The sequence below is a fragment of the Dreissena polymorpha genome, chromosome 3, assembly GCF_020536995.1.
Source record: "Dreissena polymorpha isolate Duluth1 chromosome 3, UMN_Dpol_1.0, whole genome shotgun sequence".
Lineage (NCBI taxonomy): Eukaryota > Metazoa > Mollusca > Bivalvia > Myida > Dreissenidae > Dreissena > Dreissena polymorpha.
Genome location: NC_068357.1, coordinates 13,782,527 through 13,926,705, shown reverse-complemented (window position 1 = coordinate 13,926,705; position 144,179 = coordinate 13,782,527). Strand labels below are relative to the sequence as shown.

Sequence of the window (144,179 nt, the reverse complement as noted above, 5' to 3'; positions counted from 1 at the left end):
CCGAAACATTTAGCCGAAAGTCTTAGGCCGTATGATAAAGCGAATAGAGGGCAGTGTCTCCTCCCCCTAGCTTACTGTTTTTTTTTATAGTCTTTCTAGGTCCAATTCTGGTGAGTACAATGTGAAAAATTATCAACCAGACCATCCGTAACATCGCATGTGTATTCATCATTCTAGATATTTTTTTATCAAGAATGTCGAAAATAAATTAAAATCGACAGATAATACCGTATCCGGAAACAACTGTCCAAAAACAATCAATGTAAGTCCTTGCACGTGAAATAAAATATGCATAACGTTTGACTGCCAAAACTGAAAACCAGTAAAAAGTAACCAAGCAACTACGCTATCAATATATAATTTGGTTGACATATTCTATTAAAATATGATATTGCAATGCGTTAATTCGTCAATAGATCATTACAAATCCAAGATGGCGGACATTTAAAACATTTGTAGACTTGTATGGTTTTCTGAAAGTACAGCAAATTGAACAACCTGGGTAGATCCGCATTTTATTTGCACGGTATCGAAAAAAAATTGTCATTCAAACTCTCGTCATGTCAACATAATCGGAAGGGTGAGGAAACGCGATACGAAGCTAAATAAACCCTCTAAGGTATGGTTCAAACGATGGATGAAAATAATATTTTTGAGCATTTTTAATTTCAAAAGTTCGAAAAATCAATAGCCCAATCGGGCTAGTACCCATTGAAATTCAGTAGCCCGAAACAAGATCAACTAGCTCCGGGCTAGTGCGAATTTCGAACATTGTAGAGTTATCAATAATATGCATATTCTACATGGAAAAAGTGTCATAATTCTTATAAATGCAAGTGATACAGTTGTCTGCTCTTGTATTTAGGTTGGGGTCATGTTGGTTAAGAAATATGCAAAATATGGAAGCAATATGTCAAGGGACATAGGAAATATTTGGGGTGGTACGCAAACTATAACATTTGCACGCTAACGCCAATGCCGGGGTGAGTAGGATAGCTCCACTTTATATATTTCATATATAATAGTCGAGCTAAAAAGTAAATATACTATATTATTAACAACAAGCTTACCTCAATCACAACTTTAATGCAATGCTTATAACAATAAAGTTACAATGATATTTCATTGATTAAAACTAACTTATTACTATTGGTTGCCTGCACTGGCAACCATCTTTAGTATTTTGGTTGCCCAGATAAAGAATAACGAGCCCAGAAATATGTACATGTGTATATTATACTTTCTTTTAATAAAATAATAGATAATTAAATAAATTTGCTGACATTGCAATACTCAATGTTTGATGTTTTATTATGAGCCTGAATTTAATTATTTCCTATTCCTAAATAATGAATGTTATTTAACTAGTATTGATCCATGGTGGTCAATTGTTATTCAATTTTTATTGCACTGAATTGTTTTAAGCTTTAAAAAAAAACAAGTTGCCCGGCCGGACTATCAACTTTGGAAATTGAGTTGCCCAGGCCAAAACTACTTGTCCTGGGCTCACGGGAAACCACTAATTTTCATCCCTGTATACCCTTTCATTTTCTGTTCTTCCATCCTATTCTCAAAATGAATTTTAAACCACAATACTTTATAATAACATTTGTATTGAATGCTAACCATATTATGACCCAAAAAACAATTTTACAAACCCGTAATCCAGTTGCAGCGAGTTTTTTTATTTAGTTTACCATTATCAGTGTTCTCTGTAAGACCGGCAGCGGGCCATTTCGCCGGTTACATTTACTCTAGACGCCAACTACTTTCCCCAAGTATATCAAGTAAAATGTCACAAATGCTTTAGTTTTACTGCATTGTTGCTGGCCATATAACTGGATACTCAATTTTTTTTGGAAAACACTGAATTATGCATGACAAACACACAAAACTTAAAATCTTAGATTTGTTTTTAAAATAAATTGACACTTACAGCTTGTCGCCATTAAAATCCAAAGATTCAAATAATGTTCCACGAGATACATCAACAATTGCTTAATCAAATGAATGAAAAATAAAAGTAAAGAAAGCCGGATTTTACATAAATTCCAGGTTGATAAACACAACAAGGTAAAGGTACCTTGTAGTCGGTGAGATATAATAATAATACAGTTAGTAAGGCTCGTACCCTGGGTACGGTAAATATACTAAAATGTACCCGGGAATTTTAACACTTAATCGGTTGTTGTCGGCTATTTTGTACAAATATTAATATATGGTCACATTTATGTCAATTTTCTGTTCAATGGCATTTATATTATCAAAACTCATTGTTAAATCATTAATGTGATTTAATTTTAAATCTTAAATTGTTAAAAGTCGCATCATTGTATGACGTCGTCAAGTATAATATTTTCCGCGACGTTGCACATTAACTTTTTACCGCCATAGATTTTTTTAAAGAAACATTATTTGGTTTGCGAGGTCAGGGGTCAGATCAAAATTCCAAATAGTGCAGGGTCGCACATAATGCTCATAGCTACCATGTGTTTAAGTTTCATGGTTCTAGTGCTTATGGTGTAAGAGATAGTGGCTAGGACAGACGGACAGACTGATGGTGGAGATAACCACAATGAACCTGTTAACAGCCAACTAACGCTGCCAACAAAGCACAAGCTTTACGTGTCAGGATGTGGCACTATCTATACAAACTGCATAAGAAATAACAAGACGCTTAGGGTTTGAGGGACACCAAACCTGATTATGAGTCTTCCACACCTTAAGCATCTTAACCCTTTGCATGCTGGGAAATTTGTCGTCTGCTAAAATGTCGTCTGCTGAATTTCTAAAATAAGCATTTTCTTCGATTTTTTTTCACAGAATACTATCAGAATAGCAAACAGTTTGGATCCTGATGAGATGCCACGTTGTGTGGCGTCTCATCTGGATCCAAACTGTATTCAAAGGCCTTTAAAATTCTGTTCCCGCACTGAAAGGGTTAAATATACTTATTTGCTTGTGTACATGTACCTGATAATAAATTATTATTATTACCAGTAACCTGTTTTGGCATCAACAAGCTTTATCAATTGGCCCTCAAATTTTGCACATAAACGCTACACGATCAACCAATATGCCTTTTCATTTCAAGTTGGAAAGCATTTTATCCCTTATACGGCCATAATAGGGTGGAGGATCGATTTAAAATACAACTATTCCAGATACAAAAATATTAATTTATTTATTTAATGCACTTATTTTCTTCTCTTTTGCTACGAAATGACCAGTCATATTTTGCACTAGCAGATGATATTTCTTTTTTTACATATGAAAGGTAAAAAGAAATTCAAGCAGCATTTTATAATATAAATTTAAAAATGCACTAAATCGTGCAATTAAAAACAGTATTATTGTGATTCTGTTATTTATAATCATATTAATAATGCCTCATTTTTCTCCATTTTATGGTTTACTATCTATTTTTCCCAATTTTATGGTTTATCTTGCTTATTTTCTGAATTCAAAAGGCACTGGCTTAAAAAAACTGTCTATGCATGTAACTGTATATTGAAATCTCATTATGAGTGATTATAAATGCATGATAAAATTCTAACATGTTATGTTATAGATAAATCTATATTGTTTGTATTTTTCCTAAACATTATTAGCCACCGTTGTGGTCAAACATATTTTTTTGTTTTATTAATGACGTTGTTTCACAGATTACTGTAACAGAGCTACAGATTAGGTGCGCATTTGTGTAAATACTCAATGTAAAATTGCCGATTACGCATAGAAAAATAAAACCATGCGTTCCGAAACCCAATTGAAATTGTCGATTAGGCATATCATATTTTTCCTTTGCATAACGAGTAAATCTGTCCCGGAAATACCCTGGTCCGAAATACCCGGATTCTTTCCGCTTAAGCGCTTTCAGTATACGTGTTATTGTTGTGAAAATGTAGATGTTAATGTTATACTTGTTATGTACAAACTGACTTAAAATAAAATTTGTATTTGTATATTTGTATACCATGTGCTCAAGTGTTTTCAAATTCAGAATGACATTTCCCGGTATTTTAGAATATTCTGGCTTGTGTTGTTAACAAATTGTAGTGTAAATACAAACTGAAAGTAATATTTAAAACTACCCGATTCACACTGAAATCAGTTTTATAATCCACCAGACGTATGTTGTTAATCACAATTAATAGATTTCAGAAAACAAAGGTAATGTTTACAATATCAGCAAAAGATGTCAAGGATGATCCGACAGTATCCAAATGAAAACTAGTCTTGGACAAAGCGACAATGGCTTCAAAATTGTGAATTTCAGACTGATGAGAGTTATTTTCATCTATTGTTAGATGCATTTGAAACATTTAAACCTTAAAATATTCCTCGATGCAGTAATTTATATTCATTCACCAATATATGTAGAAATGTATCCAAGAAAATGAGTATTCTTTGATTTATAGCGTGACATAAATATGTTACGACTCTGGTTGACTTTCGATACAGAGTTGGCTTCAGAGTACAGGTATGTCAATACCATATAAATTGTACGCTTAAGTTTCTTTAGCTAATATTTTTCTAATGTTGACAGACCATTGACATTGCTGGGGTTTGTTGATTTAAAGACTTATTATCATCACGGGCAGAACAACATTATAGACATTAAACAGCGCGTCATTAAGTAGACAACAGCTGCACAACTGTATGGTAAAAGGTAAATATGTATCTTAATAATTATGTTGACAACTAGCTTACGTAGCAACGTCCGAAAATATGAAATATCCGACATGTATTTCAATATTTAAAATTCAAGATATAATGACGACTGAACTGTTTTACTTTTAGGAAAAAACGGTAAAACTATGTTGAAAATGAAACACAACAAACTAAATACTTATCTGTTACGGCTAAACGACTAATTATCCCAATATAACACTGTCATTGAATCGCACATTTCAATTATAATTATTCCCCTTGAAAGTTAATGCATATTGATATAACGAATTCATCAAACGTTATCAAACATTAGTAATTTGAATTGCATCGGATTCGCACAATATTATGTGGATGTAAATCCGATCCGGTTGTTGTTTATGTGTCAAGCTCATTTTGTCAGTGACTGAGTAAGATATAATAAATTTCTTCCGTAGTAAAATCTACTGTAAAGTACACAATGATACTTACGTAATTCTGTCGTATCCGTCTGAATAAACATCCGCTGCACAAAATATAGACATTTGTATTAATGATAATTAAACACAATCATATTTTCTGTGTTTATTGAATTAATAACACTGAGTTTCTTTGTCGCGTTACAAGATGGCGGATGTCTAACGCTGTTTGTGAAGTGACGTCACAATGTTTATCTGTGCGCGTGCCCTTTCCCATAAAAGTATTTAAACACAAAATACTCGAAAACTTGATTTTTGCCATGTATAACGCCTATGCCAACAGGTAGATCGCATTCTTGTCCATATACATGTCAAATTTCAGCAAACGTGTTCGGCCAGTTTTCAAGGCGCTCAAATCGCGGCTATATGCCTCAACTTAACGAAACTTAGCCCCCTTTATCATTCGTTCGAATGAACGTCATCAATGATGACGTCCAATACATCACTCATTCCATATTGTGTATAGCAAAAAAATATATTAAAAGGAAAACGTTTCATTATTGTTTCATAATGATAAGTAAAACGCAGATCATTGGAAAAATTCGTGTCAATCGGAAATAATTAATCCATATGTGCTAAAACTCAAAAGAAAACAACAAAACTGTTTGTTTTATCATTTTCGATATTATTGTGTGTGATGTATGTTAACATAATACTTTGCATTTTGACTCGGTACTCGGTCAATTAATTGTCCGGGGAAGACATAATGGGGTATCGATACACGTTGAAAACACAGTTTTACTTTAAAGAAGAGGAAACACAAACTACCGAAATAATAAAGTGTCATATATTTATGGAAATCGTTTCATTAGGTTATGACAAATGTTTGCCGTACTCGTTCAGTCGGTATGGATATCGTTCTTGAAAGACTGAATAGTTTACCAAATTTACCAGTTTGCTATAATAAACACAGTTCGACTTCAATATTCTATCGAAAAGTATTGTGCTCAGATTTTCCATTTATAAGAAACAAAGATATTTGTATAGACACGCGTCATGCGAAAACGGGTCTTATGTCATATGTGGCTAGTGGGGCTATGGTCCAGCCTGCTCGTCTCGCAGAAGGTCAGGATATACCACGAAACATTGCGTGATTTATAGTGGATAGCGCTGCTCCTGACCGGGAGGCGGAAAACTACAACGGGCGAGGCATGGTCAGGGGTGATAACCCCAAAAAAGGGTTAGGGTTTGGGTTAGTGTTAGGGGTCGGGTTAGGGTTAGGGTTGGGTTTAGGCTAACCCAAACCCAAACCCGACCCCTAACACTAACCCAAACCCTAAACCTAACCCTCTAACCCCCCCTTGCGCAATACCATACCATGCCTCGCCCGTTGTAGTTTTCCGACTCCCCTCCTGACCACACTGCGCAACGCAGACAGGGCTTAAGCTACGCAAGCCAACACGCTATAAGATCCATTTTCGCATGACACGGCTCTAAAAGTGTGATTTGAATGTGTCGAAAGAAAATTGCGTGTAAATCAAATATTAGAATAGAATATATCTCGATGCTTAAAATTAAACTCATAATAAGCAATGTTTGGACACAAATGAGGTGATCTCCCGTAGTAAAACTTTTATTTCAAGTAAAGTCAAGTAATTTGTATTTACAAAGTCGGATGCACAAACAAGTAACTTAAGATCTAATGAGCGTTTTAAGCCGACTTACAAGTACATATCAATTCATACACATAAAACATGTTAAGATCACTGTTTAGATAATGTTAAGACAAACAAACTAAATAATGCATGTATCATCACAGACAATATAATATATATGTTAATATAATGCTATTGTAGTACATCAAAGAGTGAAGGTACTCTGTAGGATATAGATACATTAAACATATAAAACCTGACATACAAACATTATACAAATATAACAGAGTTAAAACTTGTGCTGTAGCTGATAATCTTGACTATATGTCTAAAAACCGCCATAAAAGAAAGACAGTAAAACACTAAAAGACGAATATGGACACAACAAGCGACAAGTAAAAAATGTTGTAAGAAATTGACTATTTCCTCAAATTAGATTTGTGAGAAACTGAACAGCAGCTTCCTCACAAAACAGAGTATACATATAATTAAATTTATGCACTTTAAGCAAGGATAGCACAAAAGCCGGACATTCAAAATAGACATAGGCTAGTACAAGTATGACTAAGGAAAAATTATTAAGACTAGTATTTAGCGCATATAATCGAGCACATGTAAAGCATTTAAAGCATTGCAGGCTAATAAAGCTATTATAAGCATGAAACTAATCGTTCTAGACTTTGCAAAGCTATCTATGAACTATAAACTAGCAACAACAGAGAACAAAATAACAGTAGCAGAACAACATAGAAAAGCTGGCAACATAACATAGCAAAATAACGAAATAACAGAAATCCAGGTATAACGCTGCCAAGGCTATTGAAAAGACAATTATGTGACAGCGCACACGGAATAAGAGCAGTTGTCTCCATGCTAAGTACTTACTAGAGATCGGAAATGGTTAAAAGAGGATGCTTTCCTGAAGTTTTCCGGAAGGTCATTCCATAGTTTGGCTGCAGCATACCTAAAAGATTTGTTACCATATCTTTCTGTCCTTGGGGTATCTCAACAGTATTAGAGTGCCTAAAATTATCATTCACATTTTTTAGATGCATTAAATCATGTAGATACTCCGGGGACATTTCTTAAGAATTGTGTATGTTTCTAAGGCAATAGATCTTAACCTTCTAACTTTCAGTGAGATAAGACCAGATTTTTCAAGTAATGCATCATAGCTGCTACAGAAATCATCATATATGAATCTCAGAGCTCTTTCCTGTATTTTCTCTATCTTTCCAGTATTAGATTCATTGGTAAAATGCCTAGTCAGAGGACAATAGATCAAGTTTGACATAACAAAAGAGTAGTATATAGTGAGTCGTCTTAATCTATTCAGATGTCTACCAATCCGTTTGAATACATTCAGCTGTCTGGAAGCTTTCTTACAAATACTTGATACATGAGAATTGAAATTTGACATAAAATCTAGATTTACACCAAGTAATTTCACTTCGTCTTCACATGTTATATCTATATTATTAAATCTTAAGTTAATTTTCTGCTGATGGGTTTTTTTCCCACTGGCTTTTGCCTGAAATTTCTCTGGGTTTGCCTGCATATGATTTTTTGAGAACCAATCCATAATAGTTTAGCTATCTGTTTCTAATGTACTTACTAAATCTGAAACACAGGAACAAGAGTAAGAAAGAGTATTGTCATCTGCATAGCTGGATAATTGGCTTTTGTTAATAAAATAAAATATGTCATTAATGAATATGTTGAAAAGTATAGGTCCATTTATGAAACCTTGTGGAACACCTTTTATGATACCTTTATAATTACTACATATATTTCCTATCTTAACACTTTTTTTATACGATAAATAGCTTTCAATAAGATACAAAGACTGATCAGACATACCATAGAATTTCATTTTTAATAACAATAAATCATGAGGCAAACAGTCACAGGCTTTTGAGAGATCCATCAGAATTGCTGCCAGATTCTAATTTTTGTCCAAGAAGTATTTCCAGTCTTCAACAATTTTTAATAGAGCAGTATTGCATCCATAACCGGGCTAAATGCACTAAGGAAAGGATTAAAAATATTATCAAAATATGATATCAATTGCTCATAGATGGCTCTCTCAAATACCTTTGACATTAGAGGTAAAAGACTCACTGGTCTGTAGTTACTCTTATCTAAAACACTATTTTTCTTATGAATAGGTACAACTTGAGCTTTTTTCATTTTATCTGTGAAAATTGATTCATCTATACATCTATTTATCATATCTGTATGTGGTTGGGTAACAACAGGTGAAGCTATTTAAAGCATTTAAACTAAGATATTTTCACAACCTGTTGCCTTTTTAGTACTCATTTTTCCTATTTGTTTATTAACAAAATTTTCAGAAACAGGCTTTAAAACTTACTCATCATCTGTAATACATGTACTGATATTTTTCTTTATTTTGTCTACACTGATATGATTTTCATCACATGATATATTGCTATCACCTATATTTTTTGCAACACTTATGTAAAAGTCATTGAAAACATTGCTTATGTCTTCCTGGGCAGATATCAAAACCTCATTCTCCTTAAGTACAAAATTCTTTTGAAAAGTAGAACCCTTATTTGTTAAAAAACGGCTTTATGGTCTTACAAAAATCAGACTGCTTACAACCTCCTACACATCTATCCAGAAAATAATTTTTAACAGATTGTTTCTTAATTTTAATTACAAAATTACTTGCTTGTCTATAGTTTTCCCAATTTACAGCATTTTTTGTTTCTTAAATACTTATTAAACATCTTTTTTTCTTATATATAGCTTTCCTCAAAGTAGAGTTCATATAAGGGGCAGGTTGAAGAGGCTTCTTTGTTTGCTTAATTGGGGCATGCTTATCAAAGGTTTAAGTCAGTAGTGTTGAAATATTTTCAGAAGCTACATCCATATTTTCCTCTGATTTAATGAAAGATAAGTCTGAATTTTTAAAATCATTAACAAAATTGTCTACATCAAAAACAATTAAACTTCAATAGCTAATCCACCTAGCCTTATATGTTGCGACAGTTAAATTCAAAATAAAACCAATCATATTGTGGCAGTTACTAATACTGCAATTAAAATTCAATATATTTGAACATTTATTCGGCAAGTTTTAAGTATAACATCAAGTAGGCTAGGCTCATGTTTGAAGTATAACATGTAGGTGATTTCACCATATTTGTAAGGTCAAAAATGTCACATTCAGTAATGTTTGTAAATATCTCTTTAATAAGGCAAGCATAGTTCAGATATCCAAGAAAAATATAGTTATCATTGTGTGTAGTGGTTTTATCTGTACACTTATAGAGGTCATCAAATGAGTCAGTCAAATGAGTCAGTGTCTTTCATGCTGGGCGGGCGATACAAGCCCGATATCAGCAATTTTAAACGTTCGATTATTACCTCAATGCAGATGGATTCTACGGCCTTGAATTCAAAAGGTTGCTTCCTGTCTCCAGCCAGCCCGATCTGAGGTAGGCTGCTACACCTCCACCATGTGCGTTTCTGTCCGCCCTCCAGAAGTGGTATTATTTACGAACATATACGTGTTGTTTGAGCACACGTTCAATTAATAACACAATATGCGACTAACGAGTGACAAAAACAGCAACTATTTAAAACTTTTTGTTTAATTTAGTATGTTTGTCTAATTTATTTCAAAGTCAGAATATAATATGTCAGCGTTTTCGATCGATAAACTCGCCAATGACGATTGAATCTGTCAGCTGACGATTAAAGTTGAAAATTTAAAAGAAAAGGGCGATTGTCAACAAAATTAAGGTTACTTTAAAAATGCAAAAGTATTCCCTTGTTTTAAAGATCTTGGTCAGCAGCAGGAGTTTGCACGTCGCGACCGGAGCGAGAGTCACCCGCAGAAGATTTTCTTGAAGGCTTCGAAGAATCGCTAAGCGGAATGGTAATTGTCCGTAGGTGGATAGTGGTTTCACTACATCGTCTGAGGAGGGACGGATAGGGGAACTTCTGCGGGCGGCTCTGTAAATCAAGCGAGTACCGTTATCACTCGACCCGGAAGTCCTCTCCCGCTGACTTCGCTGACTCCCAGAACTTGGAAGGATCGCCAAGCAGAACGGTAATTGTCCGTAGGTGGATAGTGGTTTCAGTACATCGCCGGAAGAGGGACGGGAGCAGCGGAGGTTGCAGTGTAGAGAACGGACGGGCGGACCTTGGGCAGAGAAACAGGCCAGGATGTAGAGGGTGGCCCTATGAAGATAATGGAAGTGTCCCAAGACGGCGGAACTCAGTACGCTCTACGTGCTGGGGCAACAGTTCTGGGGAAACCGTTCTGGGGTTCGGGTCGATGGCTTGTGGCGTCTAGAGAGGCCATACAAACGGCACAGCATGCAAGAAGCGGAAAGAAGGTTTTATTAAATTGTCAGCACTCCCATGGCGGAGTAACCTTGTCCTTTTAAGAGCAAACACGCATGAATTGTCTTTACATGTCTTCCAGTGCACATAAAGGTCTCATTGGCCACCGTGAACTGGTCTGTTTGGAGCAAAATTATTTCTTTGGCGAATAACCGGACAGCCGAGGTAAATTCGACCTACTTTGGCTCAACAATTTTCTCTGAAAGGTCACATGGGCAGTTCTGCACATAGTGTAGTAGATAAGGTTCAGCGCTGACCTGTTAATAAACTTCTGAATTACACGCACACTTTAAAGGTGCACTTTGTACCTTTTTCAACGAGTAATCGCCATATACGCCTCATGGGGTAATAGATCATCCATAGATAAGAGCATGACGAATTTATCAAATATTCAAGCAACATTAGAGAGTACTGTGTGCTGACACAGATGCGTCACGAGAAATTCTCCGGTCAACTTCTAGTCGCCAAACTGTAATTTAGGCCGTCCAATCGGTTCCGAGAATGCTTATGAGGGCGGGTTAAACTAGCGACAATTATTTTTGATTGACGTCTGTCAATGAAGTAAGCGTTTACCGTAGATTGTTGAACAAATAAGTACAGTTATACCATTTACGTTATATAAAACGGTAATTAATATAGTACATTAAAGACAATGTCGGGCATCATCCTCACACCTTTTAACTGTAAACAATAGTTACTTATAAAATGTTAAAAGCAAATGGTGAGCGATTGAATCCTTATGTCGAGTAAGTTGTGAAAACAACAACCTTTACTGAATCTACGCGGTAGCACTTTAATTTCAGTACATGTTAATATTTGCTGATTAAAGTCCCTTCGTATGCATCTAAAAACCGTGATTTTATGAGTGTTAAATTGTTGCTGTCGCCTGTCACGTTTCGTGCATGAAAAGCGTGCGTGTTGCTACAGACCAGGTGCTGTAACCAAAGAACTATTGAATACATGTATTTTATAGGTCTTTGCTGTAACTAAATATAGACGTTCAATTCAGTACATGGAATATTGTACGATGAAAAGTTCAAATCGGAATAGATGCACACGATGATAAAGTATTGACCAATGGAAATTATAGAAAAATACGTCAATTAACGACTTAAACATTGCAGTAGATGGTACTTTCATAAAAAGATTGGTAACGAGTAGGAGAGTAGAGGATTTACACGTAAATGTCAGTATATGAAAATGAATAAAAATGAAATTGAAATACATTAAATGAAGCATTAAATTTAATGCGAACAATATTTTTTTAATATTGTGGTTTGATTGAGATTTTAATTCGTTGATACCAATACATTTATTATTAGAATTATGTTGTGGTTCATTATACTCACAGACTTCCCTAGCACCAACTTAGATATACAAATGTACATCGAATATCTGTTTTCATCTTTGTAATCATACGTGGAGTTTGTGTGAATCCTGTATAAAATTATGAGATATTGTAAGTCAATGTCTTTATCCTCCTAGATGATTTTCAAAATCTCACCACTGTAGTAAATTACATTGGTGTTTGCAGTTTCGTGGACGTTTGATTGGCCTGCGTAAAAAAGTCGAACTTCATGTCCTGTGACTGTAAGTAATATCAAATACGTTTAAAAAGCGAACAATTACAGTAGCTTCAGCGTTTTGATTATATTTTGAACATACAACTTATATGATTTGTATGACAAACATTTAATATGTACTTCATTTGCATTACTAACATATCATATTTTTTTTAAATCAAACGAATGCATGATAAGATAGATAATGCACTAGTTATCATAATACCTTTAATAAATTAAATGTTGAAACACATTAGTCGTAATGTATGTGGCCATTAGTCGTCGTGTTATGTGCCAAGAAAGTTTTCCGAACATCTAATTATTTTAGGTTGTTTTCGTTACTGTTGATTGCTAAACAATTGTTCGAAATAAATGCAATAGATTTGCTTTTGGATCGTTATTATATCCGTAAAACATGCTGTTTATACACACAACACTACAAACGAAAATACTTACTGTTTAAAAAAAATCCAGTTTTATACTAGTACACACAATAACAATGGTACAAAACGTATTTAGTAAACCAGGACGTCATCTTAAAACCAGAAAAAAAATCATTTAATTTATCCAAGAGAACAAACATTCCAGCTTTTAAATTTGCTTATGCGTTGTCACGCAATTATCCTTGCCGACCATATATATATGATTTAAATGGACCGAATTTGTGAAAAAATTGTTGCGGGGGTTTTCAGTTACAAAAAGGAACACATAAGTTTTCATTTAATGTATTTAGTTAATACCTTTAAATCACAATACTTCTATTGACAGAGGAATGCATTTCCTTCCTTTGCGAGTTTTAGACAAAAAGTATTATTAATTTGAACAAAATTTTGGCTAAAACCAAATTTTGTATTTACAGCTTTATATGTAAAGCAGACAGGAGTAAAATTATCATTATAACTAACATAATGTACACGAATATGTAACCATATTCACCCTCGTGTTATTATATATAAACCTAGTACGTAGAGGTGTTCTGACATTGAGTTTAATGAAGTTTTCACCGAAATGATCTCGTCAGACAAATTTGTCTTCTTAACTACGGACCGTTGACAAATGCTCGGTCGTCCAGATAAAGACGGTTTAATTTAAAATGGTAATGAAGGCAATCTATTTTGTTCGGTGGCATCTATTACCACAAATAAAGATATAGCGGTCGTAAAGACTTTTGTAGTTAGATTAACTGCACTGAATTTGAGTACAATACTAGAAGCCGGAATTTGAGAGTGTTCGAGAACATGCATTTCACATCGAAGATGTAGTATAATGTTCAATGCAACACATCCTCGCACATTCAAGTCTTAGAATTTATAAGTTACATTAATGGGATATTCAATAATTAGCCGCCGTTGATATGTAAAAAGTGATGCATTTTCAATACATTGCCACAAGTGTAACATCAAAATAAAACGGACTGCGTCTTCTGTCTGTTCAAAACGATGTTGAGTAATACACTAAAAAAGGACCGAGAAGAAAGGTTTTTGAGATACATCCTGCATCTTATTTTACAGAGAGTTCTTGCAATAAAAAGACATTATTGATAACCAAATTGAGATTATTGGATGTAGATCAAGTATGCTTACGAGTGTATTCGTATAACGTTTTGTATTTTTGATTAACGATCGGATTGTTGTTCAGAACTCTAGAAAGACTATTGCAAAGTCTGTCTCGTGCTATAAAGACTTTTGTTAGGTGCTATAATCTGTTATGCTCTTTCTGGCTGATTTTACAGCCGTTATTTGATCATTCCCGCAATTGCAAAAATACATTTTTTCACCCTCAGTCCAAAACTGTGAAGTGGACTTTCATGTTTAGTTACCGAAATGATAAGTCTAGACAGTAGCAGATTTTTAAAGAAGTTATATCCATTTTACTGATGCTTTTATGTTTGGAATGTGTTAATTCAAATAACTTTTATCATCATTTTTTTATTCATATATCAAACAATAAACAAAATTCCAATTGGTAATAAATTGACCCTTAAATTCCAAATTTCAAAGAAATAGAGTATATTCCCCGAAATATTAGAAAACAACATGAAAAAGGATACAGATTATTGTTGAAAAATTATTTTCTGACGAAAGAGTTAGTTTAAAAGTTCGGATATCAGGTTCACACACTGATATAATCATACTTTAAAATGACGAAGTGGTAGGGAACATTTTAATAATGAACCAATATTTTTTCTGCATTGGGGAATTTCTGCATAGTAATGTTTGTGACAAAGTATTGTCTCATGATGACATTTTTTCTTGGGACTGTTCAGCAAATAACCATAAAATGATATTAGATTGACCATGTGTGACTTTATTTTATCGAAGTTCGTAGGGATTGTTACAAATAGCATATCATATCATTAGTTGACCACGCGCCAGTTGTAAATAAAACTTAATGGATCAAGTAACTCGATACCGTTTAGAATTGCTCCATGGCCCGACAAAGAAAAAGTATCAGAGTAATGGAATGAGCAATTTATGTCAGGAAATGGGTGGAATGAGTGCTTATTTGGAAACTTGTCAAGTGTAACACTGTTCTGAAACCCGTCATTTATTCAGAATAAGACACACATTTTAACCTTCAAGTCTAATTTTTTTTCACGGTGTCTTATATTTGGATATATGCAAAGTCTACAGAATTGTCTTTAAATATCACGGATTACATATTTGCCTTGATCAGAAAGACTACCGTACCTTACAATACATGTATAGTCGTATATTAGAAATCAATATGTTATATTGTAGTTAATAATCTATTCAACCACATATATATACAATTTGTTTACCTACCTGAAATAGAAAAGAATAATTTAATTTATTTTCATTTCATTAAGTTATTTTCATGTTTTGACATTATATTATAAAATATGATAATTGCAGGTGCCAGTTGACATATTTATACATATTATTTATGAACAGCTAGTGATTATTTCAACATGACATAATTCAATAATTCGAAGCAATATTTAAAAGGTATTGCATATATTTAAGTGAGGCAGTATTCACGCAAGCTTAATCCAAAAGTATGTAACCGAGGTTTATGAAACTTGGTATGTGGATAGAGTGAAATACAGAAAATATTCACGTTATTTCATTTTTTTCTGTTCATCCGTCCAAACAAAAAGTACTAAATCTTGGTTGAAAAAAGTCATTATTTGATAGATGGCCATATTCGAAATGCGCTCGTTATTTCAGTAATATTTGTTTGACAGAAAATGGTGTTGCTGTCATTACAGAAGTGAAAGAACCATTTAATTATGTCACTTTTGTGGCATTCATCTCTGGTATAAATCAATAAAATAACTTCAATAACACCACTGTGTGACACGTGATACCGTGTAAGCTCTGTGAAAATTGCTTCACATGGGATCAAGGGTCAGGTGTAGGACACTGCATGTATTATGCAGCCCCTCGGGAATGTAACTGCAACATTCATCAGCCATGTTTACCTCACCTGAGCAAGAACTCACAAAATGTCCTTATTTTTCCTCTCTCTCTCTTACAAGTGCACCTTTTTAGAAATGTTAGGTGATGTAAAATTGAGGCCAAGTTATTGCCATTTATTTATGCAAGAAAGCTAAAATCACCGTTGCCGTTCTCTCTGACTCGGTGAAGGTATCGTCAAATATGCACAAAACATTCTGCAAATGTATGTTGACATATAATTGAGGCCAAGTTCGATTACCAGCACATGTGCACAATGCACTGCAGAGTTTTTACCCTTTGTTGCACAAAAATGGGGGAAAATGCCAAAATAATATGGTATATTGTGGGGTTCATTTTGAATGGGTGTTTATTTATATCCATGACCTTGGTAACGAGTAAAAAAATAGTTGAACAGGTGAAGAAGAATTTTGCTCAGACATAATGATGAAAACATCAGCTAAATGTTCATAAAATTAAATAGGCATGTATTTTGCAAATACATGTTTAAGTTTTTTTGCTCTGCTTTAACATTGAAAGTTGCAATTAACGTTTGAATTGAAATGCATGCATGGAATCGAATGAAATGTTATTATAGGATTCCATAAGCTATAGGAAAATCAAACGGATTTATATGTGCTTTAATGAAGCCGATAGTAAAACGTGAAATTAAACTGAACATCTTCAAATGCATAATTGGAACATTCCGAGGGAAACAGGAATAATGCATGGGACGATTATGAAATATTTAAATGATGCAATAAAGCCTTCTAAAATACGAACTTATAGTAGTTGATTGTATGCAATACCAACGCGTTTTTGCTATTGATTTTCGGGGATACAAAAACCGCTACTTCTGCGGGCCAAAGTCAGACAATTTAATGACAACGTCCTCCTACTCATTCTGACAAATGATTGAACAAGGCTGTGTTCCGTCGATTAGTCTTCAATAGCAGATCGGCTTTACTGCAAATGTCACACTCCTGCTCATGCATGCCGCAGGCCAAATATTGGAACTCAAGAAATGAGTCAATCGTAACTCGTTATAAGGCTTTTCATTGTGATATATGAACGAGATTACTAAAACTATGTCACAATCAGATGCTTTTCTTAACACAGATGTGTTTTCGTAATTTTTGCAAGAGGTTCGACATTAACCCTGACATGCTCTAAAAGATTTACAAAGAGGTCAGTAGGCACGTTTTACAGCTTTGGTTGAAGTTAGGATTGAGAAACGATAGCACCATTTTTTATGAATAATCCTTTCCATAGTTTTGTTTCAATAAACATTACATGGTACAGGGTGTAAAACAGTAATTAAGTGCCGAAAACCAGTGTGCATAATGGAAACATAAGTGCTAAAAAGTAAATGTATAATGCCATATTATAACTGTTTTGGATACCGTTTGTAAAGCTGTGTAACCAATCGTCGGTCTTACCAGAGAGAACACACAGCAAACCAGTTAAATGATCAGCGACCTCATTCATTTTGTCATTTTAGTCCTCATTCCCCTATCAAAACCCTGACACAAGAATTTGGCTCGCATATTGCGACAAAGAGCCTAAGTAAAGATTCGAACAGCCTTCATTCAGACATTTGTATATTCTTGCGTGACTTTGTAACTCCTTACCAGACTGAGCAAAGGTTAAGGCTGATCTGGATCTAAGCTAGCCTCCTATGGCATAGCGCGCATATGTCGTACGACGCGGCTCAATTCGAAACCTCGTACTTTGTAGGTGTGAGATGTTATATTACAGACATGCCATGTCGTGTGAAGAAACATCATTCATTTGAAAAGAGCATGGTTTTATTGACTGGACGTCCATATAGCGGATCTGTGTATTACGTGTTGCTAAATAAGTATGGTTTGATTTTACTGGGGTTTAATGCACAAAAAGTGGAATGCATTAATAGCATATTTTATAACGTTGTTTTGTTTTTGCTCCGGTTTTAGATTTAATATTTAAACAAATCGTCTGTACTGCTCCATAATGGATTTAAGCAAAACAAATACGAATTAAAATATTCCACTATAATTTTAAAACCTCAATGTTGTCTTCATTCCGTCGAAATCATTCAGAATCTAACACCGTTGTTAAGGTACTGTGAAACCATTATTATTCGTCAGACATTAATTTTCGTCTTTTTCGTCCTTCGACCGATGGACGAATTCAAGATCCTAACGAACAATCATGTCCCATATTTGAAACAAATAAGACTGAATTACCGTAGGCAACGGCATTTAAATCCAGCGTAATCCACGTATATACACAGGGCTCGAAATTAACACTCGCACACTCGCAAAATGCGAGTAAAAAAGATTACAAGGTAATTTATAAGCCACTAGTATTTTTTGCAAGTAAAGACATAGTGAAAAAAGCACGAGTTAAATTGCTAAATGCGTTCGACGGCTTGAACGCTAAACCGTAGGTCAATTTTATGAACGTCCGAATACCCATATGCGGAAGCGCGCACCTTGTTTGTAGACTTGTATACTTATAGTACAGATACCCGGATGGTATTGATACAAAGAGCATGAAACAGTTGACTATTCACACTCAAGTTAAATCTAGTTTTGACACAAAGGGGTGTACATTATACAGTGTACTGACAACTGACATTTCCTGTAAAACGCGAATGCAATAAGGCTGTATCGAATGCGTCGATTCCGTTTAGGTATAATAGTGTTGATTAGCGCTAATTGTTAACAACTTTATTACCCATTGTGTGTATTGTGTTTTTCAGGGGTGTTGCAGATTATACAGCCAACACGCGGCGAATCCGGATTAAAGACAATACTATTAAACGCAATTAAAATATGACGATGTGTGATCAACACCTGACTGAAATATATTCTGCGCTTTTATTACAAATTAATAAAGAACATATTGATTTGTGTTTGGTTGTCCGGGATTGTAATGGAAAAAGACTAATTGGCAATTGGCTTAGTTGTTCAAAACACTAGTTAACGGTTATTCAGTCCCACTTATCCGCTAATCATAACAAAGAACGTGTCAATGACAAAAAATAATAAGGGACAGTTACTATCACCTGAAATAACAGACTTGTTAATCGGCATATGCCAAACAAGGCCCACCTCCTGCAAGTGACTACCAAGTTTCACCCCTCTTTCCCCAGCACGATATTTTCGCAACCGCGTATTACATGTATTACAAACATTACAAACGAATCGAACGCTTTTTTTTCAAAACCAGAAATGGACTAATTTAAGTGCTGACGAAATAGTCATTTTTTTTAAATTTCGTGCTGACGAAAATAAATGGTTTCACAGTATTGGAATCCTTTCAACTTTGGTAAGGAGATTAATGGGAATTAAAGACAGTTTCTAGTTTGTATTGTCCCCTACATTTTCAACACTTTAAGATTTGTCTTTTATCGTTAAGATTTTGTTATACTTAAGTTATTACCCTATTAAATAGTATATTTTATGACATAAATCTTTAAGATATTTTGGTAACACATGTGTCTTAATAATTATTGAGCCTTTCATTTTTAGTTTTATTTATTATGATAAAATTCAGAAAAAGATCAACCTTGAATACCTCACACACTGTGTACTGTCGGCGCGGAAACTTAGGGTCAGTCAGGCAGGTTGAAACAAACAACTTTGTGTTTGACTAACCGGGTAGTTGGCAGAGAACATTTAAAGTACCAAGCAATAGTGCAAAGCAATATGTACCGTGCAGTTCAAAGTTCGTTAAATAAATAAAGTCCAATATTTAGGTATTTGACAATATAAACCTCCTGCACCAATTGCTTGTTCTCTATTAAACAGAGCATGTTAGTCATTTAATTACGTTGATATTCTTGCATGAAGTATACTCGAAGTTGTATTGCGGTGTAGTTGTTGATAGAAATCATCATTATTATTAACAGAGGGCTTATTAAGGTTGTTTACACACAAGTGGATAATGAAAATATCTCGAGCACCCGCCAACGCCCGTTCACTGAAACGCCTTTTTTCCGCGTTAACTTTTCTGTTCACACAAAGACAAGTGTTTAAATCCAGTATAAAGAAGTGAAACTCCAGCTGCTGCAGCAGTATTGCATTCTCATTATACACAATTTCATGGCCCTTTATTTATGACAAATGACCAATAGCTAAAAAAGTACGAAACAGCACAATACGAAACAGCATACACACATACATGTAGTAGAATAAAGCTTGGGTCACCGCCTTCGAACGGTCAATGCAAAGCTTTGGGGGTTTAAACTGGTTTTAGAGCGCTCAACCTCACACTTGGCCCAGCAATATTCATGATACATAAAAGTGTAAATAAAATTTAACCTCATAGCATTTGAACTCAAATTAAACAATAATAAAAGAAAGTTAAAACGCATGCAATTTAATAACCATTTAATTAATCAATGGTAGGAAGGAGACCAGAGCAACAGAGTTACAACTTTTTGAGGAACGATAAAATAAAATTACGAACAAGTGTCATCTACATCCCTTCTTTTTACTAAAAGATTTAAGAACATAGCATCATATTTTTAATATTCAGGTCCTGATCGTGCAAATACATGAAGAAGCAGCAATATTGGGTGAAAAGATCCATATGACATAGCTTTGTTGTTTATGTGACTGTAATATACTATGAAAATAAATGTAAAAGAAAATGAATGTAATATAAGAACACTACTTGTTCTGATTACATGTATTTCAAATGTATGCGATTCAAATTACAGATTTAACCATGTCCTGGAAATATAATGCGTAGAGACCGTTACATAAAATATGCAACATGATAAAATTTGTATTATCGCCAACTCCTGTTTCTAGCTCCACCTCCTTGACATTGACTCCGTCTCGTCTGGAAGAATACAATATTATCCATTTGATCGGCCAAAAGCCAAAGTTTGTGTAAATGAAGCGACATGTATATGTTGAAAGCAATCGTTCGATCTTGTTAGTGATTTAATTGGATGACAATCTGCCCGTGACTTAGCAAAAAAAACGACTTTCTTTATGTAAAATAAAAAAATATAAGGGTCCTCAAGTTTTCAAATAGGTTGTTATGTAAGTTATCTATACATATGTGGAAGTATTAATATTTGTGTAATCGCACATCAATGTCCGATATTTTAAATAATGTAAAATTTGGAGAAACAATTTATTAAACCATCTCACCCTGCATATTTATTCGTGTATTTATTTTAAAATGTCGGTCCTACTAAGCACCATCTCGGAAGAAGCACTGGCTCGTTCATAAATGCATCTATACAAGAAGTGGCGTTCGTGATTTACGTTCGTGATATATACTGTATAAAGCTTTCATACACCCCACGTTGATAATTTCGGAAAGTTAAAGTACAAAGATACAGTAGTAAGGCCTTCACACCAATCTTTGGATGAAAATATAACATGATAATAGCATCAATTTATTCTAAAAGATATCTATGGAAAGCCTTCACACAATATAATGACGAAACCACTCAATATCAGGATGGTTTGACATAATATATTGACAAATGCATCTCATATAATGACGTATTGACATAATATAAGGTCACATCGACATGATATATAGGTTCGTTGACACAATATAAGTGTGGCTTGACGTAATATATTGACACAAGCACCCAATATAATGACATTTTGACTTAATATATTGACAAAGTGACTAAATATACTTCTATTTTGACACAACAATGTTCATTTTGTACGTATAAGAAAGTCAAGGCTTTCCATAACTATCTGTGTGATCTACATTGTGTAGCGTCTGTATTTGATTAAACTGGATTGTCGATAAGACTCGTTGTTTAAACACTTTGCTATACATGCACATGTTTAATGTTCGCTGAAAAAACTGTGAACATTAAAAGTCAGCGTCGTAGCACAGCTGAAGTACGACGAGGCAGCTGCCTCGGCTGAATATTGCAGACCAAAACATTGGTTATCATATGTCAGAATACTTTCAGTAATAGCACGATAAAACATGAAAACTAATTTAGGCATATTGCAGTATCACTCCAGGAAACCCGATACCTTGTGATCAGCGTAATTCTAATCGAACAGCTTTGTAAATCTATCGTGAACTTACATAGGGTAAGTAAATTGGAAAAATTAAAAAATGTCAAAGTCCAATTTCAAACAATTGTGTATTAACATTGATTACAAAGGTATTGACCTACATGTAGAAAAAATCCTGACAAATTTTCTTAAAAATGAGCGAAATGTGGCTGCCTGAAGTAGAAGATCGGGCAAAATGGGCCATGTTCAGGCATTTAGGGGAGAAAAACGGCTTTAATTTGCAAGCCACTACAATAATTAAAAGATTTAAACAAAGTTGCACATGTCTGCAATAACCTCTCAGCAGGGTTTCCCCAGAAAACTATGTCTTGTGGAGAAATTTGCGTTTTAAATAACCATGTGGGGAAAACATGGATACCATCTGGAGTAGAATAGGAAACCTTATGTGAGCAGCAACTTTATCATTCTTTTTTGTGACAAAAAACCTAATTTCCAGCCATGTGTTGCAATTTCTTATGGGTGATAAGTTGGTTCCTTTTTCCTAGTTCCTTATCTCTTATTCGAATAAGGAATATGGAACTTTCCTTATTCTTATTCACGCGTAACATATTTGTTATAGGGTTTTAAAGAACAAAAAAGCAAACGTTTCAAACGTAAATCAAAACAAAATAACTCGAATACATTTACTTCATGTATTACGTTAAATATTCATGTTTCTTCTTCGCGCTTGCATAGGATTTCTTGTTTAACGGGACTGTAATAGAAAAGTTATAAAATACAGGTATTTTTTACAATTGTTAGTATAAATTGATTAAAATACAACGACTGGTATATTAAATTACTTGAAAAAAGTTCATATTTTCAGTAGATTCGGTAATAACATTTCGCGATGTGAAATCGAAAGTACATCGCGAAAATAGGTGACAACACGATTTACACGCTATAAATTACGCAAGAAGATTGATAATTTTTTATATAAAATATATATAATTCACTACGCATGCAAAGTGTGCATTTCTGGGTTTACCACCTGTCGATGAGGATCAATCAACTTTCGTTATTCATAGTTAACTGGTAGTTACCTGGTAGACATACCCAGTAAAATGTATTACCAAATATACTGAAAATATGAAAACTTAATAACTTTTTTCAATCAATGTAATATACCAGTCGTGATATTTTAATCAATATAAACTAATAATTGTAAAAAAAAATACGATATTTTACAACTTTTCTTTCCTTCATCGTCGTGGTTGACAGTCCCTTTAAACCGAACCGACATTTTCTAATTCGAATACTAACTCCACATCAACAAAACCAAAAACATATACTATTATTTTACATATGTGATAAAAAAATCAAACTTGTACATTTAAACATGTTTGTTTTTATTTATAATACAGTTCCTTATTCGAGGCGGAATAAGGACAAAGGAACCAGTTTCTTATTCCTTATTCATGCCGAATAAAGAACTGGCTTTTTTTCTTAAACATCAATGAAATTGATCAAAAATTAACCAATATAAATGAACATATTATTTATATATTGGTTGTTTATGTAAAATTCTAATTGCAATACATTTCTACTAAGTTTTAAGTGATGTTTATCCAGTTCCTTATTCAGTGTGACTAAGGAATAAGGAACTGGTTCCTTATTCCTTATTCAAATCGAATAAGGAACTGGAATTTTCTTTCTATAACTTATAAGTCAAAACGAACCAACGAAACAAATAACTCAACGAAAATTATTGTAAATGTGTGTCGTGTGTAACAAATATTAATTGCAGTACATTTCTACTTTGTTTTATTTAATAAAAACATAGTTCCTTATTCGGTTTGAATAAGAAATAAGAAACTGGTTCCTGCTAAACAAACTCTTGAAATGAACCAAAGAGACCAATAAATCAATGAAAATCATTTTTAATGTAGGTTGGGTATAAAAAACATTATTTGCAGTACATCTCTAATAAGTTTCATGTAATGATAACATAGTTCCTTATTCATATTGAAAAAGAAATAATGAACTGGTTGACGCATTGAAATCGCTTTGTATCCTTAATCATATAGTCTGGTAACTTTTAGGTATAAGTACGGAATGGGATAGCTAAATCATGATTGGTATTCAGCTATCGGAAAGTCTTCTCTAGAAGTTAGGGTCAGAAAAAACTTCAAGAACTGTATCAGACATATCAATTTAAAAAAATTCATACATTAAAAAGCCAATTATTACGAATATATTGCTGTGCTATTCTAGAATGATCCGAATTTAAATATCCGAAATTATGGCCTCTGAATAAAGAATTGGCGTAAAGTTAGTTCCTTATTCGGGAGCCTGTATTTCGGACAATCACTTTCGGATACGTTATATTTAAAATGTAGTGTGGGTTATTTAAGCATGAATATGATATATGGTCGTATTCTTTATACACATTTCTTTACATATTCTATGTCACTATACACGCTGAAGAGGATAATTAGAAAATGGTATTGCCTTTCTCAAACATAAATTAAAATTAACCAAATAATATAAAATGTCTATGAAAATTATGGTTTTTGTAGGTTCGAAGTTAAAAATATGTATTGCAATATATTTATACCTAGTATTATTTAATGATAACACAGTTTTTATTTAGTGCGAATAATGAATAAGGAACTTGTTCCTTATTCCTTATTCAAATCGAATAAGGAACTGGCTTTTTGATATTAAACAAACTATTAAAATGAACGAAAGAGAGACCAATAAATCAATGAAAATCATTGTAAATTCAGGTTGGGTATCAAAAACATTAATTGCAGTACATCTCTTCTATGTTTCATTTAATGATAACCTTGTTCCTTATTCGGATTGAAAAATGAATAAGGAACTGGTACCTTATTCCTTATTCAAATCAAATAAGGAACTGCCATTTTCTTACTTAAACATCAATGGAATTGATCCAATATTAACCACATTTAAATGAATATATTATTTATATATTGGTTGTATATGTAAAATTATAATTACAATACATTTCTACTAAGTTTTAAGAAAGGATTATCCAGTTCCTTATTCAGTTTGAATAAGGAATAAGGAACTGGTTCCTTATTCCTTTTTCAAATCGAATAAGGAACTGGAATGTTCTTTCTATAAATTATCAATCAAAATGAACCAACGAGACGAATAACTCAACAAAAATTATTGAATATGTTGGACGGTTATAAAAATATTAATTGCAGTGCATTTTTACTTTGTTGTATTTAATTATAACATAGTTACTTATTCGATTTGAATAAGGAATAAGGAACTGGTTCCTTATTCCTTATTCAAATGGAATAAGGAACTGGTATTTTCTTACTTAACAAATAAAATAAAATGAATTTAGAGACGCATACATCAAGGAAAATCACTGTATATGGAGGTTGGGAATAAAAAATATGTATTTATTACAGTACATTTCTTTGTTGTATTCTTGTGTAATGATAATCTAGTGCCGTTTTCGCGGCTGAATAAAGAAAGCGTACCCAGTTGCAATATCTAAAGATATCACTTATAACCACCCAGAACAGTGACTTTGTGTCGGTTCTCACGACTTTTAATCGTGCGCCTATGTTGAAGGTGGCCGGATGTAACGTAAGCATTCTAGAGCGAGGAAACGCGCTTTCGGAGATAGAAAATCTATTGAAATAAAACCACCCAATTATAGCTATGTAAATTTTGGTTTTTGATTGAAAAAACAACAACAACAGCAACAACGAAATACAGAGGAATTTCGATGAAACTTTCCAGTCTATTAGAGGCACCGTGGCCGCTGCTTCCGGTTCAGTCTCGCATTATTGTGACATCAGTGACGTCGCACTGAAGACAACTCTGTCCGGAACATTGGCATTCGTCTTGTGCCGAGGCTGAAAGTCGCCGAATATACCGTCGGTCTGCATGAGCGAAAAAACGCGTATTCGCAAGAAAAATAAATCAGAAAAAATCACACTTTTACAGCTAGGATGCGCGCTTTTTCCGTTTCAATTATAAAATAAAATAAAATATTGAGGCATTTCGATAAAACTTTTCAGTCTTATGAAGGCACTTATACCGCTGCTTCCGGTGCAGTCTTTCTTTTATGGAGACGCGTTGAAATCATTTTGCATTCTTAATCATATCCCTTCGTATCAGTTTTCGTATAAAAACGGAACAAGATATCTAAAACATGTTTAGTTTTCAGCTATTATATAGTCTGTACCAAAGTTCAGGAGAAGATAAGACTTCGGGAAATGTATCATAGATATAAGTAACAAATCTTACACAATACATGCCAATAATAACGAATATAACGCTGTGCTATTCTAAAATGATCCGAATTAAAGTATCCGAAATTATGGCCTCTGAATAAGGAATTGGGCGTAAAGTTAGTTCCTTATTCGGAAGCCTGTATTTCGGACGATAACTTTCGGGTAAGTTATATTTTAGAAGGTGTGTGGGTTATTTAAGCTTGAATATGTTATATGGACGTATTCTGTCAGATTTTTTATTATATTCTAGGTGACGATACACGCTGAAAACAAGTATTATGAAGACGATAATAAGGGAATGGTATTGCCATACTCAAACATAAATTGAAATTAACCATATAATATTAAATGTCGATGAAAATCATGGTTTATGTAGGTTCGAAGTTTTAAAAAAAATAATGCAATATGTTTCTACCTAGTATTATTTAATAAAAACACAGTTCCTTATTCAGTGCGAAAAAGGAACAAGGAACTGGTTCCTTATTCCTGATTCAAATCGAATACGGAACTGGCTTTTTCATACTAAACAAACTATTAAAATGAACCAAAGAGACCAATATTTTAATGAAAATCATTGTAAATTTAGAATTTTAATTTATGTTTGAGAAAGGCAATACCATTTTTTAATTATGCTCTTCATAATACTTGTTTTCAGCGTGTATGGTGACATAGAATATAAAAAGAAATCTGACAGAATAAGTCCATATAACATAATCATACTTAAATAACCCACACTACATCTTAAATATAACATATCCGAAAGTGATTGTCCGAAATACAGGCTTCCGAATAAAGAACTAACTTTACGCCAATTCCTTATTCAGAGGCCATATTTTCGGATACTTTAAATTCGGATCATTCTAGAATAGCACAGCTATATATTCGTTATTGTTTGCTATTGTTAATGTGTGATTGTTTAAATTTATATGTCTGATACAGTTCTTGAAGTTTTTTCTTACCCTTAGTTCTAAAAAAGACTTTCCGATAGCTGAATACCACTCATAATTTAGCTTTCCCATTCCGTTCTTATACCTAAACAGTTACAAGGGGATATGATTAAGAATGCAAAGCGATTTCAATGCGTCAACCAGTTCCTTATTCCTTTTTCAATGCGAATAAGGAACTATGTTATCATTAAATAAAACTTATTGGAGATGTACTGGAAATAATGTTTTTTTATACCCAACCTACATTAAAAATTATTTTCATTGATTTATTGGTCTCATTGGTTCATTTAAATAGTTTGTTTAGTAGGAAAATACCAGTTCCTTATTCGATTTGAATAAGGAATAATGAACCAGTTCCTTATTCTTTTTTTAATCCGAATAAGGAACTATGTTATCATTAAATGAAACTTAATAGAGATGTGCTGCAATTAATGGTTTTGGATACCCAACCTACATTTACAACGATTTTCATTGATTTTTTGGTCCCTTTGGTTCATTTTAATGATTTGTTTAGTATGAAAATTCCAGTTCCTTATTCGATTTGAATAAGGAATAAGGAACCAGTTTCTTTTTCCTTATTCAAACCGAATAAGGAACTATGTTATTATTAAATACATAAAAGTAGAAATGAACTGCAATTAATATTTGTTACACCCGACACACATTTACAATAACTTCCGTTTATTTATTCGTCTCGTTTGTTCATTTCTACTTATAATTTATAGAAAGAACATTCCAGCTCCTTATTAAATTTGAATAAGGAATAAGGAACCAGTTCCTAATTCCTTATTCACACGGAATAAGGAACTGTATAATCATCACTTAAAACTTAGTAGAAATGTATTGCAATTAGAATTTTACATATAAAACTAATATATAAATAATATGTTCATTTATATGTGGTTAATTTTGGATCAATTCATTGATGTTTAAGTAATAAAGCCAATTCCTTATTCGGCTTGAATAAGGAATAAGGAACTGGTTCCTTTTTCCTTATTTAGCCTCGAATAAGGACTGGGTTATAAATAAAAACATATTTAAATGTACAAGTTTGATTTTTTTTTATCACATTCAGTGTATGTGATAAAAAAAACTACACTGATACATGTAAAATAATAGTGTATGCTTTAGGATTTGTTGATGTGAAGTTAGTATTCAAATTTAAAAAAATTCGGTTCTGTTTAAACAAGAAATCCAGTGCAAGCCTGTAGAAGAAACATGAATATGTAACGTTATGCATAAATTAAATGTATTCGAGTTATTTTGTTTTGTTTTACTTCAGAAATGTTTGCATTATTGTTCTTTAAAACCCTATTACAAATATGCTACACGTGAATAAGGAATAAGGAACTAGGAAAAAGGAACCAACTTATCACCCATCAATGATGTATTTGCTTTATAGAGGCCTATAGTAAGTGTATGTGGGCACATTTGCATACGAATGTACTTTTAATGCCTTATATATTATCAATAGTGCCTTTTCAACATGCTCCAGTTTTATTTTATTTTTACCAACACTATGTTGGAAAATATAAAGAAAGACTAGACTACTTTGTCACATAAATTAATTAGTTAGGTACATAGAATGATGTTTTAATAAGTGTATGTGGGGGTTGTATGTATAATTATTTAATCGTGACGTGTTCTGAGACTTTTGGGACTAATTCGGCAAGCGTCATAATGAGAAAAACTCATTTGAAATGGCGTCGCTAAACTTGCGCTTAATTTTGTTATTATTGCCTAATGTTTTCTGTGATTTAAATGTTTAGCGTATTTAAGTAATATAAAAATCGGCACAGACTGGCCATGGAAGGAAATTGTCTATCAAACAAATTTTAACCTTTTAATTTCAATCAGCTGACTTGTTACTCTCCTTTTAACGAATTTGGCCACGGTTAGTTTAAATTTCAAAATTCAAGTCTTTTGTTGTTATTACTATTACCATTATTATTAATAATTACACATAACACATCTAACACTGACATACATGTATGTCAGACGTTTAATACAGGATTAAAGTTTAAATACACCGTTCAGATGTACAGCCATCTATACGAATGGGTCCAGTAGCTAACATTCTTAACCCTTTGCATGCTGGGAAATTTGTCGTCTGCTAAAATGTCGTCTGCTGAATTTCTAAAATTAGCATTTTCTTCGATTTGTTTTCAAATAATACTATCAGAATAGCAAACAGTTTGGATCCTGATAAGACGCCACGTTCTGTGGCGTCTCTTCTGGATCCAAACTGTTTGCAAAGGCCTTTAAAATTCGGTTCCCGCACTGAAAGGGTTAAAAGACATGAAGACAGACTTTGTCAGCTGTGTGGTAATGAAGGAACCTATTCAAACAGATTGACATATGCAATATTTCTTTTGAAAACAATTATTTATGTTCTTGTTTTTTCGTCATGCTTTATAGATATAGGAGATAAAAGTCATGTATATGGTAAAGCTTGTTAATGATGTGCCTTCTAATCTTAAGGTCTTAGTCTTTAGCGAATAATTTTCTTTACTTTTCAGAGAAAATTTAATTAAGAAAATTTGTCAGGATTTTTTTCTACATGTAGGCAAATACCTTTGTAATCAATGTTAATACACAGTTGTTTGAAATTGGACTTTGAATTTTTTTTTCCACTACTTACCCTATGTAAGTTCACGCTAAAATTCACAAAGCTGTTCGATTGGTATTACGCTGATCACAAGGTATCGGGTTTCCTTGGGGTGAGTATATAAAACATGAAATCAACTCTGCCATTTGTATAAATTTAATAGTGCTGTTCACATTCAGTCTGAAAAGCAAGTGTGACATTGAAGAATAAATCGATATCAATTTTGTTCCCCAAAGGGCCTCAGATGTGATCATTCGTTTTTTCTCAAATATAATGTCATATGTGAATTTATTAAAAATTTGCTCATCACGATTGTAAAAGTGAGAGTATCTTCATCTTACTGCAAAGACGAAATTTGTAATTTAATTCGCAAAGTCTTCATGTTCATGAAAGTATATCGTTCCGCCTTGTAATGTGGTCATATAAAGATTGGTTGCCATAATACCTTAGTTATGGGATTCCTTAACCTATTTATGCCTAGCGTCTAGTAAAAAGGCCTTGGCAAACAGCGTAGACTCAGATGAGACGCCGCATGATGCGGCGTCTCATCAGGGTCTGCGCTGTTTGCTTAAAGGAATTTCTGTAAGAAATATTCTAATATAGAAATAAGTGTACTTAACATCCCTAATTTTGGAAATAAATTCATCCAATTTAGAAGGATGGGAGAGTCCACTAGGCATAAATGGGTTAATAAAATCGTCGTATTGAATGACCCACTTACTGTGACTGAAGCGGAACAGTCTGTTGCAAGTTTGGTCACAAAAGGGTTTTGTCTGTGTTCTGTTAATGAGCTCAGTAACCTTACCTTTGTCGCATAGTCGATTTAACACAATAACGAACACAATTCTTTTTCAGTTTTAATTGCGACGTATTTTGTTGATTAAACTCTATCAAAACATTTCCAATGTCCGTAAAATATTCTGAACAACAAGATGTAAGCCTATAACGACCCATTAACAACAGGTAATAGTGACCTATCTCCTCGATCCGCTAATTGAAGGAATGGTCAGACGAAATTGTCGGATAACATCTATAGTCGCTTCACAGGATTTAGAAATGTACAATTATATGTTGAAAAATGTATGTCAACTATTATTACGTTGCTCGATGAAATGCATTTTGTGTTCATAAAGCGAGCGAAACTCGTCATAGTATGCATATGCAAATGTTTTATGTGGCAGTTTTTTATGGATTAAAATACATGTAAAATCATTGTGTGCCTTCCTTGCTCGACGAATTTGCGTGAGATTTCATTAATAAAAACTCATAGTGGCGTTTGTAGCGTTGAACATACCGATGATAAGTAACTATCTGCGGGGATCAATTAACTATTTTTGTATTGGTAAATCTTTGCTATTTCAAACTCCTTAAATAATCCAATTACAAAAAAAATGTTTCAAAAATACAGATTTACATCTTTTGTTTCGAACTATTTGTATCCATGTATATTTCTCCTTAGATTTCGGGGAAACCTGAGTGACCTGAAAGAGTTTTTATACAATGTAAATTGAATTTCTCTGGTCCAGCGCCGGCTTTGCCTTTAGATTAGCCATCATTCAGTGACCAACGTATGTAACTTGATAACCTCTCTGCATAGAGTGGCATTATATGTTCTTGGTTATAGGAAAACTGGGCCTAAAGCGAGTGCGTCAAGGGGCGTCCCATATAAGCCTGTGAAGTCCGCAGTACACTGAATTTTCGTTTGAAGACACCTTCTTTTATACAAAAAATTACATGTAGGCGGACTGTGTTCCAGAACTTACATATACAACCAACTTATATAGCTTTTTTGTGACAGTGGCATACCGTCGTACATCAACCGATAATTGAGAAGTTGAGTTTTTTCTCGCCATTACAAAACTTCCACAGTTATTGTTCAAAAGCTGACAAAGGGCAGTAATAAAGAGATACTTCTTAATGCCATGCTGATTTCCCATGGGCGAGTTCAGTCGCACATGCGATGACAATAGGGCTTCTTTATCTTTCACATGTATCATGTTTAAGAGGACCGCGAATATATTCCACCTCAAATCCTTTCCGTTTGTGCAATTACTTTTTTTAACACCAACAGGCGAAAACTCTCACACCAGAACCCAGTCAAATGTACTCAATAAGGCTATTTTCCGGATAATAAATTAGGCGATGTAGGAAGAATTTCTATGTAAATGTCAAACTGGATAAAAAATAGAAGATAGATCTTCGCTCATAGATGTGATGAACTATACAATAATGTTAAACTCACAAGGTTCTGAACCAACATGTCCCTAACAGACCAAATTGAATACATCTCGTAGCCCTATAAAGACACATGCATTTGTACAAGCATATACTGTATATTCTTATAATTTTGCATAGAAACAATCCAACTCTTTTCCATGACATTTGTTATTTTCAAGTTTTGTAATAACAAACATCAGGTTCTTCCCAAATGTAAAGGATTGATACCCATACACATGTGTCTGTGTGTGTGTGTGTGTGTGTGTGTGTGTGTGTGTGTGTGTGTGTGTGTGTGTGTGGTGTGTGTGTGTGTGTGTGTGTGTGTGTGTGTGTGTGTGTGTGTGTGTGTGTGTGTGTGTGTGTGTGTGTGTGTGTGTGTGTGTGTGTGTGTGTGTGTGTGTGTGTGTGTGTGTGTGTGTGTGTGTGTGTGTGTGTGTGTGTGTGTGTGTGTGTGTGTGTGTGTGTGTGTGTGTGTGTGTGTGTGTGTGTGTGTGTGTGTGTGTGTGTGTGTGTGTGTGTGTGTGTGTGTGTGTGTGTGTGTGTGTGTGTGTGTGTGTGTGTGTGTGTGTGTGTGTGTGTGTGTGTGCACGTGTGCTGCGTGCGTTTGTGTAATAACATTACAACTCACATCACCTTAACTATTCAGAATCAGGATCAAATGATTAACCATAACTAAAGCAACAACAAAAACGTTGGTCCATAATATTTTTTTTATAATGCAGACAAAATATACAAATAATCTATGACATTTCACAAGTTTTTGCACATTTTTTATGAATATCCATTTGCATCAATATAATGATATCACATTTCACACAGAAGCAATACTTAACACATACAACAATTGCTCTACTGATTTATAATTACTAAATGCAGTTAATTACAACCTTTATTCAACTACTAAACATACAGTTGAACATTGTGTATACCAAAACTTCTCCAAATATATTTGTGCCATGCTCTGTGAAAAGGGGGTTAAATGCTTATGTGTAAAGTTTCATCCCAAATTAGCCTGTAAAGTCTGCGCAGGCTAATCAGGAACAACACTTCCCAATTTTATTATATTTTCTGTTTAAAGAAAGTCTCTTCTTAGCGAAAATCTAGTTTAGGCGGAAAGTGTCATCCCTGATTAGCCTGTGCAACCTGCACAGACTAATCTGGGACGATACTTTACGCACATGCATTTAGCCCCTTTTTCACAGAGCACTGCTCATTTTATTCTTATCACAGACATCTGACCAAAGTCATGTAACATTAAAACAAACTCAAAACAAAGTCCCCAAACAAAATGATAGGACAGAATGCAAAGCAAGTGTGATCACATATTAATATTTAAACCTACAAAATACAAGATTGAGAAAATAGAAGTATTCAATTTAAAATACATTTAAATAACACAAATTGTTTATTCTTTAAATGGGAATTGTTCACAGATTTTTGTATTTTTTGACAAATATAAATAAAATTAATTTCCATACAAAAGGTTACTTTTTGGAACAGTTTCAAATAACTAAAAAAAAACTAAAAAAAAGACCAAATAAAAAAGGTTCCTGTCCTGAGGATCAAACCAGGGACTTTAAGAAAAAGCAAACCTTTCACCAATACACCATGAATTTTATACATCTTTTGAATTTGAAACATAGTGAAAACAATGTAATTCAGATTTTTGCAAAATTATCTATTCAAAATATTAAATTGTAAAAAAAAAATTCCATTGATGATTATCAATGAGTGAACACATATTTGTTTAACCCTTTCAGTGCGGGAACCGAATTTTAAAGGCCTTTGCAAACAGTTTGGATCCAGATGAGACTGGATCCAAACTGTTTGCTATTCTGATAGTATTCTTTGAAAAAAATCGAAGAAAATGCTAATTTTAGAAATTGAGCAGACGACATTTTAGCAGACGACAAATTTCCCAGCATGCATTTTTTTAACATTTTTCTAAGTCAAGCATGTTATTTCGAGTTTTTGAATCAGACATATTTTTAATTGTCATTTTTCCAAACTGTGAACAAGTCCCTTTAAGAACATTTGGGAAAAAATAGTTTTGCTATTGCACAATATTTGCGTAAAGTGTAATGATAAAGGAAATGAACAAAACAAAGATAAAGAAAGTGATTGATAATACATGAAATCTTATGGGCGATGAAATTGTACTGACTATGAGTAAAAACAAAATAAAATTCATGAAGTTAACACCCATAATCTTGAGCTAGTGTGTAATATCAACCTTAACAACAGCCTATAATTTATAACAGTATTTTAAGTATTATCTAACTAAATAATAGTTAGCTTTGTTAGCAACACAAGAACATGCATATACAAATAATCTTCATTTTCTGTGAGGGAACAAAAGCAAGTTTCTGAAAAATAGTAAAAGTTTCTAAAAATAGAACAAGTTTTCAAAAATCATTAAATCAACTTATAAAAAATATTCACTTGGTTGTAGATATACATACATATGCATACTGTTTCACCATATGAAAGCTTACCCATTACTTAATAATCATATGACAAGTTACATAAATGCAAACATAACATGGAATCTCGTAAGTTTGTTCAGTATTTATTAACTAATGGGAGACAACTAATGGGAGACAACTAATGGGAGACAACTAATGGGAGACAACTAATGGGAGACAACTAATGGGAGACAACTACAATCAATACAGAGACTGAGCAATCTTTTATCACAAAAAGCAATCAACTCGAAAAGGTGACAAAAGAAAGTCCCTATTTGACCAGATACAAGGCACAAGTTTCACTATGATTTCTCAAGTTCATGTTTTATGTTTGAAACAATGCTTGTAAACACAGTTTGTGCCTGATATAGACATACAGATTCTCATATTTATAAATTATAAATTATTTGTTTGCAGGTGTTTCTTTTATTCTTAAAAAGCTAAGCAGTAGTTTCTGTTGTGTTTTAAGTTCAATTTATTGCAAAAGCTTTAAAAGTAAGATAATACAGATATTGTATGCCCATTGGAAGAACAATGATTTTACTATGAAATGTCACAGAATCCTTAGATGATCTTTGTTTTATCAAAATATTAACAACTTTTATAAATAAAATGCACCTTTTTGGACAACATTTTAAATATGTTTGTAGTTTTAATGCAAGACATTCAATTACAATTATGAGACTGCCAATTGTAATTTGTTATTATCATCTTTGTCAAGATAGGGACAACATGCAATTATAAATAAACCTTTTCTGGAACAACCAGGCTTCATGCATGCGTGTGGAGTCTTGTCCAAGATATGCCTCTACATTCCGCAAAAGGTTAATATGGGACAATACTTTTTGCTTTATAGACTTTTTCATTTAAAAAGAAGTCTCATCTGAAAGACAATTTAGTAAAGGCGAAGAGTGTCGTCCCTGAATAGCATGTGCAAAATGCTCAAGCCAATCTGGAAGGATACTTTTAGTTTACAAACATGTATTAAGCCTGATTTTCCCAGAGCGCGTCTCTTATGCACCATTAACCGTTTGCATGCTGGGAAATTTGTTGTCTGCTAAAATGTTGTCTGCTGAATTTGTAAAATAAGCATTTTCTGCGATTTTTTTTCAAAGAATACTATCAGAATAGCAAACAGTTTGGATCCTGATGAGACGCCACGTTCTGTGGCGTCTCATCTGGATCCAAACTGTTTGCAAAGGCCTTCAAAATTCGGTTCCAGCACTGAAAGAGTTAACCCTTAACCACTTAGATACCTATTTTGACGCATTTGCAGTCCCTTAAAAAGCAAAATTTAATTAAAGACCTTTCTTACTAGATTCAAGTTTTAAAGGCTTCATTTCCAACCCTTAGAAACTGATGAGCAGCAAACAGCATAAAACCTGAACAGACTGCGAGTTACTCGCAGGCTGTTCTGGTTTTATGCTGTTTGCATATAGCCATTTTCACTTTGCTTCTGAGTGGGAAAGGGTTAATGCACATGTTTGTGTAGAGCATTGAGCTCAACTCACCCTACTTTTTACATATACACACATACAATAAGAACTTGAAATGGCGCGGCAGAGGCCGACGCGTATCCCCACGCCGCATGTTTGACCCAGGGGCGCCCCAGGGTTGGTAATGGGGCCATGCATAGTTGAGATGACCGTATTGTCATAATAGAAGTTCAGTATCAATTTAAAGTGAATCGGTGTAGAGATGAAGAAATTATAGTAAAACTGCAATTTTGTGGTGCGTGGCCTACGTGGGCTTGGCGCCCCAGGGTTGGTAATGGGGCCATACATAGTTGAGATTGACCATATTGTCATTAGAGAGGTTCAGAATCAATTTGAAGTAAATCGGTGTAGAAATGAAGAAATTATAGTAAAAGGCAATTTTGGGTGGGCGCGGCCTATGTAGGCGGGGCACCCCAGGGTTTGTAATGGGGCCATGTATAGTTGAGATTGACTGTATTGTCATAAAAGAGGTTCAGTATCATTTTGAAGTGAATCGGTGTAGAAATGAAAAAATTATAGTAAAAGGCAATTTTGGGTGGGCGTGGCCTATGTGGGCGGGGTGCCCCAGGCCTGGTAATGGGGCCATGCATAGCTGAGATTGACCGTATTGTCATAAGAAAGGTTCAATATCAATTTGAAGTGAATCGGTGTAAAAATGAAGAAATTATAGTAAAATAACCTAAAACTAGGGACAAAATTGTCACAAAACCAGGTTTTCATTGTGAAAAAAAAATCTGATAAAGGGAGAAAACTCAAACTGAACTTTTGAAATGAACAAACAAAATTAACCCCCTTTGTAAGTTTTTTTTTTTTTAAATCTATTTTTAGTCGTGGCGACCTTGACATTGGAGATATTGACGTGATTCTTTCGTGCGACACACCGTCCCATGATGGTGAACAAATGTGCCAAATGATTTTAAAATCTCACAATGAATGACATAGTTATGGCCAGGACAAGCTCATTTATGGCCATTTTTGACCTTTGAACTCAAAGTGTGACCTTGACCTTGGAGATATCGACATAATTATTTCGCACGACACACCGTCCAATGATGGTGAACAAATGTGCCAAATGATTTTAAAATCTGACAATGAACAACATAGTTATGGCCCGGACAAGCTTGTTCCGCCCGCCCGCCAGCCCGCCAGCCAGCCAGTCCGCCCGCATTCGCCAATCTAATAACCAGTTTTTTCCTTCGGAAAACCTGGTTAAAAACCTGGTTAAAAATGAGTGAAAATATCTGATCCGGCCCGATCCAACCCCCATAACTTTTGACCCAGGGGTCAGATCAAAATTCCAAATAGTGCAGGGTCGCACATATGCTCATAGCTACCATGTGTGTAAGTTTCAAGGTTCTAGTGTGAATAGTGTAGGAGGAGATAGTGGCCAGGACGGACGGACAGACAGACGGACAACCTGACAGACTGCGGAGATAACCATAATATCCCCACGCTTTTCAACAAGCGTGGGGATAATGATCAATGGCTTAAAGGCATAATTATGTGCTCTATCAATGATGTGATGCACATAGCCACACCTTTCTTGCCACATTTTCTCACACAAGGCAAACAATTCAGATCCCAGGCACAGATAAAATGTAGAACAATCAAACATTATAATGGACTTTACAGAATCAATGATAAATCAAGCAACCAACATCATTTTTCCTCCAATATCTTATTTAAATTCATACTCAATATAATGTGCTCATATGAATTAATGATTGACTTTTGATACCGCATTAAATCTTAATTCATATTTAGCTAACATCTAATTTATTCATGAACTAATTCACTTTGTTTATTAAATTGGAGAGTGCAAATGCATGAAAAGTTGCCAGAAAATAGCCGAAGAAAGGATTTCAAGACTAAGTTAGGTTCCTGTTCCGTGGATCAAACCTTTGATCCTTGGATTCTTAGTAAGCATACTACCCAAGGATGCTAGCTGACCATGTTTGAACTAATTAAGGATTAACATGATATTCAATAAAAATGTCCCACTCATAAACACATCAATGTCAAGTATAACAGTTTAGTGTCTTAGGTACATAATCGTCTTAATCATTCAGTCTGAAAAGGAAATGGAAATAGCTATATAGAACAGCGTAAAGTCGGAGACACATTACCATTTTGTGCCCTCCCCACGTACATTTATATCATGCAACCATGCAGACGCGTACATTATTGTTCTAATAGAATTTGTCACAACACATCTGTGACCATGTAAGTACATATCAGACCATATTTACACATGATGATGACCACATTTGACATCAATATCATAAACATAGCACATTCAACGGGATATAATTATAAATCTGTACATGATGTAAAAACTACAACGATTTTAGCCAAACATTTCCTGTGATGCATAGGTCATGTAGAGAAAGCCGTCTTCATCTTTGTCATCTCGATATATCTCTGCTAGTGTGACAGACATTGATGATATGCTCTTGTTGTTGATGATCAGGTAAAATGCTTGGTTTTCTTTTAGCGACATCCGATTCCTGAAAGATAGATAGCGTGGTTACATAAAGGTTACATAAAGGTGATTGGATCTATTGTAAAAACTCAGTCATAAGCTAGGATTTTGTTTCTTCCATAACTGTATTAAAATTTCTCTAGACTTTTGAGGCAGTTTTATAACCAAAAAAAAACAAACAATCCTAGCAGTGTTGCAGTAATGTTTGTTGTTGTTGTTGCTGCTGTTGTATCACAAAACTCACTTTTTTTACAAAATGATTTTATTTTCAAATTTTTATTATAAATACAAGAAAAAAACATTAGTAATTAATCATGAGAGTCTGTATACAAATGTCATCCGCTACATTCTAACACAGGTATATATAACTTAAGTATGAAATATATTGTACATGTATTATTTGTATGGATTGTTTTTGTTGAGTTGTACTGGTCATGTACGTAATTCCGGCCTGTACGTAAAAAATCGGCCACCTGTGTAAAATCATTTTCATGATCTTAACGCACATATTTTGTTTTTATTTAGAAAAATCAACATGAAAACCATCCCCACTCTCAATATTTTGCAAATGTAAGAACCATATCACCGTAAACTTTTGTGTTAAAATGTCACAAATATAGCAGGAAATATTTGGCTCATGGGATAGTGATGTCATCATAAGTGGCAACAATTATATTCATATAAGAAACAAATATATTTGATAAAATTATTTTTATTTTATCTAATAAACTTTAATTAAAGTTTTACCAATTAATTGTACAAAAACTTATATTCAAAACATACAAATCAGAACCTAATATATGAATTACCTCCCTTTATAAGAATATTACTAGATTACATGTTTTAATATTATATATAAGTGTTTACTAATAATCAACACTGAAGTCAACTTTTCAAACAAAATGTGTTTACTTTTTTAGCTATGTTTGAAAAAATTTATTAAACACATTAAAATCAAATATTTTTTAATGAATTAGCAGTTTCCCATTGTTTATATTTATTAAAATAGGTAGGGGGAGTAACTGGTATAATAAGTTCGCATTTATTTTAAATTTCAAGTCAAATATTTTATCAGTATAAACATTGATTAATACTCTGAAATTGAGGACATTTGTCAAAAGATATTGCTTTGTAATTTTATCTGCAGATCAAACTGAAAAGTGGCCGATTTTTTAGGTACATTTAACCTACGAAAATGGCTAGTTTACATGTCATCATTTTCTGTTCATTAAGTAACATTCACCGATCTAATTCTATTTAAATTTTCATGCTAGGTGAGTTTTGAACCCAGGATTATATATGTGAAGTTTAGTTTCAACCAGTTGCCTAACACTAAAGATTTTTCTTAAATAGTCCCAAAAGTGGCCGGAATTACGTACATGACCAGTAGGTTACCTTTTTGAGTCTTGGTGATAGAGATCAAATTAAATCACTTGATAAAACCTTCCCACATGTTGCAATTCGTTACAGTAAAAAGTTGTGACACAGTCACAATTGTTTTGCTGATCGAAAACACGACAAAAACATGAAACTATTGTAAGTCATCATAACTGGATACAGTGTATGTTCTTACCAAATACAAACAATATTTCTTCCTTTTTTTTGTTTCTAAGAAACACAAAATCTGTTATTTATTAGTATTTTCAATGTTACAGCGTCTGTTGACTGTATTTCACAAATGGCAGTCTCAATCAACATAGAAAGTATCTTCCCATGCAATGCCTTTTTAAGAGTGTTTACAGCATGCAAATATTGACATTGGAATAGCCAGAATATATAAGAATTGACAACTCAAGAAATACATAACTTTAAAGATGGCTGTTGGACACTTTCAATACAATCTATTATTTTGATGTTAACAGATGAACTACATTTGAAACCAGAGGCCCAGGTCTCTCACCTGAGACTTCAGAGCACTGAACTGCTCTTAGCAACTTTTTAGATGTTTCTGAAACCATTTTCAAACTTGGCCAAGATATCAACTAGAGAGTTAACAAGGTTTTAATCAAGCCATACAAGGAAAAATGCTCAGCCGCCTGTCAGCCATGTTTTTCAACGGACAAAAACCATTTTCAAACTCAGCGCAGATATATCATTAGAACAAATATTTTGACTAAGTTTCATTAAGATTAGACTAGCCAGTCGGAAACATTTTCAAACTCCTCCAAGATATCATCTGGACAAATCTTCTGACCAAGTTTAATGAAGATCACACAATAAATATGGCCTCTAAAGTGCTAACACAGCAAATGTAAACGACGCACAGCGCTCAACAGATGACACAAGGCAGAAAAAAGGTGATCACAAAAACTCATCATGAGCATATTGTGCTCAGGTGAACTTAAAAGAGCATCAAATCTTAAAACCAAAGGTAAATAATTATGTTTATCATGTTTCATGATCATATATTTTCAAAATATTTGTGATTTAAATTATTATGAAAATTTCCCACAACCCAAAAGTGATATAGCATGCATGTAAAACAATATCTTTTTCTATTATTGAAAAATCTGCACACACAAAACAAAACTTTAAAAACACACAAAACTTAAAGTAGCCAGTATGTTTTCTCCAAGACATTTAGTTCATGATATTCAACTCCTAAGTAATGTTGCAATATATATTCAATATCTTAAGCATAACATACCATTCAGAACCAACTACAGCTGTTACTCCAGCTAGCAAGCTCATAAAAACACTTAAGATTGCAATGTTGTCATGCATAGGAAAAGAAACATTTACAAATGCCATAAACCATCTGTCATTTATTCCAAATACCATTTTTATACTGTGTTTGTTTATTTCTGTAGTGAAAAACAACTGATTGTGCATGAAGCAACACAATTTTAAATTCACTGCTCTTGTAGGGATACAATCAAAAGCCTTACTTCAGACATATACAATATACTTAAAACTTGAAAAAGACAAACACATCAATAATGATTCCCTACACAATTCTGTCCTGTATTAAACTGTGGCAATGCAATTTTTGTTGCTCTAGAACATTTGTCTTGGTTCATGTTGAATTTCGGTATGATAGAAGTAATATTTTGACACTGATACCTCAGTCAGGAACAGTGAACATACACATGGTGTATGACAGCAGCAATCTATGACTGACATGATCTGTGGTACAAGTAACCTTGCTTTGCCTAATAAATAGTTGCCTTTGTCACTTTAAGTTTGGCCCTTCATCGTTACAACAAGATGCCATCAGTTTTCATCATTTGGTTTGTTTGGTGTTGTTTTACATGTTTTCATACTGTACCGACTTCTTCATTTTTTGCAATATAAAGGGTTTCTTTACTTCATGTTTGCGGGAATGTATTTTAACAAGAAATGCATGTGCATTTCTCCAATTAAAAGCTAAGTTGTTGTCAATACATGTTTATCAAATGCACATTCATCACAAAATACATATGAGCTGTGCTCTGTGAAAAGGGGGTTTAATGCATGTGTGTAAAGAGTTGTCCTAGATTAGCTTGTGCAGTCCGCACAGGCTAATCAGGCTCGATTGGTCATTGTCGGCTCGGGTACTACTTACATGTACACCGGGTACTCTTAAGTATACTTACATGTACCCCAGGTACAGTAAATATACTAAATCGTACCTGTCGATATAAGACTGTACCCAAGTTGCATACCCGCCCAAAATCCGATGTGGTAAAACGCGCTACCGATTATCTTAAGCAAACTTCTCTTTTAAAAAAACCTGCATCAACATGCTTTTTGAGCATGAGTTTCAATAATAATATTAGAGGCAATTTAATAGAAAATTGACATTAATGTGAATATAATTAATTTTAAAAAATAGTAAACAACGACCATTTTAGCGTTAAATTTCCAGAGAACGTGTTAGTATATTTACCGGGCCCAGGGTACACGTAAGTATACTTAACTAAGAGTACCCGGGGTACATGTAAGTAGTACCCGAGCCGACATTGACCAATCAAGCGCTTATCAGGGACCACACTTTTTTCCTAAACTAGATTTTTGCTCAGAAGATACTTTCTTTAAACAAAAAATATCATAAAAGCGGAAAGTGTTGACCCTGATTAGACTGTGTGGACCGCACTCACACGCATTAAACCCCCATTTCACAAAGCAGGGCTCATATGGATCTTTCTCATTCCCTCATGACTAATCAAGAAGATTAATTTATATGGTCCTAACTAAAATTTTACTGTGGATATTGTGTAGAAACATTCTCATATTAGCTTAGCCAGCTACTAAATTGATTGACCGCAAAATTGACAGGCCTATTTTTTTCCTCCAAAGTAACCTGTATACCATTGGATGATCAAAGTCAAAGGGTTCTAGGTTTTACCCTTTCAGATTGAGAGGCAAAGTGAAAATGGCTATGTGCAAACATCATAAACCCAGAACAGCCTGCGAGTAACTTGCAGTCTGTTCAGGTTTTATGCTGTTTGCTGTTCTTTAGTATTTGAGGTTTGGATCTAGTAAGAAACTACACTGTCTAAGTGACTACAAACGCATCAAAATATGTATCTAAGTAATAAAAGCCGGTTATAGAGAGGAATCAAATTTCTTCTTACAAAACTATGGACTTATCCTCTTGACATTACTTTCACATTATAGCATTTGTAATGCCGCCAGAGTAACCACATACGTCAAAGCATTCTTTAAATATTGTGCAGAAACTTCTTTTGTGGGATAGGCACCTATGGTCTTGATCTTTCACTGCTTGAGCAACATTTATATGGCCCGTTTCCTTGTGAAATGGGGGTTGAATGCATATGCTTAAAGTGTCATCCCAGATTAGCCTGTGAAGTCTGCACAGGCTAATCAGAGACAACACTTTCTGCTTTTCTGGTATTTTTTGTTTAAATATAGTCTCTTCTTAACAAAAATCCAGTTTAGGCGGAAAAGTCGCCCCTGATTAGCCTATGCAGACTGCACTAACTAATCTTGGACGATAATTTACGCATATGCATTCAACAATCTTTTCACAGAACACAGCCCATACATTTGGGTTTTCCTTTCCTGTGAATAAGCTTTCATACCATTACTTGAACGAAGATAAAAGAATTACTGAGAGATATCTTGAGAAAACAAATTGGTAAATGGACACTCTTACTGATCTACCTACTAAGGTACAAACCAATATACACTCACTTCGTTAAAAGTAGGTATAACTTTATTGCACTTCCCATTCACTTACCGTATGATAGTAGCAAACTGTGACATAGAGAGCTCTTGAGGCACTAGAAACTTGGTCTTGTCCAACACTGGAAGGTTTTGTTCTTTGTAATATCGTTCCACAATGACCTGAAATACAAGAGGACAGGTCAATGAAAGTAAAATGACAGGTCAATGAATGTGAAATATCATGTAGATGAATGTAAGATGAAAGGTCAACCTTTGTAATTTGTCAGGTCTAGTGCTCCAGCTAGGATTTGAAAAGGGCAGGGGGGCCTTTTTGTCAAAAGGGCACTTTCATCACGCAGTATTTTATCAAAAGGGCACTTTCCACACGCAGTATTTTATCAAAAGGGCACTTTCCACACGCATTTTTTTATCAAAAGGGCACTTTCCACATGCAGCATTTTATCAAAAGGGCACTTTCCACACGCAGTATTTTATCAAAAGGGCACTTTCCACACGCAGTATTTTATCAAAAGGGCACTTTCCACATGCATTATTTTATCAAAAGGGCACTTTCCACGCGCAGTATTTTATCAAAAGGGCACTTTCCACACGCAGTATTATATCAAAAGGGCACTTTCCACACGCAGTATTTTATCAAAAAGGCACTTTCCACACGCAGTATTATATCAAAAGGGCACTTTCCACACACAGTATTTTAGCAAAAGGGCACTTTCCACACACAGTATTTTATCAAAAGGGCACTTTCCACATGCAGTATTTTATCAAAAGGGCACTTTTCACACGCAGTATTTTATCAAAAGGGCACTTTCCACATGCAGTATTTTATCAAAAGGGCACTTTCCACACGCAGTATTTTATCAAAAGGGCACTTTCCACATGCAGTATTTTATCAAAAGGGCACTTTCCACATGCAGTGTTTTATCAAAAGGGCACTTTCCACACGCAGTATTTTATCAAAAGGGCACTTTCCACATGCAGTATTTTATCAAAAGGGCACTTTCCACATGCAGTATTTTATCAAAAGGGCACTTTCGAGCGAGCTGGCGTATCTGGAATTCTTCCTATTGCATGTTAATTTATGTTATTAATAATTGTTAGAATCTATTATGCCCATTATTATTAAACCATTCAAATATAATGTCAACAATGATAAATACATTAATTACACTATAATAATAGATTTATTAATTATCATGTTTTTTTAAGGGCAGGGGGGCCCTAGGAAGGGCAGGGTGGAGGTTCGGAGGGGCAGGGCGGGGCGCCCTTCAATTTAGGCCTAGCTGGAGCACTGGTCAGGTCAATGAATATAAGATTTCAGGTCAATGAATGTAAGATTTCAGGCCCATAAATGTAAGATTTCAAGTCAATAAAGGTAAGATTACAGGTCAATGTGTTTAAGATTTCACGTCAATGAATGTAAGATTTCAGGTCAATGAATGTAAGATTTCAGGTCAATAATGTAAGATTTTAAGTCAATAAAGGTAAGATTTCAGGTCAATGAATGTAAGAGTTCGGGTCAATGAATGTAAGATTTCAGGTCAATGAATGTAAGAGTTCGGGTAAATGAATGTAAGATTTCAGGCCAATAAATGTAAGATTTCTAGTCAATAAATGTAAGATTTCAAGTCAATAATGGTTAGATTTCAGGTCAATGAATGTAAGATTTCAGGTCAATGAATGTAAGATTTCAGGTCAATGAATGTAAGAGCTCGGGTAAATAAATGTAAGATATCAGGTCAATGAATGTAAGATTTCAGGTCAATGAATGTAAGATTTCAGGTTGATGAATGTAATATGTCAGGTTAATGAATGTAAGATGTCAGTTCTACAATTGAAATGTGTAGGTTGGTGAATGTAATATGTCAGGTTGATGTATGTAATATGTCAGGTCAATGAATATAAGGGTCTGGTAAAGGAATGTTAGATGTCACATCAATGAACCTTAGATGTCAAGTCTATAATTGAAATATGTAGGTTGATGAATGTAAGATGTCAGGCCAATGAATATTGATATCAGGTCAATGAATTTAAGATTTAAGTTCAATGAATGTAAGATGTCACATTAACAAATGTAAGATGTCAAATCAATGTATGTTAGATATCAGGTAAATTATTTAAGATGTAAGGTCAATGAATGTAAGATGTCACATCAATGAATGTAAAATGCTGGGTTGATGAATGTTATATGTCAGGTCAATGAATGTCGGATGGCAGTAATGAATGTCAGATGTCAGGTCAATGAATGTAAGATGTCGGGTTAATGAATGCCAGATGTCAGGTAATCAAATGTTACAGGGTGAGGCAATGAATAAAATAAGACAAGGTATTTAGATAAACGCAAGGTGTCATGTCAATTAATGTAAGAATTCAGGTCAATTAAATGTTATAATAATGTACTCTTTATTAAAGATGCCAGGTCAATAAATGTAAAGTGACTGGTCAATGATTGTGAGCTGACAGGTCAATGATTGCACGGTGACTTGTCAAGTTTTTAACAAATGTCTTAAAGTTAAGGTCAGTATGAAAATGCCCCACAAATGAAGGCTTCGTTGCAAACAAAGTGTATGCTGCAACAGAAGCTTCTTCAGATATAGATTTGATTTTTTTTATTTTGTTAGAGAAACTTTGAAAGAAAAGCAATATAATTAAATTCCAGCTGTTTTTAAAATTATTTTGACCACTTATAATTAAATATATAGATGACTCCTCAAGGAAAACTTTTGTTCATTATAACCTGTTTAATTTAGCTTCATTTGAGCACAATTGCAGCAAATGTTAAGGCTTATTGAAAAGATAGAAAGAATGCTCGAACAATTGGCATCGAATCTGTTATCTCCCAGTAGCTAGATGGACACCATATCCACTATGCTATCAGGCCCTTAACAATTCTAAACAATCTGATCAACAGAAACACCAAAATAATGGAACACTGGACAAGATGATCAAACGTGTTGTTTAATGCAGTTTACATCCTTCATCCTTGCCAAAGTTAAATTAAATAAGGCTCCCTCATCTGTATAAATGAAACAGAAAACTTGTTTATGATTTTATAGTTCATCCTTTTATAGGAATGCAACAATGCTCCATAATCACGTACAATTGGTTATGCCCATTACTTTTCCACACTAGATGCAGTGGGCAGCATATTGCATCAAGGGACCATACCACTTTAGAATCCATTACTGGTAGTGTTTTCCTTGCCATCAGGTGAGAGCTGTGGCCGGAGGGATGGAAGAAACAATCAAAACACATGATCCAACTCACTTTTGATAATTTTGATTTTTAAAGCTGTATCATCACCAAGAAAGGAAGAAAATTAATGTTTATAGTATTTGTCCATAGTGCTCTTTTAGTATTGCATACAAAACAAGCAAGGTCAAAAGAACATTTTGAAAAAAGGGCAACACCTACTAAACCTGTTAAAATTTACCTCCTCGAGGGGATCTCAAAAAAGGGCAGATTTGCTGGAACTAAAAAAGTAGAGTTTTTGATTTAAGAAATGTTCAAAAAGGGAAAATAAATCTTAGCTATTAAGAATCATCTTTTAACCCTTTGCATGCTGGGAAATTTGTTGTCTGCTAAAATGTCGTCTGCTGAATTTCTAAAATTCGCATATTCTTCGATTTTTTTCAAAGAATACTATCAGAATAGCAAACAGTTTGGATCCAGATGAGACGCCACGTTCTGTGGCGTCTCATCTGGATCCAAACTGTTTGCAAAGGCCTTTAAAATTTGGTTCCCGCACTGAAAGGGTTAAGAATCAGCTTCCTAGACATAATGGCAATTTTCCTGATCATTTTCATTCAGGACACGATCTGCAAAGTTATAAATTATAATTAGCAAAACACAACACCTGGTTTGTACAATTTATACATGACATTTTATTTAATCATTATTTTACTCATACAACAATTCCAACAAGCAAATTCGTTGAATTGATATCCCCCGCCAATATACTTCTGGACACAAAAGTTTTCTGGACGGATGGACAACACCAGCGTGCATCATCCTCTTATCCATATATATACTCATACCAAGTTTCAATGATATCCGTCAAAGCACTTCCAAGATATGGCTCCGGACACAAAAAAAGCATTTTTTCAAGATACAAAGGGCCATAACTCTGTTATTAACAGATGGTGTACAATGCCATTTGGCGTGCATCATCCTCTTATCCATATACATGCCCGCCCACTGGCGGCCATGTTTTTCACCAATCTGGACCATTTTCGAACTCGTCTGAGACGTCAATAAAACCAATGTTTTGTCCAACTTTCATAATGATTGAGCAAAAATTGTGACTTTAGTGGGTTTACAAGGTTTCTTTTTAGCCAAATAAGGAAAACTGCCCCGCCAGCTGGCGGCCATGTTTTTCAACGGACCAGAACCACTTTTAAACTCAACCAACATATCATTAAGACAAACATTTTGACAACATGAAGATTGGGCATGAAATGTGACTTCTACAGTGTTAACAAGGTTTTTCTTTTTTTTTTGACCTTATGACCTAGTTTTTGACCCAGCATGACCCAGTTTCCAACTCCATCGAGATATCATTGGTACATATCAACTGACCAAGTTTTATGAAGATCGGAAAAAAATGTGGCCTCTAGAGTGTTTACAAGGTATCTCTATAGCCAAATAAGGAAAACTGCCCCGCCCACTGGCGGCCATGTTTTTCGACAGACCAGAACCACTTTTGAACTCAACCAACATATCATTAAGACAAACATTTTGGCAAAGTTTTATGAAGATTGGGCATGACTTCTACAGTGTTTACAAGGTTTTTCTTTTTTTGACCTAGTGACCTAGTTTTTGACCCGGCATGACCAATTTTCGAACTCGACGGAGATTTCATTGGGACGAAGCTTCTGAAGATTGGACAATAAATGTGGCTTCTAGAGTGTTTACGAACAAATGTGGACGGACGGACAGACGAAGGACAAAGACCGGTCACAAAAGCTCACCTGAGCAATCAGGTGAGCTAAAAACTGACCTATCTGCTTGTATGAAAGCATTTCTATGGATTGTATAAGATGAAGAGATATATTTCAAGAACAAATGATTTGATAAAGATTAATTCTGTTTGGGACCTCTGAAGTGTTCACAGTGTTTCATTATAGCCACATTAGGTAAACTGTGCTCCAGATAGCAGTGTTTTTAAATGGACCAGAACAATTTTTCAAACTAAGCCGAGACATCATTTGAACAAAATTTAATGTTTTAAGCAAGTTTTATTAAGATTGGAAACACAAAAACAAGAGTTCTTGAGTGTTCACATAAATAAGTTTTATAATATCAGTGTTCACAAGGTTCCATTATAGCCATATTACGAAAACTGCCCCGCCCCTGAAAGACATGCTTTTTAACAAATCAGAACCTTTTTCAAACTCAGCTGAGGTATCATTTGAACAAAATGTTCTTAGCTCATTTAATAAAGATTGACTGGACAAAAAATGTGATTTGTATAATTTGATTACTATTTGATTTGAGTTATCATAGGAAATTAGACTTAAAATGTAGCATCAAGAGTGTTCAAATTGTAAATGTGAACCATGCACCAAGAAAGATGCACCGCTGATAAAAGGCGTCCATAAAAGCTCTCCATGAGCTCAGCTGTTCCATCATTAAGTCCTTGTAACCTTTGATACATTATATTTACCTATGACATTTCATGTTTTATTCAATATTGTCAAGGATTGGCAAATAAAAGATCATAGAACAATCTTGCTTCAGCATCACATAACAATGTCATGCCATTACAGTACGCTTTCATATTGCCTCTAACTATGAATTTTATTGGGGTTTTTTCATTTTTGTTCCGAGACCTTTTCATGTGTAAGGCTGTGTTGCCATTTAATATTTCTAAATTTTATTTAACAGGCAATACACGATTATTACATAAAATTATAAAAAGAAATCAAACTAATTGCATTTGTTTAGCTTTATAGATTAACCCTTTACCACTTAGATATGTATACATGCGAAATAGCTAGAGACATATCATGGAAAAACGGGTCTTATGCCATGTGTGGCTATTCTGGACAGAGGCTTCTCCTGTCCTCAGATGAGACTATGCAACCTTAAGCCTGACTTTCAAGCGAACATGGTAGCTGGTAACAAGACAATGTGAGTTTTTTGCCACATATGGCATGATACCAATATTTGCATGTACAGGTCAATTTAGAAAAGAACGACATTTGGAACCAAACTCCACACTTTATAACTGTAAAATCAAATATCACATTTTACTCACCATTAATTGAAATCAATGTGCCACTATATGTATATGGATTATGCACAACATTTTGATCATTTTACTGATTGCTCAAATTAATTGGTACATTTTGCAATTTTCCTGTCATGAAGACATTAAAAACTAAATCTTGACAAAACAATGGCCATGATGTTCATAGATAATCAAACTTAATATCACACATTATCAGATACTCTTTCTCCAAACCCTGATATTTGACGCACATCATGTCTCCTTGAACGGTCAATGTCAACACCCCAGGTAGACATCAACTGCGTCTCAAATCTACCAAGATACCGTGTACCAAAGAAACAATACTAGTTCTAGGTCAGTGTCCACAAACTAAGTCACACGTGTTCACATGATACTGCAGTAAGGATGACAAAATCATTATATGACAAAGTTCAAGAGGATTCAATATACTAGTATGAGAGGTGATTCATCACTGAGTTGTTGATCACATTCTACAGTGTGATCATGCCAGAGGATTTAAAATAACATTACTACTCAAAATCAACGAAAATTTCGTACAATATTTCGTAAAATAAAGATAAACAATTAAAAAACATTGTTCCTTATGGCAATTGCCGAAATTTCAACACCAGATGTGGTCTGGTAAAATAGATGTTTGTGGATACAAAATGCTCGTTTTTATTATGGTTTTAACATGGTACCATTTTAGTGTTCGTGTGTCGTATGAATACATGTAGATATATTCGCAGGAAATTAGCATGGAATTTATTGTGGTCACAAATAAATAAAAACGAGCATTTTGTATCTACAAAAATCTATGTAATCATACCATATCTAGCGTTGAAATTGTGGCTATTGCTATAAGGAACACTGATTGTTTAGGTGTAAACTTTATTTTTCGAAATACTTTACGAAATTTTCGTTGATTTGAGCGTTATAAAGACTTTAATTAACTTTGTTCTTTTCATCTCACAGAGCACTTAATTTCTACTGCTAAGTCAATAGTGTCATATTTATTTACATTTCACAATATGTCAGTTTAAAACATGACAAAGTGTTCACAATTTTCTCACTATTTTCTTATTTATTCTAAAATAAACATAAATAAATTTTATGACAAAAAGTGCCAAAAGAAGTGTTCAATAAAATAGGATTAATTAATGCCATTATTTGATTTCATGCATTAATTGATTATAACACTTACAATCAAACCAATTTTAAATGGCAACCACAATAAAATAACCTTTTGCAACAATTACATGGCCTTGAAATGAACATAAATTTCTGTACATGAACAATAGAATGGAGAAGATACCAAATTGAAAACTGAGATCATCTTCCAAAGGTTTTGCTATCAATCAACATTGTCACCATTTGGGACAAATTTACACAACTTCAAGAGTGGGAACTTTAAATATTAAATATTATCTCCTAAAACTTGTTTGAAAATATACTGAGAGTCTAACACTGGAACATAAGCTGCCAGCTTCTGTCAGATATAATTAATGACTAGAACTCCGCGAGTTGGATGTGTTGCCTGATAGTAGCATACCTGTGTTGATTGTTTACTATTATATCGGGGATGGGACATTAATTCTAAATGTTGTTACAATCAAACTTTTAACCTTTTTTGATTTCGTTTCATTTGATGTCAGACAAAACCGTCAAAATGGGTTAACCAAAAAAATGGCCCATTTCAATAAGTCTAAGTGAAAAATAAGGTCAAGGTCAAAATGAGGTTGGGTGATGCTGGTGTGAGCAGGGTGATGTGAGACAACATCCATGCAAGTATCAAAGCTCTGTAGCAAGCGGTATTCAGTCAGACGAAACGGTCAAAAAAGGGTTAACAAAGATTTTTGTATGTACGGAAGGACAGGACAAACGCTATATATGCATCCTGCATCGTAGATGCCGAGGGCATAAAAAAAATCTATCAAAAATTTTAATGTTTAAAGTAAAGCTCAAGACATAGTTGTTAATAACCTTTTTGGGGTCACGGTCGCAGATTTCAAAATCTAAACGCGGACCGTAAGTTTAAGGTCAAAGTCACAGGAGTCAAAACTTTTATATGCATGTAAAGGTCTTGTCCAAATACACATGCGTAACAAATATGGAAGCAATATCTGAAGGGACACAGACTTTATGAGCTTTTTTTAAATAGCAGTTGCAGATTTCGAAACCTCAACGCGGTCCCCAAGAAAAACAAGAGATGTGTTCGTCAGAAACACAATGCCCCATACTGCTCTGCTTTGAAATAATTTTTTTTTTTTTTTTTTACCTTTGACCTTGAAGAATAACCTTGACCTTTCACCACTCAAAATGTGCAGCTTCATGAGATACACATGCATGCCAAATATCAAGTTGCTATCTTCAATATTGCAAAAGTTATGGTCAACGTCAAAGTTTTTTCGGACGGACGGACAGACTGACATACTGACGGACAATTCAACTGCTATATGCCACCCTACCGGGGGCATAAACATTTCATGCGCATGGAAAGGTGTTGTCCAGATACACAAGCTTACCAAATATGAAAGCAATATCTGGGATAAGGGACACAGTAGGTATGAGCCTTTTTCGAATCGCGGTCGCAAATTTCAAAACCTGAACGCTGACCTCAAGTTCAAGGTCAAGGTCACAGGGGTAAAAATTTGTATGCGCATGGAAAGGTCAGTTGCCCAGATACACATGCATACCAAATATGAAAGCAATATCTGAAGGGACACTAGTTATGAGCCTTTTTCGAATCGCGGTCGCAGATTTCGAAACCTGAACGCTGACCTCAAGTTCAAGGTCAAGGTCACGGGGGTAAAAAATTGTATGCGCAGGGAAAGGTGTTGTCCAGATACACATGCATGCCAAACAAAAGCAATATCTGAAAGGACACAGAAGTTATGAGCCTTTTTTCAAAAAGTGTGACGCCGCGGGCGGCCGCCGCCGGCACAGCCGAAGCAAGTAACACCTGTCCCTTTACCATAGTCAGGCTACACGAAAATAAGCAAGATCATACGATCATACAAGCCAGAAGGCAAAACTGAAATTACTGAAGCGTGTGACAATGTCACAGACAATGTTTTTACTGCAATTTAATAGTTCTATCTACAGGCAGTTATTGGATAAACTGTCACTGTGTAAGTTATTGTACAAATAACAAGAATAGGCACAAACTGTCACAAAGCACAATTATTATAACCATAATTAGAGCCTTTTAAAACATGAGAATTGTAAAAATCAGACATGACCAAATGCAGTTGTGAAAATATGAAAATGTAAGTGGGAATTGAGATCTTTGCTGTTCAGATGTTTGGTCTTTTTTTCAGATGTTAATTGTGTTGTTGTACTTTGTTTTAGTACATAATTTTGATACATGAATGCAGCATACTGTTTCACTGACGTTTGCATGATATTTGATGATTTTTGCTATTTGTGTTTGTCATGCGTGCAAAATGTCATTATATAGAAATGAGGCTTATTATAACTTCTTGTTCTTTATATAACTTCGACATTTATACAAGTAATAATTACTTATAGAGTCACTGACCTTCATTAAATAGTTTTTTATGATTTAATTGTTAATTATATGGCAATATTAACTAACATATAAGATTGCAAAAAAAAGTCGTGACCATTTTTTACGGACAGTGACACCCCTGATCTTCTAACAAACATGTATTACAACGATCTAATTGGGATAATTGACATCATAAAATGTTGCTAGCCAGTAAACATCTGAATTTCACAAAGTTAAAAAACTAAATAATTAACTACTTTAAATATTATTATATCATTCATAACTGGCAAACTATTACTACATACACCCATGAAATCATTACTTAATTTGATTGTCAAACAAATATTTCCAAAACTACAAACTAGATAAGCAATAAGTAGGACTTGTGTCCCTTAGTGGATAAATAATTTAACATTTAATGATACATAACATATGTAAGTCTTTATATTACTGCATGGGAAATGAAATCTGAACTGACTCCTTATGTATTTCAAAACAGCTGATAAGAGCGGTAGAAAGCTCGATAATAGAACAATTAATGATAACAACAATGTACATATTATGTTAACCTATATAATGAAACATATCAGGGTGTTTTGTTTTTCAACTGAATACAGAAAGCATTGGTTAAAACATTCATGTGCTTTTGATCAACAGTAGTGTTTAATTCATTTATGCCTAGTGGACTCTCCCATCCTTCCAAATTGGATCAATTTATTTCCAAAACTAGAGCTTTGTCACAGAGGTGACGTATACCCCCACGTGCCGCATTGACAGAGACTATTTTGTATGCTGTCTTCACAAAACAAGAGAATCTAATTTATTGTGATTTTTTAAAATTATTATGAAAATATCATTCATGGCCAGTTTTGACCTTTGAACTCAAAGTGTGACCTTGACCTTGGAGATATCGACATAATTATTTTGTGCGACACACTGTCCAATGATGGTGAACAAATGGTTTTAAAATGTCACAATGAACAACATAGTTATGGCCCGGACAAGCTCATTTGTGGCCATTTTTGACCTTTGAACTCAGTGTGACCTTGGAGATATTGACGTAATTCTTTTGCGCGATACACGGTCCAATTATGATGAACAAATGTGCCAAATGATTTAAAAATCTAACAATGAACGACATCGTTATGGCCCATACAAGCTCATTTATGGCCATTTTTGAACTTTGAACTCAAAGTGTGACCTTGATTGACCTTAAAACTCAAAGTGTGACCTTGACCTTGAACATAATTCTTTTGCCCGATACACCGTCCAATGTTGGTGAACAAATGTGCCAAATGTCATTTTAAAATCTCACAATGAACATTAGAGTTATGGCCCAGACAAGCTCATTTATGGCCATTTTTGACCTTTGAATTCAAAGTGTGACCTTGACCTTGGAGATATCGACGTAATTCTTTTGCGCGACACACTGTCCAATGATGGTAAACAAATGTGCCAAATTATTTTAACATCTCACAATGAACAACATAGTTCTTGCCCGGACAAGATTTCGGGACAGACCAACCGACCGACAGACCAACCGACAAAGTGACTCCTATTATAGCCCCCATTACCAATGGTAATTGGGGTATAATCTAGTCTAGTATATTTATTTCTATATTTAGAATATTTCTTACAGAAATTCCTTTAAGCAAACAGCGCAGACCCTGATGAGATGCTGCATCATGAGGCGACTCTCATCTGGGTCTACGCTGTTTGCCAAGGCTTTTTTCTAGACTTTAGGCATAAATGGGTTATAATACCAAACCTGCATAATTTTTTACATTTTATATAACTCATCAGACAAACAAATAATTTAACAAGAGATGTGTTTGTCAGAAACACAATGCCCCCTTCTGTGCTGTTTGAAGCCATATATTTGACCTTTGACCTTGAAGGATGACCTTGACCTTTCACCACTAAAAATGTTCAGCTCCATGAAATACACAATGCATGCCAAATATTAAGTTGCTTTCTTCAATATTGCAAAAGTTATGACCAATGTTAATGTTTTCGGACAGACGGACAGACTGACTGACGGACAGTTTAAAAACTATATGCAACCCTTGGGGGGCATAAAAACTAGAACAGTCATTGAAGATGACACAAAAAAACCAATGTCTCATTTCAAGCTTGATAAAACTTTGCTTATCAGTAAAACTCATCTTAAAATTGTGTCATGCTCAAATTGATCACACAAGTGAAAAGTTTCATATTGGTTATTGATTTGATAGCCTTAATTTAAGGGCGATAACTCTGCAACAAATAGAGTGCATGCACACAATATAAGGTTGGACGCTACCACAAAGCAAAAACAACACTCCTATAATGTAACGTTTTAAAACAGAACACTGCTCGCAACACAAAGTACACATGAACAATAATGCAACAGTGTCTTTAATCTATATAAAATTGGTACAGAAAAATGGCACCATTCCCCATCAGACAATATTTCCTAATTTAAAGGTAAAAATGTCCTAATTCCCATGAATATTCCCATATCACCTAACAACAACAAATTTAGCAATGCTGATACTTTGTTTTTGCCACAACAATCGAGTGATTGATTGTTAACTAACAGACAGTGGAAGTAACTGCAGCAGGTTTGATAACAGCATTGATTGGCTTCTGTCGTCAATTACTTTGTAGTGTCAGAGGAAGGAAAGCTCATCAAAATCATAATGTTATACGTTTTCAGGGATTTATCTAGGCCTGCATCCTGCGTCACTGACACATTAAAATCAAGGAACACAATTTGTAACAAAGTATTAGCATCCTAGAGGAGGACACATGCAAAATCTAGAGTTGTTTGTCCATGTTTCACAGAGCCCTCTTTGGCTATCAGGGGAACCTACCCACATCCCTCATGAAGATCAATTGTTGTGCTGTTTCCCTTTTCATGGGGGAAGACACCAATATTTGGGACTAAAAATGCAGATTGAAGGTCCTGTTTCAAGTTTTCTTAAATTATCAAATTAGCATAATTACATGTGTAATCCCAAACACACTTACACATTTTTATGTTAACACCACTTTACCAAATTCTAGCTTCAAATAAACAGTGCTCATGTATTTCGTGTTGATCCCTTGTCCCAATAAAAGCGCGCACAAATTATGCTATTCATATATATAATGTCACATCATAAACATGCCAGGAAATGGATGGTTGGTGTGTTGATTCTTTGTAAAACAAGCAAATTCGTTGAATTGATATCCCCGGCCAATATGCTTCTGGACACTCATACCAAGTTTCACTGAAATCCGCCAAAGCACTTCCAAGATATGACTCTGGACACGCAAAAAAGCATTTTTTCAAGATTCAAAGGGCAATAACTCTGTTATTATCAAATGATGTACAATGTCATTTGGCGTGCATCATCCTATTATCTGTATATATACTCATACCAAGTTTCAATGAAATCCGCCAAAGCACTTCCAAGATATGGCTCCGGACGGAAGGACAACGCCAAAACAATATCCCTCGGCCTATGGCGGGGGATAATAACAACTTTCTAGCGCAGAGACCATTGAGATATTTTAAATTTGGTTTAAAAAAATCATTTGAGGATGCAAAAAATCACTGAATACGGACCAATACTGCTAGATTTTGTATGCTTCCTGAAGGATGCTCATACTTTGATATGATGCTTTATTTTCTTATTTTAATGCGTCAGTGAGGCAGAACACAGACCTAGATTAATCTCTTTAAGGGCCAAATTTAAATCATTGGTCATTTTTTACACAGTTAGAGTAATGCTTCTGAAGATGCCAATAAACAGCTTATTAGATGAGCAGGACTTGGATAACCGGATTGTAGACGGAGTAAGAAAATAAATATTGGCCAATACCTGGGCAAATCAATGTTTACTGTAGCTTGTGGGCGGAGTTAACTGAGTTCATTGACCAGATTGACTGCTGAGTTTTTTAACATCTTTGTATAAGAAAACAGTGAACATGCTGATTTTTGGATGTCCAAGGGACTTCCGCCATTTGTAAAACAGACATACAACTGCCGTTTTTCAGCGGAATTAATGGAAGCGCTGCTAAAAGCAGTATATAAGCGCAAAAATGAATACTTTACATACTGGAACTTTTGTTGGGAATTTGGATCTGATGCCTGCAACCTCTTCTTTTCTAGTAGCTGAAAATAAAACAATAAAACAAGATCATAAATGCAGAACATTTCAAAACAAAAGCTGCAATAGTGAAACGCAATGCCCCCCTACTGCACTTTGAAGCCACACAGCAGCTATATATCCCGATTGAAAACATTATAACAAAGTTACAGTCTATTGATATTTGACAAAGTTATGGGCCATGCACAGTACCTGAAGCATTTTGTAAAAAATTGATGAAGTGTTAATTAAAAAAACTAGAGCTTTGTCACAGACATGACGAATACCCCTACATGCCGCATTGACACATAATATTTTGCATGTCGTCTTCACAAAAAACAGCGGACACCATGCTTAATCTTTAAATCGCACTAAGTGACCCCTTGACCTACTTTTTGACCCAGAATGGCCCATGTTCTAACTTTGCCTTAAGATCATCTCCATAAAACTTCTGACCAAGTTTGGTGAAGATCAGATGTAAACTACTTAAACTAGAGAGCGGACACCATGCTGAATGTTAAAAACGCACTAAGTGACCCCGTTACCTAGTTTAAGGCCCGGAATGGCCCATGTTCAAACTTGTCCTAGAGATCATTTAGATAAAACTTGTGACCAAGTTTGGTGAGGATTGGATGAAAACTACTTGAATTAGAGAGTGGACAACATGGTGAGGTTTAAACATACAAAGATACCCCGTGACCTAGTTTTTGACCCGACATGACCCATATTCAAACTTGACCTAGACATCATCTAGATACAACTTCTGACCAAGTTTGGTGAAGATTGGATGAAAACTACTTGAATTAGAGAGCAGACAACATTGTGATGTTTAAAACGCACTAAGTGACCCCGTGACCTTGTTTTTGACCCGGCATGACCCATATTCAAACTTGCCCTAGACATTATCAAGATACAACTTCTGACCAATTTTGGTTAAGATTGGATAAAAACTACTTGAATTAGAGAGCGGACAACATGGCGAGGTTTAAAACACACTAAGTGACCCCGTGACCTAGTTTTTGATCCGGCATGGCCCATGTTCGAACTTGATCTACACATCATCAAGTTACAACTTCTGACCAAGTGTGGTGAAGATCGGATTTAAGCTACTAGAAATAGAGAGCGGACACCATGCCCAATGTGTAAAACGTACTAAGTGACCCTGTGACCTAGTTTTTGATCTGGCATGGCACATGTTCGAACTTGGCCTTCAGATCATCTAGATAAAACTTCTGACCAAGTTTGGTGAAGATCGGATAAAACTACCTAAATAAGAGAGAGGATACCATGCTGAATGTTAAAAAACGCACTAAGTGACCCCTTGACCTAGTTTTTGACCCGGCAAGGCCCATGTTCGAACTTGGCCTTAAGATCATCTACATACAACTTCTGACCAAGTTTGGTGAAGATGGATGAAAACTACTTGAATTAGAGAGCGGACAACATGCTGAATGTTTAAAACGCACTAAGTGACCCCGTGACCTAGTTTTTGACCCGGCAAGGCCCATGTTCGAACTTGGCCTAGACATCATGTAGATACAACTTCTGACCAAGTTTGGTGAAGATCGGATGATCACTACTAGAATTAGAGAGCGGACACTTAATACGGACCGACAGACAGACAGACAGACTGACCGACCGACAGACAAGTTCACTCCTATATACCCCCCTAAACTTCGTTTGTGAGGGTATAATTTTAAAACCATGGACCATAACTCCGCTTAAAATAGATTAACCTGAATAAAACTCACAGTTTGTCTATAAGTCATGTAGGTAGACTCATTCACCAAAAATCAGCTCAACATCTGAAAGTGTTTTGTAAAAAATCTCAGGAACAGTTATTATTTAGAAAAAAATCCAAGGCCTATAACTTCGCCAAAATCAATGGACCAGAACGAAACTCACACTTCTTCTGCATGTCATGTAGGTATAATCACACACCAAATATCAAGTAAACTTCTGAAAATTAAATGCTGAACAGACAGTCCGAATGCTATATACCAACCTACAAGGGGCGTACATATATATATAAATATATATATATATATATATATAGAACTATCAGAGGCACAACTCATAAAAACGGAGGTCCTGTACAGCGCTAGGATAATATATAGAGCATATTTGTTGGATTCGATGGAATATTGATTTTATTTCACGAGTGATCATAAAAAATAATATTTTCACGAGTGGCGCAGCCACGAGTGAAAATATGTATTTTTTATGATCACGAGTGAATTAAAATCGATATTCCATCAAATCCAACAAATTTTATTTTTATTTTATGCTCTTTTCACCGTTTATTTACATTGTAAAAGAGTTTAAACTGTATAATTTAGCTGGATTTATGACGTCATTTCGTCGAAAAAATGACGTCATTTCACAGTAAAACAATGAAAAATATTGATATTTTTCACTGTTATTTTTCACTGTTTAAAACAGTGAAATACCACTTTTATTTCACTGATATTTCTCTATAAACCACCGGAAAGCATAAAATAAAATACCATTAGTTTTTCACATTTAATGACAATACCAAAAATTAAATATGATTAAAGTAACATTTATACTCAAAATCAACAATAAGCAATATTTTGTAAAATAAAGTTAACCAATAAAAACAAGATGTGTTTGTGAAACACCAATGTCCCCCTATATGATGTTTGACATTGTAAGATGACCTTGACCTTGTGAAGGATGACCTTGACCTTTCACCACTCAAAATGTGCAGCTCCATGAGATACACATGCATGCCAAATATCAAGTTGCTATCTTCAATATTGCAAAAGTATTCATAAAATAAGCGATTTGGGCCACATATATTTGACCTCTGACCTTGAAGGATGACCTTGACCTTGACCTTTCACCACTCAAAATGAGCAGCTCCATGAGATGCACATGCATGCCAAATATCAAGTTGCTATCTTCAATATTGCAAAAGTATTCATAAAATGAGCGATTTTGGCCACATATAATTGATTAATTGACCTCTGACCTTGAAGGATGACCTTGACCTTGACCTTTCACCACTCAAAATGTGCAGCTCCATGAGATACACATGCATGTCAAATATCAAGTTGCTATCTTCAATATTGCAAAAGTATTCATAAAATGAGCGATTTTGGCCACATATATTTGACCTCTGACCTTGAAGGATGACCTTGACCTTGACCTTTCACCACTCAAAATGTGCAGCTTCATGAGATTCACATGCATGCCAAATATGAAGTTGCTATCTTCAATATAGCAAAAGTTATTGCAAAATGTTAAAATTGGCGCAAACAGACAGACAGACAGACCAACAGACCAACAGACAGGGCAAAAACAATATGTCCCCCACTACTATAGTGGGGGACATAAAAATCACTTTTCCTTACAGCAAAAGCCAAAATTTCAATTCTAGATGTGGTCTGGAAACATAGATTTAACAAGATACAAAATGCTCATTTTTATATTTTGTAGGACAATATATTCCATGTTAATTTCCCGCCACGTATCTGAACATTTACAAGGAAACGCAACACTGGCTTCCGGCAGCGTCAGAAGAACTACACGATGCTTCCTTAGACTGCCTGAAGGCAATCTCGCGTGTGGTCATAAATATTTGGATATTGTAATGTTTTAACTCATGGGGTTTTACACAGATTGGTTTATAATTTTTTATTCCTAAAAAATCATTCCCAAAGACAACATTTAAATAGCAGTTTGGGTTCTGCAGGAAATGTGCATACAGTAATGATTATTATTATGATTATATATTTATAACATAATTATTGGTTAATATGTCTTTGTTGCATTGTTTTATACTCTCTTAACAATAATTTAATAATAGAAAAATACTTATTTTACTGCATATTAAGGCTCAATTGGTCATTTTCGGCTCTGGTACTACTTAAATGTACCCAGTGTTCTCTTAAGCATACTTAAGTGTACCCTGGATAAGGAAAATATACTATAATGTACCCGACCAATTTATACTGTACCTGAGTTTTATCATGGCACACAATATAATGTTGTAAAACGGGCTAGGCAATAGGAAAACAAATTCTATTTGAACAAAACCTGCCTCAAAATACTTTTTTGAGTATAAGTTTCAATAGTATTAAGGCTAGTTTACAAAATATTGACATAAATATCATGTGAACACAATAAATTTGGGGAAAAAAAGCCGACAGCAACATATTTAGGAAAGAAATCACAGGTTTGTATTTTCCGTACACAGGGAACATTTGAGTAGTAACCAAGCAGACAATTAGTGAATTATTACTCGAGCAATATTATGTACAGTAACAAAACACAATTTTATCATTTTTTTAAGGAAGCAAACTGTTTCATACATTTTTCATGTACAAAAGGCTGAACTCCGCGCAGGTAAACAAACATGTCAGACATATGTCACATACCCTAGATAAACAAACATGTCAGACATATGTCACATACTCCACCCACCAACGACGCATTGTAATTTGTAGCATATCATGATATCGTACATATACAAATCAAATTTACTCTTTACCAAAACTCTTTCGTTGTTTGAATGATTTTGCACTCTTATCCTTATTCTCCGGCATTTTCAAATTGAGATTCCTTTTATTTTGACACTTCTGTTTCTTCGCTGTCACTTTCACGAAAGCTTTTTTACTTTGACAATTACTTACTCGTGTAAGAATTACACGAAATTTACGTCACATGAATCGATGATTTGATTGGTCAATCGATCTTAAGAGTGACGTATAGTGTGGTTCCCGATCCAACATAGCGTCTCGCTGTGGGTTAATACACTGTAGCAAGTAAACACTCGTGCAAGATGTGGAGAGAAGTGTCAACGACCCAGCCGAAATCATATTACAATGCCTAACAATGGTTCGCTTCATCATGCAATACCATTTAAAAGCGTTTAACCTGTTCTTACCTAAAGCATTGAACTTATAAAGTAGCAACATGTTTATTTATTCCATAATTGCTTAACACATATGTCTCGTTAAATAACCCTATAATTATTTTTCTTTAGTATCAAAAAGCCGCACAGAGGACGCTTTTCTCAGGTGTGGGATAACGAGTAGTACTAGTAGAGTTATTTGTCTCTAAATATAAAAAGTTGTAAATATGACGCTTGTTTCGGGTACGGTAATATAAAAAGTAGTAATACCGGTAAATCGTATGGAATAAAATCTATGTACATGTGTTGTATATTGTATTAAAGGGACCTTTTCACAGATTTTGGCAATTTTTTAACTTATTCATTAAATGCTTTATATTGATAAATGTAAACATTGGATCGTAAAAGCTCCAGTAAAAAATCAAGAAAAAAATTTAAAAAAAGGAAAAGAACATTGCCGGAGCAGGTTTCGAACCAGTGACCCCTGGAGTCCTGCCAGAGTCCTGAAGTAAAAACGCTTTAGCCTGCTGAGCTATTCCGCCGAGTACACATTCTTTATGTATTTTATACCTTATATAAGCAATCTTCGTAGATTCACAAAATTTAACGACAAAAACATAACTCTCCAAATTATTCAATCGTTTCGCGTTGCAACGCTTTATAATTTTTAGGTTTTAAAATCGTCAAAAGATGCATATAATGGCTATATTAGAGCATGGTTAATGTTCAGTATTACTGTTTCCTCACAAATATCATAACTAAAACGAAAACTTACGAATCTGAAACAACTTTTTTCAATTTTGTCAATTTACCAAAGCGTGAAAAGATCCCTTTAAAGTAAGCAAAATCCTCGTTGACCTGCGATAATTTTCTAGTCGTGAGTAAACAAATATTTATTTAGTTTTTTTTATATTTTTCAAAACAATTTTTCCAAAATACCATTGTTTGCAGATAACTAGAGAGACTAGAACTATGCTGGTAAACATCCGTAGGTAAATATCATATACGATGTTTATTAATAAAGATGGAGTATGATTTATTTTAATACTTGTATATTTTATTCAAAATACCATAAATATGCCCCATTTGAAAAGTGAATTTATGTTACATCAAGTATCTTTCTTCCATTATAAGATTTCATGAAGATTTATAATCAGTTAAACACAAATATTTGACCGGTAGATCGATGACTTTGCTTATATGATATATATGATGATATACCGATAAGCATTGGCATACGGTGTATGTATTTTGCAATAAAAATACATATTGTAATTCACAATTGATAAATTATTTATTGATATGTGATCTATAATACCTCATGACGTCTGTTGAAGTTAAATGAAATACCGGTATACATTTTCATCAGTTTAAAAGGGCGTACCGTGTTCGCCTAGAACAGAAACATTTCACAAGAGTTTCGATTGATTTTTATTGTTGTTAGCTAGAGCAACTAAGGTTAATAGTCGTGTTTCGAAAATCGGTATGCTGGGTACTACCGTTCACCCCGTAAACTTTAAAAGTAAACTTTACATAACATTTTTGCCTAATGAAAATAGTCCACTGCGTGTTACGTTATCATCGCGTAGCACAGCCAGGGGCGTAGCCAGCGATACGTACTTACGCACGTGCGTAACCTCATTCAGACAAATTAAAATGTACACATGTCCAAAATAGGCTTAAAAGTGTAAGGCTATGACCTTAGGAGGTTAACCTTAATGTCCGTAATAATTTAAGATCTCCTCAAGTCTGACATATCAGAGCAATAATTTACGAGATTACTTTGAGTCATTTGAATCTGAAGTTTGGTAGCGCCACCACCGGAGAGTCTCTCGTCAACGCTTTCCTTGACAAACTACGATCTGCCGGATTTAACGTTCCTGCAATGAGAGGCCACGGAGGCGACGGGGCCGCAAAAATGTCTGGTTGTCACCGCAGTGTCAAAGCCCGCATTCAACAAGTAGTTTCAAGAGCACTTTATACACATTGCAAAGCGCATTCCTTGAATATTGCAATTATGCACGCGTCCAAAGAGCCCTGTGCAAGAAACATGATGACGACCGTCAAGGAAATAGCATTTTGTTTCCAGCACTCAACCAAAAGGTTATTACGGTTTCAAGAATTTCTTAGCAATAGTGATGAGGATCGGGCTGAGATGGACAGGAGGACCAAACTCAAAACTTTGTTCGAGACCCGATGGGCGGCCAGAGCCGATGCCCTTTTCACACTCAAGGCTTCATTTGGAACGCTTGTGCGCACACTTGAAGAATGAGCCCAACACAATGATGCAAAGGCTGGCGCTTATAAAGCAGCTTTTACACAGTTTAGTTTCATTATTACACTGGTGGTTGTAGAGCATGTTCTGTCTGTGTGTGTGCTGCGCTCAAAACGACTTCAGGCTACTTCATGCGATCTTCTGCAAGATGCAATGGAAGCTGAGTCTTTAAAACACAGGTAGAGGCAGAGCCCCTTGTATGGCAGGCATTGTTTAAAAAAGCCGTTGAAATGGCAAGCTCGGTTGATGTTGAACATACAGTTCGCCCCGCAGGGCGACAGCAGAACCGCCTTCATGCACCGGCTGCTACCGCATTTGACTACTGGAGGTTCAATATGTATTTACCATTTGCGGACCATTTACTTGCAGAGCTTCAGCAACGGCTTTTACAAGGAAATGAAAGATACGCCATACAGTATCTATTACCAGATCGTGTTCAAGACCTCCATGATCAACGAACAAATTCAATCTTCTCGGCAGCACAGGCGGACCTTGAAGTTAACGTGGAAACATTTCATACAGAAAGTCAGCGTTGGCAATGCCGCTGTGATCAGACACAGATTCCATCTACGCCTTCTCTGAAAACCACGCTGCTCGCTCTACCGGAACACTTGTTTCCGAATGTTGCTAGGTGCTTCCGTCTGTTGCTTGCGGTGCAAGTATCAACTGCTTCAACAGAACGCTCGTTCAGTACCATGAGACGCCTTAAAACCTACTTGAGGTCAACTATGACAACTAATCGCATGTCTGAACTAGGTTTTATGAACGTTTATAAAGATAGGATACTGAACGCAGCTAGAGTTGTTGACATATTTGCACAAAAGAGGAAAATGCGTTTGGCACCTATCTTTAATGACAATTTAACTGGTAGATATATACACAAGACAAGCTAAATGACAATGACATACAATGTCTATCATTTGATAATTTCAACCAAAAAGTCAAATAGCATAAATAAAGTTTGCACAAACTATTATTATTATTAGTTTATTACGTCTCATGACTTCTTGTTCTGTCACAACGAGTGAAAGCACTTTTCAGTTAAAATACAGGATGTAATATTAAGTGCCCAATATCCCCTCAAATACACATCAGCGCCTACCATTAAAGTTATGATTTTTAAACCCCCGAACCCCCACCAGCGGTCACCCCCTCCCACACCCTCCCCCATTTGTGCGTAACATTCTTTTATGTCTGGCTACGCCCCTGACAGCTCTCCCTTAAAGTCACAGGGGCAGGTAAGCGAAGACGCAGCGGGTTTTCCTAATGAACTCTGAAATACACATATACACTTGCTTGCGCAACCAAAGATCTATAAAAAAAAATATTAGATCTTTGGCGCTGGTGAGGCTAATAATTCGCCCCAATAACAGCTGATTCCTTTACAGATCAACGGAAGAAACACGGACTAACCCAATTCTATTTTCCTAAGTGATCAATAGAATCACTATTTCATTGTGTTAAGCAAAACAATTATTAAAAGTTTTATTTTATTTCAATATGCATATAATTTTCATTTCATTATTGTTTCATAATGATAAGTAAAACGCTGTTAATTGAGAAAAATCGTGACAACCGGAAATAATTTATCCATATTCGCTTCGTTTGAACCTATTTATTTTAGCTCGATTGCATAGAAACCTGGGACCAGAACCAGTACTTTGTATCTCTTTGGGGAGATCCAAAGAACGCTCCCACAGGGGGGGATGAACCCGTGACCTCCCGGTCGCTTGGCGGACACCATATCCACTACGCCACAGCGACGTAAACATCGCTTAAACTCATCAGAAAACACAATAAGTTTTTTTCGTCAGTAACGATATAATTGTGTATAGTATATGTTGAAATAATACTTTGCAGTTTAACTCGATACTCGGTAACGAAATCGTCCGGGGAGTACATTACGGAGTATCGATAAACGTTGATAACACAGTATTGCTTTCAAGATGAGGAAACAAACACTACTGAAATTATATACAAATTTAGTGTCATGATAAGACGAAACTCGTTTTATTACCTAACCACAAATGTTTGACTTACTCGTTCTGTCTGCATGGAAATCGTTCTTGAAAGACTGAATAAGCTACCGAAAATGCCAGTTTGCCATAAATAACACAGTTTAACTTCAGTGTTGATCAAAAAGTATTGTGCCAAGATGTTCCATATATATGATCAAAATATTTTTTTAAAGACTCGCCCAATTCGAAAATGGATCTTATGCCATATGCGGCCAGTATAGCTATGGTCAAGCCTGCGCATCTCGCAGTCTGGTCAAGAGATATCTAATGAGACCACGAAACCTTGTGATTCATAGCGGACTGCGCAGCTCCTGACAGGACTGCGCCATTGCGCACTCTGGGCTTGAGCTACGCCAGCCGAAGCGCCATGAGACCCATTTTCGCATGACGCGGTTCTGAAAATATGATTTAAACGTTTCGAAAGAAAACTGCGTGTTAATGATCATGTCAATCACATATTAAAATACCATATATTTCGATGGTGAAAAAATTAACTCATGTGCGCAATGTGAGGACACATAATGATGTGCTCTTCCATAGTATACATTTTATTTACGAACATAATTATATGTGTAGTTTGAATATGCATGTAGTTTATAACACATTTCGTGCGTTGAATTAGTTCTGGCTACCATAACTTTAAATGTCGCTTTTTATGATTTTTGACTGGCGCGACTTTATAGTTATGGACCAACCCCATTAGGAAAGTCAACCAGAAATTCCCGAAAAGTTGACAGTTAATAAAGACCGGTCCAAAACAGCTTTTAAATGCAGTTATTGTCCCAAATCAACCACTTGATCGGAGAGATTGACATTTTTCACATTTAACTGATATAATCTTTCACAAATTACTATCTTTAACATTTAAAATTGATCTATTCTGCTTTTACATATCGAGAAAAACAGTGATGTGACAGACTTACTTGAAATGCAAATCTCCCGAGATTTCACGGTCATATGACGTTATTTCTATTTTTAGTAACATACCATGTGCTCAAGTGTTTTCAAATTCAGAATGACATTTCCCGGTATTTTAGATTATTCTGGCTTGTTTTGTAAACAAATTGTAGTGTAAATACAAACTCAAAGTAAATATTATTTAAAACTACCTGATTCACACTGAAATCAGTCTTATAATCCACCAGACGTTAGTTGTTTATCACAAATAATAGATTTCAAAAAACGAAAGTAATGTTTACAATTTCAGCAAATAATGTCAAGGTCGATCCGAAAGTATCCAAATGAAAACTCGTCACGTGACAAAGCAACAATGTCGTCAAAATTGTGAATTTCAGACTGATGAGAGTTATTTTCGTATATTGTAAGATGCATTTGAAACATTTGAACCTTAAAATAATCCCTGATGCAGTATTTTATATTCATTCACCAATATATGTAGAAATGTATCCAAGAAAATGAGCTTTCTTTGATTTATAGCGTGACATAAATATGTTACGACTCTGGTTGACTTTCGATACGGGGTTAGCTTCAGCGTACAGGTCTGTCAATACTATATAAACTGTACGCTGAAGTTTCTTTAGCTAGCGTTGAATATGCGATTAAAAAGTGACATAAAAGAACAACAATTTAAACCAATTTTTAAATTTATTTATTTAAAAACGTATTTTTTCTAACTTTTATATGTCAGGATTTTATATATAAGTGTTTCCGATCGCCAAAATCGCCAATGGCGATTAAAGTTGAAAATGTTAAAGAAAAGGACGATTGTTAAAAAAGGTTTCTTCTTTAATGTATTAGTATTCCCTACTTTAAAAAAGATCGGTCAGCAGCCGGAGCGTGCACGTCGCGACCGAGGCGAAAGTCACCCGAAGAAGATTTTCTTGAAGGCATACGAAAGATTGCCAAGCGGATTTGTAATAGGTGGATAGTGGTTTCACTATATCGTCTGAGACAGGTCAGATAGGGAAACTTCTTCGGGCGGCTCTGTTAATCCAGCGAGTACCGTCATCCCTCGAGACTCCAAGAACTTGAAAAGATCGCCAAGCGGAATGGTAATTGTCCGTATGTGGATAGTTGTTTCACTATATGGCCGGAAGAGAGACTGACGCAGCAAGGGGGCAGCGTAAAGAACGGACGGGGCGAAACTTGAGCAGAGATGCAGACCAGGATTTCGAGAAAGTGGCCCTATGAAGATAATGGAAGTGCCACAGGACATAAAGACAGCGCGTGAGAAGCGGGAAGATGGTCTTTTTAATTGTCAGCACTCCTTTGGCGGTGTGACCTTGTCATTGTAAGGTCAACCAGACATGAATAATCTTTGAATTAGTTATAATTGCATACTGAAGACTCATCGTGCACTCGTCTATTTTGGGTCAAAAATATTTCTTTGGCGAATACACGACATGGGCAGCAATTGAATCCCTATGGCGAGTAACTTGTGAAAACAATAACATTTAAACAATTATTGCGGAATCAATTAAATTCCAGTACATGTACATGTCGTTTTTCATAGCAGACAGACATAGTTTATTCAGACTTATACAATAGTACATCGTCTTAATACTAAAAATACACATCATATTCTGTCACGTGAATGCGAATAATAACATAACATTATATAACATAAAATCAATACAAATAAACATAATATATATGGTAAGAACACATAAGTTCTAACGAGGGGTGGTGAAATCTATTCAACAGTATTGTTTAGAATTGTATTTCTTACAACTAGAGCTTCTTTTATATATTTGCATACATTGGAAATTACTAATCTATCACAAGAAACTAATAATTTGTGAAATTTATACACAGATGGATTAATATAATACGTATTACTTATATATTTTTTTCTTAAATCGATGTAACATCGGCATATACATATAAAATGATATTCGTCTTCTAAATCAGTGTCATTACAACATAAACAATATCGTTCATTGCGTGGAATATTGTGTTGGGCATATCTGCCAGTTTGAATACTCAACGAGTGTGCAGAGACTCTTATTCTTACAAAAAATAAACGCAGACGTCTAGGATGTAAGTCTAAATATTCTTCATATTCAAAAGAGGTTTTAAAAACTTTATACATATCTAATACATGACTGCTATTCAGTTTACCATACCACTCTTGTCTAAAATTGTCAACAAGTCTACATTTGAATTCTCTAATAAAACTTTTTATTTGCACAACATTTGGATTTTCAAATACATAACCAAATCCATAATTATTAAACATGTTTTTGACATGTGAGACCCAATTTGTAAAACCTTTATTACAATCGTTTAAAGCTTGTTTGTTAACAATTTGCATAATAATATTTTCACTGGTTAAAATTTTAAACCAATATTTTATAATTTTTACTAACATGTTTACATACAATGGATATCTACCTAATTCTCCATAAACAGCAACAGTACATGTATTTATTTTAACCTGAAGTAATCGTTTGCAAAATTTTAAATGTATGCGTTCAATGTCATCTGACTTGTTAAAACCCCTTACTTCTGCGGAATAATTTAATATGGAACCCACAAAGGAGTCAAACAACTGACATAATATTTTTGGTTTAACATCGAAGTCATGACATTTTATCAACACTATATTCGTGGCTTTAAGGGCTTTACCAATCAAATGTTCTTGGTTTAATTTAAAACTTCCAGTATAATTTAGTACTGTGCCTAGATAATTAAAGTTATCAACAACTTCAATATCATTACCATTGTATGCCCATTTTTCATTTTTACCTCCTCTCTTCCGAAACACCATAATTTTCGTTTTAGCAGTGTTTACATATAAACCCCAAGAATTGCAGTATAAATACAATCTATCTAAATGTGACTGGACTTCAGCAGGTGACTTGCCTAAAATGGCCATGTCATCAGCAAATAATAGTAAAATCATCGTAATATCATCTATACTCAAACCAGAGTTAATGTTGTCTTGTAGGTACAGTTCAAGATCTTCAACAAATAAAGAAAACAAAATCGGCGACATAACTTCACCTTGCCTCAGTCCAACCGCATAACTAAAATAATCTGAATAAGATGAACATGATTTAACACGCGACTTAACATTTGCATACATATCCTTCACTATTCTAAGCAATTTACCTTGTATACCAGACTTAAACATTTTCAACCAAAATGCATTGCGGTATATACTATCAAAACATTTTAACATATCGACGTATATAACATACAAACGTTTATTTTCATTTAAATAATGTTGAACAATCGACATCAAGATATAAATAGCATCAACAGTTGAATATCCTTTCCTAAATCCGAACTGAGCATCCGAAATAATAGTGTTTTTGTTGCAAAACGTTTCAATGCGTTTGTTTAGGATAGTAGTAAATAATTTTGAAAAGCAACTAACTAAAGTAATGCCTCTATAGTTATTAACATCATTAACAGCACCTTTTTTATGCAAAGGGATTATAACACCTTCTGTCCATTTATCGGGAAAAAAGCCCGATCCAAGAATACCGTTAAAAACATCGCACAAATGTGCTGACAATATATCACTGCCTTCAAGAAAATATTCATTCAAAATACAATCAATACCTGACGATTTATTTCGTTTTAAACGTTTTATTGCATTGTTAACTTCTTCGACAGATATAGGTACGTCAAGTTCTGGGAATACAGAATTTTCTAAGTTAAAATTATTATTTAAACAAAAATCTTCTGCTTCATAATTACAAAAATCAGACTCATTGCTACTAAGCTTTTCGAAAAAAATTGTAAATTTATCTAAGGATATTTTATTTTTTATGGAATTATTTTTTTATTTGAAAAATTTTCAAAAATCTCTTGGTTTGTGTTGTCTTAAATTTTCTATCTCCAACATTTTTTGCCGATAGCAACATGCTTTCTTCTTGCGGATTAAGTCTTTATAATACCTCTTAACTTGTGCATAAACGTTCTCTGTTTATATCTGATTTACTTGAGTCAAAAATATGCAAAGCGTCATTGTACAAATGTTGTGCATTAATGCATTCGTGATCAAACCAATCAGCATTCTTTACACCGCTATTTGCACGGAAACTAGGATTTGTTTTGTAAACACATGTTTGAGAGAATAACGGATCAGCAACACTGCTGATATAGCCACGTGTTAAAATTTGCTGTTTCAAGTCCATTCATACGCATCTACAGGGTATACCATTAAATATATATGTACCCATGCTATAATTACAGCTCGAAATCGATGCTGTGGTCTGTAAAGTTCCACGCATGAAAAGCGTGCGTATTGCAACAAACCAGGTGCTGAAACTTAATATAGACGTGCAACTCAGTACATGTAGTATTTTATGATGAAAGCTTAAAATCGGAATAAATGGGCAAGATGAGAAAGTATTGACCTATTGAAACTATAGAAAAAAATCGTCAATTTACGACTTATACATTGCTGTAGATGAAACGTTCGTAACAATATTGGTGACGGAGGGCGGAGTAGAGAAGTTCCACGTTAATGTCAGTACATGAAAATCAATAAAAATGAAATAGAAATAAAGTTGTTGAAGCATTTCATTTCAGGCAAAAAATATTAAACATTTTTAATGTGAATTGATTGAGATTTTAATACCATTTTCATTGATACCAATACCTTTTGTATTATAATTATGCTGTGGTTCATTCTTTGTTAGACTCACAGAATTTTCATTAGCGCCAACTTAGATATACTTTGAAATTACTTTTTCATCTCTCTGAGTGTCAAGTTAAGTGGGGCTTCTTTGAATCATGCATGAAATGAGAGTTAGTAAATCAATGTCATTTTTTCCTCCTTGATGTTTTTGCAAAATCTCAAGACTGTAGACAATTAAAAGTACATTGAATTGGTGTTTGCATTTTTCGCGGCCGTGCGATCGGCCTACGTTAAAAAGTCGAACTTTATGTCCTGTGACTGTAAGTCATATTAAATGCATTCAAAAAGCGAACAAATTCGATGCCTTCAGCGCTTTGATATTATTTCTCATTACTTTTATATTATTTAACAGGTCAACATACTGTAGGTACCTGGATCGAGTTACCATTCATTGGTATTCGCTAGTCATTCACTGCATAACATGAAATTACTGTTCACTATTCGTTGCATTTTATAATTCACAACCTAAAGTAAAAGATTTATTAATATATCTTTGCTTAAGTTAAACAAAAAATGCGAAAACTACGAAACGGACGGAAACCAGACTATTGTCTTATGTTCATTTCACTTTCCGCTCAAATAAGCTCTTCTGAATGGAGATATCGAAGGAAAGTGCTACGCGTGTTTGCTGTCAGTTTGTTTTGTCAAGTTTTCAGCAATCTGTTATTCTCGACGACTCGACGTACTTATTTAATAAATTGTTCGTCATTATCCTCGATTCACGGACTCTTCGTCACAAGTGTCTCATGGTATATATTAGTCTCTTGGTAAATATTCCACACAGGTAATTTTCTCTTATGTACTTTTATAAATTTAGTTGTGGATGTCGGATCGGGGTTTATCGCTGACAGGCTGTTTTGTCATGAATCTGCCTGTGGCTTTGATATACTTGGACAGTTCAGATGTAATACCTGGTATGTATGGGTGATCGTCTGTGTTGAGTAGTGTCTTGATATCAAGGGCCGTGACTCCACATAGTTTGTGTAGTGCTTTCAAGAGTTCGCCCCGGTGTGTTTCGTGGATGTAGCATTCCAGGAGGTAATGCTCTGTACTCTCCAGGGCTCCACATTCACACAGTGGTGAGACATTGATGCCAACCCTGGTGCGATGTGCATTAAGGATTGAATACCCTGTCTGTAGCTGCAGGATCACGCCATATGTTGCCTTATCTGGGTGGTCAAGATGTCGCTTTTGCTCGACTGATGGAAAGAACTCATAGAAAGTGCTACCGGTAGATGAGTTCTGCCAACGTTTTTGCCACTTAATCATGCAGGACTTGTGGCTTGCTCCTTTCACTTCTTGGATTGTGGTCGTCCTGGAGTCTTCGGGCATTGCATTGGCCTCTTTTGCTCCTTGTTTTGCTAGGCCGTCTGCAGCTTCATTGCCCTGCAGACCTGCGTGTCCATAGGACATGCACTGTTGTGGTCACAGATAGTGTCCAGGGGACAAAAATTCCACTCGTCCGCTCGAATTGACGAGTGAAAACTTGAAAGGACGAGTGAATTTCCCTTAAGCGCTCGTCCTACAGGACGAGTGAAAAAAAGCTGATATTAAAATGTATTTTCTGACCAGTTAGACTCTTTTTCATTAAATAAAATCATTTTCTTAAAGCATATCTATTCCGAAAGTAGAACACGAATAAACCGGAAAATGTAATTGTAAATTTCATACAGCAGGTGCGCGTTGTTATGCGAGACTGTATCGAGTAATTATTGGCTTTTTGGAGTAAACTTTGCGCGTCCATGTCGACAGAGAACCATCCCATTGCATTTACTGTAAGTAATGATTTTTAAAGAATTATTGAACCGCGAAGTACGGTTTTAAACCAGTCTGAATTTCGTCTGAAAATGTCTGACATACAAGCATTCTTTAAAGGGGGCGGGTTGATGTTCAAACGTCCGAAACGGAAAGCACGCGAGCATTAGAAAAAAGGAAAACAAAGCAGTCCGTGTACGATAAGACCAAACGTTCGCGAACTGTCCAAAATATAAATAGTTTAAATAATTAAGCCTTATTAATCAAATAAAGTTTAATTTTTGATTATTTCAGTCCTTTTTCTGTTAAATGATAAGTTTTGAAAATTATACAAGATGAAGTTAGCAAAATATTTGTCTTCATTTATTTATTTTGTGTTCCTCATAAATAAGTAACTTATGTCACTGTTTAACATTTCTTTTGTAATCAGGTGGCATAAATAGCTGAGTAAGCAGCATTTTAGCCGTGGTATAGAAAACTTTATTAGTCATATCAGCCCTTTGCAATCTTTATTTCACACATATTTGAAGGACGAGTGCATGTGTTTGCAGGACGAGTAAAATTTTTAATGCAGTCGTCCTGCAGGACGAGAGCAGTTTAGAAATATTTTTGTCCCCTGGTGTCCTAAGTGCCTTCTTGATTTCGTCAATCACACTCTTATGGCCGTTGTTTTTCCAGCCCATGGTTAAGATGCCTACCACTGTCTGGCTGTCACTGAAGATTTGGATTGTGTTACCGGGTGTTAGGTGGGGATGTTGTTGGATTTCCTCCAGAACCATTAGTACTGCGACCAGCTCAGCCTGATTGTGTCACCTCCTAGGGGATACAGGACTGCTCCTGCAATGGTCGGGCCTGGGTTAGTCAAGCAGTCTTGTGGGGCTTCCATCATGATATCCATGATGGTCTCTTTTCCAAGGCTTTCCTGTCCATGGGTTCTGTTTTTCGATGAACCTAAAAGGCTCCAGTACTCATTCATACCCTCGTTCTGATGTACATGTGGGTATAATTGATTGAGCATGGACGTCTGTTCTTGTAGGTCCCTAAAGGCTTTACTATAGCTTGATTGGTCACTGTCGGCTTGGGTACTACTTACATGTACCCTGGGTACTCTTAAGTATACTTACATGTACCCCGGGTACGGTAAATATACGTAATTGTACCTGGTCGATATTAGACTGTACCCGAGTTGTATTCCAGCCCAAAATCTGATGTCGTAGAACGCGCTACCGATTATCTTAAACGAATTTCTCTTTACAAAAAACACGCTTTTATAGTATGAGTTTCGATAATATAGAGGCCATTTTACAGAAAATTGACATAAATGTGAATATAATTGATTTCAAAAAAATAGCCGACAACAACCGATTTAGCGTTACATTTCCTTGGTACGTTTTAGTATATTTACCGTACCCGGGGTACATGTAAGTATACTTAAGAGTACCCGGGGTACATGTAAGTAGTACCCGCGCCGACAATGACCAATCGAGCTTTACTATATCCTTAAGGTTCATGAAGAGGCTTCATTTTGAAAAATGTGGGACCCCTAGCATTGAACTCAAATTTGACTATGACTAAAGGAAGAGTGCCACATTGAAAATGTATACATATATGCTTTAAAGGATGTTTTTCCTTCAAACTGCTACCAATTTTGTACATCAAGGTATCATAACATCCACAAAATCAATCAAAATACAAAGCGATTTTAACATTAAAATATACATTATTTTCAAAAATCTGAATCATGTTCAGTCTTCGAAATTAGCACACGCCCGATCGCCCGTGGCGAGTAAAATTACTGCCGGGCACATACAAAAATTCACGTTTGTGGCCCGCCGGGCATGTAAATTATTGAAGCCAATTGACAGTTTATAAAAAAAATCGTAAGCGGTTCTTGATATTTGCAGATCTATTTTTCAATTTTGGGAACAAACACCTTGCCGTTAGTTGTAAAACAATGAAATTCGATTGGTTTAACAACACGCACCTGCTTGCACACGTCATCGTTATTGTTTTTGACCGATGCAGTTCGGTCACATTCGGTTCTTATCGACGGTTTCTCTAGACATTAATCGAGAAGATGCTTTTTGAATCGATCATTTCAATCAAGTAATACACTTCCGTTTTTGTCAATGTAAACAAATGTCATTGTCGACATAGAGGCAGTATCTTAGGTATGTTGATGGGGCTAAGCCCGATAAAGCACTTCCAAAATAGAAAATTGACAATGATTTAGAGAAAAAGGAAGCCAAAAAAATGGTTCGATTACACCAGAGAACGCTCTTTTCAAGAGCACTGGTGTAACGATCGACCGTCTTAATTCTAGTGATTGATTAGCTGTAATTGTATTCACTACTATTGAAACAAATGTTCTGCTTTACTATGTGTAGCATGTAAGTGTTAAAATGTTGTGATTTGTTATAATTTTGGTTAAAAAAGTTTGGGCATGTAAAAAATATGTTGGGCATGTAAAAATTCTTAAGTAACTGGCCCGACTGGCATGTAACTTTTCAAAGCTAATTTCGAAGACTGCATGTTTATTCCACGTATTTCGGCGGAAAATTATATAAATAGTGAATAATATCGACATTGACGAGGGCAAGTTATGCTTAAATAGTAAAAAAAGTTTACATATCTAGAAATATCAAAACTCGAACACATGTCATTTCATCACCATGGGGGCAGCCATTTTTAAATTAATAAAATAGAAAGAAACATGCTAAAAACTCACTCATCGCCTAATTGACATTCCAAACGGTTGACGATGACAAATGAATTGGATTGTAATCTTTCCGTTGATGTTTGCAAACTGCACGATCAGACCTCATAAACACTCAAAATAATAACTATGTAAGAAGCATTTCACCAATGTTTACAATCATTGTTGAATCACATGTACTTATATTATTGCGCATAAAATAGTACGCTTACAGACTGACAGAAAGATCGATATGTAACTCCGTTCAATTCATCACAGTATACTATTCTATTGATAATATATAATAATACATTGCTTTAACAATCTTAAAGTAGAAATAATTTTTTTAAACAGAGTTTTTAATAACGAAGGTGAAAACAACGGAAGTTGGATGGATATTCTGTGAGATGCACTTCGGCTCCAGAAAAACAATACAAATAAACTAAAAAAGACGTGTGGGGGACAATTTTCAGCTGGAAAATATTTGAAATAGGGTAAGTGATGATATCTCTACGTGGTCATTTCTGTTATGTAGTGCGATCTCTTGCTGATTAATGTTAATAGTTGTTTTACTAGTTGCCACTCAACTGTCAAAATAAGTATGTGTTTTCTCAGGTATGTGTATACACATACCCGGTTTTCTCACCACTGCACGTGGTTTCGACCGATTTGTTTTGCACGTTTTTCTACTGATCACAGCGATGGCCACGCTTTCGAAATGGGTAGAAGGAATCGAAATATAAAATCAATCGTTTTGCCATTTTTTTTATATTCCTTTACAATTTTATATGTCGTCTGCAATCAATTTCAATTTGAGATGGTTTAAAATTTGCAATTTGGTTGAGAGGTAAATAAAAAAATTGTTAAGCCTTTGAAATAGAATTGTGACTCTAATTATCCACCATACGTGGATTTTTAAAAAGTAGTTACGTTTTAGTTATTTTTAGAACTTTGTTTAGGATATTTATCCAAAAAAGGCAGTTGAATAAAAACTCATTTGTTGTTTTATGATAATAATTTTCTGTGAAATGTTGCTAACTTGACCTTGTATATGTATATAGCTTTGTATTTATTCAACTTAAGTTAGTGCATATCCTTCCTAACTTTAGATTGAGATTTTGTAAATTAGTGTAAAAATGTATTAGTTTTAAACCAAAATATGAATAAAGCACACAAATATTGAATGTCAAAAATGTGTTTATGTTATTCTATCCGTCTTTAGCTTGAAAACTATATATAGTTTGACCATATTGTACCACATTCAATGAAGAAATACCAAAGCGAAGTTTTAATGAATTTTATCCCCCCCATGAACCTTAAGGGACTAGACTTTGCATCCTTTCTTCTTCCAGTGTATTTTTCTCACATGAACCTTAAGGGACTAGACTTTGCATCCTTTCTTCTTCCAGTGTATTTTTCTCACAATTTTGGGAATGGGGTCCCTTTGCATTTGAAAAATTTGCATAAGTTTGAATACATTTGGGAAATTGGTTGTGTTCGCTTTTCTTTTTCATGGGTATGGGGTTTGCATAAAATCCCTTAATAGAACGTTTGCATATGATGCTGTTCGTTAGGGAAAATGTTTTGACACAGTCACCATCGTTTTGCTGATCGAAAAGGCGACAAAACAAGTCAATATATTGTAATTCATCAAATATTTCCTCCTTTACTCATATAGTGTTCCTAAGTTATACAAAATTGTCTATTTATGAGTACTTTTCATACTACATAGGATCTGGATCTGGATGGTTACGTCGAAGAGTCAAATTCTGGCTTTTACTTGACGGTGTTGGAGTGCGCAATTGTTACACTATTGCTGTTTTAATACACTGTCTTTGAAAATGTCAATTGTTGAAGAGTTCACGATGTCATTACTTAGTTTATTATGCCCCCCTTCGAAGAAGAGGGGGTATACATGTATTGCTTTGCTCATGTCGGTCTGTTGGTCGGTCGGTCGGTCGGTCCACCAGGTGGTTTCCGGATGATAACTCAAGAACACTTGGGCCTAGGATCATGAAACTTCATAGGAACATTGATCATGACTCGCAGATGACCCCTATTAATTTTGAGGTCACTAGGTCGAAGGTCAAGGTCACGGTGACCCGAAATAGTAAAATGGTTTCTGGATGATAACTCAAGAACGCTTATGCCTAGGATCATGAAACTTGATAGGTAGATTGATCAGGACTCGCAGATGACCCCTATTGATTTTCAGGTCACGAGGTCAAAGGTCAAGGTCACGGTGACCCGAAATAGTAAAATGGTTTCTGGGTGATAACTCAAGAACGCTTATGCCTAGAATCATGAAACTTCATAGGAAGATTGATTATGACTGGCAGATGACCCCTATTGATTTTCAGGTCACTAGGTCAAAGGTCAAGGTCACGGCGACCCGAAATAGTAAAATGGTTTCCGGATGATAACTCAAAAACGCTTATGCCTAGGATCATGAAACTTGATAGGTAGATTGATAATGAGTCGCAGATGACCCCTATTGATTTTCAGGTCACAAGGTCAAAGGTCAAGGTCACGGTGACCCGAAATAGTAAAATGGTTTCCGGAGGATGACTCAATAACGCTTATGCCTAGGATCATGAAACTTGATAGGTAGATTGATCATGACTCGCAGTTGACCCCTATTGATTTTCAGGTCACGATATCAAAGGCCAAGGTCACTGTGACCCGAAATAGTAAAATGGTTTCCGGATGATAACTCAAGAACGCTTATGCCTATGATCATGAAACTTCACAGGTACATTGATCATGACTCGCAGATGACCCCTATTGATTTTCAGGTCACTAGGTCAAAGGTCAAGGTCACAGTGACAAAAAACATATTCACACAATGGCTGTCACTACAAGGTAGAGCCCATATGGGGGGCATGCATGTTTTACAAACAGCCCTTGTTCCAATCTATCACTGTTTTAAAAAAGAATGAATTTTTAAAGAGGACAGTTTTTGCTGGGATAGTTTCAAAGCACTTGGAGTTATTGTTCACAAGGTTACACACTATGTTATGATGGATATAGTTCTCGTATTGTTGAGCCCTTATGCTGCGTTTAGGCCTTAGTGGCTTAAGGTAGCGTTCAATAGGAATGGCCGGTACGTGCCCTTCCACCACCTTGTACAATAGCGTCAACCTTTGGGCGCGCCGTCTGTCCTGGACTGGAGGGAGGTCCAATTTGTGGAGCATTTCTGTGACGTAGCCAGGCTGTCTGGAGCGGTAGTCTCTGAACCTTGCGGCTGATCGCTTGACACCCTCTAGGCGGTCAATGTCTGTTTGGTGGAATGGGTCCCATACAACACTGGCATATTCTAGTTTGGAGCAGACTAGTGCTAGGAAGGCATTTTTGCGGCATTCTAAACGGCAGTGACTGAGGTTTCTTCTTAGGAATCCAAGGTTGGAGTTAGCTCGCTTTGTTATGTTGGTGATATAAGTTTTCCATTCCATGTCTTCAGATAAGGTGATTCCAAGGTAGGGATTTTCTTGAACTCTTTTGAGGATTTCTTTGTTAATATTGTAGAAGAAGCTGGATTTGTGTTTTGAGCTTAGAAGGTAACATTTCTTGCCGTAAAATTCCATCCCCCACTAGTTGGCCCATTTGTGAAGGTTATCTAGGTAATTTTGCAGAATTTCATGATCTTTAAATGTGTTTATAGGTCTGTAGAGGAGACAGTCGTCTGCGAAAAGTCGAATTTGGGACTCACCCTCTCTGGCAGGTCGTTGATATGACACAAAAATAGCAACGGTCCTAGCACTGTCCCTTGAGGAACTCCGGAACTCACTGGTGCTTGGTGTGATTTCTCCCCTTCAACGACCACACACATTTCTCTGCGGGTGAAGAAGTTTGAGATCCAGGACAAGAGGTTGCCTCGGATTCCGTAGTTTTCAAGTTTCAGTAGTAGGTGTTGGTGTGGGACCTTGTCCAAGGCCTTACTGAAGTCCAGGATGATGGTATCGACTTGTATATTTTGGTCATAGAAGTTAAGTAGATCGTGTGTTGTTACAACTAGTTGAGTTTCGCAGGAGTATCCAGAGTGAAAGCCGTGATTCAAGGAGGTGAGAACTTTGTGTTTGTCAAGATGGTTTAGAATGTTGTGGCAGATGATATGTTCGAGAAGTTTGGAGGTGACACCGGTAAGGGATACAGGGCGGTAATTTTCAGCCGCATGGCGGTATCCCTTCTTGTAGACTGGTGCTATGTTTGCATCTCTCCAATCTTTCGGCAGTTCTCCAGTGTTGATTGATTGCTGGAAGATGGCGGTTATAGCTGGGGCTAGCTCCGTCGCACAGGTCTGGAGGACTTTGTTGGGTACATCGTCAGGGCCTACAGCTTTGTTGACCTTAAGATTCTTTAGTAGTTTGTGTACGCCTTCTTGACCGATCAAAAGTGTAGGGATGTTTTCAGTAACATAGCCTGAGAGTACTGTTTTCTGTTGTGAGCCATCATCCTTGGTGAAAACTGATTTAAACTGGTTTAGTAAGATTTCAGCTCTGCTTTTGGAGTCGGTGACTAGGTGACCATTGGAGCGTAGAGGTGCAATACCGATGTTATCCTGTTTCTTTAGTTTCAAGTATGACCAGAATGGCTTTGTATTGTTGGTCTGAAGACCTTCGTTGATTATTCTGTTTACATGCTCCTATTCAGCCTGGCGGATTCTTTTCTTACTTTCTTTTTGGAATTTTCTATAGTTTGTCCAATTTTTTGAGGTTCTAGCTATTTATAGAGGCGTGCTTTCTTTATTACTGATTTTACTTTCCTTGTGATCCATGGAGTTGAGTTTTTAGTTGTTTTCATTTTTGAAGGGATTTTTGCGTTGATGGCAGCAGTAAGATCCGATTTGAAAGTAGCCCAAAGTTCATGGACTGAAGAGTTGTTTTTGAACATGGTGGTAATGTTTCCTGATATTTCGTTGGCTTTCACCTTGAAGAGATCCCAGTTGGCTTTAGAAAACAGGTAACAACCTCTGGTTGACCTTTTTGTGTAGAACGGTTTAGTTTCTGAGCCTGCAACGCCTATATCATGGTCTGAAATCCCAGGAGCGTTTGATGTCGATTTGATGAGAGAAGTGTTTGTTGTAAAAATAAGATCTAGAAGGGTATTCTCCCTGGTGGGTTTGTCGTGGACTTGAGTAAGATTGAAGTCAGCCGATAGGTCTAGGAGAGCTTGTTGGACATCTTTGTCTTCGGCACTGTTCCTCACAGCTAGGTTCTCCCAGTCGATGTCAGGGCAATTGAAATGCCCAGCTACGACCATTTGACGGTTATGGTTGAGTGTAGCCAGTTCAAGTGATTTGCAAAGTTCCTGGATGTCAGACATGTTTCTATGTGGTATATAGAAAGAAGATACTAGAGGTCTTTCTTGCCTTCCATTTTACTCTGTACCCATTCAACTTCACAGTTTGTCACAAGCTCGACTTTCTCCTCAGCGATGAGGTTCTCATGGACTAATTGGCCATTTTTAACCAGGTTTTCCGAAGGAAAAAACTGGTTATTAGATTGGCGAATGCGGGCGGGCTGGCTGGCTGGCGGGCGGGCTGGCGGGCGGGCGGAACAAGCTTGTCCGGGCCATAACTTTGTTGTTCATTGTGAGATTTTAAAATCATTTGGCACATTTGTTAACCATCATTAGACGGTGTGTCGCGCGAAAAAATTACGTCAATATCTCCAAGGTCAAGGTCACACTTTGAGTTCAAAGGTAAAAAATAGCCATAAATGAGCTTGTCTGGGCTATAACTATGTCATTCATTATGAGATTTTAAAATCATTTGGCACATTTGTTCACCATCATGGGACGGTGTGTCGCACGAAAGAATCACGTCAATATCTCCAATGTCAAGGTCGCCACGACTAAAAATAGATTTATTTTAAAACAAACTTACAAAGGGGGTTAATTTTGTTTGTTCATTTCAAAAGTTCAGTTTGAGTTGTCTCCCTTTATCAGATTTTTTTTCACAATGAAAACCTGGTTTTGTGACAATTTTGTCCCTTGTTTTTACTTACTCTCTCATTATTACATTTGTACATGTTTGCACTATATTAATTTCTTTTTTCATAATTAAGTATGTTTGACAAGATTAAATTGAAATAGAATTTAGATATAATAATCATGAGACACATCTTCTAAAAAAAAAATCAGGGGGAATTTTCCCCCCAAAAGGGGAAAAAGTATACTTTTCAGGTGGGGGACTGTGGCCAAAATTAGGCTGCAGATTTGATAGATTGAGGGCCCTGAACCTATTTTTATGCCCCCCTTCGAAGAAGAGGGGGTATATTGCTTTGCTCATGTTGGTCTGTCGGTCTGTCGGTCGGTCCGTCCACCAGGTGGTTGTCAGACGATAACTCAAGAACGCTTGGGCCTAGGATCATGAATCTTCATAGGTACATTGATCATGACTCCCAGATGACCCCTATTGATTTTGAGGTCACTAGGTCAAAGGTCAAGGTCACTGGTGAAGGTCACAGTTACTGGAAATAGGCATTTTAAGGATTTAGCATGGTTCAAACAAGGGAAACAACTACTGTTTATGCATGTTCTTTTTGTTACAGCATTTGCCTCCCTTAAATTCATTTAAAATCTCATTTTACAGCAGAGATTCCAAATCTGACCTTTAAATGAGCCCCATATTTACTGCCAGTGCTAGGTTACCTTTTCCCATTTGATCATTCGTAAGTATTGTTATTGCAATGCTACGTTAGCGTTACCACCACCACCACCACCACCACCGCCGCCGCCACCACCACCACCACCACCACCACCACCAACGTTGTTCACAGTGACAAAAACGTATTCACACAATGGTTGCTACTACAACTTATAGCCCATATAGGGGGGCATGCATGTTTTACAAACAGCCCTTGTTAAGATGGCGGTTTGACACCATCTACATAGTCGATTATTTATTACTATTACAGACGATTTACATTTGATAAAAAGGAACACGTATTAAGACCAATGGTTCACAATTATGTTTAAAATGATTCATAGTCATGTATTTATAGAATATTTGTGGTGAAACAACTTAATGAAAATTGCCCAGGACTCAACAAACATATTGCATATATATTTCTTTTCATATTTTTTTTTATTTATTTCATATTAAATGCTATTAATGCTTTGTATGTTTTTAATAAAAATAATTTTTGTGTTGAGTATCCAATTGTTAATAAGTATGAAAACAAATATCCCCAAGCATGTATTGTGCATTATTGTTGGGGCGAGTGGTCCCGTGGTACTACAGGGCTCAACATTAACGGTTGTCCTATTGCCCCTGGCAAGTAAAAGTTGGGTCCGGGCAAGTTATTTTATAATCTAGTTGTCCGACTGGGCAAGTGCAAAAAAGAACAAAGCATTTAATTTAGACTTAAATTAGACTTTAATTGCTGTAATCATTTTGTTAAATGTGCAAAAATAAAAAGGTTTTGTGGTGTATCATTTTGATCTTCATTACAAAATATGAGGTTAACAGTTAATGTGATATTTCATGTTTGGGCAAATGGCTTTACGTTAAGGGCAAGTAGATTTTCTAAGTACTTGCCCAGCAGGGCAAGTTGGGTTTTAGGTTAATGTTGAGCCCTGTACTATCTTTACCATAATAAAGTGGCTTGGGAAGTTCATAAGGACAAAGACAGTAAATTGTGTATCAATGCGTACAATTCATAATTGGCATGAATATTACATATGTTTATTAAATACTGTTTAGTCTGTACCTTAATTACTCTATGTTTTCGGACACTCTAAGTTTTCGGACACCCCGTTTTTTAGCAAAAATAATTATTTTTCTTGACTCTTAATTTTCGGACACACGAGTTTACGTCCATAATTAATGTCTCTAAGTTTTCGGACAGTATATTTTACAGCGCTATTTTACCAAATTTCGGTCCTGTTTTCGATATCTAATGACACTTCGATCATAAGGTTTTAAATCCAGATTAACATCATAAAACATGACAGGTGCATGCCTGAGGGCAACGGACCATTACATTTGCGTTATAGGGTAAATAACCTTGTAAACCGGTATGAAAAAAATGGTTTCGCCCGATAGCATAAGCGTTATGACAATTACCAGGGGTAGTGCCAATTAACATGAGTGAATCCACATGAGTGAATCCTTTGTCTGTGGTTAAACCACGTGACCTATGTATCGGTCAGATTAGCAATTAGTAACGTCACAGCAGAACTGTGCTATTATCTACCGCAATGGTACTTCCCCTTTTCAGTAAAATAACTGACAAATACTAAACACTTCAAAGTGTGATGCTCCCTATTGCAAGTTTTACGAACAATGGAAGGTGTAAGACAACAACTATCGGAAATGAACAAGCAAAGAATTCATTGTTTGCTTTTTTTTGCGTTAATTACAGGTTCATACTAGCAGGTATCGGTACATCACATGCTCATCTTTGAACTCGTTGGTCAAAGTGCAACCTTGTAGTAACGATCTGTCAAATAAATTCAGCATTTAAAATTATTTAAAATGCAGTGCAAACACATATAACTGTAATTTATACTATACGGCATGGCATTTTACAAGCGCATGCTATTACCCGTAGTCGTTGATACAATTGAGGCTATTTCGGACACTTCAATTTTCGACTCTAAGTTTTCGGACACCTGTATTTTGTGAATATTTTTCGTATCTAAGTTTTCGGACACGAAAAAAAAAAAATATTTTTAAGTGTCCGAAAACATAGAGTAATTACGGTATATGCAATTATCTTTTTCAGGATCATCGGGAAATAAAAAAGAGCTCCCTTGGGCTCCTTTTGTGGAAATCTTGAAGTTGGAGAACAAAGATGGATCAGAGTCAGGTTGTGAAAACACTGTTATGTCACTCTGGATTGAACATATCTAAAACACTGTCAGGACTTGTATCTGACTTGGAAACATCACTGCAAACAGAATTGACATACCACTGTATTGGTAACTTATGTGAGAAATTTCAAACTGTGAAGGAGCTACTAGGAGTCTGTAACTGTGACGAGTTTGCAGGGAGTACAACTGAGCAGTTGTCAGAAGTTATTTCAAACATTGTATCTAAGGTGTGTCTTCCAGTCACGGCACTGATACATATCTCACTGGATGCAAGGCCTGATTTTCTGGTATTGTTGGGACATGTTGGGCACATCTTAGCAGAGTGTTCTAGACTGGATCCCAGCACATTGATCGTTCTTCTCACAAAGATTTCTGCACACATTGACACATACCTGAAAGAAAGGCCTACATGCTTTGATCTGGAAAAAGATAGCTCCCTTGTGGATATTCACACACTACTTGAAGTGTTAAGAACAGTTTTATCTATGGTTCATGTTTCTGTTTGTGAAAAAGACAAACAAGTGTCTGAGCTGACAAAAACAATATTTTTTCAAATTGCAAAGGCATTAGATTTCCTGAGTGTTGATTTGATAGGTAGTGTGGCTATCTCAGTGCTTATAAGGTGCTTAAAAGTGAGCATTGAAGCTGTAGACGTTTTCCTGGAGGTCATTTGGGGTCAGGTTGTGTATTTCTCAAGCCATGATGATGATCGCAAGCAGTATCTCATTCTGTGTGGATTTGCCAATCATTTCTTTCCCACGAGTGGGAACTGTTCTGGATATGATATCAGAAGAAAGGTTCTCTTTTGGAATATTCTACAGAATGGCCTTCAAAGTAAAGACTCTGTGAACAGAAAGAGGGCCTTGTATTTACTCAAGAGGATTGTAGACATCTGTGAAAGCATTGGTGCCAATGTAGAAACAGATCCTGAAAGTCTAACGCTTGGCAGCAATGAGAAACATATTGAACATCATAGAGCTGTGTCTGATAAAGGCATAGCTGGATTGGAGGACCAGTTTAAAGAATTGAATACGTTAGACAAGGAAAATGAAGGTTCCATTAAGGATGTAAAGAAAGGGGTCACTAGTGCTGCCCCTTTCCCAGTGTTTTGGTGGCACCCCAGCAAGGGTGTGGCCCTTGCCAAGGTCTGGGAGGACTTCATGCTAATTGCTGAGGTCTTGGAGGAGAAACAGGTTGGTAGTTGTAGTTCTTGTTTATGTTCTGGTTGTACTAGCCTTAACATTTTACTACTCATATACCCACTTTGCCGAGTTTATAGTCCCTTACAAAATCAAATCCAGGGCTCGAAATTAACACTCGCACACTCGCAAAATGCGAGTGAAAAATACTGATTGCGATTTAAGTTTTAAGCCACTAGTAATTTTTTGCAAGTAACAAAATAGTGATAAAAAACAGTAATATTGCTAAATGCGTTCGACATCCTGAACGCTAAACCATATGTCATAGAATGTCCTAATACCCGTATGCAGAAGCGCGCACCTTGTATATAGACTAGTATACTTATAGTACAGATACGAGGATGGTATTGGTACAAAGAACGTTAAACAGTCGACTAATTCACACGTGTTCATTGAACTTGAATAGACATGGCGTCGAAGCGAAAAATAACTAGTTTCTTTTTTCCCACAGATGGAAATAACAATACGAAAGATAAAGCAAAGTTAACTGTTGAATAAAAAAACGAAATTAAATTATGTTTCCAGCAAAATTTGCGAGAATGTTTTTGATTTTGCGAGTTGGTATTAAAGCTGCTCGCAATGTTTTGCAAGTAGAAAAAAAAGTTAAATTCGAGCCCTGAAATCAAATTAAAGACCTTTCTTACTAGAATCACCTTTTAAAGACTTCATTTACAACCCTCAGGTACTAATAGAAGCAAAAAGAGTTGCTCGCAGGTTGTTCTTTTTTTTGCCACCTGATGCTGTTTTCATACATCCATTATCACTTTGTTTCTGAGCTGGTTAAGCGTTAAGTGTTTTTTGCATGCATTATGTGATGTAAAAAGTATTTTGTACACAAATGTATTAAATTGGTTTATTAAGATTTCAATATTGATCAATGAATGACATGCATAGAAGCATCATTGAATACCACCTTAATTGGTCATATATTGTTTTAATGAAGGTTGACAAGTGCTTCATTAATTAGGTAAAATAATTTGTATCAATTGAAGTTGATGAAAATTGCATTTCATTTTCATTAAAAGCTTGTTCTTTGTCATAACGACAGGTACATGTCATCCGACCACTTCTGCCTAGAGTGAAGAACCTGGTAAAGGCGTGTGAAGTGCCAGGCAATGGTGGTGAGTAGCCTGTCAACTTGCATTAATTTGAGGTCAATTCATCAAAACCTATAAGTGTATAGATGTATACACAAATCTTTGTGTAAAAATTAGTGATATTGCAGGTTTTTTGTGTAAAATAGGCAGTGAAACGGACCGAAGACAAAACTAAAATTGTAAAAAAATCCAAATAAAAAAAACAACAAAAAAACAATTGATATTTAAGTTATTTTGTGTGCGGTTTTACAGACACTGCTTACTTGTATTTTAGGGTTTTGTCACTGCTCAACCAAATTAAGAATTATTTATTTCTTATATTTAAGCATTTGTTTAAGCTCTTTTAGTATTTTCAGCAGCATTATTTGCAACTGTGTAGTGTACCCAGCGTACCAAGCAGTGCTGGGTGATTTCTGACATGTAAATCCTCCCCCCATTCTCAGGTCATCCATTGTTGCACACCTCCTGGTTGAAATCAGTGCTGTATAGAAGCTCGAGACACGAAAGTCTGCAGATAATGCGTTGGGCCTCTGACACGGTGCTCTCCCTTGACCTGAAACAATGTCCTGTGCTGGAGCAAGGCCTGGATGAGGTATTTAAGAATTTGAGCCCCACTCTATCAAATGCGGGTTAAATGCATGTGGGTAAACAGTCGTCAAAGATCAGCCTGTGCAGTCTGCGCAGGAAAATCAGGAAATATTCTTTCCCGCTTTCCTGGGTTTTGGCTAAGAAAATACTTCCTATAAACAAAACATACAATAAAAGCCGAAAGTGTCATCAGAGATTTACCTGTGCAGACTTCACAGGCTAATCTGGGGTGACACCACTTGTATTCATTAAGCCCAGTTCTCAGATTACAAACTATTTGTTTTTTAGTCTTGTAATATTTTGTGTAATAGTAGGTCCTGTGTTAACAGATCAAGTTTACATTAAGACTGAATGTCATAACTTTTGTTTTTTATGCCCCCCTTCGAAGAAGAGGGGGTATATTGTTTTGCACATGTCGTTCCGTCCGTCTGTCCGTCCGTCCACCAGATGGTTTCCGGATGATAACTCAAGAATGCTTAGGCCTAGGATCATGAAACTTCATAGGTACATTGATCATGACTCGCAGATGACCCCTATTGATTTTGAGGTCACTAGGTCAAAGGTCAAGGTCACGGTGACCGGAAATAGTAAAATAGTTTCCGGATGATAACTCAAGAACGCTTATGCCTAGGATCATGAAACTTCATAGGTACATTGATCATGACTCGCAGATGACCTCTATTGATTTTCAGGTCACTAGGTCTAAGGTCAAGGTGACCCGAAATAGTAAAATGGTTTCCAGATGATAACTCAAGAACGCTTATGCCTAGGATCATGAAACTTCATAGGTACATTGATCATGACTCGCAGATGACCCCTATTGATTTTCAGGTCACTAGGTCAAAGGTCAAGGTCACGGTGACCCGAAATAGTAAAATGATTTCTGGATGATAACTCAAGAACACTTATGCTTAGGATCATGAAACTTCATAGGTACATTGATCATGACTCGCAGATGACCCCTGTTGATTTTCAGGTCACTAGGTCAAAGGTCATGGTCACGGTGACTCAACTTAGAAAAATGGTTTCCGGGTGATAACTGAAGAACGCTTACGCCTAGGATCATGAAACTTCATAGGTACATTGATCATGACTCGCAGACGACCCCTATTGACTTTCAGGTCACTAGGGTAAAGGTCAAGGTCACGGTGACCCGAAATAGTAAAATGATTTCTGGATGATAACTCAAGAACACTTATGCTTAGGATAATGAAACTTCATAGGTACATTGATCATGACTCGCAGATGACCCCTTTTGATTTTCAGGTCACTAGGTCAAAGGTCAAGGTCACGGTGACTCAACTTAGAAAAATGGTTTCCGGGTGATAACTGAAGAACGCTTACACCTAGGATCATGAAACTTCATAGGTACATTGATCATGACTCGCAGATGACCCCTATTGACTTTCAGGTCACTAGGGTAAAGGTCAAGGTCACGGTGGCTGACACAGTTAAATGGTTTCCGGATGATAACTCAAGAAAGCTTACGCCTAGGATCATGAAACTTCATAGGTACATTGATCATGATTTGCAGATGACCCCTATTGAATTTCAGGTCACTAGGTCAAAGGTCAAGGTCACAGTGCCAAAAAACGTATTCACACAATGGCTGCCACTACAACTGACAGCCCATATGGGGGGCATGCATGTTTTACAAACAGCCCTTGTTTATCAAAATGTTTCTCAGGGTATGTGAAAAACTTTATATTAATTATCATAATTTTAAAAACAGCAAAAGGCTTTGAAACCTCAAGACACAGTTTGATGATCACTTTTTGATTGGCTGTATATGGAATATGCTGAGAATACATTATTATGGAGTATTTTGAGAATACACAGTCTGTATATTAATTCTGTTGATATATTGCATTAAAGGGGCCTTTTCACAGATTTTGGCATTTTTTTAACTTATTCATTAAATGCTTTATATTGATAAATGTAAACATTGGATCGTAAAAGCTCCAGTAAAAAATCAAGACAAAAATTAAAAAAAGGAAAAGAACATTGCCCGGAGCAGGTTTCGAACCAGTGACCCCTGGAGTCCTGCCAGAGTCCTAAAGTAAAAACGCTTTAGCCTACTGAGCTATTCCGCCGAGTACACATTGTTGACGTATTTTATACCTTATATAAGTAATCTTCGTAGTTTCACAAAATTTAACGACAAAAACAGAACTCTCCAAATTATTCAATCGTTTCGCGTTGCAACGCTTTATAATTTTTAACCAGGTTTTCCGAAGGAAAAAACTGGTTATTAGATTGGCGAATGCGGGCGGGCTGGCTGGCTGGCTGGCGGGCTGGCTGGCTGGCGGGCTGGCGGAATAAGCTTGTCCGGGCCATAACTATGTCGTTCATTGTCAGATTTTAAAATCATTTGGCACATTTGTTCACCATCATTGGACGGTGTGTCGCGCGAAATAATTACGTCAATATCTCCAAGGTCAAGGTCACACTTTGAGTTCAAAGGTCAAAAATGGCCATAAATGAGCTTGTCCGAGCCATAACTATGTCGTTCATCGTCAGATTTTAAAATCATTTGGCACATTTGTTCACCATCATTGGACGATGTGTCGCGCGAAATAATTACGTCGATATCTCCAAGGTCAAGGTCACACTTTGAGTTCAAAGGTCAAAAATGGCCATAAATGAGCTTGTCCTGGCCATAACTATGTCATTCATTGTGAGATTTTAAAATCATTTGGCACATTTGTTCACCATCATGGGACGGTGTGTCCCACGAAAGAATCACGTCAATATCTCCAATGTCAAGGTCGCCACGACTAAAAATAGATTTTAAAAAAAAAAAAAAATAACAAAGGGGGTTAATTTTTTTTGGTCATTTCAAAAGTTCAGTTTGAGTTTTCTCCCTTTATCAGATTTTTTTTTCACAATGAAAACCTGGTTTTGTGACAATTTTGTCCCTTGTTAGGTTTTAAAATCGTCAAAAGATGTATATACTGGCTATATTAGAGCATGGTTAATGTTCAGTATTACTGTTTCCTCACAAATATCATAACTAAAACGAAAACTTCCGAATCTGAAACAACTTTTTTCAATTTTGTCAATTTACCAAAGCGTGAAAAGTTCCCTTTAAATTGGTCTTTTAAAAATTATCCATTGGCTTACATTGGTCTTTTAAACTTAATCTATTGGGTTAAATTGGTCTTTCAAACTTTATCTATTAGCTTTAATTTGTGTTTTAAACTTTATCCAATTAGTCATAAAGTGTAAGGCTAAGGTGCTTGGTTATTTGTTCCCCTGCATCCACAGATTTTGGGAGGGATATAGCGATTGGCCTTTTGCATTCATTCTTTAGTTCTTATGTCTGTACGAGGTTAACACAAAATGGCACGTTACATCATCAATCTTTCTTACAAAGCTTTAATACTTGAATCAATGACATCTTTGAACAGCATCAACACACATGCATCCCCTGACCTCATTTTCACTTTGACAATGCCCTACTTCTGAATATTGAGATTTATTCAGAAAGTCCAAATTATTGATTTACCCAAAATGACTTGTTTTGTATAAAATCAATACCAACACTCTCCAGCTGGTCATTGTTTTTGTTCTTTTCCCTACTTTTTTTTGCTTTTCCTAATTTTTCTTGAAAAAGCCGTACTATCACTTCTTTTTCATGAGAACAGTTTGATAATTTCAAAATTGATTTTAAGATTTCATTAAAGGTGTGGAATTCCTACTTGTTTGCCTGACTGACCCAACAGTGGTAATTTGACCATGGAACAAGTTGTTTTTTCCGATCAAATTGTCCACTGACAAGTGGAATATCAATGAGAGAAAACAACTATGTCCATTGTGAAAACCAACTCATTTCTAACATGAATATCTTTATCAATCTGACCAACCTATAAAAGAGAATTCAAAAGCTTTAATCAAATAGTAAGTTCTGTATGGTTGCCATATGACTTGCCCATGCTTACAGGTAACATTCTTTCTCCTGATCAAAAGCATGCAACAATTATGTTTCATCTCCAATGTACAAACCCTTGCTATACCTACTGGCACATTTTTTTCTTCTTTTCAACTTAAAAAGCCTGAATACAGATTAGTACATTACTTAGATACTTGCATGTTGCATGGATATTATCAATGAAAACTTTCAACACATCCAGATCACCTGATCTCATTTTAGCCATGACATTTACCCTATTTTAACCTTATTAACCCTTTGCATGCTGGGAAATTTGTCGTCTGCTAAAATGTCGTCTGCAGAATTTCTTAAATTAGCATTTTCTTCAATTTTTTTCAAAGAATACTATCAGAATAGCAAACAGTTTGGATCCTGATGAGACGCCACGTTCTGTGGCGTCTCATCTGGATCCAAACTGTTTGCAAAGGCCTTTAAAATTCAGCTCCAGCGCTTTAAGGGTTAAAATGGGCAAGTGTTACGACTTTCTTTTCCAAATTTTCCAATGAACCGATACTGAAAATGCTACATCTAGGGGGGGGGGGGGGCATGCAAGTTTGTTTTGTGTTTACTGCATTCATTATTTACAGTACCTGACAGGAGAAATGCTGTTTTCATTGAGGGAAGCCAAGTTGTATGTTAGGTAAGAATATGCAGTGGTAGTTGATGTATGGCTTTTATTAACCAGGTTTTCCGAAGGAAAAAATTGGTTATTAGATTGGCGAATGTCGGTGGGCTGGCGGGCGGGTGGAACAAGCTTGTCCGGGCCATAACTTTGTCGTTCATTGTGAGATTTAAAAATCATTTGGCACATTTGTTCACCATCATTAGACGGTGTGTCGCGCAAAAGAGTTAGGTCAAGGTCGCGACGACTAAAAATATACTTATTTTGAAACAAAGGGGGTTAATTATAAACAATCAGTTCAGTTTGAGTTGTCTCTCTTTATCAGACTTTTTTTTTCGAATTGAAAACCTGGTTTTGTGACAATTTTGTCCCTTGTTAAACTTAATATGATACACAGGTCAGTTGCTTTTAAGTTCATGCTAGTTGGGAAATTTTTCCAGATTATAGTTGATGAAATGGAAATTAAGAAATCCACATAAACGTTTTCTTTCATACAAATATTTTAAATTTTGTTTATGATAGATTTGTATATAAAATTGCACAGCAGATACATTTCAATGTGATTTGCAATTAATTGTCAGCTTCTCACTAGTTCGGACAAAAGGTTTGCCCTCAGTCTGTCTTACCCTGAATCTTTCCATATGGGGCAAAAGGTTCTTACTGTCTTTATGTCAACCAATGCTTCATTGGAAGGGACAAATGGTTTGCCCTGTGTCTGCCCTCTGTCTGTCTTAATGTCTGTCAGTGCTTCACTGGATTGGACAAAAGTTTTGTACTGTCTTACCTTCAGTCTGTCCATTTTTATGCCCCCGGTAGGGTGGCATATAGCTGTTGAACTGTTCGTCCGTCAGTCTGTCCGTCCGAAAACTTTAACATTGGCCACAACTTTTGCAATATTGAAGATAGCAACTTGATATTTGGCATGCATGTGTATCTCATGGAGCTGCACATTTTGAGTAGTGAAAGGTCAAGGTCATCCTTCAAGGTGAAAAGTAATAAAAACAAATCACAGGAAAGTAATAAGCTTTAAAGGGAGATAATTTCTATTTATCATTTGGCAGGTACAGATCATTTTTACAAGAAAAGTAATATTTTTATTGTATCCCTTTAAAAAATATTACTTCCCTTGTAAAAATTATCTGAACCTGCCAAATGATAACAAAATATAATAAATCAAAGCGGCGCATTAGGGGGCATAGTGTTTCTGACAAACACATCTCTTGTTTGACAGTAGGTTTGCCCTTTGACTATGGGACTGAAAGCTCATATGACTGAAAAACTGGAGCAATAACTTAAAATCTACTGAGTACTTTGCAGAAAGTTTTTATCATAATAAACAGAAATGTGGGGATTATGGACTGCTTTTAGTTTTCATCGTCATACATCCCATTTATCCCTGATCATCTTGGAAATGCAGTCAACTCTCTGGGGAAATTATACAAACTCTGTGTATCTTTGTTTGTTTCTCCTAAGGCCAATTATTGCCTGTTATGAAACATGTCATCTCAATTATCAATTAGACGCAGTTGACACGATCATCCCCAGCTATCAGTGATTTCCACCTTGGAAGCATAGCTTCCCCTCTAAATATATATATTTGCCAATAAATGAAATTTGAAACAATTAATGAAGAGTAATTAAGAAAGATTAGTTTGACAATTAGTGGATCAAAATTCTGACTTAAACTTAATAATTAGCATATTTATATTAGAATTAAAAAAATGTCAGTCCAATTTTACTGTTCAATCTTCATACACACAATTTTATTTGTAAATTAAACGAATAATTTGTTGCAGAGAGCCAGGAAGTCCTGTAGGCTGCATGCCGCCAATTGCTGACAAACTGGTGCAGTTCTTCCAGGGCTGCTGGACCTCGCTTTCACCAGAACACAGAGGTCAGATTCACACGAACTTGTTTATTGTGTTGAAAGTTGTAATTCATGCTAGAACTGTAACAATTCGTCAGTGAAAGTTTGCCGTTTCGCTGTCAGAGGGCAAATGTATCACAAACCTGTCAGACTTGTACTTTACTTTGGCTAAAAAAAATAACCTTGGCAAGCTCTGATCTTTAATCTAATATAGATGGACTTGGCAAATTTCTTGCCACAAAAGAAAGTCATCAAGTTAGATAAAAAACAAGAGACGCTTGGTCAGCTTTGGCGCAGCAATTCTTTCGAACATGATTTCACATGATGAAAGAACGGATATAAGTAATCACAGAGGGGTTAATCACGTGACAAACAAGATGGCGACGTCCATGCCTAGGCAGGTATTTTTCGTCGTTTTATACCCTGTATTCTTGTATAAAAAAAATGTGCGCTCACTTTCCAGCCATATTAGGAAGAAAGTTACTGGCTTTTATTTCATAGTAATATTCGCTTTATATCTCAACTTAACTCCTTGCGAAATTTCTAAGCGGGATGACCTAATTAGGGCTCCACTAAGAAAATTTGCGGGGAGTAAAGTCAAGATATAAAGTGAATTTAAATACGAAATAAACGCTTATCACCTTTTTATTGATATGGTTGGAAAGTGAGCATCATTTAAAAAATAAACAGAAGTAATAAAGGGTATAAAACGGCAAAAAAAACCGTCTTGGTATGGACGTCGCCATCTTGACTATCAAGTGATAACCCCCTCTGAATCAGAAAAGACAACTTTTTCTGAGTGCTATTTTCTTCAGTTTCATCGTTTAGCACTACAGGACTCATTAATTGAGTTTGGGACTCATAGATAATCCCTGGGAATCATAGATAATCCCTGGGAATCATAGATAATCCCTGGGACTCATAGATTTTCCCTGGGACTCATAGATTTTCCTTGGAACTCATTGATTTTCCCTGGGACTCATAGATTTTCCCTGGGACTCATAGATTTTCCCTGGGACTCAAAGATTTTTCCTGGGACTCATAGATTTTCCCTGGGACTCATAGATTTTCCCTGGGACTCATAGATTTTCCCTGGGACTCATAGATTTTTCCTTGGACTCATAGATTTTCCCTGGGACTCATAGATTTTCCCTGGGACTCATAGATTTTCCCTGGGACTCATACTCGAATATATATATGATAATAAAACTTATAAATGATGATTTTTACTGGCATATTGTTAGTTTTTTGCATATTCACAATTCCTTTTGTAGTAGATAAGCTTTTATTACCTTCAAAATTAAAAGATATCAGTCTTACTTCCTATTGTAGTAGATATTAGTATAAAGCTAGTATAACTTATAAAATTGAAATCGATTTTTATTCTTTTGTAGTTAATATTATTAAAAAATAGCAAGCAATTATAATCAGTTCCCATAAAGTAAATAAATAGTCAATCTTACTTCCTGTTGTAGTAGATATTATTGAAAAGATATTTTTACCCAGAAATATAGATATTTAATGGTCGTATTCTATTGTAGTAAATATTATTTAACAGATGAGTTTCTGTGACGGTACAATTGTAAAAAAAAACTTACTTCCTTTTGTAGTAGATATTGGTAAAATGATAAGCTATTATTACTTGTAGAATTCAGAAAAAAACAGTATTACTGTAGTAGATATTATTAAAAGAAAATATTGGTATCTTAAATTGCAAAAATCATTCTTACTTCCTATTTTAGTGGATGCTAGTAAAAGATCAGCATGTTATTACCTATATATTGAAAAGTAATTAGTATTATTCTATTGAAGTAGATTTTAGTCAAAATATACGCTATTACTAGAAGTAAAATTAAAAAAAAACTCATTCTTATTCTATTGCACATTGACTATGGTTTTAATGTGCACGGTGAAAACATACAGTCGAAACTGACCTAACGGTCACCTGAATTTAACGGTCACCTGCAGACAACGGTCAGTCTGGAATCCCCCTGACGAAAAACACTATATTACACTTGAATTTAACGGCCACCTGTCCATAATGGCCAACGGCCACTATATTCCACTCCGAAATTGATGTTTAACCTGAAATCAACGGTAACGCGTCAGTCGTCTTGAGTCGCGAAAATTAAAACACAGCACATCATTTGTCCATCTATTTTGCGGTTAAAGCGTCTGAAAGCGGTAATCGTCTTTGATATTATAAAAGCAGCCCCCTGCGAGTAAACAGATAAAAAGGTGTTGAGACGGTTTGTTTTCCGGGGATAATTGTGGGGGTATCTTCAAAAGAAAACATGTCAGAGTTTTTGACACATTAAAAGTAATTATCGCTTATCAAATGACCGCTAATTAGTACATGGTTCTTTCAACGGTACAATTACACCGTACTATCGGTATATGACAGCAAATCCGCTTTTTAGACTTGTACGGGATGACGTCAACGGCACGTGACAAACTTTGTTTACTGAATGAACGAGATGCATGAGTTAACAATTATACCAGCGTTGATAAAGTCATTGCTTTAGTTTAACAAGATGAAATTAAATCAATCTATTAGATATTATTCTGTATTATTCAATGTACACATGTAAGTTATTTCTGTTATTATGCTTAGTTAATGGCAATGAGCCTTTGTTTTACACTGTATGCAAACGACTGGGTGGGGTAACGACTTAGCAATACTACCAACTTACAAACCAAACCATCTTAAAATTGTGATCCGAATTCAACGGTCACCTGTGGACAACGGTCACTTTGGTCATTTCCCTTGACTGACAGCTGTTTTCAGGTTTGACTGTATTTTAATGTAGCCATCAAACACAGTTATAACATTTATCTTTTGTTTCTTTTTTACAGCATTTTAAAACTCCTTGAACATTCTCATAACTCTCTGATTATACTCCTTTAATTGATGTTTCAGCATAATGCCTTTATCAAAACAATGGAATTTATATGTTAAGTACATATAAGTATTTAAAGTCATTTCATTTTTGGCGAATTTTTACAATTTTTGGCGCCATTTTATATAACGTCATTTATTAAGTCATCATGTACAACGTCATTTTACGTTTAAAAACATTTTCTTTGATATTTAAATTGTGCAGTCAAAAGACGTAAAAATGTAGTTAACATATAAATTTCATTGTTTTGATTTAGTCGGCGTTTATGCAAATTAGGCGTAATTTTCCCGACAGTTCATACAACGATGAAATGCAGAAAAATGCTATTCAATTCTTATTACAACACAAAGTTTAATCATCTTATCTTACCTTACAAATGAAGGCTCATACAATAAACCCATATATTTAAATGTTCTTCTCTTTATTCCGGCGTTTTTCATCATGTTTACCCCACCCACTATGGTACAAAGTGAGATTATCAACAAAAATGGCGGGCACCGGTTGAATATTTACGACATTGAATTCAAAAAATCTTTCGATGGTTGTTTAATGTTCATTTAGGTAAATACAAGTTATTTGATGCTCAAACATACACACAAAGGATTAGCAGATGGACTTTCTTTTTTGTTTATCTTTACGACAATGATTGTGAAACTTATCAACAAACATGGATCCTAGCAAAGGGAAATTAGTTTCATAATATATAATGTCATGTCAAGTTGCTTAATTGTTCTACTCAAGGATTTCATTGGTACTAGTAATGTTTTCAAAACTGTGTTCAAAGTTTAAGCAGTTCTAGTCAGTGTTTTTTGTTATTTCAAAGTGTTATATTTCATATTTTCAGTATGCAATGATACTCAATAAATCAAATTGGCAAATACTCATAGTTTCATACTTTATAATGTCATGTCAAGTTGTCAGTATCTTTTGTTCATTGAAATTCATATTCGCGAATAAATATACGTATTCGCCACCCTGTATTCGTGATACGTATCGTATTCGTCACCTAGTGTATTCGTTACAGCCCTATTCATTTTGCTATTGACCAAAAAAAACACAGCATTAAGTTTTGCGCAAAACATAACGTCATTTTGGCAACTTGTTTATGACCAGAAAGTAGCGCCATGATTATTAATGTTTAATTTTGCATACGAAGTGGGTTCATCGGAAAATGAAAAACAGGTCATGTGAACAAATTATCCAATCAGAATGCAACATTTATATGAAAGTGACAGAAGTTGTTATTATAAAGAGAGTTATAATTATTTAATATCCCTTTGGATAATTCAACTGAGCATTCTTATTATGTTATGGACAATTGCCAAAGATTCCATTTAAATTCTTACTTTTTTACATAACAAATAATTATTATACATATCAAACAAATGTATATTAGCACATGATGATGATGATGATGATGATGATGATGATGATGATGATGATGATGATGATGATGATGATGATTTGCATAAGATTTCCTGATAGCACCTTAGTACATACATTGCAAAAACATTTACACATATATATAAACAGCTTGGAATGCAAAGTCAGCAAGACATTGTAGCAAGGAAGCACTTTCCACTTATGCTCCTTAGAAATAATTTGTTTAACTCCCTTTCATTGTGTTATTGCTCATTTGCTGATACTAATAATAAGACTACTTAGATTAAACACTGTCAAAATTGCACAAATAAAATGCAGAGAAATTCACACATAACATTATAAGTTACAGTCCTTGTTTAGCATGAAATAAGCCATTTGTTTTGAAAGTCCAACAGACTCACTCACTATTTATTCCCCATGCTATGTCGGCCCTGTGTGTTTTGAAAGTCCAACAGACTCACTCACTATTTATTCCCCACGCTATGTCAGCCCGTGTGTTTTGAAAGTCCAACAAACTCACTCAATATTTATTCCCCACGCAATGTCAGCCCTGTTACGGAGGTGAATTCCCCGGCAGCTGAATCCATTGGCATTGTGGGAACATCTTCATTGTCCTCAGTGATGTGCCCTTGACTCGACCTGCTTTCATCATTCATGTGTATTAGTACCTCCCTTGCCAGTTTTTGTACTTTCTTGACTACACTTTTCCTTAGTTGTTCAAGCATTTCTCTGACGCCATTGGTTAACGAGAGTCGCAGGAAGTTGGTTGACATGTCTGAGCTGTGCCTTAGGAGGTCGTGTTTGAAAATCCTGTGAGAAATGGCTTCTGCGTGGTTGTCTTTTGAAACAGAGGAATACATGTCAACTATTGCAATTTTTAGTTTAGATGTACTAATGTTTTGATAAATACTGAATCAGATGTTATATCTCTCTGATATATGACACACACATATTCAGTTGTTTTTCACCAATAATATATATGCCAATAATTTGTATTAAACATTTTAGAAAATGATGATTTTAATATTGTTTAAAGAAAGGTTAATAGTGGAAAACAGTTTATACTGCAGCCAAACAATGCTACAATCATTATATGTAACCTTAAAATATATAGTCTTTTGTGAGTTATTCATCATGTTAAAAATATTTGAATCTTTGAAACTTAAAAAAGGTTATACACTTCAGAATTTTATAAGACAGTGTATTTGTTTAAAACACTATTTCCCACTGCAGACTTACCCAGCAATCTGATCTGTACTGCTACCCAGTTGTGTAGAACCAAAAGGTTCCGAAGGTTCTTAGCAGACGCAATAAAGTCCAGCATGATTCACGAGTGTTGCTGTCTTGTGAATGCAACTATAAGTAGGATGCAAGCTTAGTTGTCTAACTTTACTTAACAACAGTCAATTTTGGAACAGATCAAATTTCTGTTCAATTAGCCTCTTTTAATGATGATTTTAAAATGTTAAGTTTTTACTGAATAAATAATTGCTTGCATATACTCGTATAGATTCTGTCAAGAGTTTGTGGCACACTTTCAAATACTGGCGTTTATATGTGCTTCCATTTTCTCAGTTTATCTGAAATGCTATGGTTTGTCTGCCATGGCAATATTGCATAAGAAAAGTTTGCAAACTGTCAAAATAGTCATCTTTGAAGTGCTTTTTGACAATGGTAATTTTGTTCACACCTTTGACCCAGATACTTGGCTGTATAGTTTACACCTTTCCAGTCTGTAGTGATCTGCAAACCTGGTATACCGCAAACTGTAAACTGATTTTTTTGCATTTGTTAATTTGTTTAGATTAAAAGTGATTGATTCTGATTGATCTTGATTAGTTGTTAATTAGTGAAGTTCTTTGATGTGCCAGTTGTGGGCTTGCAGTTAGATTATAATTTTTTAGCTCACCTGATTTCTGACCAGTCTTTGTCCGTCGTCGTCCGTCAACATTTTGCTCGTAAACACACTAGAGGCCACATTTCTTGTCCCATCTTCATGAAACTTGGTCAGAAGTTTTGCCCCAATAAAATCAAGGCCGAGTTCAAAACTGGGTTGTGCCGGCTCAAAAACTAGGTCACTAGGTCAAAAAAAAGAAAAATCTTGTAAACACTGTAGAAGTCACATTTTATGTTCAATCTTCATGTAACTTTGTCAAAATGTTTGTCTTAATGATATCTTGATTGAGTTCAAAAGTGGTTCCGGTCTGTTGAAAAACATGGGCAGATTTCCTTATTTGGCTATAGAGAAACCTTGTAAACACTCTAGAAGTCACAATTTTTTCCCAATCATCATGAAAGGTGGTCAAAACATTGATTTAATTGATATCTGGGACAAGTTCGAAAATGGTCCAGATCGGTGAAAAAACATGGCTGCCAGTGGGCGCGGCATTTTTCTCTATATGTATATAGTGGCAGTTTTCCCTATTTGGCTATAGAGAAACCTTGTTAACACTCTAGAAGTCACAATTTTTGTCCAGTCATCATGAAAGTTGGTCAAAACATTGGTTTTATTGATACCTTGGATGAGTTTGAAAATGGTCCAGATCGGTGAAAAAACATGGCCGCCAGTGGGTGGGGCATTTTTCTTTATATGTATATAGTGGCAGTTTTCCCTATTTGGCTATAGAGAAACCTTGTAAACACTCTAGAAGTCACAATTTTTGCCCAATCATCATGAAAGTTGGTCAAAACATTGGTTTTATTGATATCTTGGACGAGTTCGACAATGGTTTGGATCGGTGAAAAAACATGGCCGCCAGTGGGCGGGTCATTTTTCTCCTAATGTATATAGTGAAAACGTTAACACTCTTGAAGTCGCATTTTTGGCCCAATTTTCATGAAATTTGGTCAGAACATTTGTTTCTTTGATACAAGAGTTGAGTTCAAAAATTGTTTCGGTCAAACCTTGTGATCGAACACTATGGAAGTCACATTTTTATGCCCCCCTTCGAAGAAGAGGGGGTATATTGTTTTGCTCATGTTGGACCGTATGTCTGTCCACCAGATGGTTTCTGAATGCTAAGTCAAGAACGCTTAGGCCTAGGATCATGAAACTTCATAGGTACATTGATCATGACTTGCATATGACCCCTATTGATTTTGAGGTCACTAGGTCAAAGGTCAAGGTCACGGTGACCCGAAATAGTAAAATGGTTTCTGGATGATAACTCAAGAACGCTTACGCCTAGGATCATGAAACTTCATAGGTACATTGATCATGACTCGCAGATGACCCCTATTGATTTTGAGGTCACTAGGTCATAGGTCAAGGTCACGGTGACCCGAAATAGTAAAATGGTTTCTGGATGATAACTCAAGAACGCTTATGCCTAAGATCATGAAACTTCATAGGTACATTGATCATGACTTGCAGATGACCCCTATTGATTTTCAGGTCACTAGGTCAAGGTCAAGGTGACCCGAAATAGTAAAATGGTTTCCGGATGATAACTCAAGAACGCTTATGCTTAGGATCATGAAACTTCCTAGGTACATTGATCATGACTTGCAGATGGCCCCTATTGATTTTCAAGTCACTAGGTCAAAGGTCAATGTCACGGTGACTCAACTTAGAAAAATGGTTTCCGGATGATAATTCAAGAACGCTTACGCCTAGGATCATGAAACTTCATAGGAACATTGAGGTGACCCAAAATAGTAAAATTGTTTTACTCATTGATCATGACTCGCAGATGACCCCTATTGATTTTCAGGTCACTAGGTCAAAGGTCAAGGTCACGGTGTTTCAACTTAGAAAAATGGTTTCCAGGTGATAACTCAAGAAGGCCCATGCCTAGGATCATGAAACTTCATAGGTTCATTGATCATGACTTGCAGATGACCCGTATTGACTTTCAGGTCACTAGGTCAAGGTCACGGTTACTTGACACAGTAAAATTGTTTTTGGATGATAACTCAAGAAAGCTTACGCCTAGGATCATGAAACAATATAATGGTCAAGTTGATAGAATTTTCTTATTAAATCAATCAAAAATGGAATTTATCATGTAGATGTTTTGAACATCTTATAACTTTGTTATCCATCTGACATGTGTGCATTATGATCATTGCATCTTTTTTTAAGATGTTTGTGGTTTAAAGTTGTTTTTTTGTTTTGGTAATTAAACACAAAGCACTAAATTGACAATTTCCAGACAGACTTACAGTGGGCTGACCTTGAAACGATGCAAGAAGGAATGTAATTCATTTGTTTGTTTTGTAATTTAAAATCTTAACATGTCAACTATGAAAACACTATACACTGTAACTCCAATATACCGCGGATGACGGGGTCCAAGCCACGCAACAGCGTTATAAACGGACAGCGTTATAAGTTATGAGCTTATTTATTTAAGGTGGCAATAAAAACAGGTTTAGTATAGCCTATAATATAGGTCCTGTGTATTGTCATGCTGTGTTGTCATCCGAAAATACATGCATATAAACCGAATCGAACTATAACAGTATACATACCGCTTTTCTAATGTGCACATTTATCCGAAAATCCAATATTATTACAACATCACTTACGAAAAAATAATGTTAAACATTTATGACAAGAAATATATTTACGAATTTCGTAAACAAATTCATATGCCTACGCCATTTTTCAGAAAAAATAATACAGTGCATTATGGGACACAGCTTTCATTGGACGAGCGAATTTAAATTTAGAATGAATTCAATACGATAGAAAGAAATGTTTTATTGCATCATACGCAGCATGTAAAAATAGTGCTTTCCGTGGCCTTTCTGATAACGGGAAAAAATTAAAGTGCATCTCTGTTAACTATACTGCGTTAGCATGTAAATAAATCGTCAGGATTTTTAAATTTATTTTTCGTATACGTACTGAAACATTAAAGACAAACAAAGATATTTTTATTTATCAAGTATGTGTAGCATATAATAAACGATAACACACTTACACAGCCATAGTTTACACAATGAAATACAATACACGATAAATACAAAACATAAACAGGTAATCGTTTTAAATAATTTAAATTTGATAATTATTCCGCTTTATTGAAATTAACAACCAAACCGCTCCAAAAGGGAATACATGTAATAAACACGGACTCGCGAGTTTTCACACCTTTATTGACATTACACAACAGATTAACACCAATTAGCGATCGAGTGTTGTTTAACCTCTTATCGATTAAAATCAGTTAAACGGTCGGATAAAGCAGTCAAGCTGTGATTGCCGGCTTCTTTGAATTTTCTGAGAATACATGAAGTTGCATAACATGGATTTGAATCAGAAATGGAAGGTTTGAGAAAAAACGGGATCGTTATATTGGACACAGGGTTAAAATGTACTGCACTATATTGGAGTTACTGTGTACAATTATTATTTTGTTATCAGACTAGGACACTACAGTTCATATGTGCTCTAAAATCTACAAGTACACAAGAACAAACACACACAACTCAATTTGATATTAACCTATTGATGCCTAACATTGATTATGAGAGAGAGGAAGGAATAAGTCATGCTGAAGGATACACACATTGATTGTTTATGAAGTTAATGTATGGGATCAGGAATAACATTTTGCTGTATCTTGTTGGCTTGGTCAACAGGCTGTGTTTAAAGAAGACATTAACAATGGATATATGCTACTGCTGATAAAGGGTTCTAAAATATACAGCTACATGTACCAAATTTAGGTTTGGTATGTAAATTGCTAACTGTTGGCTACATTGATCATGACTCACCAATGACCCCTATTGATCTTCTCGTCACTAGGTCAAAGTTGACAGTCACAGTGATTCAAAATACAAAAATTGGTTTTCAAATGATAACTCAAAAACACTTTTACCTAGGATAAAGACTTCATAGGTACATTGATCATGATTATAAAAATACCCCTTTTGAATTTCAAATCACTACATCAAAGATCAACATCACAGTGACTCAAAACAAAAAAAATGTTTCTTGATATTTACTGACAATGCCAGGGGTTTTTCAGCACTGTCTGCGCCTCTGGAAAACGGAGGCGTTCCCAAAGCAAACGGACCCGATCCCAAACCGAATTTTTTTTTTCCCAATTTCCAAAAGAAGTGTCTTTTGACTTATGTTTATTAGATTATTAATGTTCCAACTCGTCCAGCTGATGTGTATCATTTAAAAAAGCACTGCTGTGGTTGAGCAAGGATTCAGCATCACTTACTCATCTGATGCTTACCTGCACCTGAATGACAAAACATTGGAGGAGCTGTGTGATGCTTTCAAAAACAGAAATCAGAGAAAATTATGCTGTAACTTGTGTGACTAACCAGTGTTTGTTTTGGTCAAAAATATCTGCTATAAGTTTTTGACTGTACAGTTCTTATCTCAAAGTGTAACTGTAACTGAAAAACAAAATTGCAGTACTTGAATAAACGATGAACATGCCCAATATTGCATGTGTTTATATAAAGAAGACAAAATAACAAATGAAAACAAATTTATTTGTTAAACCACTGACTTATTTAAGCATGATAAATTCACAATGTTTTCCCAAAATGAGCCGTTTCATCGAAGCAAAAATTCCCAAAATGGACAATTTTGTCAAATAAAAAATTCCCAATTTGGTCAGACTCCTTTTCCCAAAATAGGCAGAACAACCCCTGAATGCTTACGCCTAGATTCATGATCTTCATAGTTACATTGATCATGACTGGCAGATGACCAACATAATGTTCAAGTCACTAGGTCAAACGTCTTAATAACAATGACTCAACACTGTAAAATGGTGTCCAGATGACAACTCAAAAAACCAAGGTCAAAAGTCAAAGTCACAATAACTAATATATTCATATTCACACAATGGCTGCCATTACAACTGACAGCCCATATTCAGGCATGCATGTTTTACAAACAGCCCAATACATTTGGTAAAAATTCAATGAGCACACTCTTCTCATGTGAGCGAACTAGGGCCATCTTGGCCCTCTTGTTGTAATGTATGTGCTTGGCAATACATGTTCAGGGTAATAAAAAGCATTTATTCAAAGAAAAAATAATATATTTATTACAGTTTAGTTATTTTATTTATATAAAATAAGGCTGTGAATGTATGAGATGGATTCTCTTCCCGTGTGAATAAGTTTCTAGTTGTTGCTCTGGATGGCTGCATGATTTCGAATGGCAAGAACAGTTCTTGGGACTTGTTGGCCAGTGTCCATTAAACTTGAATGACAACTTATTATTTGTATACTGAAGGCTAAAGTTGAGACTATCCATATTTTAAAGTATGCTTGCTGCAAAAAGGCAGCATCAGAACAATCTTTCATGTGCAATTGTAAATGATACTAGTATTTGATGCCTCAAGTTCAACGTATTTTGCCAGACCATTTCAAAACAAATATGATATGTAATTCCAGATGAATATTTTGACCAGACAAATCATAATTACATGTATAGTGATAGGTTCTGATTTCACAGCAATCATTTTTATGCCCCCAGATCGAATGATCGGGGGTATATTGTTTTTGGCCTGTCTGTCTGTCATTCTGTAGAAAACTTTCACCTTGGTTAAAGTTTTGCAATATTAAATAACTTTTGCAAAATTGAAGATAGCAACTTGATATTTGGCATGCATGTATATCTAATGGAGCTGCACATTTTGAGTGGTGAAAGGTCAATGTCATTCTTCAAGGTCAAAGGTCAATTATATGGCTTCAAAGCAGCGTCAAAACTTTAACCTTGGTCATTACTCTTGCAATATTGAAGATAGCAACTTTATATTTGGCATGCATGTGTATCTCATGAAGCTGCACATTTCGAGTGGTGAAAGGTCAAGGCCATCCTTCAAGGTCAAAGGTAAAAAAGGTGAAAGGTCAATGTCATTCTTCAAGGTCAAAGGTCAAATATATGGCTTCAAAGCAGCGTCAAAACTTTAACCTTGGTCATTACTTTTGCAATATTGAAGATAGCAACTTTATATTTGGCATGCATGTGTATCTCATGAAGCTGCACATTTCGAGTGGTGAAAGGTCAAGGCCATCCTTCAAGGTCAAAGGTAAAAAAAACTAAATCTTGGTACATTTGTTCACCACCATGGGACGTGTGTCATGCAAAAGATGTACGTAGATATCTCCAAGGTCGCACTTGGAGTTGCCCATAAATGAGCTTGTCTGGGCCATAACTTTTCATTTATTGTGAGACTTTAAAACCATTTTTGCACATTTGTTCACCATCATTGGACGGTGTGTCATGCAAAAGAATTACGTCGATATCTCCAAGGTCAAGGTCACTATTTGAATTCAAAGGTCAAAAATTGCCATAAATGAGCTTGTCCGGGCCATTACTATGTCGTTCATTGTGAGATTTTTAAATAATTTGGCACATATGTTCACCATCATTTGACGGTGTGTCATGCGAAAGAATTACGTCGATATCTCCAAGGTCAAGGTCACACTAAGAGTTCAAAGATCAAAAATGACCATAAATGAGCTTGTCTGGGCCATGACTATGTGATTCATTGTGAGATTTTAAAATCATTTGGCACATTTGTTCACCATGATTGGACGGTGTGTCATGCAAAAGAATTACGTCAATATCTGCAACATCAAGGTCACACTTTGAGTTCAAAGGTCAAAAATGGCCATAAATGATCTTGTCCGGGCCATAACTATGTCATTCATTGTGAGATTTTTTTAATTACTGGGTACATTTGTTCACCATCATTGGACGGTGTGTTATGCAAAAGAATTACGTTAATATCTTTAAGGTCAAGGCCACATTATGAGTTCAAAGGTCAAAAATGGCCATAAATGATCTTTTCCGGGCCATAACTATGTCATTCATAGTGAGATTTTAAAATACTTGGTACATTTGTTCAGAATCATTGGACGGTGTGTCATGCAAAAGAATTACTTTTAGGGATGGCAACGAATACCGATTTCGGTATTCGAATATTCGGTCACCCTTTCGAACGAATATTCGGATATTCAGTCAACATCTGTTGGGAAAAAAGTCAACTTTGTTTACCGTACTATTACTCCATGAATTCTACTTTCGTTTTTACCGGAAGTTCACCGGAAGTGACTAAATATTAACACAGCGTTGCCGTCGCTTATTCGAAGCTGATTTTGTTGATTCCTTTTTATTGTTAAAATTGAATGACAAAAACTGTTTTTAAACTATTAATATCGTATATCAACAATAGAACGAGAAACATAATATTACATGACGACACAATACTTACATGACAAAACAGTTAGATCTACATATAATTAATGCTGAACTTAAACGAATTATGTACATAGCCACAACACACTTTGAACCTGTTTAACAGACTAAACAGTCAGTCTTTTAAAGTTGTCGCGTTTAAAAGACACTTGGCGACTTCTTATCAGATGATGTCGTGAAATACTTCCAAGCAGCGGAAGGCGTAGGTGGCATTTTGCTTGGACAGATATTACTTTATGCGTGTAGCAATTATAATATTTTCAATTAAATGAGGGTGCAATACCAAAAACATTTCTTTAAGTATAATACCTGATTGAATATTGAGTAATTAATTAATGTTTGGACCGTATGATACGCAAATACTCATTAGAGGTTGAGTAAATTATTTTATAAAAGCTTTTTTGATTGGACAACGTGATTATAACCATACAATCTGTTTTGTTTTTCACATCAAGTCGGCTCTTTCTTTACTCATTTAATCTTTGATCATTTTAAATGTAATTCGAGTAATTAGATCAAGACGGGTCGGTGTTTTAATTGCCATACGGTCTTATTTGTTTTTTACACAAAGTTGGCTTTTCCTTTACTCATTTAATCTTTGATAATTTTAAATGTAATTCGAGTCATTGGATCAAGTGCAGGTCAGTGTTTTGATTGCCGACGCGATTTGCGCCTATCATAATTTTAACACAAAGTGTCTGGCTTTGTTAGCGGGATTTATGACCGGTATACTGTCATCACCATAGCGACGCATTATCGCGCCAACCGGAATAAACATTATGACACGAGGAACAACTTTTTTGACAATGTTTGAAGCAAATTCTACGAATACAAAGTCTTTGAAATTACTCGATTTTTTATTTTTTCTTCCGAATATTCGATTCGGAAAACAGTATCCGAATATTCGGTCCGGGACCTAATATTCGGATATTCGGATATTCGTTGACATCCCTACCCTAATTACTTTGATATCTCCAAGGTCAAGGTCACACTTGGAGTTCAAATGTTCAAAAATGGCCATAAATGAGCTTGTCAGGGCCATAACTATGCCATTCATTGTGAGATTTTAAAATGACACTGTACATTAATTTTGTTCACAGTCATTGGACAGCGTGTCATGCGAAAGAATTCAAGAGTTCAAAGCTCAAAATGGCCATAAATGATAATGGCATAATAATTCATAAAAAACGCCATAAATTAGCTTCTCTTGTTTTGTGAAGACAGCGTGCAAAATATTCTGTGTTAATGCAGCATGTGGGGGTATACGTCACGTCTGTGACAAAGCTCTAGTTAGTTTTATTCTATTGAAGTAGATATTACCGTATACGTGCGCTTATAAGACGCATTTTTGAGACTTAAATTAATAAGTTACAGTTGGGGTCGCGTCTTATAAGCGAGATACTGGTGAAAATAAACAAAAAAATTCAAAATATCGAGTTTACTGGGCTTATGCTAGCCAAGTTGGACACTTGTCAGTTGTTTTGAATCATCGCGGCAGCCATTTGCATTTTCTCTAAAGTCTGTCGGAAGGCTATGTTCAGTTACCGATTTATTTGTAATAAAATGTATTGTTACTGATTATGTTGTCTATTATTTTTAATTTGAATTTTGTTATTTTTGGGGCGTAAGACGTTATATTGTCCGTGATTATTCTTGAAAAGTTTTTATCACCTGATTGTCTGCGCGCGACGTCGTTAAATGCCATATAAATTGGCCATTATAGTATACGTGTGTAAGCGGCAACTCGATGCCAACATGCTTAAAACAACAGCAAAATCAATTCTCAGTTTGAAACTGTCAATTGTTTAATAAACACGCTGCTGATTACAAATGCTATTTGACAAGTTTGTATCACCCGATCGTCTTTGTTCCACGTCGTTAATTTTCAATTAAGACATAATTGGCAATTAGGGTATCCTCTGAAATAAGTTACAAGTTTGCAACTGTCAATTGTTAAATAAACACGTTTATTCAGACGACCCACTAATACCGATGACACATTATTTATTAGGGGCCAACAACGACGGGAGCAAAGAGCGACCGCATGCAATTATCCGCATATGGCTTTCTTCTTGACACGTGATTTCGATCTGCGCTTCGGAGTCTATCACTCTATCACGCGATTGGCTAATTTTATGAAAGTAGGCGTTACCTATTGTTGATAGACAATGGGCGTAAAATTTGCATAATCTAGGTAATAAAACTAAACGCTTTCAAAATATCTGCCTATTTAAGATTTCAATACCTGTCAAACAATACAATTAAGATGACTGACACGATCAATTTTGCTTGTGCATTGATATTACGAACGTAATATGTTTGCAATTGTTTGCAATTGTTAGGGCAAATGATTAATACGCAATTGTTAGAAATTTTGTCAATTTGATAATTATTTTTATTGCATTAATAATACTTGAAAATAAATTAAAACCCACTAATATATCATAAAATAAACAAATATTATTTACTTTGTTGTTTGATTGTTTTATTTTTCAGACTTGCGTGAATTACTAATTGTATGCAGCGCGAGTTTGAAAAATTCTCAATGTTTTACTAATTGATGATTTTCTTTAACATTCTGCCATTTTTCGGCCATTTTCCGGCCGATGAATACGGCAAAATTTGACTGCGTCTTACACGCGGGTCAGTCTCAAATCCACCCATTATAAAGTCCGACGTCGGGGTGCGTCTTATAAGCGAGGGCGTCTTATAAGCGCACGTATACGGTAGTAAAGAGATAAGCTTTTATTACAAGTAGAATTCAGAAAAAAATCACTCTTATTTTATTGCACATTTAATGTGGTTTTAATGGGCAGGGTATGTAGTCATCAAGCACAATTATAACATTTATCTTTGTTTATTTTGTTTCTTTATTACAGCATCATTAAACTCATGGAACATTCTCATAATGTTATAGACAATTGCCAAAGATTCCATTTTAATTCTTACTTGTTTAAATATAACAAGAAATAATAATTATACAAATTAGACCAATTTAAATTAGCACATGATTGATAATGAATGATGTAAATGAATGATGATAATGAATGATGATGATGATGATTGCATACGATTCCATGATAGCACCATAAGTACATACATTTTGCAAACATGTATACATATATATTAACAGCTTGGAATGTATCGAGGGCTGAACAGAACTGCAGTATCTCCTTCTTTATTTAATATGAGTTACAACAGTCTTCCGTTCAGCCCTCGATATATAATCAGCAAGACATTGCATTAATAAATCACTTTCCACTTTTGCTCCATAGAATTATATATTTTTAACTCCATTTTCTTCGTTTTATTGGTGACACTAAGACTACTTAGATTAAACACTGTCAAAATTACACAAATATAATGCAGAGAAATTCACACATAAAGTAATAAGTTACAGTCCTTGTTTTGGATGAAATAAGCCATTCGTTTTGCAAGTCCAACAGACTCACTCAAAATTTATTCCCCACGCAATGCCAGCCCTGTGTGTTTTGAAAGTCCAACAGACTCACACAATATTTATTCCCCAGGCAATGCCAGCCTCGTGTGTTTTGAAAGTCCAACAGACTCACTCAATATTTATTCCCCAGGCAATGCCAGCCCCATGTGTTTTATAAGTCCAACAGACTCACTCAATATTTATTCCCCACGCAATGTCAGCCCTGTTATGGAGGTGAACTCCCCGGCAGCTGAATCCATGGGCATTGTGGGAACATCTTCGTCGTCCTCAGTCATATGCTCTTGACTCGACCTGCCTTCATCGTTCATGTGTATAAGTACCTCCCTGGCCAGTTTTTGTACTTTCTTGACTACACTTTTCCTTAGTTGTTCAAGCATTTCCCGGACGCCATTGGTTAACGAGAGTCGCAGGAAGTTGGTTGACATGTCTGAGCTGTGCCTTTGGAGATCGTGTTTGAAAATCCTGCGAGTAATGGCTTCTGCATGGTTGTCTTTTGAAACAGAGGAATACATGCCAACTATTGTGTTTTTAAGTTTAGATATACTAATGTTTTGATAAATACTGATGTTATATCTCTCTGATATATGTCAAACACACATTCAGTTGTTTTTCACCAATCCTACATATGCAAATATTTTTTATTAAACATTTTAGAAAATGATGATTTTAATATTGTTTAAAGAAAGGTTAATAGTGGAAAACAGATTACACTGCAGCCAAAAATGCTACAAGCATTATATTTTAACATAAAATGGATAGTCTTTTGTGAGTTATTTATCATGTCAAAAATATTTGAATCTTTGAAACTTAAAACAGGTTATACACTTCAGAATTTTACAAGACAGTGTATTTGTTTAAAACACTATTTCCCACTGCAGACTTACCCAGCAATCTGATCTGTACTGCTACCCAGTTGTGTAGAACCAAAAGGTTCCGAAGGTTCTTAGCAGACGCAATAAAGTCCAGCATGATTCACGAGTGTTGCTGTCTTGTGATTGCAACTATGAGTAGGATGCAAGCTATCTTTCAGTTGTCTTACTTTACTATACAACAGTCAGTTTTGGAACAAATTAATTTTTTTTTCAATGAGCCTTTTTTAATGATAATTTAAAAATGTTAAGTTTTTACTGAATAAATAATTGCATGCATATGCTTGTCTAGATTCTGTCAAGAGTTTGTGGCAAACTATCAAATACTGGAGTTTATATGTGCTGCATTTTTTCTCAGTTGATCTGAAATGCTATGGTAAGTCTGCCATGGCTTTTTGCCTTACATGCAACATTGCATAAGAAAAGTGTCCAAACTGTCAAAGTAGTCATCTTTGAAGTGGTCTTTGACAATGGTAATGCTGTTCACACCTTTAACCCAGATACTTGGCAGTCTGTAGTGATCTGCAAACCTGGTACCTAACATTGCAAACTGATTTTTTTTTGCATTTGTTAATTTGTTTAGATTAAAAGTGATTGATTCTGATTGATCCTGATTAGTTGTTAATTAGTGAATTTCTTTGATGGGCCAGTTGTGGGCTTGCAGTGAGAATACAATTTTGTGTAATGTATGTGCTTGGCAATACATTTTCAGGGTTATAAAAAAGCATATATCCAAAGAAAAAGTAATATATTAATTAAAGTTTATTTATTATATTTATAGAAAACAAGGCTGTGAATGAGATGCATTCTCTCTCCCTGTGAATTAGTTTCTCATTGTTGCTCTGGATGGCTGCATGGTTTTGATTGGCAAGAACAGTTCTTGGGACTTGTTGGCCAGTGTCCATCAAACTTGAATGAGTACTTATGATTTGGATACTTAAAGCTAAGTTGAGCATATCCATATTTTAAAGTATGCTTGCTGCACAACGCAGCATCAGAACAATGTTTCATGTGCAATTGTAAATGATACCAGTATTTGATGCTTCAATATATTTGCTAGACCATTTCGAAAAATATGATATGTAATTTCAGATGAATATTTTGACCACACAAATCAGAATTATAGTGATAGGTTCAGATTTCAGGCAGTCATTTTTTTAATGGTTCTTACAAATGATAGTTTGTTTAAAATAGTTTGTTTTGAATAATACCTGCATTTAACAATTTATTAATAAAAGACTCTTTTTTTTTTGGCACATTCAAGGCTACCTTAAGATGTTCTTTTGCTTTGATAATTAATGATACCACTAGTTTGTATGAACAGTATTTTGAGACGGTCAGTGTTTGGTCGGGTCAGTGTCTTTATCATAAATAAAGGAGCATCATATGTCCCTGGAAGCTAAGGGAGGCACATATGTATGGTTTGGCTAAAACATACAGGTGGCATTTTATTTGGGTGGGTGGGGGTGCATGTGTCTGATTGTCAATTTTACCTGTATTCCAAGTGCATAATTTTGCCATAACATATTTGTTTAGTGCATGTTTTTCAGTTGTGAAATTTTGCCATAACATGTTTGACTTGCATCCATATTTTACCTGCATTTTTGCAATAGCATGTTTGACTTACACCTGTATTTAGTTACCTATTTTGCCCTAATATGTTTGACTTGTACCTGTATTTTAATTGCATATTGCTGCCTTAACATGATTGACTTGTACCTGTATTTTAGTTTCCAATTGTTGCCATAACATGATTAACTTGTACCTTCCATAACATATGTGGCTTGTTCCTGTATTTCGATTGTGAATTTTTGACTTAACATATTTTAGTATATTATACCTGCACCTGAATTTGTGTCTTAGTGATCTATATTTGCCAAACACGCTTGTACCTGTATTTCCATCTACAGTTTTTGCCATAACATTTTTGACTTGCACCTGTATTTTTGGTTACTTTTTTTGCCATACTTAACATCTTGTACCTGTATTTTTATGCAAATGTTTTTGGTATGACATATTTTAGTCGCACCTGTATTTTTGGCTCCTATTCCTACCATACTTAACATCTTGTACCTGTATTGCAGGTGCCTATTTCTGCCATACTTAACATCTTGTACTTGTATTGCAGGTGCCTATTTCTGCCATACTTAACATCTTGTACATGTATTGAAGGTGCCTATTTCTGCCATACTTAACATCTTGTACCCATATTGCAGGTGCCTATTTCTGCCATACTTAACATCTTGTACTTGTATTGCAGGTGCCTATTTCTGCCAGACTTAACATCTTGTACCTGTATTGCAGGTGCCTATTTCTGCAGGACCATTCAGAATGTCTGTGAAGGGGAGTGGGGTCCCATCCCCCTGGTGTTCATCTGTCGAGGGCTCGCCAGTCTCCCAGCAGCACCTTGCCTTGATAAAACAACTGTCCTTGCCACCAGGTAAGCAGTACTGCTGGATATATGTTGTTATACTAGATATATGGGGTCATAATGCATACATACAATTTAATTGGAGCAATGGTCTGGAAAACGGGGTTTAATCCATCAGGGTACAGTGTAGTCCCAGATTAGCATATGCATTCCACACTGGCTGATCAGGGACGACACCTTCCGTTTTTATCAATTTTCTCACTACATGGAAATGTCTCTGTAGCAAATATACAGTTGAGGCGTAAAGTGTTGTCCCTGATGAGCCTGTGCAGACCACATAGGCTAATCTGGGAGAAAACTTTATAAATAAGCACATGCATTAAACCCTGTTTTCCACACCAAGGCTCATATGAATTTGTTCTTCTAACACCTAGTGGCAGGGGCCTATGTATGTCACTACAAAAAATATGGAATTGTTTATGAGATCGAACATTAGAATATGCATATGAAATGTTGTTTTAGAATTTAAAACACACATATTCTTGCTAATCAAGTTTTTTTTTGCTTAACTTGAATGTAAGTAATAAGTTTGAATTTGTGGGTACAAAAACTGTTTTGCATATAAACCAAATGCAGTCAGAATGCAAATAAAAATATGACGCACAAATTAGATTATTGTTTGTAAAAATGTGTTGTATATGATGTTAGAGTCTTATGATTTGATATTTGCATATACTTGCCAATACAAATTGTAATTTTATAAAATCTATGTCATTTTGAAATCAGCTGAACATTTCTTGTTTAAGGAAGCTTCTCACAGGATATCTGGTTGCTGTGGAAACCTATTTCAGAGGAATCATTCAAGTCTATACAGTCCGAATCCTGCTGAAGCTGATTGATAAAGTAGGTCATTGCTGGAATGTGATAAAGTAGGTCATTGCTGGAATGTGATAAAGTAGGTCATTGCTGGAATGTGATAAAGTAGGTCATTGCTGGAATGTGATAAAGTAGGTCATTGCTGGAATGTGATAAAGTAGGTCATTGCTGGAATGTGATAAAGGGGACTCATTTATTAAAATCAAGGATCCGCCAGCAACAGGTCCCACATATAGGAAAATATATCTCAGCGAGCTGGCGGATCTGGTTGCTGAGATAATAAAGGACCAGAAAAGGCCCACTGGGAGTCGAGTTATATCTTACATTTATAACAAAATTGATTCTCGATTCAAAAATTGCAGAGAATCAATAACAAAGGTTATCCCCCCTGATAAAATTTTAACTAATAAAATCCATTCTGGAACTGGGGATCCTCCAATAGTAGTAGCAGATCCAGGATGCCCCCCCCCCGGCCAGCGGTACCCTCCCCGCAAATAAGAAACACGTTCGGCTTGCCAGGACCCCCGCGAAACTCAAAGGGGCCTGTGCAGGCCACAAACTAAGAGTTAAATCTCCTCACCACTCAATAAATCAGATTAAACGCAAGTTAATTTCGCACCACTATGGACAGTAACCTGCAAATAATTTCATTCAATGTTGGTGGTCTTTCCGCCAACAAATTTACTGAATTAAAATATTTTATTGACTGCAACCCTAATACCCATATCATATGTTTACAGGAAACTAAATTTTCAAATATTTCTGTAAAACAAATACCAGGGTATAACTGCGAATTTAAGAATTATGTTACTTCAAACCAAAATATTGCTGGTGGTCTTGCCATATATATTAAAAATACAATTAATTATGAACACCTGGGAGTGAACAACCAATTTAAATCTGATGGTAGCACTGCTATTGAGGCATTAGCAATTAAATTGGTTATTGACAAGAACCGGCCTCTTATCCTGGTCAACTTATATTCAAGAGGATGTGATCTTGAAACCCTGAACCGCCTCTTTAAGGAATTAAGGACCATTAAAGGACCCTTTGATGTAATATTCACAGGCGACTTTAATGCACATCACCCTGCTTGGGGTTCCATAAATTCAGATGCAGAAGGTCGGGCGGTAATAGAATGGTTGGACGAGCAAGATCTTATACTGCTCAATGACGGTTCTCCAACCAGGCTTAACCCCACTGGTTTAAACTCCCACATTGACCTTACTGCTGTTAATGCCAGGATAGCAAATGCGTCTGCATGGGCAACTGTTAAAGATACCATGGGATCTGATCACCTCCCACAACAGGTTACCCTGCTCAACTATATTGCACAGGGAACTGAGGCCCAATGCTCAGGGGAGCAAAAGTTTTTATTGGATAAAGCTAATTGGGCTCAGTTTAGGGACCTCTGCTCAGATCTCTCCCTTGCAGATGTTCACTCCCAGGATCCAAATCTGTTTTGTATTAACTTAACCAGCAGGATACTGTCCATAGCGGAATGTAGCATACCGGTCTCCTCCGGCAAGGTCAAAGCCAGAAATAGGGTCCCGTGGTGGAATGAGGCGTGCTCCAATGCGGTACAGGATCGTAAAAATGCTTTAAAAATCCTTAAAAAGAACCCCGCTGAGCATAATCTTCTTAATTATAGGTCCCTCGAAAATCAGGCAAAGCGGGTTATTTTGGACGCAAAATCTCAAAATTGGAAAGAATTCTGTGATTCAGCTATCATTAATAAGAAAAATACTAGAGATTTTTGGCAAAAAATTCACAGAATTAAAGGAAATTCATTCACCCCTGTACTGCTACTTAAATACAAAGGCGAAATTGCCACTACCCCAAGGGACAAGGCTCAATTTTTGGTACGACATTTCCAATCTGTCTCCAGTGACTCAAACCTTCCCGTTGAAACTCTGAATTATCAAAAGCGGTTTGAGACTGAGCACCGAAATATTTTAAATGAGCCTGGGGATAATAGCACGCCTCTCAATTTACCTTTCACTATTACAGAATTATTAAGTGCCATTAACAGCAGGAGCAACACCGCCACGGGGCCTGACAAAATAGCATATTTAATGTTTAAAAATATGCCAGCCATAACTCTAAAAATCTGGCTTAACCTATTCAATCAGGTGTATAGGACAGGCAGGATACCACCCGAGTGGAAGCAGGCCACAGTGATTCCAATTCCTAAACCTGGTAAAGACAAAAATGATCCAAACTCATATCGACCAATAAGTCTAACATCACATGCAGGTAAATTACTAGAAATAATGGTCAAAAATAGATCAGAACACTTATTGGAATCAAATAACATACTAAACCCCTTCCAGTCTGGCTTTAGGAAGGGGCGATCTACTCTTGATCAGCTAGCTAGATTACAACATGATATTCTTTCTGCAAAAAATCAAGGGCAATCAGTATTAGCAATTTTTTTGGACCTTCAAGCCGCCTTTGATTTAACATGGACCTTCGGCATACTAAAAAAGCTAGCTGACTATGGAATCACTGGATACTGTTTCCACTACCTCAGAGCATTCCTAGAGGGCCGTAAAATCCAGGTCAGGGTCGATGGGGAGTTATCAGAGGTAGCCATAACTGACCGCGGAACCCCTCAGGGGTCCGTAATATCCCCAACTCTGTTCTCCCTCATCGTAAACGGTCTACCTGATGCCGTAAAAGATTCAGGAATGGTTATCTCCCAGTTTGCCGATGACTCAGGCACTTGGTTAAAGGGGTCTAACATGTTACGCCTGCAAAAGAGGGCTCAAGCAGGCTTAGACTCCATATGGAAATGGGCAATTGAATGGGGATTCAAAATTTCTCCAACCAAAACAGTAGGAGTACTATTTGGCGAACAATTTCAGCACTCTTTGGACTTAAATTTAGGCGGCACCAAAATTATCTTTGAAAAAGTGGTGAAATTTCTAGGTATGTACCTAGATAAACAGTTAACCTTTACTCACCACTTCAAATATTTGGCAGAAAGGTGCGAAAGGGACCTAAATTTAATGAGAATGTTAAGAGGCACAGGTTTCGGATCAGATAAAAATAGCCTCTTAACACTCTACAAGTCCCTTATACGTCCAAAGCTAGATTATGGAGCCCAAATCTATGCATGTGCTAAGCCAAACGCACTAAAAATGGTTGATGCCATTCAACACAAGGCCCTAAGGATAGCTCTGAGAGCCCTAAACTGTACACCGTGTGCACTGCTAGAGGAGGAGGCCGGTGTGTTACCTCTTGACTTGCGTAGAAAACAACAGTCCCTCAATTTCTGGGCCAGGGTTAAGTCTCGGCATGGTTCAAACCCCGTAAACAAACTTGTCGGGACTGGCACCTTCGTCAAGGGTAAAATACTTAAGCGTAAGCATGTCGCCCTACCTTTTGGTGCGAGTATTAGGACCCTGGTTGAGGATGCCGGTCTCGACAAGGTACATGTGGCAGACCTGAGGCCCTCCAAGGCCCCCCCCTGGACGCTTGGACCCATTGATGTTGACCTATCACTCTCTAATAAAATAACGAAAACTGACTTGCCACAACTCATCAAGTCAGAAGCTCTCTCTCTTATAGATAAAATGTATGCTGAGCATCTAAAAATCTACACTGACGGCTCCAAATGCCCTAACTCTGGTTTGGTAGCCAACTCTTTTGTAATCCCTTCAAAAAACATTAGTAAAACGCACAGGCTCAGCAACAATCTCTCTATTTTTACAGCAGAACTTTTGGCAATTAAATTCTCTCTGTGCTGGATATTGGTCAATAAACCTACTAAAACTGCTATTTTATCAGACTCAATGTCATCTCTTGAGTCCATAAAAAACAGAAATAGCAGATCTAGGCCTGATATTTTAGCTAGCATTTTGGAACTTCATCAACAGTGCCTAGATAAATCTTTAAAGGTCACATTAGTATGGTGTCCAGCACATGTCAACATCAGTGGGAATGAACAGGCCGACAGGGGGGCCAAAGAGGGCCTCTTGAGGGGGGCCGTAGATGTTGGGGAACCCCTGGCACCTTCTGAGATCTACTCCCTGACAAAGAAATTTGTTTTGGGCGAGTGGAATCTCCGGACCGACAATTTGTCTTCCCGTCGACATACTTTTACTAGACCTGCGAAAACCCTCAGGCCGCCTGACAGATACTCAGCAAGCATTGTGCTTGACAGAGCCATCACGCGCCTGAGGATGGGAACCACCCTATTACCCGGTGGCGCAGGAAAGTATGTCCTCGGTATAGACCCTGCATGTCCTAGGTGCCAGGAACCTCTCACTGCGCCCCACATGCTGCTACACTGTCCTCACCATAAGGCGCAGAGGGACCACCTTGAAGCTGCATTGCACTCCCATGGACTAGTTTTTAACCTTACCAACGTGCTAGACCCCAAGGGAGCAGCTAGGGGCCCGGTCTTCTCTGCCCTCGCCAAATACTTACTAGATTGTCAAATAACTGACAAAATCTAGGTCATTGGGGGAGGGAGAGCAGCCAACACCCACCTAATTATACAGTCTTGTGACTGTTTTCTTTTAAAAATGTGTAATCTCTGCACAAACCTGATGTAATCAAATAATTGTGTTGGATTTGTGTCGCTTTTACACAACCTTTATTTTAGTTTTTAATGGGTTTATTGTTCTACCCCGCCCTTTCTAAATCAGGCCAATGGCATTGACCTGGTCTTCTTTATTTTAATACATTTTTTATGAGAGCATGACGTTAGTCCACCATTTACATTTTTCAGTTTTTTAATATAATCATATTTTATGGCATTTCTTACTACAAGAAAGGACGAGGCTGTCCAGTAACCTGGGATTGTTGGCTGCATTGCACCCCCTCCCTTCCTCTTTGACACCCCACCCTTTCCCCTTCAAACTCAAAGAACCATGTCGGACTGGAGTGCACGGTGCAGGGCCTTATACCATTATAAACACCTATTTAGCCCTATCTAGGACAAAGTATTGTCGACCTTGTTGAAAGTACTAATCTTGTACCTTGGAGTACATTAAGGATTATTATAATTGCTATCTTGTGTAGCAATTTCCTTATTTTTGTGAAAACTGCTATTTTATATAGCAAATTGCCTTAATTTTATTATTATTGCATTAACTCATGTTAACATTGCTACTTTTATAGCAAATATCCTAATTTTTATATTAAATTGCTATTTTATATAGCAAATTGCCTCGGTTTTACTGTCTAATTGTCATTTTGGATACCATATAAGGTACTTTAGTATTATTTCCTCCAATGTTATCATCAGTATACTAATAATATTGGATAGATTAGAGCTTTTTGGGTTTATCTTAACGTATCTAGGTAATATTTGGTCTTTTTGCCATTTTACATCTTACCATTATCAATTTTCCTTCAATAGTATACAAACTATTTTTCATTTACCGTGCACTCCCTCTGGTCCAGGGGAAACAACCATTGTAGACTTCATCATCACAATTACCTCCCTTAGTACAACTGAGTGACACCACCCCTGCTGGCTCTTCTTTTCCCCCACCCACATCGGCCTACACTTCCATAAAATCTCTCCTTCTTTCAACCCTCCAGGGTGGCAACATGTATTTTAAATATATAAATGCATATAATCCTGTACATATTGTAAATAATGTACATCTTGTACAAATTTAGCTGTCTTTGTCTTAGTTTTAACTGTAAAGTACATTGTCTTACCCTTAATTTTTATGTGGCCCTATGAAGGTGACCGTTTGGAGACACGTAAGTTATTGCCCTTAACATATAAGGGTTTATTACTAAACCCACTTTTAAATATTGTTTTAATGCCACTCTGGGGGGATCTCTCCTTTCCATAGCCCAATCCTCCTTAAGTTCCATACAGACAGGGTCTTATGTTGGAGCATTACGGCTATATTCCCTGTCTGCAAGTGTTCAACATTGAGCCACATACATAAACTTGTACTCATTAATTTTTTAACAACTCAATACTCAATTGCAATATTAATATATAATTGAGAGTTACACACTCTATGTGATATCATATATTGTCTTTTTTTTTTTCCTTTCCTTCTCATATAATTGCATTTGCACATGCAACTTTACTCTACATTTGAGAGCTGGTAAATCAGGCTCTGGCATCCCTATTAATAAATGTTCTTAGATATAAACATATCTCTCTTATGATTAGATCTTGTTGTTTGGCGCTTAGTTTAAACTTTAAACATACACATAAAAATGGTACTTGACAATGCATGTAAACATATTGTGGCAATGTTCAACCACTTTGTGATCTGGAAAACCCTCAAATATTATTATTTTGTTACACAAACATATTACACATCTGTGTATTCCTTTTTCTATAATTAATATATTAAAATAGTCCTATTTGGATTCAATTTTTTAAACCACAGATCACAAAGTCTAAAGACTCCAACAAACCCATTGCAGTATATACTGAACAGTGGGTCTGGTAATGATGCTGCCACATACAACAGTATGTGTGTTTTCACCATCTTTACTTATAAAAATTGGGCTATTCTTTCTCTCTCTCCTCCTTAAAAAACAATACAAAGAATAACATACAATAACAACATCATATGAATGATATAAATTAATAATAAGTACAGTAACGTAACAAAAACATAGTAATCTAATACTATAAAACAACTCCAAGTTCTTTTGGATTAACTCATTCTTTTTCTTTCATTTATATTTTTGCATATAAACCATTATTGTTTACTTTTTCTTAAAAGTACAAAGTCAGCCGTGGGAAAATCTATTTTAAAACGGATTGACCTACTGGCAATCCTTAATAAGAAATTTCGGCCAATCAGCGCCATCGTTATATAAGCGCATCAACCAATAAAAACGCCGCTTTTTTAACCGCGTTAGGCCTTCTCACTGTATAGCACTGCGTCTTTTTAACGCTTCATATAAAGGTTATATTTTTTTAAACCAATAGATTTTTATTAAGGCACCACACCAACACTGCAAAGTTTTATATTTATACCCATGGTACAGCCCAGTAAAATCGGGCTGTCCATTTTATGGCCGTTTTCGGCTTTTTATGCAGAGTCCTATGTTAAGCAGTGTGCTCGGGCAATGGTTTTTAACCGAAGTCCCGAGGGTAAATAACCCCAATAGTCAGTCATGTGATAAAGTAGGTCATTGCTGGAATGTGCTGCATCTCAGAATTGATCCAAATCACCTTGTAATTGCTAGTTTTACATATTCATTTATTTAATAAAAAACATTACATTGCTATTTGTTTATGTGAGAATTTAATGATCTGGATTCACCTGATTCCTGCCATGTTTTGAAAACCAGGATTGCCTTACAGATAGTTGTAAACTACTTGATCTTTTTTAATTATATTTTTTTAATGAAACCAGAGAGGTTGAATTATTTTTTTATTAGCTGTTTCCAAATGATAACAAATGATTTTTTTCCATCACAGAACAAGGTGTCTTTAGAAGACTTTCTTCAGATTCTGACGCTGGTAAAGCGAGATGAATGCTTCCTCAAGGGCACAAAGATTTGGCAGGAGACTGTGGACTTCTTGGCAGGGGAGGAAATCTCTGACCCCAACTCCAAGGGTGTGGCCTATGAAGCAATTGGTACAGACATTGGCCCCGCCTCCAGCTGGACTGGTCCAGGAGTAAAGGCAATCTTGGAGCAGGGGCTGACCAAATATCTGGACACTGAACTAGGTGGGCATATATATATGAGTAGTGTTCTGAGAAAACCAGGCATAATGCATGTGCGTAAAGTGTCGTCCCAGATTAGCCTTGGCAGTCCGCACAGGCTAATCAGGGACGAAACTTTCCGCTTAAATGGTATTTTTCTTTTAAAGGAAGTCCCTTTTTACTGAAAATCTAGTAAAAGCGGAAAGTGTCGTCCTTGATTAGCCTGTGCGGACTGCACAGGCTAATCTGGGACGACACTTTACGCACATGCATTATGTCCAGTTTTCTAAAAACGGGACTCGTATAATAAATACATCATTAGTTGCATCTGCACTTCCTGAAGTGGTTAAACTGTATTCATTGAAAAATATTTATTATGTAAGTTAGTGCAGATACAAATAACATCAGACCTTCAAAATAATACCCACAATAAATTACATATCATTTTGTATAAATCATGGAAATCATACAATAAATAGGATTAGTTTTCTTACTTTAGATTCCAGATATAGCTCTGCTGACCACATACCTGCACTAACGGTTGCTAGGTTACTCATGCTCACTGCCAACGAATCTATGGCAACCAAACTCAGAGATGAATGCCCCTGTGCAACCCTGAGGCAGGCCTGCCAGAAGATTGCAGGGATTGTAAACGCCATCAACAACCATGTGTACATGTCTCAACACAAGGCGGACAAGGCCATCTTGTTACTTCACTTGCTTAGACTGGAAATGGGTCTTATTGGTACGAAAAGCAGTTTACACAAAGCAATGTAGTTCATATTTGCATTGTATGTATATATATTCCTCTTTACAAGTATTCATTTTTGGAATACATTTGGTTTAATTGTATTTGTAGGAACAGCTAATGTTTTGACAAAGGTGATAATATATGTATTTAATATGGTCATCCATTTGCATAATTCTCTATATCATGTATGGGTAGTTAAACAATGCATTTCTTTGTACAGGTTAAAAATGTTTCACAATTAAGTATTTTGCATGTTTGAAATGAAAGCAATCATTGAATTTCACATAGAAAAAACAACTAAAATTTCGCTTTTTAGTTAATCTGAAGAATCTTCGTATTTTTAAATTCATTTAACTGCTTCAATGTGTGTTCTGTTTCTTTATTCTTTTTTTTGTTTCTATATTGTTGAGACGTTTTCCCACTACTGTTCATTTAAAACTGAACCTTAGTCTTAATCACAAAAAATTTACCAATAAAAACCAATGCTGATAAGTAACCAGCATTTACAATTGTCAATATTTTGATGCATATGAAACAAACATTGTGATTTGTCAATAATTTCAATTTAGACTTATTTGAGATTGAGATTTTGTTTAAGTCATTCAGCCCATACTCTGCTATCCTATCAATTTCAAGCACATTATCACAATTCTGACCATTTTAGGAATGGACAAGATGGATCCGGCATCCTTGGTGATTCAGGACACTGTCACAACTTGTCGAGATGAACTGCTGGTGTATATCAGCAGACGAACTTTGGAGGACTTGAAAGAGGTAGATGGCAGGGGTGGCGAAATCAAATGTCTGAGTTGCCCGAGTCGTACATTTTATTGTCTGACAACTTACTTTTTTCAATTAAGTTGTCCGTGGACAACACGTTTTTTAAAAGTCGCGTCCAGGTATACAAAAATACATTGTATTAAAGCCGTAATTAAGTTTTACAAAACCGGATGTTGACATGCGATTACATTGTCAGTGCTATCTGCGGAGCAATCAAGCTAAAATACGTGCACTTTCCTGCGCAGTGATCTCCCTTATTCTATATGAGACCGGGAGCATGCCGCATTTTCAACATTCGGCCCGACTGTTAGACAGTGTACAGACTGGTTTCTTTATTTTTACAATCAGACGGAAATAAAAAGTATCAATCTAAGAAAATCAAAACACGGTCTACCTTGTTATTTAAGACGACTTTAATGGTAAAGATGAAACTTTTTATGTCCCCCACTATGGGGGACATATTGTTTTTGCCCTGTCTGTTGGTTGGTCTGTCTGTTGGTTGGTCTGTCTGTCTGTCTGTCTGTCTGTCTGTCTGTCTGTCTGTCTGTCTGTCTGTCTGTCTGTCTGTCTGTCTGTCTGTCTGTCTGTCTGTCTGTCTGTCTGTCTGTCTGTATGTCTGTCTGTCTGTCTGTCTGTTTGCGCCAACTTTAACATTTGCAATAACTTTTGCAATTTTGAAGATAGCAACTTGATATTTGGCATGCATATGTATCTCATGGAGCTGCACATTTTGAGTGGTGAAAGCTCAAGGCCATCCTTAAAGGTCAAAGGTCAAATATATGGGTCAAAATCGCTAATTTAATGTACACTTTTGCAGTATTTTAATATTCAAGATAGCAACTTGATATTTGGCATGCAAGTGTATCTCATTGAGCTGCACATTTTGAGTGGTGAAAGGTCAAGGTCAAGGTCATCCTTCAAGGTCAGAGGTCAAATATATGTGGCCAAAATCGCTCATTTTAAGAGTACTTTTGCAATATTGAAGATAGCAACTTGATATTTGGCATGCATGTGTATCTCATGGAGCTGCACATTTTGAGTGGTGAAAGGTCAAGGTCATCCTTCAAGGTCAGAGGTCAAATATATGTGGCCCAAATCGCTTATTTTATAAATACTTTTGCAATATTGAATATAGAAACTTGATATTTGGCATGCATGTGCATCTCATGGAGCTGCACATTTTGAGTGGTGAAAGGTCAAGGTCATCCTTCAAGGTCAGAGGTCAAATATATGTGGCCCAAATTGCTTATTTTATGAATACTTATGCAGTATTGAAGATAACAACTTGATATTTGGCATGCATGTGTATCTCATGGAGCTGCACATTTTGAGTGGTGAGAGGTCAAGGTCATCCTTCACAAGGTCAAGGTCATCCTTCAAGGTCAAACATCATATAGGGGGACATTGTGTTTCACAAACACATCTTGTTTTTTAATCTTCAACAACGGAGCAGAAACCCGAAGCTATGAGCAGCCCACCTCCCAAAAAACTAAGAAAGATCATGATAAAAAATATGATCTAAGTAAACGCACCAGAACTTTTCAAGAAACTTGGTAACCGATTTTCAATGGTTACCAGTTTATATAATCAAATTGCTACCAGTAGCAGAGCCTCAGTCTGATGAGGTCCACATATTGGACTAGTTTACTTTGTTAAGATTACAATGTACTTATGTTCAGCACATGTTTTAACAACACTAGCTTCGCAAGATTTAAAGTTTGAGAAAGTCTTTATATTGTTAATAATATACTGCTATAATGAATGTACCATTGAAATACAATTATAAACAAAACAAGCAAATCATACTCATTTTGATATATTCCACATTATTTAACATTTATCAATAAATGCGTTTATAATTTATATAAACATTAACGGACAAGTGTAGTTCAGCAACGGGTAAGTTAAATTTCCTAAATGGTTGTCCGTGGACAAGTATTTTTTTTTGAGATTTCGCCAACCATGGATGATATTATGGATGTGTTCTCACTATTAAGTTTGAGCATGTTTTTAAAGGAGCACCAATTCTTACATTTTATGCACATGGCATAATTGGAAATACAATTTAACACGGGAAAAAAATCCAGTGAGAATCTGGGGAAAAAAAACAGTCAAGCTTTTATGGGTAAAGTATACAATTTATTAAATTGCAGAAGAGTGCAGCCTGTTTACAAACTGTGGACCATGATTCATATCCCTCTTGTTTGTAAATTGTTTGTGTTTTATTATCATCAAAATTAAAACCAACTTCAATGTTGATTTTGTTTCTCATTTGCAACAAATTAAAAACAATGCAATGATGACTTTGTTTTTCATATCAACAAAATTAAAACTGTTATTCCAACATTAGTGGTCTTCATTACTCTGTGTGATCAAGCAATCCTTGAAAAAATATGCTTTATTCCCCTAGATGGATGACGTCCCTTTGTTGGACCTCTATATGGACAGTATTGATATGGTAGCAAGGGCAGCTACTCTGTCGCCAGTGAAGTTTACAAACCTTGTAAACACATGCACAACTTGCCTGTCAAGATTGGCAGTGGAACAGGTATCATTGTGTACCCTAATGGACTTGTTTCTGTGTTGTTGTTATGCTCCCCTTCGAAGAAGAGGGGGTATATTGCTTTGCACATGTCGGTCTGTCGGTCCGTCCACCAGGTGGTTTCTGGATGATAACTTAAGAACGCTTGGGCCTAGGATCATGAAACTTCATAGGTACATTGATCATGACTCGCAGATGACCCCTATTGATTTTGATGTCACTAGGTCAAAGGTCTACGTCACGGTGACCCGAAATAGTAAAATGGTTTCCGGATGATAACTCAAGAACGCTTAGGCCTAGGATCATGAAACTTAATAGGTAGATTGATCATGACTCGCAGATGACTTCTATTGATTTTCGATCACTAGGTCAAAGGTCAAGGTCACAGTGACCCGAAATAGTAAAATGGTTTCCGGATAACTCAAGAACGCTTAGGCCTAGGATCATGAAACTTGATAGGTAGATTGAAAATGACTCACAGATGACCCCTATTGATTTTCAGGTCACTAGGTCAAAGGTCAAGGTAACAGTGACCCGAAAAAGTAAAATGGTTTCCGGATGATAACTCAAGAAAGCTTATGTCTAGGATCATGAAACTTGATAGGTAGATTGGTCATGACTCAAAGTTGACCCCTATTGATTTTCAGGTCACTAGGTCAAAGGTCAAGGTCACGGTGACCCGAAATAGTAAAATGGTTTCCGGATGATAACTCAAGAACGCTTATGCCTAGGATCATGAAACTTGATAGGTAGATTGATCATGACTCGCAGTTGACCCCTATTGATTTTCAGGTCACTATATCAAAGGTCAAGGTCACGGTGACCTGAAATAGGAAAATGGTTTCTGGATGATAACTCAAGAACGCTAATGGCTACGATCATGAAACTTCATAGGTACATTGATCATGACTGGCAGATGACCCCTATTGATTTTCAGGTCACTAGGTCAAAGGTCAAGGTCACAGTGACAAAAAACATATTCACACAATGGCTGTCACTACAACGGAGAGCCCATATGGGATGCATGCATGTTTTACAAACAGCCCTTGTTTTCTGATAAACAAAGTACAATATGATGCTGTTAGTTTTATTTTTCTTCACAAATATTACTTTAAAATTAATGTCAAGTTAATGTTCCATTTTTATCACACATGTTTTGCAATGACTTATTAATGATGCAATTTATGTTTGCAGTATTTAAAATTTACAATGAGGCTTATCAAGTCCCATTTACATTGACAATAGAGAATTGGTGCAAGCCCTGTTGAAAATTTACAGTGTTTCAGACTTGTTTTGAAGCCTGTGTTGAATCTTGTTACTATTCCAAACAAATTAATTATTTTTTGCCATTCCAGAGTTCAACATTGCACAGAAAGTTGCAACAATTAAGCTGTATGAGCATTATGGGTGCTGTTGCCAATTTCCTGTCATGTGACACAGCAAATCAGAGGTACTTGTCAGTGATTGGTCAGTTTAAGGAGTTCCTTCAAAAGTGGACAATAATGACAAGTTTTTCAAAACCTACAGCAGAAAAAAGGTTTGTATATGTTTACTATATGTTATATTTCACATTAACATATTTTTTTAATATGTTTTGAAGTTTTATTATACAGTTCAAGACCACTAGTTTGCAGTCATTGGGATCATCCAAAATTGTTTGAAATAGAAAACAGGAAAAAACAATTGTATGTTGTGGTGATGTATCTTACAGTAAAATAAGTATGCAATATTATTATATTGTTATTATCCCTTCCCAAGATGGAGGGAAATAGATTTGGCCATGTCGGTCAGTCCATCAGTCTGTTCGTCCGTCTGTCACAAACTTTTCAGGGCTTTATCTCAGAAACTATATGAGACATCAACATGAAACTTCATGGGTGTACACTGTAACTCAAATATAACGTGGATGACTGGGTCCAAGTCACAAGACAGCGTTATAAACGGATTGGAATTATGAATTCTGAGCTCATTCATTCATAAATATACAAGTTGTGTGGTCATTTGCCAATAAATGCATTTAAACCCTTCTGTTTAGATATCAATGTGGAGAAGTGCCATGCACAAGAACCATAACCCTACACTTGATTAAATAAGAGTTATTGCCATTTGTTGTTTTCATATGATGTAACTTCTCAAGGTTATTTGTCAGATACTGTGTACAAGAATTCAACATGAAACTTCATGGGTATGTAGAAATCAATGAGAAGAAATGCCATGCACAAGAACCATAACTTGTACTTTCTTAAATAAAAAACCATTTTGTTGTTGTTTTTGTATGATGTAACATTTCATGGCTATATCTCAGATATGATACAAAATTTCAACATGAAACTTCATGGAAGTAAAGATATCAATCAGGAGAATTACCTTGCTCAAGAACCATAACCCTTCACTTTGTTGTTGTTTCTATGATGATAGTTTTCAGAGCTATATCTCAGATACGCTATAAGATTTCAAGATTTAACTTTCTTAATGCAAAGATACGTATGAGGAGAATTGCAATGCATGAACACAATTACCCTCCACTTATTTATTTATTTTTAACTCACCTGAGCACAACGTGCTCATGGTGAGCTTTTGTGATCGCTTTTTGTGCGTCGTCCGTCGTGCGCCGTCAACATTTGCCTTGTTACTCTCTAGAGGCCACATTTATTGTCCAATCTTCATGAAATTTGGTCAGAAGATTGGTCTCAATGATATCTTGAATGAGTTCGAAAATGGTTACGTTTGCTTGAAAAACATGGCTGCCAAGGGGCGGGGCATTTTTCCTTATATGGCTATAGTAAAATCTTGTTAACACTCTAGAGGCCACATTTATTTTCTGATCTTCATGAAACTTGGTCAGAAGATTCATCCCAATAATATCGTGGACGAGTTCGAAAATGATGCCGGTTGGTTGAAAAACATGGCAGCCAGGGGGCGGGGCATTTTTCCTTATATGGCTATAGTTAAACCTTGTTAACACTCTAGAGACCACATTTATTTTCCAATCATCATGAAACTTGGTCAGAAGATTTGTCCCAATGGTATCTTAGATGAGTTCGAAAATGGTTTTGGTTGCTTTAAAAACATGGCCACCAGGGGCGGGGCATTTTTCCTTATATGGCTATATATGGCTATAGTTAAACCTTGTTAACACTCTAGCAGCCACATTTATTGTCCAATCTTCATGAAATTTGGTCAGAAGATTGGTCTCAATGATACCTTGGATGAATTCGAAAATAATTATGTTTGCTTGAAAAACATTGCTTCCAAGGGGCGGGGCATTTTTCCTTATATGGCTATAGTAAAATCGTGTTAACACTCTAGAGGCCACATTTACTGTCCTATCTTCATGAAACTTGGTCAGAAGATTCATCCCTATAGTATCTCGGACAAATTAAAAAATGATGCCGGTTGGTTGAAAAACATGGCTGCCAGGGGGCTGGGCATTTTTCCTCATATGGCTATAGTAAAACCTTGTTAACACTCTAGAGGCCACATTTATTTTCAATCTTCATGAAACTTGGTCAGAAGTTTTGTCCCAATAGTATGTTGTTATCTCAGGTGAGCGACTTTGGGCCTTTCAGGCCCTCTTATTCCTTATATGGATATATATTGCTATAGCAAAATCTTGTTAATACTCTAGAGGCCACATTTATAGTCCGATTTTCATGAAACTTGGTCAGAAGATTCATCCCAATAATATCTAGGACGAGTTCAAAAATGATGCCGGTTGGTTGAAAAACATGGCCACCACGGGGTGGGGCATTTTTCCTTATATGGCTATGGTAAAACCTTGTTAACACTCTAGAGGTCACATTTATTTTCCGATCATCATGAAATTTGGTCAGAAGATTTGTCCCAATGATATCTTGGATGAGTTTGAAAATGATTTTGGTTGCTTTAAAAACATGGCCACCTGGGGCGAGGCATTTTTCCTTATATGGCTATATATGGCTTTAGAAAAACCTTGTTAACACTCTAGAGGCCACATTTATTGTCCAATCTTAATGAAATTTGGTCAGAAGATTGGTCTCAATGATATCTTGGATGAGTTCGAAAATAATTATGTTTGCTTGAAAAACATAGCTTCCAAGGGGCGGGGCATTTTTCCTTATATGGCTTTAGAAAAATCTTGTTACAATTCTAAAGGCCACATTTATTGTCCGATCTTCATGAAACTTAGTCAGAAGATTCATACCTATACAGGGCTCACGCTGGGCTCAAATTTAAGGGAGAAGTGACTTCTCCCTGGACACTGATTTAGGGAGAAGTGAGGAGACTCTAGGGAGAAGTGGAGAGACTCGGACACAAGGGTTTGCATGTAGGGCGTTACAACACACATATATGTGTATCACATTATTGAAGTATACCACTGTAGTACACATAATTATATTTCTTTTGTGTATCTTTATTTTTCAAGCAGTTCTATAATTAACCAAGTAATAATAGACACGACAGATAAATAACTAAAATTTTACTAGCTCTATATTCAATCCATTTTGATGTAAATATCATATTATACAGACTAAAGTATTTCAAAGATAATATGTTTATGAAGCAGTAGATAACATAAGCTTAATAAAACTGTCAGACCAGATAAATATTTATGTTTGAAATATGACATTTAACATATGCTTATTTAATAATTATTTGTTATTTTTTATAGTCTTTCCAATTGCAATTTCATGTGAATACAATTCGAAATATGATGAACCACACCGTCGGCATCACCCCATCTGTATTCTTCATTCTATTTCTTCTTTAAAGAACTTCGAAATTAAAATATAATCGATGAAAATATAATGTATCCGAAAACGACGGTCCGAAAAATTGTACGCGTTACGCACATGAAACAAATTGTGCATATCGTTTGACAGCAAAAAAATGAAAATCGGAAACCTAGCAAATACGTAATTAATATATAATTTAATTGACATATTGCTTTACAATAGCATAGTTTATGGGTAAAAAACAACTTAATTATCACCTTTTAATTTCAGAAAGGTGTAACATCATCGACATAGTTCTAATTATTTAATTATCATCCTTTTGTTAATTCAGATCGATAGTTGGTAGAAATGTAAAGTGATCAACTTAGAAATAATTTTTTAATTGTTAGGCTCCTTTTTATTTATATATCTTTAAAATACAACGTTTGCCAACAGCCGCTATAGTGTTGGCAGACGACAATATCAACTGTGTATTTCCAAGTATAGGGTGTCTGCGCATGAATGACCCAATATTATGTGTGAGCGAACTCAATGTTGATTGGACAGCTACCATGTGACTTGAATGCTGTCTTGACCAATATCGATCGCCGATTACCAGTAGATAAGTTCGGAGGTTGGGAGAATCGGGGCGGGGTTTTCCTCAAATTACCTGTCGCTCAATTGCGACACGCTCCGGGCTGCGACAGTGTGTATTGGAAAATTGAGTCAGACCTTGACATCAAGAAAACCGGATGTAAACAAATTCCGATAAGAGTGAGACTGGAAGTCGCTTTTTATCTACAATTTCTTAAATTTTAGGCGACGTTTGGCGTAAGAAAGCGACTTAGTCACTCACGTTGCACCCCAGCGCAAGCCCTGCTATAATATCTTGCAAGAGTTAAAAAATGATGCTGGTTGGTTGAAAAACCTGGCTGCCAGGGGGCGGGGAAATTTTTCCTTATATGGCTTTAGTAAAATCTTGTTACAATTCTAAAGGCCACATTTATTGTCCGATCTTCATGAAACTTGGTCAGAAGATTCATACCTATACAGGGCTCACGCTGGGCTCAAATTTAAGGGAGAAGTGACTTCTCCCTGGACACTGATTTAGGGAGAAGTGAGGAGACTCTATGGAGAAGTGGAGAGACTCGGACACAAGGGTTTGCATGTAGGGCATTACAACACACATATATGTGTATCACATTATTGAAGTATACCACTGTAGTACACATAATTATATTTCTTTTGTGTATCTTTATTTTTCCAGCAGTTCTAATTAACCAAGTAATAATAGACACGACAGATAAATAACTAAAATTTTACTAGCTCTATATTCAATCCATTTTGATGTAAATATCATATTATACAGACTAAAGTATTTCAAAGATAATATGTTTATGAAGCAGTAGATAACATAAGCTTAATAAAACTGTCAGACCAGATAAATATTTATGTTTGAAATATGACATTTAACATATGCTTATTTAATAATTATTTGTTATTTTTTATAGTCTTTCCAATTGCAATTTCATGTGAATACAATTCGAAATATGATAAACCACACCGTCGGCATCATCCCATCTGTATTCTTCATTCTATTTCTTCTTTAAAGAACTTCGAAATTAAAATATAATCGATGAAAATATAATGTATCCGAAAACGACGGTCCGAAAAATTGTACGCGTTACGCACATGAAACAAATTGTGCATATCGTTTGACAGCAAAAAAATGAAAATCGGAAACCTAGCAAATACGTAATTAATATATAATTTAATTGACATATTGCTTTACAATAGCATAGTTTATGGGTAAAAAACAACTTAATTATCACCTTTTAATTTCAAACGATAATTGGCAGAAAGGTGTAACATCATCGACATAGATCTAATTATTTAATTATCATCCTTTTGTTAATTTAGATCGATAGTCGGTAGAAATGTAAAGTGATCAACTTAGAAATAATTTTTTAATTGTTAGGCTCCTTTTTATTTATATATCTTTAAAATACAACGTTTGCCAACAGCCGCTATAGTGTTGGCAGACGACAATATCAACTGTGTATTTCCAAGTATACAGTGTCTGCGCATGAATGACCCAATATTATGTGTGAGCGAACTCAATGTTGATTGGACAGCTACCATGTGACTTGAATGCTGTCTTGACCAATATCGATCGCCGATTACCAGTAGATAAGTTCGGAGGTTGGGAGAATCGGGGCGGGGTTTACCTCAAATTACCTGTCGCTCAATTGCGACACGCTCCGGGCTGCGACAGTGTGTATTGGAAAATTGAGTCAGACCTTGACATCGAGAAAACCGGATGTAAACAAATTCCGATAAGAGGGAGACTGGAAGTCGCTTTTTATCTACAATTTCTTAAATTTTAGGCGACGTTTGGCGTAAGAAAGCGACTTAGTCACTCACGTTGCACCCTAGCGCGAGCCCTGCTATAATATCTTGGAAGAGTTAAAAAATGATGCTGGTTGGTTGAAAAACCTGGCTGCCAGGGGGCGGGGAACTTTTTCCTTATATGGCTAGAGTAAAACCTTGTTAACACTCTAGAGGCCACATTTATTTTCCGATCTCCATGAAACTTGGTCAGAAGATTTGTCCAAATAATATCTTGTTATCTCAGGTGAGCGACTTTGGGCCTTTCAGGCCCTCTTGTTAGGATTTTAACATAAATCAAGGGATTTTACCCCATCCATAAACAAAATATATTTGCTGGGGGATATCAATTCAACAAATTTGCTTGTTATTATATTATATTGGTTAGTACATTATAATGTTTACATAGATATGAAGGTTCATATTGTATTTGCAACTTTGAAATTTACACTGATGACTAGGTGTGATAGCCCTTCTTGGGGCCAGAGTTTTGGTTTAAAATGGACATTAATTTCATGATGGACATTGGAAGAAACAATGTAAATTTTAATTTAACACAGGAAGGAATAAATCGAGAGTAGGAAAAAAGTTTTTAAGATTTATTTATTTTAAATTGCGATGTTTGACATAGTGGTGTTCAACTGTTCTCCTTCAAGCGAAGTGAAGGGGGTGGTTATAGGAGTGATCCTATGTGTCAGTTGGTTGTCATGTTATTCTTATGATAACTTAAGAATGACTCTGCATATTTAAATATTTAGTAAATGCATCATAAAATACAGGTCAAGATATTAAAGTGACAAAAAAATGCTCCTCTTCAAAGAAGTTGCAATGTTCATGGGTCTTTGCGTCTTTGTGAAAGTTCCTGTCTCTGCTATAAGTTTGCCATTTATTGATGGATTTGTAAATAACGTGCTAATGTCAACTAGTATAAGTGCAGCGTGTAACACCTGTTTCCTTTCATTTAAAGTCAATTCCACACTAAGAGGACACAAGTCAAATTTCACTATAAAACAGCTTTTATTTGTCAAAAGTGGAACTTGGTGGCCTCTGTGTTGCATATCTTGTTTGTTTTGTATGTTCCCCACCACTATAGTGGGGGACATATTGTTTTTGCCCTGTCTGTTGGTTTGTTGCTTCGTGTGCTTGTTTGTTTGTTTGCGTCAAACTTTAACATTTGCCATAACTTTTGCAAAATTGAAGATAGCAACTTCATATTTGGCATGCATGTGTATCTCATGGAGCTGCACATTTTGAGTGGTGAAAGGTCAAGGTCAAGGCCATCCTTCAAGGTCAAAGGTCAAATATATGGGTCAAAATCGCTCATTTAATGTACACTTTTGCAATATTGAAGATAGAAACTTGATATTTGGCATGCATGTGTATCTCATGGAGCTGCACATTTTGAGTGGTGAAAGGTCAAGGTCATCCTTCAAGGTCAAAGGTCAAATATATAGGGACATAGTGTTTCACAAACACATCTTTTTGTTTTTGTAATTTGGGGGCACCTGTTTCCTATGACTCATATCTTGTTATTTATTGAGCTATTTTCCCCTTTTTCACTTAAAAACATGCAAACTTATAAATTGTGCGAGTTTAGTTTGAAATTAATGTTTAGCTGCTAAACATGGGATACATACGCTATAAACTCAGCCATCAATGTGCTCTTTTTACCAGCCTTAGCCAGCAAGAATGGGGCAAGCTGGCCTCCCAGTTTCTTCAGAACCAGTGGCAGGTTGTCATGGTAACCATAGTTAAAGGTGGAGCCCCTTGGTGTGCTCTGACTGAGTTACTGCCCCTTGCCATTGAAACACTGTCCGTGGGTGTAGAAGAGACAGCCATTGTTGTGCTAAAGTGTTTGAGACAGATAATACCCAAGGTAAATATGAATTGTATATAAGCAAACTAGTGGTAATCTATTTACTCTACCAAGTGTTATGGTTTCTTATTTTTACAAGCTATAATTTACAAACATCATGTCACTGAACATTAATGTTGGTGTATTACAAGCAAAGTGAAGTCAGCTTTAGTAATTCTGACAAGGAACAGTCAATTCAGAAAATAACCTTAAGCAGTTTCTATATTAATATTTATTTTATGCTTTCTGGTGGTTTATAGAGAAATATCAGTGAAATAAAACTGATATTTTACTGTTTTAAACAGTTAAAAATAACGGTGAAAAATATTTTTTCAAAATCCGTTTTACTGTGAAATGATGTCATTTTTTCGATGTAATGATGTCATAAATCCAGTGAAATTATCCAGTTATACTCTTTGACAATGTAAGTAAAAGGTGAAAAAAGCATAAAATAAAACGAAATTTGTTGGATTTGATGGAATATCGATGTTAATTAAAGAGTGATCATAAAAAATAAATATTTTCACTTTTGGCTGGGCCACTCGCAAAAATATTATTTTATATGATCACTCGTGAAATAAAATCGATATTCCATCGAATCCAACAAATATCCTCTATTTCTTCATTTAAGATATTTCTGCACATTCATCTTCTGAATTTTTTTTCTGAAGGTTGTATCAGAAGGGAGCTGTCCAGATGCAAGTTTATGTCAGATTCTCGAAAGCTCCTGGGCGTGTGTGCAGGAAGCTCGCAGAATCCCCTCGTTTTGGAATGTTTTAGAAGCATTTGTGCAGGTCGCTTACCTCCCTTGTCTGCTCTCTTTTCCCAAAGATTCTCTGGTCATTCAAATCTGCGGAATGTGAGTACCATATTAAATATGCATGTATGTACCCATTGCATATTGTATTTATTGTGTTCTTTATTTTAAAATGTTCAAAATTAGTAAATATACCTTAGATATTTGTTTGTTTACCCATATGAAAACAAATTATAGGCTTAACTATAATAGTGTAAACAAGTTAAAATGCCCCTTAAGATTGTTGTGTATACATAGTTACCAACTGAGTTGCTGGAAATTATTGTTTTAATGAAAATACAATTCAGGTTTAGATCAAGTAACAGTGAGACCTTAAATCTTTTACAAGCAAGACATGTGATCTGATCTTGTTTGAAGTCTTATGTTGTATGTTGATTGCTCCGTTTAAAACCATTGCTACTTTCTGGGCTCTCATCATAAGCTGGTCGAATGAATTTTTACAAATATTTTTAAGATCAATAATAGACTAAATGCTATTCATGCATTCGCATGCAACAAAATGACAGGTTACAAATTACAAGGTGGCCGAAGCCGTCAGATTTCCATATATTTTTACCTTAAAAAGAAACATCAAATTGTCAATTAAAATATGTTGACCAGTGACAACCAGTTTTGGCAGAACTATGACCCTTGTCTATTTGTCTACTTAAGAATATACATGTACAGTGGCTTGTCTGTGTACAGTCATGTGTCCTGTGGCATCAGCCTCTGTGATAAATTTCTAGTTTATCTGAAAATTTCTATACCATGTTACAATTTGCTACATATTGCACAGAGCATCTTCAGTGGGAGCGGGGAACTGTTGTTACTTGCTGTTGTTTGTGTTTATTGTGCTTGGTAGGTATTGGCCACTGCTGTCACTAGCTGTAGTTTGTGTTTTCTATTCAGTATGCAGATAAGCTGATAGAGCAGGGTGTAGACAAGAATGGTGTGGTGAACGTCCTGGCCAACCAGATCTACAGGCACTGTTTCCACCAGACATGATACGGCATGCTGGGAAGTTTGTAGGGCTCATCATAGATCTTTGCATGTTTGGGGGTTTGGTCCGGAGAGGTGTCAGGTGCGTTGATTTTCTACATGCTGAAAAGTTAATGCATAGTTAACGCTTTACCACTATGATACACATGTTGACGCGTTTATGCGCATTTGCGCAGTCTTGTCATGAGCTACCCTGTTAACTATTAAGTCATGCAAGGTTAGTGGTCTCATAAGCTCACAGGGTAGCTCCTGGCCAGACTGCTTGAATGCACATGCTGGTCTAGTGCTACGCTGGAAGCATATCGTATACAATCCACTTCACACAACCTGGCTTGTATGTTTTTTCTCTGCAGACAAGTGTATGAGATCTGTGCTGCATTGAAAGAAGCAGGAGAGGATTGTCCAGAAAACACGCTTCTTCTACCGTATGTTATTTCTCATTATTAAGTTTTAAAAGATATATTAATATATATGAATGCGAAAAGAATGATGATCAAACGTGTTTATTAATATTTCACCATAAAAAACTTATCATGGGTTTATAATTTCTAGTTTTTAGTTCAAAATGAGTTCATATTTGTGATATTTTCTAAAAAAAGATTTAACAATGCTTATATTTTTCTGGGTTACTAAGGAACTAATTTGGTTCAGAATTTTCCTCTAAAATGAACACACAAAAACATGGAAAAAACTCTTGTTCAATATCAACAGCATTATCAATGAGGATATTCAAGTGAAGATCAAGGTCACTTCACTGCTCTGCCACCTGGACCCTGCGGACAGTACCCATTGTTGCCTAGCAACTGAGGTTGTCCAATTGTGCTGCGCCCAGTACGTTAAGGTTGCAGATGGGTCGACCAATCGGTTTGCTAACAGCCTTGTACACCGACAGAGACATAGGCTTATCCAGACTGTGCTTCTGCTGCAAGAGCTTGTTACCATGGTAATTTAGTTTTCTTTGGTCCTTTGACTTGAAATTTTTAAGCTCAATATAATCTTGAATCTCGATCTTTAAACTGAGTCTTAAATTATGAACATGTGTGATTACCCCCCGCAAACTAAGTTTGAAAGGGAACATGTAGGAGTCACTCTGTCAGTTGGTCCATTGGTTGGTTTTTATGTTGATTATGGAGCAAAATATATACAAATGTCATCAGCACGGAGTTTAGATGTGCAAGACAGCTTATTCCATGCCCAGCGATCCACACATTATGTCCCCTTGAACTAAGTAACTTGTATGGCAGAAGCATAAAATGTAAACATTTGATACATTTCTCAAGCGATTTAATTGAAACTTAAAATATGTCACCACCTTGAAGTGTAGGTCTGCAATACACAGTATTCATGCGTAGTGGACCACATTTGACTGAATTGTCTTTCCCTTAAAATTCCTTTATCCAACCAGGCAGGGGTCTCTTTTTATCCCCGCCGAAAAAAAATCGGAGGGGATATAGTAATTGGTCCTGTCCATCTGTCCGTCCGTCTGTCCGTCCGGCTGAAACTTTGTCCGGAGCATAACTCCAAATCTATTCAATGGATTTACTTAAACTTAGAATATAAACAGATGGCAACTAGGAGAAGTGCAAGTGACCAAGATCCATAACTCTATCTACCTTAGTTTTTGAATTATCTCCCCTTTTATATAACTTTAAAGTAAATTTTGTCTGGAGCATAACTCTAAATCTACTGAAGGGATTTACTTGAAACTTGAAATATAAACAGATGGCAACTAGGAGAAGTGCAGTGACCAAGAACCACAACTCTATTTACCTTAGTTTTTGAATTATCTATATTATATGATTTTAAAGTAAATTTTTGTCTGGAGCATAACTCTAAATCTACTAAAGGGATTTACTTGAAACTTGAAATTTAAACAGATGGCAACAAGGAGAAGTGCAGAGTGACCAAGAACCACAACTCTATCTACCTTAAGTTTTTAATTATCCCCCTTTTATATATTTTAAAGTAATTTTTGTCCGGAGCATAACTCTAAATCTACTGAACGGATTTACTTGAAACCTTGAAATAAAAACAGATGAAAAACTAGGAGAAGTGCAGTGACCAAAAACCATAACTCTATCTACCTTAGTTTTTTTAATTATCTCCCCTTTTATATAATTTAAAGTAAATTTTTGTCCGGAGCATAACTCTAAATCTACTAAAGGGATTTACCTGAAACTTGAAATTTAAACAGATGGCAAGTAGGAAAAGTGCAGTGACCAAGAACCATAACTCTATCTACCTTAATTTTTTAATTATATCCCCTTTCATATAACTTTAAAGTAAATTTTGTCCAGAGCATAACTCTAAATCTACTAAAGGGATTTACTTGAAACTTGAAATATAAACATATGGCAACTAGGAGAAGTGCAGTGACCAAGAACCATAACTCTATCTACCTTATTTTTTTATTTTCACCCCCTTTTTTTATAATTTAAAAGTAATTTTTGTCCGGAGCATAACTCTAAATCTACTGAAGGGATTTACTTGAAGCTTCAAACTTAAACAGATGGCAAGTAGGAGAAGTGCAGTGCACTAAGAACCATAACTCTATCTACCTTAGTGTTTGAATTATATCCCTTTATTTAATTTCAAAGGCAATTTTTGTCCGGAGCATAATGAATTATCTCCCTTTATTTGTTTTTACAAATATTATTCTACTCTTTAAAACAAATGTTGTCATACAAGCAAACACATTTTGGCGGGGATTTGGCACTTCTGTGCAAGCTCTTGTTAACTCTTGTAACTAAGCTCAAGTAATCATTCTTTGCTATAAAAAAACAGCCGGTATTTATAATGATTCGATTACTGCAAAAACATATAATGATTTTGGTCTTACTAGTATTGCCCGTAAAATAATTCAAGTAAATCAGTTTACCCCCAAAATTAATCAACAGACATCCTGATCACAAGCATTGTAGTGAGGTTGTAAAATGTGGTATCAAATATAGTGTTGCCATGGCAGGAGAGTGTAGAGCCTCTGTGGGAGTTTCCTGGTCAGAGCCTGGAGGTTGAGACGCAGCCCTCGATCAGACACCTGCTGGAGTTGGCTCATTGTGTGGGCCTATGTACAGACACAAGCACCTCCGACACAAGATATGGGCCCCTCTTTGAGAGGTATTGGACTATTAGTGGAGCCGCGTTCTGAAAAAATTGGGCTTAATGCATGTGCATAAAGTGTCTCCCCAGATTAGCCTGTGCAGTCAATATGGCAACACTTTCCGCCTACATTTAATTTTTTGATTTAGAAAGGAAATACTGTTACCAAAAAATTCCATAATAGGGTAAGTGTAGTCCATGGTTGTTGTTTTTTTTATTTTGGGTATATACAAAAAAAGTACAATACTATAAGTATCAATTTGAATTCATGTAGCATCATTGCTCTTTGTTAATTTTCCTGCTCACATTATTTACGTGCGTATCTTGACAATGATATGAAGTATCTTTATAAAATTTAAATGGTAAAACCTTATCTTAGTAGTGCAAAATGACACTTTTAGCTCACCTGAGCACAACGTGCTCATGGTGAGCTTTTGCTGATCCCCCTTTTGTCCGTCGTGTGTCATCTGTCATCCGGCGTCATACATTTGCCTGTTAACACTCTAGAGGCCACATTTATTGTCCAATCTTCAGGAAATTTGGTCAGAAGATTGGTCTACAATGATATCTTGGATGAGGTAGAAAATGGTTATGTTGCTTGAAAAACATGGCTGCCAAGGGGCGGGGAATTTTCCTTATATGGCTATAGAAAAATCTTGTTAACACTCTAGAGGCCACAGTTATTGTCTGATCTTCATGAAACTTGGTCAGAAGATTCATTCCAATAATATCTATACGTTCTGATTCATTCAAATAATATCTTGGACGAGTTCGAAAATGATGCCGATTGGTTGAAAAACATGGCCACCAGGGGGCGTGGCATTTTTCCATATATTGCTATAATAAAACCTTGTTAACACTCAAGAGGCCACATTTATTTTTCGATCTTCATGAAACTTGCTCAGAAGATTTGTCCCAATGATATCTTGGATGAGTTCAAAAATGGTAACCTTTGCTTGAAAAACATGGCTGCCAAGGGGCGGATCATTTTTAACCAGGTTTTCCGAAGGAAAAAACTGGTTATTAGATTGGCGAATGCGGGCGGGCTGGCTGGCTGGCGGGCGGGCGGAACAAGCTTGTCCGGGCCATAACTATGTCGTTCATTGTCAGATTTTAAAATCATTTGGCACATTTGTTCACCATCATTGGACGGTGTGTCGCGCGAAATAATTACGTCGATATCTCCAAGGTCAAGGTCACACTTTGAGTTCAAAGGTCAAAAATGGCCATAAATGAGCTTGTCCTGGCCATAACCATGTCATTCATTGTGAGATTTTAAAATCATTGGCAGATTTGTTCACCATCATGGGACATTGTGTCGCACGAAAGAATCACGCCAATATCTCCAATGTCAAGGTCGCCACGACTAAAATAGATTTTTTTTTAAACAAACTTAAAATTGGGTTAATTTTGTTTGTTCATTTCAAAAGTTCAGTTTGAGTTTTCTCCCTTTATCAGATTTTTTTTCACAATGAAAACCTGGTTTTGTGACAATTTTGTCCCTTGTTCCTTTATATGGCTATAGTAAAATCTTGTTAACACTCTAGAGGCCACATTTATTGTCCAATCTTCATGAAACTTGGTCAGAAAATTCATCCCAATAATATATTGGAGGAGTTCGAAAATGGTGCCGGTTAGTTGAAAACATGGCCGCCAGGGGGGCGGGGCATTTTTTTTTATATGGCTATAGTAAACCTTGTTAACACTCTAGAGGCCACATTTATTTTTCGATCTTCATGAAATTTTGTCAGAAGAATGGTCCCAATGATATCTTGGATGAGTTCGAAAATGGTTTCGGTTGCTTTTAAAACAGGGCCACCAGGGGGCGGGGCATTTTTCCTAAATGGCTATATATGGCTATAGTAAAATCTGTAACACTCTAGAGACCACATTTATTGTCCGATCTTCATGAAACTTGGTCAGATGATTCATCCCAATGATATTTTGGACGAGTTCAAAAATGATGTCGGTGGTGTGATTGAAAAACATGGCCACCAGGGGGCGGGGCATTTTTCCTTATATAGCTTTAGTAAAACCTTGTTAAACACTCTAGAGGCCACATTATTTTCAGATCTTCATGAAACTCGGTCAGAAGATGTTTCCCAATGATATCTTGGATGAGTTCAAAAATGGTTCGGTTGCTTTAAAAAACATGGCCACAGGGAGCGGGGCATATTTCCTTATATGGCTATATATGGCTTTAGTAAAACCTTGTTAACACACTAGAGGCCACATGTATTGTCCAATCTTCATGAAATTTGGTCAGAAGATTGGTGTTAATGATATCTAGTATAAGTTTGAAAATGGTTACGTTTGCTTAAACAGAACAAAACATGGCTGCAAGGGGCGGGGCATTTTTCCTTATATGGCTATAGTAAAATCTTGTTAACACTCTAGAGTCCACATTTATTGTCCGATCTTCTTGAAAATGGTCAGAGATTCATCCCAATAATCTTGGACGAGTTCAAAAATGATGCAGGTGTGTTAAAACATGGCCGCCAGGGGGCGGGGTATTTTCCCTTTAGGCTATACTAAAAACCTTGTGAAACTTTAGAGGCCACATAAATTTTCCGATCTTCATGAAACTGGTCAGACGATTTGTCCCAATGATATCTGGATGAGTTTGAAAATGGTTCAGTTGCTTTAAAAACATGGTCACGGGGGCCGGGCATTTTCCTTATAT

At 35.7% G+C, this 144,179-nt stretch overlaps 4 protein-coding genes across 4 annotated transcripts; 2 read left to right on the top strand and 2 right to left on the bottom strand.

The window, feature by feature from the left end:
* Nucleotides 1-32,811: 32,811 nt before the first annotated feature.
* On the bottom strand, nucleotides 32,812-62,226 carry LOC127873048 (microtubule-associated proteins 1A/1B light chain 3C-like). The gene is made up of 4 exons (XM_052416613.1): nucleotides 62,060-62,226; nucleotides 57,514-57,569; nucleotides 43,741-43,847; nucleotides 32,812-38,583 (listed from the first exon to the last, which is right to left on the bottom strand). Exons 1-4 carry the CDS (start codon nucleotides 62,112-62,114, stop codon nucleotides 38,424-38,426), a joined length of 378 nt encoding a protein of 125 aa, XP_052272573.1. The 5' UTR covers nucleotides 62,115-62,226; the 3' UTR covers nucleotides 32,812-38,423.
* A 10,704-nt stretch (nucleotides 62,227-72,930) lies between these two features.
* On the top strand, nucleotides 72,931-138,323 carry LOC127872051 (probable methyltransferase TARBP1). The gene is made up of 16 exons (XM_052415387.1): nucleotides 72,931-73,113; nucleotides 85,509-86,789; nucleotides 87,844-87,916; nucleotides 88,336-88,484; nucleotides 92,999-93,051; nucleotides 94,830-94,927; nucleotides 115,001-115,136; nucleotides 115,874-115,970; nucleotides 123,364-123,616; nucleotides 124,092-124,337; nucleotides 125,008-125,117; nucleotides 127,534-127,671; nucleotides 129,021-129,202; nucleotides 136,422-136,623; nucleotides 137,274-137,461; nucleotides 138,308-138,323. The coding sequence occupies exons 2-16, from the start codon at nucleotides 85,578-85,580 to the stop codon at nucleotides 138,321-138,323; spliced, it is 3,153 nt and encodes a 1,050-aa protein (XP_052271347.1). The 5' UTR covers nucleotides 72,931-73,113; nucleotides 85,509-85,577.
* LOC127872052 (uncharacterized) lies at nucleotides 73,143-73,742 on the bottom strand. The gene has a single exon (XM_052415388.1). The coding sequence runs from the start codon at nucleotides 73,740-73,742 to the stop codon at nucleotides 73,143-73,145; it is 600 nt and encodes a 199-aa protein (XP_052271348.1).
* On the top strand, nucleotides 138,315-141,545 carry LOC127872050 (uncharacterized). The gene is made up of 4 exons (XM_052415386.1): nucleotides 138,315-138,479; nucleotides 138,751-138,822; nucleotides 139,109-139,340; nucleotides 141,363-141,545. The coding sequence occupies exons 1-4, from the start codon at nucleotides 138,400-138,402 to the stop codon at nucleotides 141,543-141,545; spliced, it is 567 nt and encodes a 188-aa protein (XP_052271346.1). The 5' UTR covers nucleotides 138,315-138,399.
* Nucleotides 141,546-144,179: the final 2,634 nt, after the last annotated feature.

Coding starts and splice junctions, on each gene's coding strand:
- LOC127873048 (XM_052416613.1), bottom strand. CDS start 62,114: ATGCCGGAGAATAAGGATAAGAGTGCAAAATCATTCAAACAACGAAAG. Junction 57,570..62,059: donor CAAACAACGAAAGAGTTTTG/GTAAAGAGTAAA, acceptor TTTTATTTTCAG/CTACTAGAAAAGAAGAGGTT. Junction 38,584..43,740: donor CAGTTTGCTACTATCATACG/GTAAGTGAATGG, acceptor TCTATCTTTCAG/GAATCGGATGTCGCTAAAAG.
- LOC127872052 (XM_052415388.1), bottom strand. CDS start 73,742: ATGTCCTATGGACACGCAGGTCTGCAGGGCAATGAAGCTGCAGACGGC.
- LOC127872051 (XM_052415387.1), top strand. CDS start 85,578: ATGGATCAGAGTCAGGTTGTGAAAACACTGTTATGTCACTCTGGATTG. Junction 86,790..87,843: donor AGGTCTTGGAGGAGAAACAG/GTTGGTAGTTGT, acceptor TCATAACGACAG/GTACATGTCATCCGACCACT. Junction 125,118..127,533: donor CTTTGGAGGACTTGAAAGAG/GTAGATGGCAGG, acceptor TTATTCCCCTAG/ATGGATGACGTCCCTTTGTT.
- LOC127872050 (XM_052415386.1), top strand. CDS start 138,400: ATGATACGGCATGCTGGGAAGTTTGTAGGGCTCATCATAGATCTTTGC. Junction 138,480..138,750: donor TTGGTCCGGAGAGGTGTCAG/GTGCGTTGATTT, acceptor TTTTCTCTGCAG/ACAAGTGTATGAGATCTGTG. Junction 138,823..139,108: donor GAAAACACGCTTCTTCTACC/GTATGTTATTTC, acceptor CAATATCAACAG/CATTATCAATGAGGATATTC.